Below are 144,179 nucleotides of genomic sequence, written 5' to 3' on the forward strand. Positions count from 1 at the left end.
AAATATTTATGTTAGTGGCAATGTCATCCACCTGTCAGGCAATTATTTGGCCCTTTAGACTGCAGCAAGGTTAACTTACTCGATGTAAAATGTCAGGATCACTTCCTTGCATCCTCTGATACACTCAAGGTGACGGAAAAAGAGTTTCAGCATTCCATAATCGGTGATCATATCAATGTCTTTGGCTGCCATGGCAATGGTGTGCCAGTCACCTGAGATCTGAGAACGAAGCCACTGTTAGAAAAATCACTGGATGTTTTCTCTCATCTTCAACAAATATTTTAGATTAAGTGGGGGAAAATGTCTGATTTTATTGAGTAATGCAAAATTCTGTTCCTTAAAATTTATGTTCTTCTTGCTTTGTTGGAGAAAGAACATGAATTAGGGTTCATAGGGAGGTGGAAAAAGATCTGAGAGGAGTTGGTGGAGGGGAATGAATATAAACAAAACACACTGTAGGATAACTTTAAATTTTAACAAAAGCAATTGGAAATATCCTATTTACTACATATTGCAATTTATAGTAAGTAGCAGAATTTCTAAATATACAGATCATATGGTAGCAACTTCTTATTGACTCTGAGGACTTTCCTAAAATAACCACTGTTTTAGATTTAAGGAGCAATAGAAACCGAAGATAAGTATGCCTATTTTTGCTTTTGGTTATTTTCTAAAATGCTTTTAGTTATATATTCCTATACATGTATTTAGACTGCCAAATATCTGTAATCCAAAATTAGTTTCTACAAAATTAATTTTCTCTTTTATATTTATCTCATTTATTTGATCTTCTTTCTCTTTTTTTTGAATTTTTTGTTTAAAACTTATTGACCTACCCTGTTTTTATTTTGTATATGACTTCTCCCATTGGTTTCTTTTGAAATTTATTTTCTCATTTGTATTAAATTGACAGAGTGTGCAATCAGTAATTCAAAGATTACCTAAACAGAAGAAACATTATAGAAATACTTGTCATTAACAACCTTGTACAATAAAGGAACTTCAGGAGGAATCATGATCCCTGACTTCAAGCTATACTATAGAGCTATAGTAATGAAAACAGCTGGTTTTGGCACAAAAACAGACAGGTAGACCGATGAAATCGAATTGAAGACCCTGATATTAACCCACACACTTATGAATATCTGATTTTTGACAAAAAAGAAACCATCTTCAAAAAATGGTGCTGGCATAACTGGATGCTGGCATAGAGAAGACTACAGATAGATCCATGCCTATCGCCATGCACAAAACTTAAATCCAAATGGATCAAAGACCTTAACATTAATCCAGCCACACTAAACCTTTTAGAAGACAAAGTGGGAAGTACCCTTCAATGAATTGTTACAGGAGACTGCTTCCTGAACATAACACCAGTAGCACAGACACTGAGAGCAACAATTAATAAATGTGACCTCCTGAACCTCAGAAGCTTCTGTAAAGCAAAAGACACAGTCACCAAATGAAAAAGTTAGCCCAAGGAATGGAAAAAGTTCTTCACTAACCCCACATCTGACAGAGGGATGATTTCCAAAATTTACAAAGAACTCAAGAAGCAAGTCTCCAAAACATTAAAGGATCCAATTAAAAAGTGGGCTACAGAACTAAATAGAGAATTCTCAATACAGGAGTCTAAAATGCCTGACAGATACTTAAGAAAGTATTTAGTTGTCACGACCACCTCGACCAGCAAGGAAGACGCGACTCAGGAATCCTTCTCACAAGCAGTTTATTCAGGAACCTCGAACAAATCTTCTGACCCCAGGGAGTGCCCGCCCACAGCAATAAAGAAGCAATAGTGGAAGGACCACCTCGAATGCCCATTCCTGATAATGAACTTGATGTCTATAACTATCCGGGAGCCTTCATCCTGGGACTGATGGAAGCAGAGGCAAACACACAACTAAGCACTGAACTGAACCCAAGGAACCCAGTGACAGAGAGAGAGGAATGATGAGCAAATTGGCAAAGAATGGGCTGGCAAAACCAGCAGAGACAGCTGATCTGAACAGGGGAGTGCGCTTGGACCCCAGACCGACAGTGGGGAGGCCAGCATGGGACTGATCTGGACCCCCCAAATGTGAGTGCCAGTGAGAAGGCCTGGACAACCTATGGGGCTCTGAGCTGTGGATCAGTGTCTATCCCTGGTATACAATCTGTCTTCATGTGCCTATAGCACAAAGACAGATGCTCTCTCAGCCTGGACTCTTAGGGGAGTGCCTTGACCCTACCAAGAGTAAAATGATAGACTCTAGATATCCCCTATGTGGAAGGATTTGGCAATAGGGTGGGAGGGAGGGTGGAAGGGGAGTGCGGGAGGAAGGGAGGGAGAGGGAACTGGGATTGACATGTAAAACAAGCTATTTAAAATTAAAATAAAAAAATAAAAAATAAAAAATAAAAGTAAGTCAACAAATATCATGGAAAACCTAAGTTTTTTTGGTCTCTGGATTTTTTAATCACTTATGATCTTAATGGAAATAAAAAAATATAGAGTTGACAGAAATTATTTTCAATGCAGACATATTTGTGTGGACCATTGTATTACAGAATCCAACATATCCATGTAAATTGGTGTGAGAAAAATAGGGGAAAAAATAGAAGTGATGAGCTGCCTCCATATTATATTATAATTATATATGTGTGTAATTAATATAATGATGTGTAATATGTAACATGATATTTTATACTGCAATTATATGTACAACAATGGTCATGTAATGTGACATGCTATTTAACAATGTTTGTAATTATACTCTGCATATTTACATAATGTATGTGTACATGTAAGAGAAACATCTAAAATTAAAATATTAATTAAATATTAAATCATACAAAAGTAAATATTAAATTGTATTTTACTTAGAATATTGCATATCCCTCAACTTGCTCCTCAAATGAGTGCTTTCAGCAGTACATAAACATTTAATAATTATTATTGAGATGTTGTTCAGCATTTAAAATAAAGGAATAATGTAATAAGAATTTTTATATAGTATAATCTTATTATTTCATGGTACCTGGGTTGCACTGAGCTCTTCATTAGACCCACTTCTTGAACAAATCTGAGCAAATGTAAGAGCCAGCAGCAGAGCCTTCATTTCATTGTCTTCTGTTTTCTGCCAATACTCAGGAAATGAAGCTTTATTTTGTAGTCTAGTTTGCAGAATATGCAATGAAGGAATAGTTCATCATCACAAGATATGGAGTAATCTAGAAATTTCCTGGTTGGAGTCACTCGGCTTAGTGAGATGATCTGTTATTTTATTGATAAGATTGTGTTTGAATGACGCTGGACTCCACTGCACAATTGAACATTATGGGAGTAAAGAGAGCACAAAACCCGTTTTGTTTCATGGATCACAAATATTGATTTAGTGTGAAGTCCCAATTATTTAAAAGCAGAAATATGCATAAAATATCTTTCCAAGCATTCATTTTATGTATATGTATGTAATATATTTCCAAGGTTTATATGTATTTTTCTCATATCCATGAAATATATTTCCAAGAGTCATATATATGTTATATAATTAAGCATTTATTTACAAGAATTATTTTTGTTTATTTATTAGATTTTATGAAGCCCAATTTTAACTAATTTAATTATATGTGCTTGAGTGTTTTGTCTGCATATTCTTGAAAATAAATATTTTCCAGGGATTTTATAAATAACTTATTTGTTTACTAAAATCTATTTTGAAGGTTTAAACTTGATTTCTCAAACTAAACTTATTACCTTGTCATTTAAGAAAATTCAAACATGGTATCTGCTGTTCAAAAGAAATGAACACACAACTATATTAGAGATACTAGGAAAATAAAACATGAAAATTCACCTCAAAATATTTTCTCTCAGATAGTCCCCAGCACTGATGGTTAAAACCTCATTAACCTTGAAACTGTTGATTCAAGGTCAAAATAAAAGAGAAAAGAAATAGAAATTGGATCCACCACAACATTTTTGGTTTGAATGTTGCAAAACAATTTTATGTGTGAAATGTAGTATTTAAATTTTATTCATAAAATTATTGTTTGTACTGAAGACACAAAGATTGGAAATATAATTCTAAAGGGATAAAAATGCTAATTTGGATATTTCATATGTCATATTTTTTCTTCATTTTTTAACATTTTCTATTTTAAATAGCTTGTTTTACATGTCAATCCCAGTCCCCTCTCCCTCCCCTCCTCCCGCACTCCCCCACCATCCCCCCATCCTCCCACCCTATTGCCAATTCCTTCCGCATAGGGGATATCTAGAGTCTATCATTTCATTCAGGGTAGGGTCCAGGCACTTCCCTAATAGTCCAGGAACAGAGAGCAACTCTCTTTGTGTTATGGACACACGATGTCTGTTAGTATTCGAGGGATTAACACTGATCCATTGCTCAGGACCCCATAGGTAGCCCAGGCCTCCTCATTGACTCTCACATTCAAGGGGTCTGGATCGGTCCCATGCTGGCCTCCCAGCTGTCGGTCTGGGGTCCAAGAGCTCTCCCCTGTTCGGATCGGCTGTCTCTGCTGGTTTTGCTAGCCCATTCTTTGCTAATTTGCTCTTCGCTCCTGTCTCTCTGTTGCTGGGTTCCTTGGGTTCTGTTCAGTATTTAACTGTGGGTGTTTGCCTCTGCTTCCATCAGTCACTGGATGAAGGCTTCAGGATAGTTATAGACATTAAGTTCACTATCAGGAATAGGCATTCGAGGTTGTCTCTACACTATTGCTTAGCTTGCCAATTGGTGTCATCCCTTTAGATCACTAGAGGTCACAATGGTGCCTGATCTGTCTTCTAACCTATGATTCCCTCTTCCCCTATTCTACCCCTCCAGTCGACCTTCCTGTTCCTCCACGTCCTACTCTCTCTTCCACTTCTCCCCCTCTCTATTTCCCAGGTCCCCCTCGCCTCCCACCCCTCACCGTGTTCCCCATCTGTTCAGAGGATCTTGCCTCATTTCTCTTCTCTTGGGTACCATGTGCATCTTTTAGATTCTTTCCTGTTTCCCAGACTCTCTGTCAGTGGAAGTGCCGACTGGCCCTATCCTGATCCATGATTAAAATCCATATATGAGTGAGTACATACCATGATTGTCTTTTTGCGACTCGGTTACCTCACTCAGGATAGTTTCCTCTAGTGCTATCCATTTACCTGCGAATTTCAAGATTCCATTGTTTTTTTCTGCTGAGTAATACTCCATTGTGTAAATGTACCACATTTTCTCTATCCACTCTTCAGTTGAGGGGTATCTAGGTTGCTTCCAGATTCTGGCTATTACAAATAATGCTGCTATGAACATAGTGGAGCAGATGCCCTTGTTGTATGAATTTGCCTCCTTTGGATATATGCCTAAGAGTGGAATTGCTGGGTCTTGTGGTAGATTGATTCCATTTTCCTGAGCAATCTTCATATTGCTTTCCAAAGTGGCTGTACAAGTTGGCACTCCCACAAGCAGTGGAGGAGTATTCCCCTCTCTCCACATCCTCTCCAGCATAAATTGTCTTCGGTGTTTTTGATTTAAGCCATTCTGTCAGGAGTAAGATGGTATCTCAGAGTTGTTTTGATTTCATTTCCTTGATGGCTAAAGATGTTGAGCACTTTCTTAAGTGTCTCTTGGCCATTTTAGCCTCCCTGTTTTTTATTTAAATTAGAAACAAGCTTGCTTCACATGTCAATGCCAGCTCCCTCTCATTCCCCTAATCCCCCACCACACAAACACCACCAACCCCACACACAATCCCAACTCCACTCTCCGGGGAAGATGAGGCCCTTCATGAGGGATCTCCAAAGTCTGTCATATCTTCCCGGGGCAGGGGCTAGGCTCTCCCCCATGTGTCCAGGCTGAGAGAGCATCCCTCTATGAGATATGGTCTCCCGAAGTCCATTAGAATGCTGGGCATAAGTACTGATCTATTGCCTGAGACCCCAAAGAATGCCGAGACCTCCTCACTGACACCCATGTTCAGGGGGTCTGGATCAGTCCCGTGCTAGCCTCTCAGCTATCAGTCTGTGGTCCATGAGCTCCCCTTTGTTCAGGTCAGCTGCTTCTCTGGGTTTCACCAGCCTGGCATTGACCCCTTTGCTCATTGCTCCTCCCTCTCTGCAACTAGTTTCCAGGAATTCAGTTCAGTGTTTAACTGTGGGTGTCTGCTTCTGCTTCCATCAGTCACTGGATGATGGCTCTCGAATGGCATACAAGGTAGCCGTCAGTCAAATTATCAGGGAAGGGCATTTAAGGTAGCCTCTGCACTATTGCTTAGATTGCCACTTGGTGTCATCCTTGTAGATCTCTGGAAATCTCACTAATGACATATCTGCCCTCAAAACTATAGTGGCTCCTTCTATTATGGTATCTCTGACCTTGCTCCGGACTCAAACATCTTGCTCCCCCATGTCCTCCTCTACCCTCTTCTTCTCCCCCTCTCTTTCTCCCAGCTCTCTCTCTCATGTCTCCCCATGCTCTCATTCCCCCCAGGACACCCTGTCCCATTTCCCTTATCTGGGGTACCATGCATATCTCTCTTAGGGTCCTCTCTGTTTCCCAGTCTCTGGCAGTGGGATAATAGGCTGGAACTCACCTGTTTCATGTCTAAAATCCATATATTAGTGAGTACATACCAAGTTTGTCTTTTTGTGACTGGGTTTCCTCACTGAGGATGGTTTCTTCCAGTGCCATCCATTTGTCAGCAAATTTCAGTATTCCATTGTTTTTTTTTTCCGCTAAGTAGTACTCCATTGTGTAAATGTACCACATTTTCTCTATCCACTCTTCAGGTAATGGGCATCTAGGTGCTTCCAGGTTCTGGCTATTGCAAATAATGCTGCTATGAACATAGTGGAACAGATGTCCTTGTTGTATGAATGTGCATCTTTTGGGTATATGACTGAGAGTGGAAATTTTGAAACTGATTCCCATTTTCCTGAGGAATCTCCATACTGGTTTCCAAAGTGGCTGTACGAGTTTGCACTCCCACCAGCAGTGGAGGAGTGTTCCTCTGTCTCCACTTCCTCTCCAGAATAAACTGTTACTGGGGGTTTTGATTTGAGCCTTTCTGACAGGAGTAAGATGTTATCTCAGAGTTGTTTTGATTTCATTTCCCTGATGGCTAAGGATGTTGAACACTTTCTCAAGTGTTTCTCAGCCATTTTAAACTCCTCTATTTACAATTCTCTATTTAGTTCTGTACCCCCAATTTTTAATTGAATCCTTTGGTGTTTTGGAGACTTGGTTCATGAGTTCTTTGTAAATTTTGGAGATCAGCCCTCTGTCAGATGTGTGGTTAGTAAATATCTTTTCCCATTCTGTAGGCTGATGTATTGTCTTGCTGTCTGTGCCCTTTTCCTTACAGAACCTTCTCAGTTTCAGGAGGACCCCTATGTTTATTGTGAAACTCAGAGTCTGTGATACTGGGGTTATGTTTAGGAAGCAGTCTCCTATACCCATTCGTTCAAAGATAGCTCTCACTTTGTGGCTGGATTTATGTTGAGGGCTTTGATCCATTTGGACTTAGTTTGGTGCATGGCGATAGGCACGGATCTATCTGCAGTCTTCTACATGCCAATATCCAGTTATGCCAGCACCATTTGTTGAAGATGCTATTTTTCCCATTGTATAATTTTAGCTTCTTTGTCAAAAATTCAAGTGTTCATAGGTGTGTGGGTTTATATCAGGATTTTCAATTCCATTCCATTGGACTACCTGTCTATTTTAGTGTCAATACCAAGCTGTTTTCGCGAACTTAGCTGTAGAATAGAGCTTGAAGTCATGGATGATGATGTCCCTGGAAGTTCCTATATGGTTAGGATTATGTTGGCTATCCTGGGTCTTTTGTTTTTCCATATAAAGTTGATTATTGTTCTTTCAATATCTGTGATGAATTGTGCTAGTCTTTTGATGGAGATTGCATTGAATCTGTAAATTCCTTTAGGCAAGATTGCCATTTTTACTATGCTGATCATATTTATCCAAGAGCATTAGAGGTCGTTTCATTTTCTGGTATCTTATTTAGTTTCTTACTTTGAATACTCAAAGTTCTTTTATACAGGTCTTTCACTTGTTTGGTTAGCACTATGCCCAGATATTTTATGTAGTTTGTGTCTATTGTAAAGGGTGATGTTTCTCTGATTTCTTTCTTAGCCCATTTATTATCTGTATATAATAGGGCTACTGTCTTTTTTGAGCTAATCTTGTATCCTGCTACTTTGCTGAAGGTATTTATCAGCTGTAGGAGTTCCCATGTAGAGTTTTTCCTGTCACCTATGCAAATTATCATTATCATCTGTAAATAGTGAAAGTTTGACTTCTTCCTTTCCAATTTGTATCCCCTTGATCTCCTTTTGTTGTCTTATTACTCTAGTTAGACCATCAAATCCAATATTGAAGAGATATGGAGAGAGTGGAGAGCCTTGTCTTGTTCCTGATTTTAGAGGAATTGCTGAGTTTCTGTCCATTTAGATTGATGTTAGCTGTTGGTTTACTATATGTTGCTTTTATTATGTTCAGGTATGTTCCTGTTATCCCTGATCTCTCCAGAACCTTTATCATGTAGGTGTGTTGGACTTTGTCAAACGCTTTTTCTGCATCAAGTGAGATGATCATATGATTTTTCTTTGGCAATCTGTTCATATGGTGAATTAAATTGATACATCTTTGAATGTTGAACCGTCCCTGCATCCCTGGGATGAAGCCTATTTTTCTGATGTGTTCTTGTTTCTGATTTGCTAGTATTTTATTCAGTATTTTTGCATCAATGTTGATGAGGCACATTGATATTTAGTTCTCTTTCTTAGTTGTTTGTGTCTTTGTGTGACTTGGGTTCCAAGGTAATTGTAGACTGATAAAAAGAGTTTGGCAAGGAACATCCTTCTTTTATTGTGTGGAACGCTTTGAGGAGTATTGAAATTAGTTGCTCTTTGAATTTCTGCTAGAATTCTGCACTGAAGCCATCTGCATCTGGGCTTTTTTGATTGGGATACTTTTGATGACTGTTTCTATTTCCTTAGGTGATATAGGTCTATTTAAATTGCTTATCTGTTCTTGATTTAATTTTGGCAGGTCTATCCAGGAAGTCGTCCATTTTTTTTTAATTTTCGAATTTTTGTGGAGTACAGGTTTTCAATATATGTCCTGAAGATTCTCTGGATTTCCCCAGTTTCTGTTGCTATGTCCCCCTTTTCATTCCTGATTTTATTAATTTGCATGTTCTCTCTTTGCCTTTTGGTTAGTTTGGATAAAGTTTTGTCTATCTTGCTGATTTTCTCAAAGAATCAACTCTTTGTTACACTGATTCTTTTTATTGTTTTCTTTGTTTCTACTTTATTGGTTTCAGGCCTCAATTTGATTATTTCCTGGCATATACTCCTCCTGGCTGAGTGTGGTTCCTTTTGTTCTAGAGCTTTCAGTTGTGCTGTTAATTCTCTAGTGTGACTATTCTCCAGTTTCTTCATATGAGCACTTTGTGCTATGAACCTGCCTCTTAGCACTTCTTTCAAAGTGTCCCACAAGTTTGAGTATGTTGTGTCTTCATTTTCATTAAATTCTAGGAAATCTTTAATTTCTTTCTTTATTTCTTCCTTGACCCAGGAATGGTTCAATTGCTCATTGTTCAATTTCCATGAGTTTATAGGCTTTCTGCAATTTGTGTTGTTGTTGAATTCTAACTTTAAAGCATTGTGGTGTGATAAAATACAGGGGGTTATTCCAATAATTTGTACCTGTTCAGGTTTGCTATGTTGCCAAGTATGTGGTCAATTTTAAAGAATGTTCCATCTGTTTGGATGGAATGTTCTAGAGATGTCTGTTAAACCCAATTGGGTCAAAACTTCTGTTAGTTCCTTTTTTCTTTGTTAAGATTCAATCCATTGGTTCTGTCTAGTCGTGAGAGTGGGGTGTTGATGTCTCCCAGTATAACTATGTGAGGTCTTATGTTTGATTTGAGTTTTAGAAATGTTTCTTTTACAAGTGTGTGTGCCTTTTTATTTGGGGCATAGATGTTCATAATTGAGACTTCATCCTGTTGGATTTTTCTTGTGATAAATATGAAATGACCTTCTTCATCTCTTTTGATACTTTTTAATTTGAAATCTAATTTGTTCAATACTAGGATAGCTACACCACCTTCTTTCTTGGGACCATTAGATAGGAAAAATCTTATCTCAATCTTCTACTCTGAGGCAATGTCTGTTTTTGAAGTTGAGGTGTGTTTCTTTTATGCAGCAGTACGGATTCTGTCTTTATGTCCATTCTGTTAGACTGTGTCGTTTTATAGGCAAATCTATACCATTAATACTAAGGGAGATTAAGGACCATTGATTGTTAATTCTTGTTTTTTGTTTTTTGGGTTTTTTTTATTTGTTGTTGGTGGTGTTATAGTTGCTGGATTTACCCAGCTGTTTGTTTTGGCTTTTGTTAAGGTAGAATTGTTTATTGCCCTTGTTTATGTGAGCATAGTTCCCTTTCTTAGGTTGAAGTTTTCCTTCCAGTATTTTCTGTACGGCTGAATTAGTGGATATGTATTGTTTACATCTGGTTTTGTTATGGAATATCTTGTTTTCTCCATCCATAGTGATTGAAAGTTTTGCTGGGTATTGTAGTCTGGCCTGGCATCTGTGGTCTGTTAGTTTTGGTAGGATAGCTATCCAGTACCTTTTGGCTTTCAGAGTTTTCATGGAGAAGTCATGTGTGATTTTGATAGGTTTGCCTTCATATGTTACTTGGCCTTTTTCCTTTGCTGCTGTTAATATTCTTTCTTCATTCGGTATGTTTGGGGTTTTTATTATATTGCAGTGAAGGGACTTTTTCTTGTGATCCACTCTATTTGGTGTTCTGTAGGCTTCTTGTACTTTCATTGGTATGTCTTCTTTTATGTTGGGATAGTCTTCTATGATTTTTTGAATATGTTTTCTTCAACTTTGAGCTGTGTTTCTTCACATTCTTCTATCCATATTATGCAGAATTATTCATTTTCCATGTTGACTTGTATCCCTCAACTTCACAGAAAGCTTTTATCTATTGGAAAGCTTTTGATAAGACGTCAAACTATGATGTGCAAATCCTTTTGTAGACTGCATTTAACTCATGCAGTAATTAAAACTCCCAGTGGGTCTTCTTAACCCTTGAATGAGCACTGTATGTTGATAATGTAGCTAGCATGCATAAGATATATGATATATTGTTCACCTCAGGAACTCTTATGGTATTTTAAAAATGTAATTTCCATAAAAATTTAGCTTGATTTGAATGCTTATCTGATAATATTATTACAAACTACTACAAGTAACTTTACTTCTTAGTGAGTCCCACGTGTGTGCTATATACTTGTTCCTATATGAAATCTCAAATATTCACAGTCTAATTTTTAGTTAAATGGAAGAATAAGAAACACTTTTGAAAGGATGATGATAAACTTAACAATTGTTTTCAATTGCTACTACTGAGAGAAGACACATTACTTCTTACTTTTCACAGAACTTGTGTAATTAAAAAAATATAATTTATTTTATTTAATAGGTGTTGCAGTTTGACTGCATGTGTCTGTGTACCACTTGCATACCTGATACCTGTGTCTTTGGAGGCCAGAAGATGGAATTAGATCCCTTGGAACTGGACGTACAAATGATAGTTGACCACCATGTAGGTGATTGTCCCATTTCTATAGCCACTAGGTTCTTATTTATTGTAACAACAAAATAACTAGATAAGAATAAATCTAGGAGCTGTATATCTTGAAGGCTACATGTTATATATTATGTATCCTCTTCAAAACAAAATAAAAATTTAAGTGTTACCTTCAATATGTTGGTAAATAGTTGTAAATTAAGAAAAGTAGGGTGCGGGTGATAGATGCCATGAGACAAGGTTCAAGTAGACGATTTTTTATTAGTAAAAGGGATCATAAAAGGGGGAAACAGCAGGGGAGGCAAGTGTTTGGAGACAGGAGCAGCAAGAGAGAGGAGTGAGGAAACAGTGGGAGGTAGGGGGAGAGACAGAAATGGAGAGAGACAAAGAGAGAAAGAGAAGGATGGGAGGTGGACAGGTCTCTTTGAAAAGGGAACATGGTGAATATGCTTAGGGGGTGCTCTTAGAGACTGCAGCAGAGGGCATATCCAGTCAGAACCCCAAGGAAAGGCCAGTACGCATACCTGAATACTGACAATGTTGAATGGATACCCGATCTATAGCAAACATTAGAGAGAGAAACAGAAAGAGAGAATGTCCATATTTCCATTATCCTCACCATCTCCCAATCTTCCCCATTTGCTTCTCAGGGAGCGTGAGGCCTCCCATGTGAGATCATCAAAGTCTGTCACTTCATTTGAAGCAGGACATAAGTCCGCCCCCATGTATATAGGCTGAAAGTGCATCTCTCCATAGGTAATGTTTCCCAAAGTCCATTCATGTACTAGGGATAAATACTGGTTCCACTGCCCGTGGCCCTGTAGACTGTCCAAGGCCCCATACACTCACCCATGTTCAGGGAAACTGGTTTGCAGTTTTGCTGTTTCCCCAGCTGTCAGTCTGTGGTCAGCTGTTTCTTTGGGTTTTCCTAGCATATTCATGCCCTCTTTGCTCATCATTCCTCCCTCTCCACAACTGGGTTCCAGGAGTTCAGCTCAATGCTTAGCTGTGAATCTCTGATTGTCCTTCCATCAGCTACTAGATGAAGGCTTTATGATGGCATGTAATATAGTCATTAATCTCATTATAGGGGAAGAACATTTAAGATACCATCTCCACTATTGCTTAGATTATAACTATGGGTCATTCTTGTGTAACCCTGGAGATTTCCCTAGTGCCAGGTTTTTTGTTAAGTCCATAAAGACTCCCCCTATTAAGGTATCTATTTCCTGGCTCTGTGCTATTCTTCTCCCAACTTGATCTTCCTGATACCTCATGTTCCCCTCCACTCTCCTTCTCCCCTCTTCTTTCTCCTACTTCCATTCCTCCCTTCCCCCATGCTCCTGAATTCCTCAGGAGATCTTGTCAATTTTCCCTTCTTGGGTGGGGATCCATGTAGGTCTCTGTTAGGGTCCTGCTTGATTCCTTGCTTCTCTGTGTTTATAGACTGTAGGCTGGTTATCATTTCTCCTATGTCTAATATCCACTTATGAGTGAGTACATACCATGATTGTCTTTCTGTGTCTGGGTTACCTCACTCAGGACATTTCCTTCTATTTCAGTTCATTTGCCTGAAATATTCAAGAGGTCTTATTTTTTGCTACTGAGTAGTATGCCATTGTGTAAAAGTATCACATTTTCTCTTTCCATTCTTCAGGTAAGGATCATCTAGGTTGCTTCCAGGTTCTGGATATTATAAAAACTACTGCCATGAGCATAGGTGATCAGCTGTCCTTGTGCTAATAATGTGCATCCTTTAGGTATACGCCCAAGAGAACAATGGTTGCATCTTGAGGTAAACTGATTCCCATGTTCCTGAGAAATGGCCGTACTGACTTCCAAAGTGGGTGTAAAACTTTGCATTCCCACCAGAAATGGAGGAGTATTCCCCTTTCTCTATATGGTCTCCAACAGAAACTGTCATTGGTGTTTTTGATTTTAGCTATACTGACAGGTGTAAGATGGTATCTCAGAGTTGTTATAGTTGCATTTCCCTGATGGCTGAAGATATTGATAAATATCTTTTATATTGGTTAGGGATTATTTAATTCTTAGGGTCTCATCTCCTGTGCCATATATGGTCTGAGTGTGCTTATGGAAAATGTAATATACTTCTTCTAAAATGTGTGGCCTCTTCCTAACATTCATATTGAGTTGCTTGATGGTATTCTTAAGTTTTCTGGGTTCTTATTTATTTTCTATTTCCTAGTTTTGTCAGCCACTGAGACAGGCATATTAAAATTTTACGTTGTAAATATAAAATTTTCTGTTTCTCTTTCGAACACATTAATTTTTCTACATTTTTAAAAATTAGAAACAAGCTTGTTTCACATGTAAATAGCAGCTCCCTCTCCCTCCATTCATATGCACAAAGCTTAAGTCCAAATGGATCAAAGACCTCCAAATAAATCCAGCAACACTGTAGCTCTTAGAAGAGAAAGTGGAAGGTATTCCTGAATGAATTGGTACAGGAGACTGCTTCCTGAACACATCACCAGTAAAATATACACAGAGTTCGACAATTAATAAATAGGAACTCCTGAAACTGAGAAGCTTCTGTGAGGCAAAGGACACAGTCAGCATGAAAAAAGGAAACCCACAGGATGGAAAAAGATTTTCACTAATCCCATATCTGACAGAGGGCTGATCTCCAAAATTTACAAAGAACTCAAGAAGCAAGATTGCAAAACACCAACAGACTCAGTTAAAAAGTGGGGTATAGAACTAAATAGAGAAGTCTCAATGAGGAGTGTAAAATGGCTGAGAGGCACTTAAGAAATATTTCTAGCCACCAGAGAAATGCAAATCAGAACTACTCTGAGATACCATCTCACTCCTGTCAGAATGGCTAAAATCAAAAACACCAATGACAATTTATGCTGGAGAGGATGTGGTGAAAGGGGAACATTCCTAAACTGCTGGTGGGAGTGCCAACTTGTACAGCCACTTTGGAAATCAATATGGAGATTCCACAGAAAAATGGGAATAAACCTACCACAGGACCCAGCAACTCCACTCTTAGGCATATATCCAAAAGATGCCCATTCATGAAAACAAGGATGTCTGTTCCACTATGTTCATAGCAGCATTATTTGTAGTAGCCAGAACGTGGAAGCAAACTAGATGCCCTTCAACTGGAGAGTGGATAAAGAAAATGTTGTACATTTATACAATGGAGTACTATTCACCAAAAAAAAACCAAAATAATGGAATCCTGAGATTTGCAGGCAAATGGATGGCACTAGAAGAAACCATCCTGAGCAAGGTAACCCAGTCACAAACAGAGAAACGTTTCATGTACTCTCTCATATGTGGATTTTAGACATAGATCTGGGGAGTGCCAGCCTACAGTCCCATGGCCAGAGAGTCTGGGAAAGAGAACCTTCATTCAGTGGCTGATGGAAGAAGAGGTAGACTCCCACAGCTAAGCACTGAGCTGAACTCAAGAAATCCAGTGACAGAGAGGGAGGACTATGACCATAGGGAATATGACTGGACTGGTTTAACCCCCAGAAACAGCTGACCTGACAAGTGTTAGCTCTTGAATCCCAGGCTGATGCCTGGGAATCCAGCATGGTACTGATAAAGACCACCTGAATGTGGGTATCAGTGAGGAGGATTTGGTAATTTATTGATCCTTGGGCAGTAGATCAGTGTTTATCCCGTGTATACAAATGGACATTGAACTCCCATCCAACAATGAGAGTTTCACTCACACCCTCACCCTGAACTCTTGGGGGAGGGTCTAGGCCCAACCCTGGATGAAATGACAGACTATGGATACCCTCATGGAGGGCTGACCCTCCTTGGGGAAATGAGGGGATATTGGGGGGGTTGGTGGGAGGGCTCAGGAAGAGGAGAGGGAAACTGAGAAGCAACCTTGTTTCTAATTTAAATTTAATATATATATATACATATATATATGACTACTTGAGAGGGACCTTTATTATTTCAACACGATTAAATGTAAAAAACAAATGACAATAATTTTCATTTATAATCTTCTAAATTTTTTGAAAGGAAAGACTTAAACTTAGAAAATTTCATGGAAGTTTCACAACATCATTCTTCGTAGAGAAAATTTTAGCAAGAGTTATTATTCTCTGAAAACTATGTTTAGAAATTTAACTGTATGTAACCCAGCACTCTTGCTAAACGTTATTCTAATATGTCATCAGTTGTTTATTTTTATTCCACTTTCTGGTATCTTCTTTAAGTTCTTTCTTTAAAGACTGAAAGTTCTTGTACAGGTCTGTCACTTGTTTGGTTAGCTGTATACACAGATATTTTATGTTGTTTGTGGCTATTGCAAAGGGTGATATTTCTATGATTTTTCTCAGCCCATTTATCATCTGTATATAATATAGCTACTGACTTCTTTTAGTTAATCTTGTATCCTGCTACTTTGCTTAAGGTGTTTATCAAACGGAGGAATTCTTGTTTAGAGTTTTTCAGGTCACTTATGTGAAATATCATTATCATCAGCAAGTAGTGAAAGTTTGACTTCTCCTCTCCAATTTGAATCCTCTTGATCTCTTTTGTTGTGTTATTGCTCTAGTAAAACATCAAATACAATTTTGAAGAGATGCAGATAAAGTGGACAGCCCTGTCTTGTTCCTGATTTTAGAAGTATTGTGATGAGTTTTTCTCCATTTAGTTTAATGTTAGCTGTTTGATGTGGCAGGCTTTGATGATCCCCGGAGGAAGGACTCACTATCCTTGGTGAGTAGGTGGGGCATGGGTTCGGGAGGTCAGAGGGTGTCATGTGAGCATGAGAGGGTGAGGGCATGGGGGGATTGAACTCTTTAGAATTTATTAAAGTATAAAAATAAAAATAAGAAAATTAAAAAGTGAATATCTGAGTCTCGAAAATGACTCTGTCCTTACAGTTTTGAGCAAGGTTGAAACCATTGAAGAGTATACAGGGTTTTGCAGTTAGACTGAATATATTTTTAAAGTTTTTATTTATTCCTTATGGCTTTCATATCATGTGTTTTGATCCCACTCATTTCCCCATCCTTTTATATCCAAACTATGCCCGTACAATTTCCCTTCCCCAATAAAATTAAGAAACATTTGAGAGAGAGAGGAAGGAGAGAGAGAGAGAGAGAGAGAGAGAGAGAGAGAGAGAGAGAGAGAGAGAGAGAGATCATCATGGAAGCTATAGTGTGACAAAGCATGTCACACAGTATCTGTACTTGCGAGTGTTCATTGCGGAAAGTCATTGGTCATGTTCCAGGCTTTTGGTTTCTGTTACACTATTGATATTGGGGCCTCACTGGCACTTCTCTTGGATATCCTGTTCTTGCCCTGTGTGGTGGGAATCCTGCAGATTTGGATCTGCAGGACCAGCAACAACTTCCATGTGCTCCAGCAGATCACAGATGGGATGGACATTGGGGTGGGCCAAACCACAGAACTGGTTCTGGACCTAGGTGTTTGTAGCAGTGGTCAGTCTGCCAGTGTTGCCATGGCTACATACCTTGCAGTATGGATCAAGGGATTGGGACCTGTTCTCCTGCTCTCAGGCATTAAGGCCAGCCCATCCACACCTACACCACCAGCACCAGGGCCAGCTCTGCCCATGTGAGGTGTAGGAGCCACTTTCCTGCTAAAGCTAGAGATCGTGAGGCCCAGGTCTCCTGATCGCAGAACCTCAGAGCCAGCTTTCCCAACTGTCACAACCAGAGAGGGGTGGGAGGACATCTCTCCCTTTCCCAGCCCACAATACTGTAGATTGGCAGAGCCAAATCTCTCTTGCTCATCTTCTGTAGGGAGCTGCCTCACCCGTGTTCCCTCCAGTCAATGGGGTTAGCTCTACTGTGCTTCCTAGGCAAGACCCAGGGCCTGCTTTCTCCAGTCTGCAGCTGATAAGGGAGAGGTTCAGCTCCCTTGCCTGCTGCAGGAGACAAAGAACAAGAGGCAAGGAGGGGGCATCTTTCCCTTACCCATTCTGCTGCATCACAGACAGATAAGATCTGAGGCCAGCTCTTCCACACTCATGCCAACCAGCAGGGTCAGCTCTACTGTGCTCCCCAGGAGAGGTGCAAGGCTTGCACTCCCAAGAGCTATAGCCAGTAAGGAGCGGGGCCTTTCTCCCTAATGTTGCAGCCAGTGAGGGGCACAGCCAATTCTATGCAGCCCTATCGTTTCAGCCTCCAGTGTTATCAGGAGCCATGGACATCTACACAGACTGCAGATACCATGGACCCAGGCATGTGCCTTGGCAGCAGCCCAAGATCACAAAGTCACCTTGGTCCAGGGTGCCAATCTAGCCACCCACCTCAGCACATGCCTCCCAGTCCTCACCTCTTCAGATGGGTCTATGCACACAACATGAACCAGTCTCTCTTTCCCCCATATGACAGCACCATAATTTTGCTCATCATAATACTGCACAATTGCCCTACCTGTGTTTTCTCCTTGGTGTCCAGAACAGATCTCCCTGAGTCACCTTCACCTGCTCAGTTTCAGTGAACCTGGGCAGGGTTCTATTTTCTCCTCAGTTCCAGGGGCAGGTGGTCCCAGGCCTGTGTGTGCATGAGACTGAAGGTATTTTACAACATGTGATGGGGCAAGTCCTGTGTATATGTCAATAAAGCACTGTTGGCCAATAAGGAAGCAAGATAGGTGGGACTTGGAGTCCAGGAGTACTCTGGGAAGGAGAAACACAGGAAGTCAAGATGTACCCGCCATGGGGTAGGAAGCCCAGAAATTTCTCTGGTAAGAGAAATACTTAGATTATCAATTATGGGATGAATACTTAAGTCAGAGCTATCCAGTAAGAAACAAGCAAGGCCAACAGCTTCATAATTAATACAGCCTCCTGTGTGTTATTTGTGACTGATGCAGCTCTGGAACCAGGCTGGCGGGAAGGCTTCTCTTTACAAGCATGAAATGGCATGTCTATTTTGGGAAGAGATGTGGAAGATTATGACTTAAAAGTTAGATGCTTGGGTGCTAAATAGGCAAGGGATCAATATGTAATAATTAACAGAATCTATATTTAGGAGACAAATTTCTTGGCATACTTACGAAGTAGTTTTTAAAGACTGGAATTACTGAATATGAGACATTTGTGTGACACTGTACCATGGGCTGATGTCCTGGACTAAATAAAAAGAGAACTGAGGTAAGCATCAGAATTTATCTAGCTGCCTATTGATTATGGGTGCAATGTGACATGCTGCTTTAGATTCCTCCCAATATTGATTGGTCTACTCCTCTACCTTCCCCCACTGGGATGAAATGTATTTTCTAAAACCTTAACACAAACTAAAACTTTCTATACTAAGTTAGTTTTGTTAGTTCCTATGTTTCAGAAACAAGAAAGAAATATGTATATCCCTACTATACGTCTACAACTCTGGGGAAAAGGACAAAGCTTCAATATTGAAGGAAGAAATAAAATTACAATCACACATTTGGTGCATCCTGTTTCATTTTGTGAGGACATAGAGAATGCACATTGTGAAAAGGACTGTATTGATACTGATACTTGATATTTCTATTCTAAAAAGAAGTACATTAACAACAGCTCATTCAGGATCCAGATTATCATTTTATTCATGAATGTATGCATTTAATTGTTCTGAATTATGCTTCCCTCATGTTATTCCTGATACTGAGGCTTTACTAAATCTTCATAAAAAGTTGAAGTATTTCATGTTATTTTTACTGCAATATTGACTTTTTCTTCTACATATACTAAAGGTTCTTTCAAAAACTTCAATTTATGAAAAAAAATGCATTGTTAGACCCTGTTTTGAAAGCAGGCTTTGCAATAAAACTTTCATTGTTGGCTATAATATAAAGGCCAGAATGAAAATTGTATTATTTTAACAGATTGTTTCTTCCTCCCAAACCATGCTGCCCAAATAAGATGTTCTTGATGAGAATTTATCACTCAGGGGTCGTTATTTTTGCTATGCATCTATGTTATGGAGGATATTCTTCATAGAAATTTGAGGCCTTTTAATCATCATACCTACTGCTTATAATGCTGTATCTAAAAGTGCATTAGAGTAAGATCTTTTATTTAGATGTTTCAGTTTGTGATATTTATAGAATTGTATTTTAATCAAAAGCTGAGGACCTCATTTGATTTTTGAACCAAGTTTAGGTCTTTTTTGAGGAGGTTCTTCCTCTTCATCAGTGTCATGATGGTCTTCATGGTCGTTCTCACCATCGCCATCATATGGGTAGTCCAATGAAGGAACCTGGATACTGCAGTGTGGCTCACTCTCCCTATTAGCAGAAGCATCAGAAGGAGATGAAGAACAGTCAAGGGATTCAGATGCTTTTCTTTCTGACTTTTCTACTTCATTTTCACATGTAGCTTTAACTCTACCAATCACATCATATCGATTTGATAAATCACTTTGCATTAGGAACATAGCTTCAGTTCTTTCTCTGGGACACATTTCTTCCTCGAGTTTTACCTGCATTGCTTTCATATCTCTGCAGTTTATTATCTGGTATATTACATTAGGAAAATTCCTGCTCAATTGTCTTTCAGCTTCCTTCTCTTCTTCAAAATTAACTTTCAAACCTTTAAATGCCTGAACATACCCAACTGATTTAAAAGCCGTAAAAAACACTTTTGCAATATTTGCAATAAGACACTTGATATTTTCCTCTCTTATAAATTCAAACAGTTCCCTAATAGCTGTGTTTAGCATGTTGCTTCGTGTCCCATTATGTAAAAAAGCATTTATAACAGGTTCAAAAATATTTTTCCTTATTATGTAAAGATTATACATGTCATCGTTAAGTGCAATCATTTGTCTAATAAGCCTGATGTCACACAAAACCAGAAATTTGTGCTTTGAACTCAGTAGCACCAGGACTCTGCTGAGCAAGTTGTTGTCCACAATATAATTTCCAATGTCATTTGTGTGGTGTTTCACACATAAGCTGAGTAATTCTAAAACTACTCCAAGTAATTGTGCATTTTGTTAGTTATCAGGAGAGATGTTTGCCCTGTTATCATCCCTATCACTTTGTCCTGTGATGGATAAAACTGATGATGCCAAGATATCCAGGCAATGCATGCAGAAGAAATTCATGAATTTGCTTTTTTCAGATCCATTCACTGTTACGTGCATGCTTCCAGGATCAAGAATTGCACGAAGAACTGCCATCAAACTTAAAACATATGAAGATTCAGGATCTGGATCGCAGATGATTTGCTTGATCATTATACTGGTTATAAGATCATCATTGTTTTCACTGGCCTGTGCTTCTTCCATTGCATAAACTCGGATGACCTGTGGGTTACATTCTACTAGATGAGAAAATATATCTACAGCAGCTTGTTTTGTTTGGTAGTCTTGCGTTTGCGTTTGTACTGAAAGTTTAAGTGCCTCGATGAGTCCAAGCTTTATCGCTGTTTTCAATGTGTCTTTCTTTAGAGAATTTAATATCTTAGCAAATTCACAGAATTCCTTGAAAAGAAGTAGCAACTCAGGCCGTTTCTCATGACCTACAGTATTATCTTTTAACTGAGCAAATACTTCCCACATCAGCATTTTGTCATCCTGCAGCATGGTAACTATTTTGATTTTGTTGTAAAAAATAAAAGTAGTAAGAGAAGAAAGACGATGCTACTGAAACTTGGACGGAATAGGAAATAGAATATCATGAATATATTGAATTCTGTAGGTCTGATCTATTGTTTGCCTGAATTTGGAGCATGTTATAGGCATATCTTCCTTGAAGTTTGCATTTTCAGTCAATAATTCCCTGTGCCGATATGGCTGGTCCAAAACAGGGTCATACTCAAGGCAACCCAAGACATCCATGATGCATTCATCCGCAAACATGACCTCATACAAACGCATATTGTTGAGAAATAATATTCCTCTAATAACGGAATATAGGAAATGTAAACATTCCATGTTCTGTTGATCTTCACAAATGTGGAAGACCTGTAGCAATTTTTTAATGTAATCTTCATTTTCCAAAAGAAGAGCCAGCCTTTCCTTGTAGCTTGGTGATTCCTCAACAAAATTAAATATTTGGGCTATGTGTTCCAGTGGCTGTTTCCACAGGCTTGCTTCTCACACAGATTCTGGATCTGGGGTAGTTCTTGTAAAACATTTAAATCATCCATAAGTTCTTGTGTGATTTGTGCACTTGGATCTTTACCTAGAACTCGACAGATGTCTTCCCAGATGTCTTGACAACCATCTGGTTCTCGGAAACATATTGCCACTGTTCGGTTGTTAGGTCCGGTCCAAGTAATTAAGTGCCTTTTTAGTTTTCTATATGTCACATCAGGATGTATTTTGCACTGCATTATCAGTGAGCCATTTGAGTTTGATTGCTGATCTTGCCTTGCTAAGCCACATTGTTGCGCACACCTCAGCTTAAAGTACTTTGGCTTGGGGGAGTCCAGGGAAGCAGCTATTCTGGCAGCAGCATCAGGTAAACAGGCTGGCTTCTGGGTCTGTGTTCCAGTGCCTGCAGATTGCCTGGGAAATGCACAGAGCTCCCAATCCCGGCGGGAGGCTAGGACCCCAGACTCCAGGTCTTCTCTCCCACCAACGAGACCAGGAAACCAGAGGACCCAGGGAGTACAGGGAAGCAGCTGTTCCGGCAGCAGCATTAAGTAAACAGGGCAGTTTCTGGGCCTGTGTTCCAGTGCCTGTGGATCGCCTGGGAACTGCACAGAGCTCCCAATCCCGGCAGGAGCCAAACACCTCAGACTCAAGGACTTCTCTCCCACCAACGAGACCAGGAAACCAGAGGAGCCAGGGAGACCAGGGGAGCAGCTGTTCCGGCCTCAGGATCAGGTACAACAGGATCCAGCATAGGGTTCAGGGGACCAGGTAGGAGGCTAGGCACCCCAGATTCCTCACCTTCTTCTCCACACACGGGACCAGAATAAGGACAAGGAATGGAAGAACTACCAGATTATTGGACTTGCTAGCACCCACCAAAAGGGAACTCTGGTCCCCTAACCACCAGACCAGTAAGGGGCTGTTTCTGCACCTACTAGAAGAAGAGATGGGAAAGAGACAATACAAAAACACACTCAGCAATAGAAAAACAAATATGACACCACCATATTCTAGAGACTCCACACCAGCAAGACTCCAAACTTCCAATGCGAACAAAGCAGAAGAGAACGACCTTAAAACCACTTTCATGAAAATGATAGAGGCCCTAAAAGAGGGAATAGAAAATCCCTCAAAGAAATGGAAGAAAAAACAAACCAAAAAATGCAAGAAGTAGAAAAAAAACAAACCAAAAAATGCAAGAATTGGAAGAAAAAACAAAGCAAAAAATGCAAGAATTGGAAGAAGAAACATACAAAAAAAGGCAGGAAATGGAAGAAGAAACGAAGCAGAAAATGCAAGAAATGGAAGAAAAAACAAACCAAAAAATGCAAGAATTGAAGAAGAAACATACAAAAAAGGCAGGAAATGGAAGAAGAAACAAAGCAAAAAATACAAGAAATGGTTGAAAAAACAAAGCAAAAAATGAAAGAAATGGAAGAAGAAACAAACCAAAAAAGGCAGGAAATGGAAGAAGAAACAAAGCAAAAAATGCAAGAAATGGAACAAAAAATGCATGAAATGGAAGTAAGAACAAACCAAAAAATTCATAAAAGGCAAAAAATGGATGAAAAGATAAACCAAAAATTGCAAGAAGCAATCCAAATACTGCAAGGGTTGAAACCTGAAATAGAGACAATAAAAAAACAAAATCTGAAGAAAGGCAGAAAATAGAAAAGCTGGGCAAACAGTCAGGTACTACCGATACAAGCATTACCAACAGAATAGAAGAGATGGAAGAGATAATCTAAAGTGCAGAAGATACACTAGGAGAAATGGATTCATCAACCAAAGAAAACCTTAAGTCCAACAAATCTTTAACACAAAACATCCAGGAAATATGGGACACCATGAAAAGGCCAAACCTAAGAATAATAGGTACAGAAGAAGGAGAAGAAAACCAACTCAAAGGGGCAGAAGACATATTCAACAAAATCATAGAAGAAAACTTTCCCAACCTTAAGAAAGACATGCCAATGAAGGTACAAGAAGCTTACAGAACACCAAATAGAGAGGACCACAAAAAAAATCCCTTCGCCACATAATAATCAAGATCCCCAATATACAGAATAAAGAAAGAATATTAAGAGCAGCTAAGGAAAAAAGTCAAGTAACATATAAAGGCAGATCTGTCAGAATTACACGTGACTTCTCCATGGAAACTCTGAAAGCCAGAAGGTCCTGGATAGATATTCTAGCAACACTAAGAGACCATGGATACCCAGCAAAGCTCTCAATCACTATAGATGGAGAAAACAAGATATTCCATGAAAAAACTAGATTCAAGCAATACGTATCCACTAACCCAGCCCTACAGAAAATTTTGGAAGGAAAACTCCAACCCAAGGAAGCTAACTACAACCAGAAAAACATAGGCATTAGAGAATCCCTCTCTACCAACAGCCAAAAGAACAAAGGGGTGAAATTCCACACATAATTCCACCAACAACAACCATTGCAAATCGAAGAAGGATGAGCAATCAATGGTCATTAACATCACTCAACATTAATGGCCTTAAGTCACCCATAAAAAGACACAGACTAGCAGAATGGATTCGAAGACAGAACCCTTCCTTCTGCTGCATACAAGAAACACACCTCACCCACAAAGACAGACATTACCTGAGAGTTAAAGGTTGGGAGAAAATTTTTCAATCAAATGGACACAAGAAACAAGCAGGGGTACCAATCCTAATATCTAACAAACTGGACTTTAAAATAAAATCAATCAAAAGAGATGAAGGAGGTCATTACATACTCATCACAGGTGAAACCCACCAAGATGAAGTGTCTATCCTGAACATCTATGCCCCAAATACAAAGTCATCCACATTCGTAAAAGAAACATTATTAGAACTTAAATATCATCTAAAGCCCCACACACTTATTGTGGGAAATTTCAACACCACTCTCACCACTATACAGGAATACCAGACAGAAACTCAACAAAGAAGCAAAGGGTCTAATAAAAGTACTGACCCAACTGGGATTAACAGACATCTATAGAACATTTTATCCACATAAAAAAGAATATACCTTCTTCTCAGCACCACATGGAACCTTCTCAAAAATCGACAAATCAGATCCAAGAACACATCAAAAGAATCATTCACACCAATCAAGTAGGTTTCATCCCAGGGATGCAGGGATGGTTCAACATATGAAAATCCATCAACGTAATCCACCATATAAACAAGCTGAAAAACAAAAATCACATGATCATCTCACTAGATGCTGAAAAAGCCTTTGATAAAATTCAACAGCCCTTCGTGATAAAGGTCTTGGAGAGACCTGGGATAACAGGGACATACTTAAACATAATAAAAACTATATACAGTAAACCAACAGCCAATATCAAACTAAATGGACAGAAACTCAAAGCAATTCCTCTAAAATCAGGAACAAAATAAGGCTGCCCACTCTCTCCATACCTTTTCAACATGGTACTTGAAGTTCTATCCATTGCCATACGACAACAAAGGGGGACCAAGGGGATACAAATTGGGAAGGAAGAGGTCAAACTTTCACTGTTTGCAGATGATATGATAGTTTATATCAATGACCGAAAGAACTCTACGAGGGAACTCTTACAGCTGATTAACACCTTCAACAAAGTGTCAGGCTACAAGATCAACTCAAGAAAATCAGTAGCCCTACAATATACAGATGATAAAAGGGCTGAAAAAGAAATCAGAGACACATCACCCTTTACAATTGCCACAAACAACATAAAATACCTTGGGGTAACGCTAACCAAACAAGTGAAAGACCTGCAGCGCAAGAACTTTGAATCTTTAAAGAAAGAAATTAAAGAAGCCCTCAGAAAATGGAAAGATTTCCCATGCTCTTGGATAGGTAGGATCAATGTAGTAAAAATGGCAATGCTGCCAAAAGCAATCTACAGATTCAATGCAATTCCCATTAAAATCCCAGCACAATTCTTCACAGACCTTGAAAGAATAATAATCAATTTTGTATGGACAAACAAAAGACCCAGGATAGCCAAAACAACCCTCTTCAACAAGGCAACGTCCGGAGGCATCACCATCCCTGACCTCAATCTCTGTTATAGAGCTATAGTCCTGAAAACAGTTTGGTATTGGCAAAAAATAGACAGGTAGACCAATGGAATCGAATTGAAAATCCGGATATTAACCCACACACGCACGAACATCTGATCTTTGACAAAGAACCTAAAAATATACAAGGGAAGAAAGAAAGCTGGCATAACTGGAGGCTGGCATGTATAAGAATGCAGATCGATCCATGTTTATCACCATGCATAAAAGTTAAGTCCAAATGGATCAAGGACCTCAACATAAATCCAGCCACACTGAACATCTTAGAAGAGAAAGTGGGTGGTACCCTTGAACAAATTGGTACAGGAGACAGCTTCCTGAACATAACACCACTAGCACAGACATTTAATTAATAAATTAATTAATGTCAACAATTAATAAATGGGACCTCCTGAAACTGAGAAGCTTCTGTAAGGCAAAGGACACTGTCAGCAAGACAAAAAGGCAGCCCATAGAATGGGAAAAATACTCACTAATCCCATATCTGACAGAGGGTTGTTCTCCAAAATTTACAAAGAACTCAAGAAGCAAGCCTCTAAAACACCAAAGGATCCAATTAAAAAGTAGACTGCAGAACTAAATAGAGAATTTTCAATAGAGGAGTCTAAAATGGCTGAGAGTGCTCAACATCCTTAGCCATCCAGGAAATGCAAATCAAAACAACTCTGAGATACCATCTCACTCCTGTCAGAATGGCTAAAATCAAAAAAACCAACGACAATTTGTGCTGGAGAGGATGTGGTGAAAGGGGAACACTCCTCTATTGCTGGTGGGAGTGCCAACTGGTTCAGCCACTTTGGAAATCAGTATGGAGATTCCTCAGAAAAATGGGAATAAACCTACCACAAGACCCAGCTACTCCACTCTTAGGCATATACCCAAAAGATGCCCATTCACACAACAAGGATGTGTGTTCCACTATTTTCATAGCAGCATTATTTGTAATAGCCAGAACTTGGAATCAACCTAGATGTCCCTCAACTGAAGAGTGGATAGAGAAAATGTGGTACATTTGCACAATGGAGTACTATTCAGCAGAAAATAATAATGGAATCCTGAGATTTGCAGGCAAATGGATGACACTAGAAGAAAGCATCCTGAGTGAGGTAACCCAGTCACAAAAAGAGAAACATGGCATGTGCTCTCTCATATATGGATTTTAGACATAGATCTGGGGAGTGCCAACCTACAATCCCATGGCCAGAGAGTCTGGGAAACAGGAACTTCCTTCAGTGGCTGATGGAAGAAGGGGCAGATTCCCTCAGTTAAGTACTGAGCTGAACTCAAGAAAGCCAGTAACAGAGAGGGAGGACTGATGACCAAAGGGATTAAGTCTGGGTTGGTTTAACTCCCAGAAACAGCTGACCTGACAAAGGTTAACTCTTGAATCCCAGGCATCAGACTGGGAATCCAGCTTGGGACTGACCAAGATCCCCTGAATGTGGGTGTCAGTGAGGAGGCCTAGGTAATCCATTGAGCCTTGGGCAGTAGATCAGTACTCATCCTGAGTATACACACAGACTTTGGACTCCCATCCAACAATGTGAGGTGCACTCTCACCCTGAACTCTTGAGGGAAGATCTAGGCCCTGCCCTGTATGAAATGACAGACTATGGACACCACCATGGAGGGCCTCACCCTCCCTGTCCCTGCGGAAATGAGGGGATAATGGGGGGTGGTTGGGTGGAGGACATGGGAGGAGGGGAGGGAAAGGGAGAGGGAACTGGAACTGACTTGTGAAGCAACCATGTTTCTTATCTAAAGCCTGCTACTTTGCTGAAGCATTAATCAAATTTAAGAGTTCCCTGGTAGAGATCTTTGCGTCATTGATGTAAACTACCATATCATCTGCAAACAGTGAAAGTTTAACCTCTTCCTTCCCAATTTGGATCCCCTTGATCCCCTTTTGTTATCATATGGCAATGCCTAGAACTTCAATACCATGTTGAAAAGGTATGGAGTGCGTGGACAGCCTTAAATCAAGGTTCTTTTACGAGGCTCTGCTAACGATTGAAATGTGTGTAAGCACAGCTGGAGGTGGCAGTGACCACATCTCCAACCCGGCAGCTGGAATCACGCTTATGCCCGCCATCTTGGAAAAACAGCAGTTTAAACAGCCGGGGTTTTAACAGATAAGACATGTTGCCAGAAATACAAAGATTTATAGTAAAGTCAGACTTGGTGAAGGAAAACCTCTAAAGGTTTACAGTGTGTTTAAAAATGTATGTAAGATTGAGAGAGAAAAAGAAACGGCATAGTGGTAAATAAGTTGAGAAGCTAGCTGTGGTGACATAATCCGGTAGGATTGCTGCAGGGGCAGAGGCAGAGGCAGGTGGATTTCCAAAGAATAACCCTGCCTCAGAGAAAAATAAATAAAAGTAAAAGAAATAAAATAATAATAATAGTAGATAAATAAATAAGCCACATAAAGATTGAAAATACACAGAGAGTCTGGATACTGTATGCTATTGTGTTTTTCAATTTTTTGGTTGCTAAGGGAGGAACAACTGCTAAAATATACTTGATTATAAATGCTAGTGAATTAATTCAGCTTATATCTTTTGAAAATGCCTTGACTTCAAAATTTAAGTGTAAGGATATGTTACTTGGGAAAAGAAATTGTGTTTATGTTTCTACAGAAAATGAAAATCTGAGCATTCCTTCCAGGCTTCTGTGGTTTGATGAACCAAGACCCCCGGAAGCAATGGCCCAAGTGATTCAACATCTAAAACAGCTAAGATGATGCAGTCTTACAGACCCTAAAACTAAGGACTTATACAGGTTTCTGAGTTTTGTCATAATCCCCATGGTATGAACAGTGCCCCCTTCCTGCATGAAGCAGTTTGGAATGAGCGATGTCCTAATTCCCATCTTGTTTATAAATCTTTGTTTTCATTTAAATGGGGTTGTTTATAATTGGCTAATGATCACAGCCAATCTCTTTTTAATGGTAAACAGGGGAATTATGGTATGGGTATAGTTTTTCATTTATTGATACAAATTCAAAGTCACTTTTGTGATATGTATATTTTTCCTCTTGATTAAGTATTGTGCTTATACTGATCTTTTAAAACATAATGCATAATTAAATACTGATTATAGATAGTTACTTATAATAGTCAGAACTTATAGTTAGGTTAGTTGGGTTTTCTAGATATACAGAGATATATTTGAGTTAGACAGTCTTCAAACCTTTCAAAGACCTTCAAAAATGGCATTTAAAATGGATTAGCATTTTTCTTGACAATGAGAAATGTCTGCTCCTGGCAGCACCAATTATGTCTGAGAGGAAGATGGGCATCGAAGAAACTCGTTATGGAGTTTGCTTTTAACATGGCAAGATTAGCCATTTGTGCAAGAAACTGCTCTTTCCTAGACTGCTTGAATGTTGTTGAATAATCTGGGCATGTAGAACCCACAGGAAAGTGACTGCTGAAGTCAGTCTTACAGGGTTCCTGCTTCATGGAATAGTCTACGAGACTTTCTACAGGACACAGAAAAATGACTGACAGACTGCTGATGCCGATGTACAGTTTGAAATTTCCTGCTTTACAGAGAAGTCTTCCAGACACACTGTGGCCTATGGGCTTAAGATGGAAGCCCCAACATTACAGAAAAACTTCACGTGACTGTCCAGTCAGCAAGATATCTCTTTCACTCCTAGTGTTTTTATATTATCCTTCTGTGGTCTTTGAAGTAGTTGAAGACAGATAGTTATAGTTATAGTTTTCCTTAGTTATGATAAAAGATAAGCTACATATAGATCTTTGGACTCACAAGGATGGGATGGATATTTACTTTAAATCTTGATAAAATATTGTAACTGTGTTCTTACTTGATAACTGTTCTGTTATATATAATTTGACTGTGTTAAAGTTAAGACCTTTCTTTTTGTTTAGACAGAAAGAGGAGATGATGGGGGAAGTCTTGTGTATGTGTCAATATAGCACTGTTGGCAAATAGGGAACCAAGATAGGTGGGACTAGAAATCCAGGAGGACTCTGGGTAGGAGAAACACAAGAGAAACACATAGAGTCAAGATGTAACTCCATGGGGTAGAAAGCCCGGAAACCTCTCCGGGTAAGAGAAATACTTATATTATCAATTATGGGATAAACACTTAAGTCAGAGCTAGCCAGTAAGAAACAAGCTAGGCCAACAGCTTCATAATTAATATAGCCTCCCCCGTGTTTATTTGGGACTGATGTTGCTCTGGAACCAGGCTGGCGGGAAGGCTTCCCTTTACAATCCTACCTATCCAAGAGCATGGGAAATCTTCCCATTTTCTGAGGGCTTCTTTAATTACTTTCTTTAAAGACTCAAAGTTCTTGTGATACAGGTCTTTCACTTGTTTGGTTAGTGTTACCTCAAGGTATTTTATGTTGTTTGTGGCAGTTGTAAAGGGTGATATTTCTCTGAATTCTTTCTCAGCCCTTTTATCATCTGTATATAGTAGGAATACTGATTTTCTTGAGTTGTTCTTGTATCCTGGTACTTTGCTGAAGGTATTTATCACCTGTAGGAGATCCCTGGTAGGGATTTTCCAGTCAGTTATGTAAACTATTTTATTAGCTGCAAATAGGGAAAGTTTGAATTCTTCCTTTCCAATTTGTATTCCCTTGATCTCCTTTTCTTGTCTTATTGCTCTGGTTAGAACTTCAAGTACAATATTGAAGAGATATAGAGAGAGTTGGCAGCTTTGTCTTGTTAGAAGAGAAAGTGGGAGGTACCCTTGAACGAATTAGTACCAGAGACCAATTCCTGAACATAATGCCAGTAGCACAGACACTGACATTGACAATTAATAAATGGGACCTGCTGAAGCTGAGATGATGTCTGTTAATCCCAGTTGGGTCATTACTTCTGTTAGACCCTTTGCTTCTTTATTGAGTTTCTGACTGGTATTCCTGTCTGGTGGTGAGGATGGGGTGTTTAAATCTCCCTCTCTAAGTGTGATTTAAGTTTTAGTAATGTTTCTTTTACGAACATGGATGCCTTTATATTTGGGGCCTAGATGTTCAGAATTGAAACTTCATCTTGGTGGATTTCGCCTGAGATGAGTATGTAATGACCTCCTTCATGTCTGTTGATTGATTTTATTTTAAAGTCTAATATGTTATATATTAGGATTGCTACCCCTGCTTGTTTCTTGGGTCCATTTGATTGGAAATATTTTTCCCAACCTTTAACTCTCAGGTAATGTCTGTCTTTGAGGGTGAGGTGTGTTTCTTGTATGCAGCAGAAGGATGGGTTCTGTCTTCTAATCCATTTTGTTAGCCTGTGTCTTTTTATGGGTGAGGTAAGGCAATTAATACTGAGAGATATTAATGACCATTGATTGCTCATTCTTCTTTGATTTGGAATGGTTGTTGTTGGTTGAATTATGTGTGAAATTCTAACCCTTTTTTCTTTTGGCTGTTGGTAAAGTGGGATTCTCTAATGCCTATGTTTTTCTGGTTGTAGTTAACTTCCTTGGGTTGGAGTTTGCCTTCTAGAACTTTCTGTACAGCTGGGTTAGTGGGTATGTATTGCTTGAATATAGTTTTCTCATGAAATATCTTTTCTCCATCTATATTGATTGAGAGCTTTGCTGGCTTTAGTAGTCTGGGCTGCCATCCATGATCTCTTCATTTTGGTAGAATATTTATCAAAGGTCTTCTGGCTTTAAGAGTTTCCATGGAGAAGTCAGGTGTAATCCTTATAGGTTTGCCTTTATATGTTACTTGGTCTTTTTCCTTAGCTGCTCTTAATATTCTTTCTTTATTCTGTATATTGGGGATCTTGATTATTATGTGTTGAAGGAGGTGACTTTTTTGTGATCCAGTCTATTTGTTGTTCTGTAAGCTTATTGTACCTTCATTGGCATGTCTTTCTTAAGGTTGGGAAAGTGTTCTTTTTTGATTTTGTTGAATATGTTTTCTGCCCTTTGCAGTGGTTTTCTTCACCTTCTTCTATACCTCTTAATCTTAGGTTTGGTCTTTTCATGGTGTCCCATATTTCCTGGATGTTTTGTGTTAAGGATTCGTTAGACTTAAGATTTTCTTTGTTTGATGAATACATTCTTCCAAGTATGTCTTCAACACCTGAGATTCTTTCTTCCATCTCTTGTATTCTGTTGATAATGCTTGCGTCTGTAGTACCTGACCATTTTCCTAGCTTTTCTATTTCCAGCTTTTCTTCAGATTGTGTTTTTTATTGTCTCTATTTCAATTTTCAACCTTTGCACTGTTTGAATTGTTTCTTGTAATTTTTGGTTTATCTTTTCATCCATTTGTTGCTTTTTATAATTTTTTTTTGGTTTATTCTTTCTTCCATTTCTTGCAATTTTTGTTTGCTTTTTCTTACATTTCTTGAAGTTTTTTTGGTTTGCTTTTTCTTCTATTTCTTGCATTTTTGGTTTGTTTTTTCTTCCATTTCCTGACTTTTTTTTTCTTCCATTTCTTGCATTTTTTTCTTTTTTTTGTTCATTTCTTTGAGGGATTTTCCTATATCCTCTTTTATTCCCTCTATCAGTCTCATGAAGTTGTTTTTAAGGTCATTCTCTTCTGCTTCATTTGCATTGGAATGTTGGAGTCTTGCTGGTGTTGAGTCTCTAGAATCTGGCAGTGTCATATTTGTTTTTCTGTTGCTGAGTGTGCTTTTGTGTTGTCTCTTTTACATCTTACTTATAGTGGGTGTAGAAGAGCCCCTTACTGGTCTGGTGGTTAGGGGACCAGAATTCCCTTGCGGTGGGTCCTAGCTAGTCCAATACTCTGGTAGTTCTTCTCTTCCTAGTCCTAGTTCTGTTCCCATGCTTGGAGAAGAAGACCTGGAATCTAGAGTGCATAGCCTCCAGCTGGTACCCTGGTCTCCTTGGTGGCAGAGAATACCTGGGATCTGGGGTGCTTGCCTTCCCCAGTCACTTATTTTGCTATTTTTTCAGTAATAAAAAGTAGCAATTATACCAAGTATGTTGCTTGTAGTGATCATAGATCATAAGTTGCTGATCCTATCAATTTATCTATCAGTACTCTATCTATCTATCTATCTATCTATCTATCTATCTAATCTTCTTGTCTATTTATATATCTATGACATCAAAGCCTATCCTGTTTCAAACTTCAATTTTTTATATTTGTCCACAAAATAAAATTTGTTAAACTAAAATCAACCATGAAAAATATCAATTTAGACTTAATAAACCTTAAGTTTATAAAATGACATCACAAAACCAGACTGTACGCATATTTTATTCATTAGTGATTATTGGAGAAGTGCCTATCCCATTTTGGTTGGAGATACTCCTGGCTGGTGGTCCTGACTTTTGTTTGATAGGAGGCTGAGAAATTTATAAATAACAAGCCAGTAAGCTGAACTGTACCATGGTCTCTGTATCAGCTTCTGCCTCCATCTTCCAGACTTGTGTGAGTTCATGCTTTGTCTCTCATCTGTAGACTGTGAACCAAGATATTTAAGTGAAATAAACGTTTCCTTCCCCAAGCTTATTTTCATCGTGGTGATTTAGGATTGCAGTAGAATACAAACTAATGCAGACATTTGTACTAGAATTGATACATAGCATTAATAGCCTTCAACATTTATTTTTGGAAGGACTGCAGAAAGACTTTGAATCTTGGGGAATGTTATGGGCTCAGTGAGCTATTCTGTAGAATGTTAGAAGATAACAGTAACTGAGAGCAATTAAAACAATGTGAGGCCTGGTCTATGAGGTTTTAGAGGGAAGCAAAGAATCTATCAGGCCATTTTTGTGATAACTCTTGTGTTAAGAATTTGAGGTGTGTGGTCATCTGTAGCTGGAGTCACCTGTAATTAAAAAGTGACTAACAGCACTGAAGTGAAACTGTTGCTTTAATGGTATAATTGAAGCTGGTCATCTGGAGATGAGAAATTAGCAGTGATTACAAAGATAAAAACATCATTAAGAGAAAATTTTCTGGAATCTCAGAATAAAGGGTTGAAACAAGATTTTTCCAAGTTAATTGACCTAAGAAGCAACCTGATGTGGCTGTTTTATATCTAGCAAAATAGACTTTCAACCAAAATTAGCGACAAGAGATGAAGAAGGACGTATCATCATCAAAGTAAAAACCAACATGATGTTGCAATCCTTGTCATCTATGCCTTAAATACAAGGGCACCCACACTGTGAAATAAACATTTCTAAAGCTTAAATCACACACCAAATCTCACACATTAATTGTGGAAGACATTAATATCCAATTCCCACCAATGGAGGTCATCCAGACCAAAAGTAAACAGAGAAATAAAAGAGCTAAGAGATTTCATGACTCAAATGAATGTAATAGATACCTATAGGCCATTTTATCCAAAAGAATACAACATTTCATGGAACATTATCCAAAAAAGTCTCCAAAGATACAAGAAAATTAAAATATTCCACTGTACCTTATCACACCAGCATAAAATAAGCTGGATTTATACAGCAATAGGAAAAAATAGAATGCCTACAAACTCATGGAAATGAATAAATTTTCTACTGATTCACCACTGGATCAAGGAAGGAATATAAGTTTAAACACTTCCTAGAATTCATTGAAAATGAATATACAACATACCGAAGTTGATAGAACAAAATTAAAGCAGGGCTGAGAGAAAGCTCATAGAACTAGGTGTCTTGTTTCGTTGATATCCATGGGGGGGCTTTTGGCATTTTCTTAACAAAAACAGAGGAGAAGTATATGTGGGACACATAAATGAGTTCAGGGGAGGGACTGGGGAGAGAAAAGGGGGATGAAATTGTAGGCAGAATGTAAAATAAATAAATTTTAAAATGTATAATAAAAAAGAAAAAGGATTTAGTGACCTCATGGTACTGACTTACATCACACTTAAAAGCTCCAGAACAAAAAGAAACAAACCCAAGAGGAGTAGAATGTAGGAAATAATCAATCAGAAGACTGAAATCAGTAATGTAGAAACAGAGAAACAAAAAAATCAATGAAACAAATAGTTGTTTCATTAAGAAAATCAAAGACATAGATAAACAACACTTATATAAACTAACTAAAAGAGATAACATCCATATTATCAAAATCGGAAATGAAAGGAGGATATAAAAGCAAACACCATGGAATTCGAAGCATCATTAGGTCATTCTTCAAATATTTGTACTTCAAAAAACTAGAAAATCTAAAAGAAATAGACATTAATTTCCCCCCCTCAATATATGTTTTTATTTAAATTAGAAACATGAATGCTTCACATGCCAATCCCAGTTCCCTCTCCCACCCCTCCTCCCTTGTCCCTCCACCAGCCCCCCCACCCAATCCCCACACCATTCCTCAGGGAGGGTGAGGCCCTCCTTGGGGTGAACTCCAAAGTCTGTCATTTCATCCAGGGCAGGACCTAGGCCCTTTCCCATGTGTCCAGGCTGAGAAAGAATCCCTCCATTTGGAATGGGCTTCCAAAGATCATTCATGTACCATGGTAAACACTCCTCATTGACACTACATTCATGGAGTCTGGATTTGTAACCTGTTGGCCTCTCAGGCATCAGTCTGGGATTCAAGAGCTCCCCCTTATCTGGTCAGCTGTCTTTGTTGGTTTCACCATCATGGTCTTAACCCCTTTGCTCATCACTCCTCCATCTATGTCACTAGGTTCCAGGAGTTCAGTTCAGGGTTTAGCTGTGGCTATCTGTCTCTGCTTCCATCAGTCACTGGATGAAGGTTCTAGGATTGCATATAACATAGCCATCAACCTTATTATCATCAAGGAGGGGCTTGATGTAGTCTCTCCACTATTGCTTAGTTTGCCAGTTTGTGTTATCCTTGTAGATCTCTGGAGATTTCACTAGTGTCAGCTCTCTCCTCAAGCCTATAATGACTCGATCTAGTATGGAATCTCTCATGCTGCTCTCCTCTATTCTTACCTTGACTCAGTCTTCCTGCTCCCCCCATGCCTTCTTCTCCCCTCCTCTTATCCACCTCTCTTTTTCCTGGTTCCCTCTCCCCTCCCCCGATGTTCCCAATGTGCTCATGAGATCTTGCCTCATTCCACTTCTCTGGAGTATCATGCATCTCTCTTGGGAACCACCTTGTTTCCCAGACTCACTGGCACTGGGATTGTAGGCTGACAATACCCTGATCCATACCTAAATTCCATATATGAGTGAATACATACCATACTTGCCTTTTTGTGTTACCTCACTCAGGATGGTTTCCTCTAGTGCCTTCCATTTGCTTGCCAATTTCAAGATTTCATTGTTTTTTTCCCACTGATTAGTATTCCATAGTGTAAATTACCACATTTTCTCTATCCACTCTTCAGTTTTGGGGCATCTAGGTTGCTTCTAGAATCTAGCTGTTATGTATAATGCTGCTGTGAACATGGTGGAACATACATCCTTGTTGTGTGAATGGGCATCTTTTGGGTATATGCCTAATAGTGGAATTGCTGAGTCTTGTGGTAGACTGAGTCCCCTTTTCTGTGGAATCTCCAAACTGATTTTCATAGTGGCTGCACGAGTTTGCACTCCCACCAGCAGTGGAGGAGTGTTCCCCTTTCTCCACATCCTCTCCAGCATATACATTGTTTTTTATAGATACCACTTAACAAACTTAAATTAAGAGCAGACAAACAAGGGAAATAGAACTAAAAGTTAAAATCCCCACACCAGAAAACGCCAAGGACCAGATGAGTTTAGTACAGAATTCTACTGATTTTTTTTTTGGTTTTGTGAGACAGGGTTTCTCTGTATTGTTTTGGAGGCTATCGGTCCAGCCCGGCCTCGATCTCACAGAGATCTGCCTGCCTCTGCCTCCGGAGTGCTGGGATCAAAGGTGTGTGCCACCACCGCCTGGCTCTACTGGCTTTTAAAGAAGATCTTATACCAATACTCCTGAAATTATTCCACAAAATAGAACCAGGAGGAACATTTACAAATTCATTTTATGAGGCCACACATGAGTTACCTAGATATCAAAATCACACAATGACTCAACAGTATCTGAGAATTATAGACCAGTTACTCTCATAAATATTGATGCGAAAAGTGCTCACAAAATAAATCCAAGAAGACATCAAAAAGATCATCCACCATTATTATAAATTTTACAGCTCTCAAGAGAAAGGTATCCTGGCAATCAGAAGTCACACAATACCTGTAAGTGTTATGGCTACAGAGGTAAAACTATCATGGCCATTTGCAGCTAGGTAATACCTGTAAGTGTTCAAGCTCTGAAGCAAAAGCTATCCTGGCCATCAGAACTCATGAAATACCCACACTTCTTTTTTAAATTTTTTTTACATTTTAAATAGCTTGTTTTAGATGTCAATCCCAGTTCCCTCTCCCTCCCCATCTCCCACACTCCCCATCCCCCCAGCCTCCCACCCTATTGCCAATTCCTTCCACATAGTGGAAATCTAGAGTCTATCATTTCACTGACGGTAGTGTCCAGGCATTCCTGTTAAGAGTCCAGGCTGAGAGAGCATCCCTCTTTGTGATATGGGCACACGATGACTGTTTGTATTCCAGGGATAGACACTGATCCACTGCTCAGGGCCCCATAGGTTGCCCAGGCCTTCTCACGGACACTTACATTTGGGGGGGTCCAGAGCAGTCCCATGCTTGCCTCCCAGCTGTCGGTCTGGTGTCACAATTCTATTCCAGTGGGTTATCATTTCCCCACAGGAGTAGGTAACAGCTCTCATGTTCTAGTGAAAGTCTGCACCCTGCACACTGTGCCCTGCACCCTGGTGTGTTTCTTTAATTGGCCCCTTTTAATCTATGGCTCTGGTTTCATGGTCAGTAAATTAGCTCAGGTCTCAGCATCAGGGTGTGTTTCTTTGGTTCTGGTTTCCCAGAGTGTGTTTCTTTGGTGGGCCTTTTACTGTACAATAATCAAGTAGGTTTCATTCCAGAGATAAATGGGTGTTTCAAAAACCACAAATTGTCAGTGCAATCCACCATATAAACAAACTGAAAGAAACAAAAAAAAAATACCACACATCATCATCCCATTAGATGCTAAAAGAGTCTTTGAAAAACTACAGCACTGCTTCATGATAAAAGACTTATATCAGGAATAAGAGTAACATGCTAATAATAAAAATATACACAGCAAGCTGTCAGTCAACATCATATTAAATAGAAAGACCTCTAAGTACGTCCACTGAAATAAAAGTCAAGACAAGGCTGTCTACTCTCTTCATATATATTCAACATAGTACTTGAAGTTTTAGCTAGAACAATAAGAAAAATGAAGTAGGTCAAGTTGATAAATACTGAAAAGGAAGAAGTCAAAATATTGATATTTGCATGTGATATGAGAGTATACATAAGCAAACCCCCAAATTTGATCAGGGTACACCTATAGCTGGTAAACATTTTTAGGGAAATTGCTGGATACAATATAAATTCACAATAATCAGTAGCTCTCCTATATAAAAATGATAAATGAGCAAAGAATGAAAGTATGGAAACTTCTTTTTTACTCGCTACAAATAATATAAAATATATTGGTGTGATTCTAACCAAGCAAGTGAAAGACCTCATGGCATTAACTTCAAGTCTTTGAAGAAAGAAATTGAAGAAGATATCAGAAGACAGATTTCCTATGCTCAAGGATTGATGAGTTAACAGTAAAAATGGTCATCTCACCAAAAGCAATCTATAGACTCAAAGCAATCCTCATTAAAATTGCAGCACAATTCTTCACAGAACTTGAAAGAATAATGTTCAACTTCATATTAAAAAACAAAAAAACCCAGGATAGCTAAAACAATTCTGCATAATTAAAAAGCTCTTTTCAAGCTTTATTACAAAGAAATAGTATTAAAATCAACCTGTCATTGATATAAAATAGGCAGATTGATCCATGCAACCAAATGGAAGGCTAAGATTTCCCTATTTGCACATGATGTGGATAAAGAAACCAGAGAGAAATACACAATAGAAAAAAGAAAGCATCTTCAACAAATGGTGCTAGTCTAACTGGATGTTTGTATGTATAAAAATGCAAATAGATGCCTATTTATGACCTTGCACAAAACTTAAATCCAAGTGGATGAAAGAACTCTACAGAAATCTCCATACACTGAACCTGATAGAAGAGAATGTATGGAATATCCTTGAGTGCACTGGCACAGAAGATAATTTCCTGAGCAGAACATCTGTTGTGCAGACATTAAAACAAACAATTAATAGAATCTCCTCTTTGTATTTTTTCTGGGGCAATTTGTAATCCCCAGCGAGGCAAAGTTTCTTTTATTGCTTCAAACATCTTTTCCAAAGTATCCTTATTTGAATCAGACAATAATATGTCATCCTCATAATGATATATTAACGAATGTGGAAAATTTTTATGAATTATTTCTAGAGGTTTATTCACAAAATATTGACACAAAGTTTGGCTGTTGAACATACCTTGAGGTAGTACCTTCCACTGGAATCTCTGTACTGAACGGGAATTATTATAGGTAGGTACCGTGAAGGCAAACTTTTCTCTGTCATTGTCTTGTAATGGTATGGTGAAGAAGCAATTTTTTAAGTCTATAACTATGATTGGCCAATCCTTAGGAATTAGAGAAGGTAACGGCATCACAGGTTGTAGAGACCCCATAGGCTGAATTACCTTGTTGATGGCTCTAATATCAGTAACCACTCTCCACTTAACAGACTTCTTCTTGACAACAAAAACAGGTGAATTCCCGGCACTAGTTGATTCCTCAATATGTCTAGCATCTAGCTGTTCCTGAACTAACTTCTCCAAAGCCTCTAACTTCTCAGATGTCATAGGCCATTGACCCACCCAGACAGGTTCACCTGTCAGCCATTTTAAGGGTAGAGCTTTAGGTTGCTCTGTTGGTTTGGTGCTAGCATCCTGCTTCTGTACAGCCTGTACATTTGGCATCTGTTTTCTGTACTGCCTTACTATATTCTTTGTACCACTAAGAGCTTTTATATAATTCCTAGCTGATGCAGGAGGAATGTTAATCTGCATATTCTATTGCTGTAATAGATCACGACCCCAGAGGTTTATATTAATATCTGCAACATATGGCTTTAACCTTCCTCTCTGTCCTTCTGGCCCAATAAAGTCAATCCATCTAATGATGGTGACGTCACTTCCGGTGTCTAACATGCCATTAGTAACCATATTATTTACCTTAACTGGTAACTTGGGTCTATGATATTGTGTAGAAGTTTGCCAAAATATATGTTTTGTATCTCCTCCTTACATAATTCATTCATCCTCTGGAGCTAATGTATTATCCAGTGCTATATTATTTACAATGGGCAGTGGATCATCTAATTGTCAGGGGAGAGGCTGTCCTCCACTGTCACTGGGAGTGACCGGATAATGTTTCTTTCTGGGGGCTCGCTTGAGCCCCCGATACCCGCTTCCCAGCTTTAAAGATCTACCTTGTCTATCTCTATCTCTTGTGGACCAGCATTCGTCAGTCCAGTGTGGCCCTTTCCACACCTCCTGCAGAGACCAGGAGGCTGAGGCCTTCTGTTTGACACATTCCTGGTAGACGCATTATTCCTAGGAATGCGTTGTCTACAGTTCCATACTCAGATTTCCAGTTTTACCACAATTAAAACATCTAAAGTTTTGATGTCTTTTGAAACTTCTAAAGATTGCTTCCCCAACCCAATTCGGTATCTCCTCTTTGGTAGGCCATATTTCATCCTGATTCCTCCTAAATCCTTTAGAAATGGCTTCTCCTATCCAGGTTCCTGCCTCTGGATTGTCATACTCCACATTAGTTGTATATAAGACCCATTCATCCAATGGTGCTGATCTTACCTTTAATGGCCACAGAATCTGTTTGTAATGTGGGCTTGCATTCTCATAAGCCAACGATTCTGTAAGAAGTCGCCTAATATTAGGATCAGTTATTTGTAAATCTACTCCTCTGGATAATCTTTTTAAGAATTCAGAGAATCTTTCTCTCGGACCTTGTATCACTTTTGAATATGATTCAACTCTTTCCCCTGGTTCACGAATGTTATCCAATGCATTTAGTGCTGCTGCTTTGCATAAATCATATGCATGCTCATCATAACCAGCTTGGACCTGCGGGTCAGAAAATTGCTTCTTCCCAATAATCTTACTTTCGTAAGCTTCAAAGCCATCCTTCAAACCTTGAAGTTCAAGGGCCTTGGCTTCCTGTCTCCACAAAGCTTTCCACTGTATTTGGGAAGACTGGTCCAGCACTGTAGATATTAAATCATTCCAATCTGAGAGCATTATCTTATTGGTAGTAGTCCATGTATTTAGTAACTGTTTTACATAAGGGCTGTGGACCCCAAAAGTCATTATCGCTTGCTTTATAGCTTTCATTTCTTTCATGGGAATAGGTTCCCATTTATGTGTAGTGGAACCAGATTGGTTCCTCCGTGATGCTGGCCTTTCTACTATGGTTAATGGAAAAGCCACCTTAGGATGTCTAGTAGCCATATTTCTTTTATTTCCTGGTAGCCCACCATCTGTTGACTCAACATCTGATGTTTCAGAGGATGTATCTTCTAAAGATTGAAATTTTGCAACCATGTCATCCTTTAGGTCTTGGATTTCCTGCATTAAAAATTGTTCCAAATTCTTAGACTGTTCATTGAGGTCTTCAATTTCCTCCACTAAAAATTGTTCCCAGTCCTCGGATTGTTCATTAAGGTCTTGGATTTTCTGCATTAAAGATTGTTTTAAATCTTTGGACTGTTCAGTTAAACGTGATTCCAAGATTTTCATACCATCCTCCCTAAAAACTCCAAAGGCATCTATTTTTCCTTCCGGAAAACACATTCGGTCCGCTAGATTGCCATTATTATCAGACATAGATTGAATTGACCCTCCTAATTTTGAAAATTCCTCCTGGCTAGATTCCATCTTAGCCATAAATGTAGTGGACATCGAATTGAATGTGTCTCGAAGGTTGTCCTGGTCAATTTTAACCAAATCCCCTTGTTCCTGAATTTTTGACTCTAACTTTTGAATTGACTCTGCTAATTTGGAAAGTTCCAGCTGGTTAGACTCATTCTTAGCCATAAATGCAGTAGACATTGAATTAACTGTGCCTCAAAGATTGTTCTGATCAAATTCCAAATTATCTGTTTTGGTAACTAAATCACCTTTTTCCTGAACTTTTGACTCTAATTTCTGAATCTTAAGCTCATGTTTCTTCCATGTTATTACATGTATTAATACACTAATCACAAGCATGGCACACATATACGTATGAAAAATATCATAATTGTCTTTTAATGCATAATCCAGCACATTGGTAACAAAATCTCTAAAATCCTGCAGTGTTAAATTACCTGCCATATTATAATTAGATGTTCTTACCATCAATTGGTGATTCCTAAATTGGAAAAAATCACCTCCTTTATTATCTCAAATTAAAATACCTGTAGTTACCATGCTTGGCCAGCAGATGGTGGAGACGTACTGCCAAACACTGCCTCTCCGTGGAAAATTGGATGCTGCCCAAGGAACCTGTGAAAACTTAATGAACAGATTTGGGAAGGCAGATTCGCCGCACAGCAGCGGAGTTCACAGTGGCTCTGGTAGCTGCTAAGGTGGTGGAAGGACCTGGGCAAGGGAATCAGGTGGGTAGCAGAGGGGGTGGGCACACAGATGGCCACAGACAGCAAAGGGCCAGGGTGCCGCGGCGGGGAACACGGTCCTCTTGGCAGCCTTGTGCACATGCTGTGGGTGAGCAGCAGTAGCTCCGGGCGCAGGGGAGGCCTTGGCTGAGGTGGCTGCATCGAACAGCACACGCAATGGGCAAACTGCAGCAGCTCCGGACGCAGTGGAGGCCGCAGCTGCGGCAGTGGCGGCGGAGGCTGCGGAGATCAGCACGCACAGCGGTGAGTCTTTTGCTGAGTCCCACCCCGGGATCCGGAGCAGGCAGCAGAAGATGTGAGAAATGGAATTCGGGAGAAATAGAAGCGCGCACGCACAATGCACCGGCAGGAGTGAGCACACTCAATGTAGGCAGGAGCAAGAGCGTGCAATGTAGCCGTGGCCTGGTGGCTGGAATGGCGATTAGCACTCACCTCAGGATGCCGACTCGGGCGGTTTCCCTGCCACTAAGGCGTGGGCTGTAATTCCAAATCACTTCTGGTACCAGATATAACGATATTCGATGCCATATAGGGAAAACAATATATTGACCAGAGAGAGAGAGAGAGGGAGAGAGTCGCACAGACCAGGAGTTAGAAGCGTGGCTGGCTTCCAGGAGAAAAGGGAAGCCCCTTTTCCTTTCACTTCCTTTTATCTCTGCCTTGACCCCACCCTGATGGGCAGATAGCTTTGTGGGGTTCACTCCTATAACTCTACATAATTTTCCCTCCTTGATGTTAACATGTTTTTTGCTATTGCCAGTTTTCTACCTTGTTATATCTACAATATATAGGAGAGAAAGTTTCACAACATAATTCCTAGTATTCTGGCTTTTAGTTTCTTTCCAGTCACTCTTCAGAGATGTTCCCTGCTGTCTAGATGCAGAAGCTGAGATGCAGATTTTTCCATTGGGGCCTGACCCCATGATCTTTTGTTCTCTACCTGTGTAGAGTCATAGATTTCTGCGATGGATTCCATTTGTTATGAAGGGAAGATTTTTTGTTCCGTGAATGGGTTCTACCTATACTCATCTGTGGTTATAATGATAAGATGTAGAATATAAGAAGGAATTGTGCTGGTCTAGCACCCTTGCTGGAGTGGATGCTTTTCTGTAATCCCTGAACTCAATACCCATAGGCAGTCAACAAGTTTCCCAGTTCCAGGAATGCTTTCCCTTCTGTTGAGTGGTCCTTCAGTCCTGTGTGACAAATGTTGGTTGCCACCAACACATGAGTGTCAATTCTACATTTTTTCTTGCCTTATCCAGCTGCTAATTGCCATTGCTTATCCTTGCTTCATCTGGTTAGGAACTGCTTTCTGTCCTCTCTTGGCATCCTAAATAGTATTTTCTCAAATCAGGGAAGTGAAATCACAGGGAAGAAACTTAGAATCACAGATTCATTTAGAATTGTCAGAGCGCTGTGTCCTAAATATGCAGTAACTTTAGCCATAGGGGACCAGCCTCAGTATCTGAGAAGCAACCAAGCTCAGAATAGAGAATTTATGGCGTTTTGACACTCATATTGACAACCCGACATCTCATTCCAAAGGAATTTTATCATTCCTGATACTACCAACTTGTCAGTTCTTGTGGGTATTTTATCAGTCCAAATGACTTAGCTTCTTTTATATCAATGTGTATTCACATGTATATGTACATGCCTACATTCATATGTATTGCATAATATTTTAGGAAAATATAAAATGTAAAAAATAAAATTTAAGGAAGAATACATGTTTCCTTGAGGTTTTGTCAAACATCTTTGTTCTTATTTCAATCCTATACCCCAGTTCCCCTGTTGTATTAAATTATCAACTTGGAAACTTAACTGTATGATTTGTTTTCATCTTTACACAACCTTTATCCTGCATTAACTCCACATTCTTAATTCCTGCAATGTACTTTACTGATGTCTTTTTACTCAATATTTTCCACTCAAATCAGTGGTTTTGGAGGTAGAATCTTCTGATGAGAATGTACCTGTGATGTTTTGGGGTGTCTTGTTCTGGGTTCCCTCACTCAATATGATATTTCTTGTTTCATTTCATTTACCTGCAAAGTTCAAGATTCCATTTTTTATTTGGCCTGTATCATTTGCCATAGTATATGTTGAACACAATTCATTATACATTCCTTAGTTGAACAGCATTAAAGGGCTGTACATTTGTAGCTATTGCAAATGGAGTAACAATGTACATGACCTAGAAAGTGTTTTTTGAATAGGAAGTCAATTCCTTTGGGCATGTGACAACTGGGTCATAGTTTTTCATATGGGAGGTTTACTGTCAGCCAATTGAGAATTATCCACATTGGTTTGCAGAGTTTTAGAATTTAGCAAAATCAATGAGAGTATTGAGTATTGCCTTTTCCCTTTACCCCCTCTAACTTTTCCTGTCTGTTGTCTTTTTGATCTTTGATCCTGTGCTTGGGTTAAGAAGAATTCTAAGCAGTAATTTGATTTGCATTTCACAAATGACTAGTGCAGACAGACATTTTCATGAGATGTTTCTGAGCAGCTTTTCCAGTCTGTCTCTCATTTTAAAACATACTCTCTTCAGGTACAAGGACTATTTTCAATGCAGTATTTGCTTTCTGACTCTGTGCTTTGAGCCCTTTATATATTCTGGACATTACTTCTGTCAGCTGTAGAGCTGGCAAAGATTCCATCGCATTCTCTGGGTTTGTTCTTTACTCTTTTATTTTTTATTTAATTTTACCATTTTTTCTTTTGTGATTCATACTCATTACTTCTCATCTTAATTTACATTTCCTTGTTTGACTTCACTGAACCTGTACTAGACTTTGCACATATGTTGGGTATCCTGGATGACTTGCTAACTTCTGTGTCTTTACTCTTTCATTCCTAACTGTGAGCCGTTGAATGATTTTTATTTTGGGAGTGACATTGCCTTCACTAAGGTACCCACTGCTGAGTCCTCAGAGTACCACAGACTTCCAAACTGATCTGTAGTCAGAAGAATAGGATAAATATACAGACCAGTATAGAAAAGAATTTAAAATTGAAAAATAATGTGGCTATCTATAGTGGACCACTTGTGTGGTGGATTTTTTATGATCTTGCCATGATGATCTAATAAGTGTGAGATAAGAGGAAACAGATTAAGAAGTGTGTGTGTGTGTGTGTGTGCATGTGTGTGTGTGTGTTTGAAACTGTTACAGAGCAATTTTATTTAATCAATATATGTTACTGGAGCTATGTAGGAAAGACCATCTATTTTAAGAAATAATAAAATAATGGTATAGTCCTGAATAAAATAGATATTCTCTGCTTTAAGATTCATGGAAATGGCTCATGACTTGCATAGAGTATATGGCATCTCTCAACCCTGCCAAAAGAACGTTTCTAACAATATAAGAAGTGTGAGATAAGAGTAAACAGACTAAGAATAGTGTTTGTATATGTGTGTGTGTGCATGAGTGTCTGTGCAAAATTGTTCATCATAGAGCATTTATCCAATAGCTGATGGATGCAGAAGCAGACACCCACAGCTACCACTGAGCCAGACTTCTGGAATCCAGTTTCCAGAGAGGTAGGAGTCATGAGCAAAGTGCTCAAGAACAGACTGGGGAAACCCAGAGAAAGAGCTGAACTGAACAAAGAGGAGCTCATGGACCCTAGACTGATAGCTGGGAAAACTGGCATAGGATCTAAACAGGACCCTTGAAAGTTGGTGTCAGTTAGGAGGTCTGGAAAATGTAAGGGGCCCTGGTAGTGGATCAGTGTTTATCCATAGTGCTCAAATGGACTTTGGATCCCATTTCAAATAGAGGGATAATCCCTCAGCCTAGACACAGGGGCCCTGCTTAAAATGATGTGACAAACTTTGATGATCAGTTATGTAGGACCTCACACTCCCTGTGGAGCAGAAATGGGATATCAGTGTGGGGCTTGGGAGGTTGGGAAAGAGAAGGAACAGGGATAGATTTGTAAAACAATATTACTTCTTATTTAAATTAAAAAAGAAAAAAACTGCAAAATAACTATTTTACTTAATCAATATATGTTATTGGTGATATATATGACAGACCACCTATTTTAACCAATAAGAAAATAATGCTAGAATCCTTAATAAAGTACGCAATATAGGGACATTCTCTGCTTTCAGATTCATGGAAATGGCTGATCACACACACATAGAGTCCATAACATCTCTCCACACTGCTCAAAGAACTTTTCCTAAGGATGCGAAACAATTGATATTAGTGGAAGGTTAATTAATTTCAATATTTGATCATGTAGAATAATGTTGTATTTTGTCTCTGATGGTCTTTGAAAGGCTGATCCATCTACCAGTGAGTAATAATGAGAGATTCAAATGGGATTAATAATTGATGAATGTATTTTTATGGTTCTTAATCTTTTCAAAATAAAAGGAAAAATCACTCACTACTTGTTCTCAACAACTATGCAGATATATTTTTTTGGCTTAGAACTTAGGCTTAGTACTCTCATAAGAAGGAAGCTTTAATGCATTAACTTAATGCGGCAAATCATTGGTATTGTTGCTAAAAAAAATTGCATCTCTCCACTGTTCAAATTTTCAAATGCCTATGTGATCATTTCAACCTAAGCTTCTCCACATTTCTCGTTTTTAATATTTTCAATTTATTTTTTGGCATTTCAATCCCAGTTCCCACTCTATACTCTCCTCAAGTTCTACACTCCTTCCTCCATTCTACCTCCCATCCACTTTCTCAGATAGGGGAATTCCTTCCCTATGATATCAACTAAGTCTGTCCCATTAATTAGCTGAGGCAGGATCCAGGAGACCCCACCATGTCTAGACTAAGAAAGGTGTCTCTCTATAGAGAATGGGCTCCTCAAAGACAGGTTATGCATTAGAGTAACATCTTGGTCCTACTGCCAGTGGCCTCATTCACTTCCCAAGCCAAACCACTGTCACCTGTATACAGGGGTCTAGTTCAGTCCTGTACCATTTCCACAGTTGTTTTCTAGAATAAATGATCTCTTACTAGTCCAAGTCATCTGATTCTGTATGTTTCCTCATCATGGTCTTGACTCCTTTGTTCATGTTATTACTTCTTCCTCATTTTGATTGTACTCCAGGAAGTTGGCCCAATGGTTAGATTGATATCTCTGCAACTTCTACCTCTTCCTGGAAGAGGGATCTAGCTTCTACTGGGTTGTGGATAATAGCCTGGTTATCCTTTGTTTTATGTTTGGTATTTACATATAAGTGGGTTCTTATTATATTTGTCTTTCTTGATATCATTTTGGATGGATTTTTCTAGTTCTGTTCATTTGCCTGAAATTTTTAAAATGTCATTTTTTTCATACTGCTGAGCAGTACTTAAATGTGTAAATGTACTACATTTTCTTTCTCCATTCTTCAGTTGAGGTTCATCTAGTTTGTTTCCAAATTCTGACTATTACAAATAGTGCTGCTACGAACATATTTGAGCAAGAGTCCTTATGGTGTGAGTGTGCCACTATTCAGTATATTCCCAAAGGTGGTATTGCATGATGTTGAGTTAGACTGATTCCTAATTTCCTCAGATACTACCACACTGATTTCCATACTGGCTATACAATTTACATTCCACCAGCAAGTGAGGAGTGTTCCCCGTTTTCCACATCCTCTCCAGAATAAGCAGTCACCACTGTTTTTGATCTTAGCCATTCTGATTGGGGTAAGAAGATATCTTAGAGTTCTGATTTGCATTTCCTTGATGACTAAGGATGTTGAACATTTCCTAAATGACTTACTGACATTTGAGATACTTTGGATTATAATTATCTGCTTAGATCTGTATCCCATTATTATTTGGATTATTTGGTCTTTTGATGTCTAGTTTCTTGTATTTTTTGAGGTCTGAGAAGAAGAGTTGTTGTGGGATTTTGATGCTTAATGCGTTGTATCATTAGTACAGTTTTGATTAATGCATCAAAACTGTAGGTTTCTTTTGGTAGGATTGCCATTTTTATGATGATAATCTTACCTATATATAAGCAAGTGAGATCATTTACTTGTTAATTAATTAGTGTTACCCCAAGATTTTTTTAAATTTTTGCTGTTTTTGCCTATGGGGAAGGGTGAAGATTCTCTGATTTCTTTCTCATCACATTTCTAGGGCTGCTCATTTTTTTGACATTAGTCTTGTATCCCACTATATTATTGAAGGAGTCTGTCAGCTGTAGGCATTCCCAGGTAGAACTTTTGGGGTCACTAATGTAAACTATCATATCAGCAAATAGTGAAAGCTTGACTTTTCCATTCCAAATTGTAGCCCCTTTTGTTATCTTTTTGCTCTAGCTAGGACTTCAAATACTACAATGAATAGATATGGAAAGAGTGGACAGCCTTATCTTGTTCCTGATATTAGTGGGATAGCTTTGAATTTCTCTCCATTTAATTTGATGGTGGCTCTTGGATTACCAAAAATTGCCTTCATTATGTTTATGTATGTTCCTTTTATCCCGGACCTCTTCAAGGCATTTATCATGAAGGAATGCTGGATTTCGTTATAGGCTTTTTCAGCATTTAATCAGATAATCCTGTGAGTTTCTTTTTTTCATTTTGTTTATGTGGTGGATTATGTTGACATTTTTCCATATGTTGAACTAACCCTGAATCTCTGTGATGAAGCCTACTTGCTCATGGTGAATGATATGTTTACGTGTTCTTGGATTCATTTTGCCAGATTTTATTGAGTAGTTTTGGATCCATGTTCCTTAGGGAGATTGGTATTTAGTTATTTCTTTGTTGCATCTTCATTAGGTTTGGGTATCATTGTTACTGTAGCCTCATAAAATAGTATGGCAATGTTCCTTCTGTTTGTAACATATGGAAGAATTTGAGGAGTGGTGGTATTAATTCTTCTTTGAAATTCTAGTAGAATTCTTTGTTAAAACCATCTGGTCATGGGTGCTTTTTGTTGGGAGTGTTTTGATGACCGTATCTATTTCTTTTGGAGTTATAGGTGTATTTAAGTTGTTTATCTGGTGTTGATTTAATTTTGGTATGTGATGCCTATCCAGAAAATAATCCATTTCCTCCGAATTTTCCAGTTTTCAGGAGTACAGATTTTTGTAGTATGACCTGAGCATTCTCTGAATTTCCTCAGTATCTATTCTTATAATCCCATATTCATTTCTGATTTTATTAATTTGGGTATATACTCTGCCTTTTGGCTAGTTTGGGTAAACATTTGTTCGTCTTTTTGATTTTCTCAAAGTACAAATGTCTCATTGACTTTTTGTAGTGTTTTCATTATTTCTATTTTATAGAATTCAGCCATCAATTTGTTTATATCCAGCCATTCAATACTCCTTCTGGGTGAGTTTCCCTCTTTTCATTCTAGAGTTTTCAGTTGTTCTGTTGATTTGTTAGTGTGGGATTTCTAGAGCTTCTTTGTGTGGGCATTTAGTGCTATGAGCATTCCTCTTTTTTAATTTTAAATATCTTGTTTTACATGTCAATCCCAGTTCCCTCTCCCTCCCCTCCTCCCGCACTCCCCTTCCCCCCCTCCCACCCTATTGCCAAATCCTTCCACATAGGGGATATCTAGAGTCTATCATTTCACTCTGGGTAGGGTCCAGGCACTCTCCTAAGAGTCCAGGCTGAGAGAGCATCCCTCTTTGTGCTATAGGCACACGATGACTGTTTGTATTCCAGGGATAGACACTGATCCACTGCTCAGGGCCCGATAGGTTGCCCAGGCCTTCTCGTTGACACTCACATTTGGGGGGGGTCCAGATCAGTCCCATGCTGGCCTCCCCACTGTCGGTCTGGGGTCCAAGAGCTCTCCCCTGTTCAGATCAGCTGTCTCTGCTGGTTTTGCCAGCCCAATCTTTGCCAATTTGCTTATCACTCCTCTCTCTCTGTCACTGGGTTCCTTGGGTTCACTTCAGTGATTAATTGTGTGTTTGCCTCTGCTTCCATCAGTCACAGGATGAAGGCTCCCGGATGGTTATAGACATCAAGTTCATTATCAGGAATGGGCATTCGAGGTGGTCTCTCCACTATTGCTTAGCTTGCCAATTGGTGTTATCCCTTTAGATCACTAGAGGTCACTCTGGTGCCTGATCTGCCTTCTATCCTATGATTCCCTCTTCCCCCTATTCTACCCCCACCCACTCAACTTCCTGTTCCCCCATGACCAACTCTCTTCCTCTTCACCCCCTCTCTTCTTCCCAGCTCCCACTTCCCCCCCACCCTTCGCCGTGTTCCCCATCCATTCAGAGGATCTTGTCTCAATCCTCTTCTCTTGGGTACTATGCATATATGCATATCTTTTAGGTTCTTTCCTGTTTCCCAGACTCTCTATCAGTGGAAGTGCAGACTGGCACTATCCTGATCCATGTCTAAAATCCATATATGAGTGAGTACATACCATGTTTGTCTTTTTGCGACTGGGTTACCTCACTCAGGATGGTTTCTTCCAGTGCTATCCATTTACCCTCGAATTTCAAGATTCCATTGTTTTTTTCTGTTGAGTAATACTCCATTGTGTAAATGTACCACATTTTCTCTATCCACTCTTCAGTTGAGGGGCATCTAGGTTGCTTCCAGGTTCTGGCTATTACAAATAATGCTGCTATGAACATAGTGGAGCAGATGCCCTTGTTGTATGAATTTGCCTCCTTTGGATATATGCCTAAGAGTGGAATTGCTGGGTCTAGTGGTAGATTAATTCCCATTTTCCTGAGGAATCTCCATACTGATTTCCAAAGTGGCTGTACGAATTGGCATTCCCACCAGCAGTGGAGGAGTGTTCCCCTCTCTCCACATCCTCTCCAGCATAAATTGTCTTCGGTGTTTTTGATTTTAGCCATTCTGACAGGAGTAAGATGGTATCTCAGAGTTGTTTTGATTTGCATTTCCCTGATGGCTAAGGAAGGTGAGTACTTTCTTAAGTGTCTCTTGGCCGTTTTAGCCTCCTCTATTAAGAATTCTCTATTTAGTTCTGCACCCCTTACCTTTTAATTGGATCCTTTTGTGTTTTGGAGACTTGTTTCTTGAGTTCTTTGTAAATTTTGGAGATTAGTCCTCTGTCAGATGTAGGGGTAGTGAATATCTTTTCCCATTCTGTGGCCTGCCTTTTTGTCTTTTTCACTGTGTCCTTTGCCTTACAGAAGCTTTTTAGTTTCAGAAGGTCCCATTTGTTAATTGTCGATCTCAGTGCCTGTGCCACTGGTGTTATGTTTAGGAAGTGGTCTTCTGTACCAACTCGTTGGTGAGTATCTCCCACTTTCTCTTCTGAAAGTTTCAGTGTGGCTGGATTTATGTTGAGATCTTTGATCCATTTGGACTTAAGTTTTGTACAAGGCGATAAACATGGATCTATCTGCAGTCTTCTGCATACCAGTACCCAGTTATGCCAGCACCATTTGTTGAAGATGCTTTCTTTTTTCCATTTTACATTTTTAGCTTCTTTGTCAAAAATCAAGTGTTCGCAGGTGTGTGAGTTAAAATTAGGGCTTTTGATTCGGTTCCATTGCTCTACCTGCCTATTTTTGTGCCAATACCAAGCTGTTTTCAGGACTATAGCTCTATAATAGAGCCTGAAGTCAGGTATGGTGATGCCTCCTGAAGTTCCTTTATTGTATAGGGTTGTTTTGGCTATCCTGGGCCTTTTGTTTTTCCATATAAAGTTGATTAATGTTCTTTCCAGGTCCTTGAAGAATTGTGATGGAATTTTGATAGGGATTGCATTGAATCTGTAGACTGCTTTTGGCAAGATTGCCATTTTTATTATGTTGATCCTACCAATCCAAGAGCATGGGAGATCTTTCCATTTTCTGGTATCTTCTTTGATTTCTTTCTTTAAGGACACAAAGTTCTTGATATACAGGCCTTTCACTTCCTTGGTTAACATTATCCCCTGCTATTTGATGCTGTTTTTGGCTATTTTAAAGGGTGATGTTTCTCTGATTTCTTTCTCAGTCACTTCATCATCTGTATATAATAGGGCCACTGGTTTTTTTGAGTTTACCTTGTATCCTGCCGCATTGCTGAAGGTGTTTATCAGCTCTAGGAGTAATCTTGCAGAGTTTTTTGGGTCACTTATGTAAACTATCATATCATCTGCAAAGAGTGAAAGTTTGACTTCTTCTTTTCCTATTTGTATCCCCTTTATCTCCTTTTGTTGTCTTATTGCTGTAGCTAGAACTTCAAGTACAATATTGAAGAGATATGGAGAGAGTGGACAGCCTTGTCTTGTTCCTGATTTTAGAGGAATTGCTTTGAGTTTCTCTCCATTTAGTTTGATGTTAGCTGTTGGTTTACTGTATATTGCTTTTATTATATTCAGGTAAATTCCTGTTATCCCTGATCTCTCTAGGACCTTTATCATGAATGGGTGCTGGATTTTGTCAAAGGATTTTTCAGCATCTAGTGAGATGATCATGTGGTTTTTCTTTTGCAGTTTGTTAATATGATGGATTACATTGATAGATTTTCTAATGTTGAACCGTCCCTGCATCCCTGGGATGAAGCCTACTTGATCATGGTGGATGATTTTTCTGATGTGTTCTTGAATCCGGTTTGCGAGTATTTTACTGAGTATTTTTGCATCGATATTCGTTAGGGAAATTGATCTATAGTTCTCTTTCTTAGTTGTGTCTTTGTGTGGCTTGTTTATCAAGGTAATTGTAGCCTCGTAGAAAGAGTTTGGCAGTGAGCCTCCTGCTTCTATTGTGTGGAATACTTTGAGGAGTATTGGAATTAGCTCTTCTTTGAATTTCTGGTAGAATTCTGCACTGAAGCCATCTGGGCCTGGGTTTTTTTTTTTGTTTGGGAGACTTTTGATGACTGCTTCTATTTCATTAGGGGTTATAGGTCTGTTTAGATTGTTTATCTGTTCTTGATTTAGTTTTGGCAAATGATATCTATCCAGGAATTTGTCCATTTCCTTTAAATTTTCAAATTTTGTGGAGTACAGATTTTCAAAGTGTGCCCTGATGATTCTCTGGATTTCCTCAGAGTCCGTTGTTATGTCCCCTTTTTCATCCCTGATTTTGTTAATTAGCATGCTCTCTCTCTGTCTTTTGGTTAGTTTGGACAGAGATTTATCTATTTTGTTGATTTTCTCAAAGAACCAACTCTTTGTTTCATTGATTCTTCTCAGTATTTTCCTGGCTTCTACTTGATTGATTTCGGCCCTCAATTTCATTATTTCCTGGTGTCTGCTCCTCCTGGGGGAGTTTGCTTCTTTTTGTTCTAGAGCATTCAGCTGTGCTATTAATTCTCTAGTATGACTGTTGTCCAGTTTTTTCATGTGGGCACTTAGTGCTATGAACTTCGCCCGTAGCACTGATTTCAAAGTGTCTCATAGTTTGGGTATGTTGTGTCTTCATTCTCGTTGAAATCGAGGAAGTCTTTAATTTCTTTTTTTATTTCTTCTTTGACCCAGGGATGGTGCAGTTGAGCATTATTCAATTTCCATTAGTTTGTAGGTTTTCTGCAATTTGTGTTATTGTTAAATTCTAATTTTAAAGCATGGTGGTCAAATAAGATGCATGGAGTTATTCCAATTTTTTTTGTAGCTGCTGAGGTTTGATATGTTGCCAAGTATGTGGTCGATTTTAGAGAAGGTTCCATGTGGTGCTGAGAAGAAGGTATATCCCTTTGTATTTGGGTGGAATGTTCTATAGATGTCTGTTAAACCCAGTTGGGTCATAACTTCTATTAGTTCTTTTGTTTCTTTGTTAAGTTTCTGTCTGGAGGTCCTGTCTAGCGGTGAGAGCAGACTGTTGAAGTCTCCTACTATTAGTGTGTGAGATTTTATGTGCATTTTGAGCTTTAGTAATGTTTCTTTCGCAAATGTAGGTGCCTTTGTATTTGGGGCGTAGATGTTTAAAATTGAGACTTCGTCTTGATGTATTTTTCCTTTGATGAATATGAAGTGTCCTTCTTCATCTCTTTTGATTGATTTTACTTTGAAGTCTAATTTGTTAGATATTAGGATTGCTGCACCCGCTTGTTTCTTGGGACCGTTTGATTGGAAGATCTTTTCCCAACCCTTTACTCTGAGATAACGTCTGTCTTTGATGTTGAAATGTGTTTCTTGTATGCAGCAGAAGGAAGGGTTCTGTCTTCGTATCCATTCTGCTAGTCTGTGTCTTTTTGTAGGTAAGTTGAGGCCGTTGACATTGAGGGATATTAATGACCATTGATTGATGATCCTTGTTTGTGCTTGATTTATTGTTTGTGAAGTTATTTTGTGTAGTTTCTCCTCCCTTTTTCTTATGGTGTTTTGTAAAGTGTGATTATATATTGCCTGTGTCTTTTTGAATGTAGTTATCTTCCTTGGATCTAGGTTTTCCTTCTAGCATTTTCTGTAGAGCTGGATTCATGGATACGTATTGTTTAAATCTGGCTTTGTCATGGAATATTTTGTTTTCTCCATCTATGGTAATTGAGAGCTTTGCTGGATATAGTAGCCTGGGTTGGCATCCTTGTTCCCTTAGCGTTTGTAGTACATCTGTCCAGGATCTTCTGGCTTTCATCGTTTCCATTGAGAAGTCAGGTGTAATTTGGATAGGTCTGCCTTTGCATGTTAATTGGCCTTTTTCTTTAGCTGCTCTTAATATTTTCTCTTTACTCTGTAGGTTTGATGTTTTGATTATTATATGGCGAGGTGACTTCTTTTTCTGGTCGAGCCTATTTGGTGTTCTCTAAGATTCTTGTATTTTCATAGGCATATCTTTCTTTAGGTTAGGGAAGTTTTCTTCTATGATTTTGTTGAATATGTTTTCTGTACCTTTGAGTTGTATTTCTTCGCCTTCTTCTATACCTATTATTCTCAGGTTTGGCTTCTTCACGGTGTCCCATATTTCCTGGATATTTTGTGTTAAGGATTTATTGGTTTTGAGATTTTCTTTGGTTGACGACTCTATATCCTCTAATGAGTCTTCAACACCTGAGATTCTCTCTTCTATCTCTTGTATTCTATTGGTGATACTTGCATCTGTAATTCCTGATTGTTTACCCAGCTTTTCTATTTCCAGCATCCCTTCATTCTGTGTTTTCTTTATCGTTTCTATTTCAGCTTTCAATCCTTCAACTGTTTGAGTTCTTTCCTTAATTTTTATGGTTGTTTTTTCTTGGTGCTCTTTAGATTCTTTGAGAGATTTGTGTATTTCTTGAATGTTTTCCCCCATTTCATGGATTTTTTGTTTATTTTTTCTTCTATTTCTTTAAGGGATTTCCTTGTTTCTTCTTTGAGGGTCTCCATCATCTTCATGAAATAATTTTTAAGGTCTGTCTCCTCTTCTTCGTCTATGTAGTGCTTTTCGGGTCTTGCTGTTGTTGGATCCCTAGATTCTGGTGGGGTCATGTTGGTGTTTCTATTGCTGAGTGAGCTCTTATTCTGTCTTCTTCCCATATCTTCTTCCAATGGGTGCTGGTGGGGTCTTTCCGTCTCCACTGGTCTCCTTCCTTCCTGCAGCTGAAGCTGGGGATGCTGACACGGAGTTTGGGGCCTGGAAGGGCTGATGTGTTTCCTGAAGCTGGACTCGCTGGAGTTGGGGTCTTTGAATTGCTGATGTCTTTGCTGTGTGGGCGGGTCTCCTGAAGCTGTACTCGCTGGGGTTGGGGTCTTGGAAGGACTGATGTCTTTCCTGTGTGGGCGGGTCTTCTGGATGCCAGGAGAGGCCCGGAAGATCAAGGGGATGGGTGTTGGGCAGGGGGTCCTTCTGGAGACCCAATCTCACCTGAAGCTGGACTCGCTGGGGTTTGGGGCTTCGAGCATTCCTCTTAACACTGCTTTCAGTGTGTCCCAATGTCTTGAGTTGTTGTGAGGTCATTTTCATTGAATTTCAGGAAGTCTTTAATTTCATTCATTATTTCTTCCTTCACCCAGTGTGATTCTGTTAAGCATTGTTCAATTCCGGTATATTTTTGGGCTTTCTGAAATTAGTGTTGCTGCTGAATTCTAACTTACACTGTGGTTTTCTGATAAGATACAAAAAATGGATACTGGCATAGCTGGATATTGACATGTAGAAGATTGCATAAAGATCCATGTCTATTGCCACACATAAAACTGAAATTCCTAAATCCATCCATACTGAACCTGTTAGAATTGAAAGTGGGAGGTACCCTTGAATGAATTTGTACAGGAGACCACTTCCTGAACATAACACCAGTAACACAAACACTGAGATCAAAAATTAATAAATGGGCCCTCCTGCGACTGCGTAATTTCTGTAAGACAATGTACACAGTCAGCAAGACAAAAAGTTAACCCACAGATTGGCAAATGATATTTACTAGCCCCACATCTAAGAGTGGGCTGATCTCCAAAATTTACAAAGAACTCAAGAAGCTCTTCTCCAAAACACCAAAGGACCCAATTAAAAAGTGGGAGATTCCACTAAATAGAGAATTCTTAACAGAGGAGACTAAAATGGCTGAAAGACACTTGGGAATGTGCTCAACATCCTTAGCCATTAAGGAAATGCAAATGAAAAGAACCCTGAGATATCATCTTACTCCTGTCTGGATGTCTAAAATCAAGAACACCAATGACAGCTTATGCTGGAGAGGATGTGGAGAAAGGAGAAAGGGGAACACTCGTTCATTGCTGGTGGGAGTGCAAACTTGTACAGCCACTTTGAAATCAGTATGGAGATTCCTCAGAAAAATGGGAATCAGTCTACCACACGACCTAGCAATTCCATTCTTAGGCATATACCAAAAAGATATCCATTGATGTAATAAGGATATCTGTTCCACTATGTTGATAGCAGCATTATTTGTAATAGCTATATCCTGGAAGCAACTTAGATGCCCCATAACTGAAGAGTGGATAGAGAAAATGTTGTACATACACACAGTGGAGTACAACTCAGCGGGGAAAAAAAACAAAGGAATCCTGAAATTTGCAGGCAATTGGAAAGCACTAGAAGAAACCATCCCAAGTGAAGCAACCCAGTCCCAAAAAGACAAACATAGTATGTACTCACTCATCTATGGATTTTAGACATGGATCAGGGGGGGTGTCAGCCCACATTCCCAGGGCCAATGAGTCTGAGAGACAGAGAGCTTCCCAAGAGATATGCATTATACCCCAGAGAAGCCTAAAGTGGTAAGATCTCCTGAGAAGATTGGGAACATGGGGGGAGATGAAAGGGAACCAGGAAAAAGAGAGTGCGATAAGAAGAGAGTAGAAGAAGACATGGGGGAGCAGGAAGGTTGAGTCGGGGTAAGAATAGAGGAAACCAGGATGAGAGATACCATAATAGTTGGAGTCATTATATCTTTGAGGTGAGAGCTGACACCAGGGAGATTTCCAGAGATCTACAAGGATAACACTGACTGGAAAACTAAGTAATAGTGGAGAGACTACATTAATAGCCCCTACCTAATGACAAAGTTGATGACTTCCTTATATGACATCCTAGAACCTCCATCCAGTGACTGATGGAAGCAGAGATAGATACTCACAGCTTAACTTTGAACTGACCTGCAGGAATCCAGTGACAGAGATCGAGGAGTGATGAGCAAAGATTTCAAGACCATGCTGGTAAAACCCACAAAGACAGCTAACTGGACAAGGGGGAACTCTTTAACCCCAGACTGATGACTAAGAGGCCAACAGGGGACTGATACAAACTCCGTGAATGCAGTGTCAGTGAAGAGGCCTCAGAAATCTATGGGGCCTTAGGTAGTAGATTAGTATTTACCATGGCATACAAATGAACTTAGGAGCCCATTAGGAGTGATGCTTTCTCAGACTGGACACATGGGGAAGGGCCTAGGTCCTGCCATGGATTAAATGACAGACTCTAGAGATCCCCCTTGGAGGGCCTCACCCTCCCTTGAGAAAGATGTGGGGATTGGGCTGGGAGTGAGGGAATGGGAGTGGGGCTGGGAGGGAGAAGGGGGGAGAGCTGGGATTGACATTTGAAGCATGTATGTTTCTAATTTAAATTAAAAAAGGAGAAAAGAAAAAAAACGGAGTCTTGAAATTAGCAGGAAAAGCTGGGTGTTGGTGGCACACGCCTTTAATCCCAGCACTTGGGAGGCAGAGGCAGGTGGATCTCTGTGAGTTCGAGGTCAGCCTGGTCTACCAAGCGAGTTCCAGGACAGCCTCCGACACAATACAGAGAAACCCTGTCTCGAAAAACCAAAAAAAAAAAAAAAAAAAGAAATTAGCAGGAAAATGGATAGAACTAGAAGAAACCATCCTGAGAGAGGGAACCCAGTCACACAAAGACAACCATGATATATACCCATTCATAAATGGATTTTTGACATAGAGCAAAGGATTTCTAGCCTACAATCTACACCTCCAGAGGAAACAAGGAGTACATTATGAGAGACATAAAGGGTCCCCTGTAGAAGGTGAAAGGGAATAGATCCCCTGAGCAAATTTGGACAATGGGGGAGAGGGGAAAGGGAATTAGAGATAAAGGAAAGGAAAAGAGGAGGGGGGAGGAGGACATGAGAGAGAAGGGAGATTGTGTCAGGAGAAGAATAGAGGAGACCAAGAAAAGAGAGACCTTAAGAGAGTCAACCATTATAATATTGAAGAGAAATTCAGCACTAGGGAAATGTCCAGAGAACTACAAGGATGACCCCAACTAAGAATCTAAGCAATAGTGCAGAAGCTACCTTAAATGCCCTTCTCCTATGATGAGATTGAAGACTACCTTATATGCCATCCTAGAGCCCTCATCCAGTCACTGATGGAGCAGAAGTAGAGATCCATAGCTAATCACTGAGCCAAATGCCTGGAATCCATTTGTATACAGGGAGGAGTGCTGACCAAACAGGTCAGGATGAGGCTAAGGTAACCCACAAAACAGCTGAACTGAACAAGGTGTGTTAAGAGAAGCTTTTTCCTTGCTAGCCGCTTTGGTTTATCCCCTGCCAGTCGCCTGGGCTCTGCCGCGCGAGCCTGTTTCGAGATCCGCATGAGTCCCAAATAAACACACAGGAGGCTATATTAATTATGAAGCTGTTGGCCTTGCTTGTCCATTACTGGCTAGCTCTGCCTTAAGTAATTACCCCATAATTGTTAATCTAAGTATGTTTCTTACCGGAGAATAGTTCCTGGCTTCCTACCCCCATGGCGTCACATGTCGACTCTCTTGTCTTTCTCCTTCCCAGAGTTCTCCTGGACTCCTAGTCCCTCCTATCTAGGTTTCCTATAGGCTCAACAGTACTTTATTGACAAATGCACAGGAATTCCCCCAACAAAGGTGAAAATCATGAACCCCAGACTGGCATCCCGACAATCACCATAGGACAGAACAAGCCCCCAAGACTGTGGGTGTCAGTTAGGAACCGTGCCCATCAATGGCACCAATAATAGTGGACCAATATTTATCCCTTGTTTATGAATGGACTTTGGGACCCCATTTCCAAAAGAGGGATAATCTCATACTAGTAATGTGGCAGAGAGCCTAGTCCTTGTATCAAATGATGTGACACAATTGATGATGCAGCATGGAAGGTCTCCCTGAAGAACAGAAGGGGCATGGGATGGGAGGTTGTTGGGGAGGCATGGGAGGAAGGGAGGGAGAGGATACTGGGATTGGCATGCAAAATAAGAGTGTTTCCAATTTAAATTTTAAAAATCTAGAAAGAAAGGAAAGGCTATTGACTTTTTTATATATCATTTTTTATTTTAATTTTAAATAGCTTGTTTTACATGTCAATCCCAGTTCCCTCTCCCTCCCCTCCTCCCGCACTCCCCTTCCCCCCACCCTCCCACCCTATTGCCAAATCCTTCCACTTAGGGGATATCTAGAGTCTGTCATTTTACTCTGGGTAGGGTCCAGGCACTCCCCTAAGAGTCCAGGCTGAGAGAGCATCCCTCTTTGTGCACACGAAGACAGTTTGTATACCAGGGATAGACACTGATCCACAGCTCAGGGCCCCATAGGTTGCCCAGGCCTTCTCGCTGACACTCACATTTGGGGGGTCCAGATCAGTCCCATGCTGGCCTCCCCACTGTCGGCCTGGGGTCCAAGAGCTCTCCCCTGTTCAGATCAGCTGTCTCTGCTGGTTTTGCCAGCCCAATCTTTGCCAATTTGCTTATCACTCCTCTCTCTCTGTCACTGGGTTCCTTGGGTTCACTTCAGTGATTAATTGTGTGTTTGCCTCTGCTTCCATCAGTCACAGGATGAAGGCTCCCGGATGGTTATAGACATCAAGTTCATTATCAGGAATGGGCATTCGAGGTGGTCTCTCCACTATTGCTTAGCTTGCCAATTGGTGTTATCCCTTTAGATCACTAGAGGTCACTCTGGTGCCTGATCTGCCTTCTATCCTATGATTCCCTCTTCCCCCTATTCTACCCCCACCCACTCAACTTCCTGTTCCCCCATGACCAACTCTCTTCCTCTTCACCCCCTCTCTTCTTCCCAGCTCCCACTTCCCCCCACCCTTCGCCGTGTTCCCCATCCATTCAGAGGATCTTGTCTCAATCCTCTTCTCTTGGGTACTATGCATATATGCATATCTTTTAGGTTCTTTCCTGTTTCCCAGACTCTCTATCAGTGGAAGTGCAGACTGGCACTATCCTGATCCATGTCTAAAATCCATATATGAGTGAGTACATACCATGTTTGTCTTTTTGCGACTGGGTTACCTCACTCAGGATGGTTTCTTCCAGTGCTATCCATTTACCCTCGAATTTCAAGATTCCATTGTTTCTTTCTGCTGAGTAATACTCCATTGTGTAGCTGATTCTTTCCTTGTAATGTTGCTGAAATTGTTGACCCTCATACATGTGTTCTGGTATAATTTTGGCATGTCTTAGTTATAATATGTCATTTTATAAATCAAGAGAATTTACAAGCATCTCTCCATAAGTGTGTTATTTTAATTTCCTTCACTTCCTTTATTGCTCACTGTAATGCCTCCAAAACAATATTGTAAAGGACTGGGAATAGTGGGGACCCTGTCTTCTTCAAGACTGTAGGGGGTTATTTTCAGGTTTTGTACATATAAGATTATGTAGCCAGCAGGTTTGCTAGAGAACGATTTTAATATTTTGAATTATGTTCCCTGCATTCCTACTCTCCCTGGGAGTTTTATCTTGGAAGCATGATGCATATTGTCACAAGCATTGTTCTTTATCTAATGAGTTTATCTTGTGTTTTGTTGACTTAACTACATTTTGTTACTTATTTTATTTATAGAATTCTATGTGTAGAACCAAGTCTATCACCGGAATGAAGCCACATTAATAATTGTTGATGATCTCCTTGATATGGGGATGTATTCAATAGTATTGTGTTCAGGATTTTCATCACTGTAATCACCAGTTATGTTTTTCTCTGTTTGTGTGCATGCACACACAAGCAAGGGGTAGAGACTATGTGTATGGATGTGTGTTCCATAATAGGGATTAAATAAATATTGTCTAATTATAATATATTTACAAGTGACCCTTCATATTCTATGTTTACAATAAAATGTTGAAAGTGTATGCATGAAATTCCTCCTTGAAGGACTTGTGGCAAGACTGATATTGCATTTTTCTTATTGTCTCCATTTATTTTGATAGAGGCTGAACCACTTTTTACTTCCACAATCAAGAACCAAGTACAGTCATTTCTCTGCATCCTCACTTGCCTGTGGTATCATTTCTTTAATGATGATCGTCATTCTTACAGAAATAAGACAAAATCTATACATACTTTTAATTCCTTTTACCTGATGGTTAAGGTTGTGTTTCACTTTCTGAGAATATGCTTTTAGTTTTATAATCTACATTTTGAAATGGAGTAATTTGTTTTCTTGATGTTTATTTTACTTGGGAAACAGGGAAATATGGATCCGTGTGCATTGTTAATTTACAAAACTTATATCCTGGGGAGGCGTCAGACTGTTATGAGAATGTATCTGCAAAAAATACTACATTCTGCAATTGCTTTGATGAAGGAAGTCTAACCTGGCCATAAGAAGAGTAGTACCAACTAAACTGATATTTAAATAATCTTTTTAGGATTGTTAATGAAGAAACTACCATTCAGAGTTCACTTAGAAAGTGTACTGGTAGATAAAAAGAATATTGGTATTTGGATATTTTTATGAAACCAAGCATGCTTTACCTTTTGTAACTTAGGATGTAAGTTCAAGTATTCACTTTTGAGTGACCTCTCAGATTGTGTATATATTAGTCATGAAGTAAATATGTGAATGGTGTGCTTTAGGACTTGCATGTCATGTAAACACTTAGCAGATTAGATAGCAACTTCTAATAATAAATGAAGGACCCATATGATTTTTATTTCTAAAACGTGACCACTTATATGTAATTGAATTCCAAAGAGCCAGCACTAAACTAATATACATATGAGAAACACTAATGGACACAGCTGAGTGATAAATATCATTCTCTGTCTGTCAACACACACACATTCATACATACATTCAAATAAATGTGTATACTTAAGCTGATGTTGGAAAAAAGTTAAGGGGCACATAAATAAAGTAGTTAGTTTTAAAATGAGGGTGTAAATGATGTAAATGTACACTGAATATACAAAATGAATGTAGCAACAGTGACTAATATCTTTTCTTTTTCCTTGATCCAAGCCCTCAAAGAAGATTGCATCTTTCTTTTCTTTTACCATAGCTATCTATATTTTAAGGAATAATTTTAATACATGCAGAAAAATGTAATATCTTCATGTATATGTGTAGGGCTTGGTGTCTATGGAATACCATTCTCATGAATTTATTCTTCAACTGTGAATGACTCATATGTACACCATCTGAACATATCCTGATTGATTTACATACTGAAATCATTTAACAAAAGATAATCTTGTCAGATGGACTTTTGAAAACAGAATTCAACCTCAATTTTCAATAATGTGGAACATGGAGGAAGAACCAAAGAATTTGTTATACAATTTCTTTCAGTGTGTTAGAACCATTCAACTGCAAATCTCAAGTTAAAACTGAAGGTAAATATGGAACACAACATAAACTTCACTTCTGCACTGTTCTTGCCCATGGCTATCCAGGAATGATGAAATTTCAATTACTACAATAGTTTGTAATGATGCGGATATCATTTGTTACAGCAGAGTGATTATTTTAATTATCTTAGTGACTATTTATGGGCTTTTTGAATGAGATACATTTCGCGAGGCATTTATTGCTTCTTGAAACAATTTATTTAATCAGTCAAAAAAGTAAGAACAGCTAATACATCATGTGATGGGAAAAGAAAGCTAAGCCAGGAATTTGATATGTGGTATCCTGGCTCTACAGGACATGGGACAATTTAGGTAGAATGAAATTGTGATTTATTTGTGATGCTGATTCCATGATCAAGAGGATATGATGCATAATTGCCATCCTGTTCTCACCTTGGCAACATGAAAGCAAAAATATTTTTTTTTGGTTTTTTGAGACAGGGATTCTCTGTGTTGTTTCGGAGGCTGTCCTGGAACTCGCTCTGTAGACCAGGCTGGCCTCGAACTCACAGAGATCCACCTGCCTCTGCCTCCTGAGTGCTGGGATTGAAGGCGTGCACCACCAACGCCCGGCTGAAAGCAAAAATTAAAACATGGTTGAACATAGACTTTGTTTTAATAGTGCATGAATATAAAATTAGATATCTCATTATAGAGTATACAGAAGTGATTGTACACAAACAGCTCATTTCCTGTTAATTCCCAATACCTTGTACTTTGGATTCTATATGAGCACAGTCTACAGTGAATAATGACATTCCGTGTCCCCCACATGAAAATGTAGATTGAGGTTTCACAGAATATATTGAAAGTATAAACATGCTTGTGGCGTATCTGTGACAAATTATATTTCACAATCATAAGTAAAGTAAGATTTTTCAAATAACAAGTGACATTTTTGATGGAAATTTACTAAATATAAAAATATTATCAATTCTGAATAAAAGAACTTAATATTGTCTTATACATAAATTATTCTACCTTTCACTTTTACCATTGTAACATTTTCAGCTTTAAAAGAAGAATGATATTCTCTCTTTATATTGCTTACTTTTGAGTTCTTTTCATCCTTTGTCAAGACTTATTTCTAATTTTCTTGTTATAAGGAAAAATCGATTCAAATATCAGTATGGCTATCATGCCTTCAACTTTTACTCACCTACAGAAGGCCTTTATTCAGGACAAGTATCTGAAAAAGAACAGGAGTGGGGTAAGGAGTGACAGAAGTGTTATAAGTATATAGGAACAGTTTCCCCAATGATTATTGCTGGAAATGACACCTAAAAGACAATAGACTATATACAATATGAATCAGGCATCTGACTAGATAGATAGACAGACAGACAGATAGATAGATAGACTCAAAATGTATATATATATGTAAATTTATATATATATTATAGCTAAAAGATATTCATTGAAGTTACCTGTAGCAAGAATATTGAGAATGTTTTCCACTGGAATTTTCTTTTCATGAGCAAATTGCACAAGTTTTTCATGTTCTTCAGGTGTCAAAGCATTACCTTTTCCTACATTGCATGAATGACAATGTCAATGGCATGGTCAGTTGAAATTGGCAAAATTGACATTGCTTCCTTAGTGTCCCACTGTTATTGGCCATGGAAAAAATCCTAACTTCACCAAATTAACCTATCCTGGATGGATCAATACAGTCAATTACAATTATAATTTTCCCAGTGTTTCACAGACACGTTGAAAGAACTCTAACTTGTGGTATGACATCATGTTCCACTGTTAAATGATGCACCAAAAAAGAATAACTACCTTTCTATAGAATTCACTCATCTTAATCCTCTAAATGTTCAAAAATATGTCACCAAAGAGTCAAAAATGCATGTCAATGGAACCTTCAAAACTCACCCGAGTCTATTCACTAAGGATCATGGGTTCTGTTTGTTTGTTTATTTAATTTAAATTAGAATCAATCTTGCTTCACATATCAATCCCCGCTCACTCTCCCTCCCCTCCTCCCCTGTCCCCTTCAAGTCTGCCACAACTTTCCACCCAATCCAGACTCCACTCTCCAAGGAGGGTGAGGCCATTCTTTGGGGATCTCCAAAGTCTGTCATATCATCCATGGCAGGGCCTAGGCCTTCCCCCATGTGTCCAGGCTGTGACAGCATCCCTTCCTGTAGAATGGTTTCCCAAAGTCTATCTGGATGCCAGGGATAAATGCTATCTGTTGCCTGAGGCCCCAAAGACTGTAGATGCCTCCTCACTGGCAGCCACATTCAGGGTGTCTGAATCAGTCCCATGTTGGCCTCTCAACAATCAGTCTTGGGTCCATAAGCCCCATCTTGATCTGTTCAGCTGTTTCCATGACTGCCAAGTCTTAACCCCTTTGCTCATTACTCCTCCCATTCTGCAACTGGGTTCCAGGAGTTCACTTCAGTGTTTAGTTGTGGGTGTCTGACTCTGCTTCCTTCAGCCACTGCATGAAGGTTCTAGGATGGCATACAAGGAATTCATCAATCACAATATCGGGGAAGGGCATTTAAGGTAGCCTCTCCACTGTTGGTTAGGCTAGGTTCACAACCAAAAGTATAAGGATCATGTTTAAATTTAGTGCACACTTGATCAAATAATGCTCAAAATGGTCTAAACTTTGGGAAAATGATATTTGCCTTACTCTTTCCACTGAGGAAGCATGAATATAAACTCTCCCAAGAGCCTCTGCTGTTGCCCCTAGTCTTCAGTGACCCTGCTACTATTTCAGAGAACCCACTACCATTCTTACCAACAACAACAATCATGTTCGTTTCCTGGCCAGCTCTATCCACGTTCGTGTTGGTAAAGAAAATCTTGTCTGATGTTATATACACAGGTTGAAATCTATTGTTACCTTCAACTGTAATAAAGCAAATATTTCAAAACTGAGTATCACTGATTGTTCTGCTTTGCTTGCTGAACATTAATGGAGACACAGACTCTAGCAATCATCTCTTATCTATTATCATAGGAAACATGACACATTGTACAAAGTTATTACTGTAGTCCTTCATTTTGCATATTTCATCAAAGTATTTTGATCAAACATTTCTGCTCTTCAAATCTGATATGAATCCTAAGTACGGATACTTCCATTTTTCTCTGATTTTCTTGTGTCAAAACTTTGGGAACAATCTGTTGGATATTCTGTCTGCTTTTAACCAGATCCCAAAGGCCACTTGTTGATTTCCTCAAAGTGTAAATATCTGGTGCCATACCATGGAAATACTCAGTGGGCAAATGTTTCCATGTGGAAAAATAGAACATAGTAATTTGTCATGTGTACAAATGTCATCTTGAAAGGTTATTGATGAATACTTGGAAGGATGGATTTTTTGAGTTTGACAGACATTGCTATTGTGTACAATTGCCTATCTGTCTATCTGTTTCTGTATGCCTGTGTGTGTGTGTGTGTATGTGTGTGTGTGTGTGTGTGTGTGTGTGTGTGTGTGTGTGTGTGTGTGTACGTGCGCATTGGAATGCAAGCATGCATGGGTTATTTCCATTCTCTGACATTTATTAAATGAGAAAAGTGGTTCCACATGCAAATAAAAGGATTTATAGGGTTGTTCATTTTATATTGCAGGACTGCTTTTTTAATATACATGCAAATTTAGTCGAGCATGAGACCTGCCCCAAGAATGTGCCCTCTGTTCATTTAAATCAAACTAAACATCAAACTGTGATTGATTCAGTTGAATAGTGTTGCCATTGTTTAAGTAAATCTTAAAGTTTGAAGTACTCAGTCTGAAATTCTTAACCAGATTTTCAACTAACTGCCTTTTAAAATTGAAATTTATCATCTGATTATCTAAATGTTATGATCTCTACAAACTATGAGAGAAATAATCTTAGAAATGGTACTGTTCATTTAAATGTTCTAGAAATCAGGAATGACAGACAATACCCATAATATAAGTGTTGAGGACATGAGGCATGAAGTTTGCAAAGATGTTCAAGCCACTGAGTCCTATTAGTGACTGGCAGATATATCCAGTAACAATCTGAGACAACATATGAAAGAAAAGCTTCTGAATATTAACTGGAAATAAATTTTCATGCATTCAAACTATGTGGAGATATTTTTCTACGATTATTCACACCTTTCTGTAACAGTGTTCTTCTCCACGTAAACTTCAGATGACCTATAATGTTATCTGACTATGAAGCATATCTCAGTGCATTTGAAGGATTGATAACTTTACAAGTAGCCAAAATTGTTCTAAATCCATGCACCTATGGGTGTCTGAAGTATCAACATGAATATGTACATCAGCATTGCTTTTTTCATAAAGGAAACACACAGATCCTGTACTTACACTGGGTTTGGTAGTCTTTATCTGTTTGCAAGTACCCAGTGACTTTGGTCTTTGAGCACTGGTTGTTCACACTAAAAATAAAACAAAGAAACCATAATTTTTTCTTTATAAACTTTGAATTCATTTTAAAGACCTTCAAGTGTTATAATAAACTTGAGAGTGCACTAGCATCTGTTAAGATTGTACAGAGCTAGGACCAAAATATGTATGCTTACCTCACTTTTCCTAAAACATGTCTAGAAAGTATCATCATGTTATTAATCATACAGATAAATTCCTTCATTTGTGCTCATTTTGTTAATGCTATGAAGGCTCTAATATCTCTCTCTTGCAAGCTTTATTATTCAATGTATATGATTTCAAATATTCTCTTGTGCTTGTCCAATGATATAATATTACACAATTTATTATGCACATGTGTTAAGTAATTTTATTTGTAACCTAAAAAATAGAAATAGTTCTAAGCATTTTTTGTTCTTATGGTGTCATGCAGTTTTTCAATGAATATAGTTTTCCAAATGTCAGAGAGAGAATATTTGGTTCTAGAGCTTCAGAGAACGGGCATCCCAAATTAGATTTATCTGGACTGTTTGTGGAGGACTATTTCATGACATCATCGATTGAATAACATAATATGCGCAGCTTTTACCCAAATGCTCACATATTCCTAATGACTTACTAGAAATTTGTAGCTTAGATTCTCCTGCATCCAATATTTGACCATAACATTCAACAACATGCTTCCAACCACAAGGCTTTATAAGGGAACACTCACGAAATTGGAGACAGTGACCATCTGTGTGATGTTCATAGCTGCCTCATCATGGAATAAGGTTATCACAGTGCTAAAGATGAGATCTTCATTTTCACAACCAGAAACAGAACATGCCCCTGTAAGCTTAACATAAAGGTTGCAGAATGCATAAATTGTCTGCTCAATTTACAAGCTTGACAATTTGCTTACTTGACATAAAATGTGACTTCCATTTCACTGCATTTTTCATTACAACCAAGATGACGAATGTAGATTCTCAGTTGTCCTCCTGCTTCTATCTTTTTAAGATTGTCAGCAGCAATGGCAATGGTATACCATTTTCCTTGAAGCTGAAAAAAGCAACAAAGTCAAATGAAGGAAAGAAAAACTATATACCAGTGGCATAAATTCACATCTCTGTTCCCAGTTCTTGGAATTATGTAAACTCACTATAAATGTCAATGAATAATATTTTGTTCATTAGTTCAAGATTAAGTTCCTAGGGATGTAGAATAACTCAGGGTAATATGATGATTCAATCAACATAGATCATTTTGACCTGAGACTTTGCAGAAGTGCTCATGTTTTGCCCTCTTAGGCTCTGCAAATATCACCCATTGTTTCCTTATTCCAATTGTTTCAGTGACAGAATTCTGATTGGTAAACTGTACCTCTGTGACAGTCAGAAAACTTATTTCTTAAATATAGTCTTACACGGACTAACTGAATGATGTGTCACATCCACAGAAATATGCTGTTGATGAAGCTAAGATATATTAATAGAGCAAATGAATTTACCTCTGCAAAATCGTGAGCATGAGCCAGACTAAAGGCCAAAGCCAGCAGCAGAAAATTTACCATGGTGGTGTCTGACTTTGCTCTTCCACAGAAGCTCAAAGAGGTTAGTGGTTGAGAAGGAACTGAACTGACAAAGCTTTTTATACAGATAGTTAGAGGGAGTTTCACGGAACCAACCAGTTTCATCTACACTAAGCTACATCTGTCTAGTGTTTCCTCTTTGGCCCTGCCAAATGATGTATGATCTCATATCTCAAAACTAATGTGATTAGCCTTAAGGTCAGGTTATGTTTGTTTGAAAACTGACCATTCCTGTCAGAAAAAAGAACTAACTTTTTTGAGCATTTAAATAATACTTTTCCCTCCAGAACTATACTGTTGAGTAAAGGTCACTGTGCTTCTTAAAAGACTTTCCATACATTGACTACTTTATTCTTCTTGTACATTGAATTCAACAATCATGGTACAGTGCTGCAAGAGTTGTTGAAGCTTAACAGTACATACAGTAGGAAAATTGCTCCCATTCCTCGAAATAAATAAAAATACCATTAATTAAAAGAACCAAAATCAAGTGAAACAGTCTATAAAATTAATGACATTAACAAAACTAATTGTGACAAGGGGCTCTACATTCAGGCTGAAAATATTGCTTTATGTTTGCTAAACAAATGCACTCACTGCCCAGTTGCAGGCTTTACACATTAAAACCAAGACTTGTGTTTTGCTGAGCCATAGTGTCTTGTGATCCATTTTCAGTGACAACCAAGAAGAAATCCAGGATTCTACAGTACTGTTTATCCTCCAGGGATTTCCTCTATAACACATGGAATAACACACCATTCACCCATTGGTATTTTGGGTTGACAACCTGTTTTCCAAATACATCATTATAAGGTATTATCCAGCCTTTATGACACTTTCTTTAAATTAAATCACATTATTATCTTTATTTTTATTTTTGAGATTATAACATATTTTCTTCATTATTCACTTCCCTTTCCTCCCTCTAATATTTCCAATATGCTCACCCTGTCATGTCTTTCAATTTACTGAACTCTTATTTCAGTAAATATTGTTACATGTATGTGAGTTTCAAGGTCTCAAATGAGTCTTAGTTTTCTCTGAGGATTTAGAGCTAGGAATAACACAAGAGACATAACATGCCACTTTTGTATTCTTAGGTCTGGGGTACCTCACTAAGTAGGATACTTTTCCATGCCTACAATTTATCTACAAATGTCATGATTTCCTTTTTTCATTATCCTGTAATGTTATTACAAAGTGTATATTGCCACTATTTTATTGTCCATTAGATAGCTGTAGAACATTTAATTTGTTTCCTTTTCCTAGCTGTCGTGAATACAGTAGCAATCAATATGGATGAAAAAGTATCTGTGAAATAGAATTTGAAGTAATTTAGGCATATTACAAGGTGCAGGTCTAAGGTTCCAGATGCTAGATGCTAGATGATTTGGTTAGCCCCCAAGTCTCTGGATGATTCAATAGGCCTCAATTCAGGGTACTACAAAGGGGGATGGTGGACAGGAAAAGGCCCATCACTCAACTCTCTTGGTAGGTGAAGGTCCAATGAGGGAGTTATGCAGGAGAAGGCTTGGCACTCACCTCTCCTAGTGGGTATAGTTTCAAGATTCCCATGGTGTCAAATGGTAGATGGTTCAGTCTGCCCCCAGATCTCTGGTGATTTGGTAGTCAGGATGAGACTGCAGGCCTCAATTCAATGTACTCCAGTAGGGGAAGGTGCGCAGAAGAAGGCCAGGTACTCACATCTCCCACTGGATTCCAAGGGGGGTGGCAGACAGGAGAAGGCCTGATACTCACCTCTCCTAGGTAAACCCACATAAACAGTTGACCTGATCAGGTAGAAATTCACTGACCATAGTCTGACAACTGGGAAACCAGCATAGGTCCAAAGCACGCCATCTGAACATGGGTGTCACTTGGGAGGCCTGGGCAGTCTATGGAGACTCTGGCAATGGAACCAGTATTATCTCTAGTCTACAAATGACCTTTGGGAGTCCATTCTCTCTGGAGTGATACTCTCTCAACCTAGATACACGGGGGAAGGGTCTAGGTCATGACCCAAATTATGTGTCAGACTTTGGTGAAACCTCATCGGGGGCCTCTTCCTACCTGGGGAGTAGATGAGGGGTGAGGTAGGGGGTTGCTGGGGAAAATGGGAGGACAGGAGGGAGAGGTAACTGGGATTGGTATGTAAAATAATATTGATTTTAATTTAAATAAAAATTTATGTAAAAAGCAAAATTAGGAAAAAATTTAAATTAAAAAAAGAATACCAACCAGAAGTATGCTTCTTGATAATTTTAAGAAAACAGTTTTCTTTTAATATTTCAAATTAATAATTATATTTGTAACATTCTACATTACAAAAGAGATGTGCTTTCTGTTTAATGGTTTAAACATCACCAGAATGAATCAACCGTGATTCAGAAAATCAACATTCTTTCATTTTCAGTTGAGTGACAAATCATCTCAAGAGTACCCCACCTCAAGCAGTGCTTTTAGCTTAGGATTCCCATATCATCAAATTCCATTATCATCATCCCTTCAGGTAGGTCTCAAATCAGAAGAGATTTGTTTTATCATTTTCTCCTTCTATCCCCTTTCCTCTTCTGTATGGCAGGAATATGCCCTGGACATTCCCACTGTCATTGCTGGAGTAAAAGCGTAAGCATTCTCTGTTAACTACTTCACCACTATGTCTCACAGCCTTAATATCTAATGGTTAATCAAGTTTACCTCTCCTCTCCACCTCTTTGTAAATCCTAGAATAAAGCAGTCACTCATAGATGCTTACTCTAAATGAAGTCCTATGTCCAATATCCAAGTTCTTAGACCTTAACATGATCAGTTCATCTGAAGCTTCTTCAGCTTCCATTCTTAAATACCTGTTACAACTGTAAATGGTGCTACCGTTTTGCGGAAAATGACCGTAAAATTTTTTGATTGGAGGTAGTCATTCTCCTCCAAAATGTTTATGGTTGATAATATTTTTCTTTTGTTCTTATCAAGATCCTCCTAGATATCCCTTGACAACTGTCATTTACACATTTTCATTATACAGTGTATTTCTAAGTTCCCAGATTAATATCTATATTTTTACCCCATTTTGTGGCAAAAGAGACTTGAACTGTTTTTAAAACATGTTGAAACTCAAAGTACAAGGTTGACTCAACCATGAGAGTCTGAAAATTAATATTCTTTATTTTCATTTGAGTGACAAATCACCTCAGATTACCAAACCTCAACATTTCCCTGTGTCTTTGGCTTCCTGTTCAGTTCCAGGCAATTGCCTCATCTGTTCATGTTGAGGTCAAGTTGAGACAGTTTTTAAATATTTCCTTCTTCCTTCATCTTAATCTTCTCTCTGGCATTAATGTGCCAGGAAATTCCCTGTGTTGTTGCTTGAGTATAAGCATATGCACAATTTTCTTAAGGATTTGGTTTTCTGAAAGACATTATAGAACACTGAAAATATTCATTCATTCCAATTCACTTATTTCTATTTATACTCAGAAAACACACATACTAGTTCATCAAATTTTCAGTATTTTGAATGTGAAAACAATTTTAAATGAAGTCCTGAGTAATTACAGAGAAAGGAGGGAGGGTTCAGAAGGAAGAAATATAGGGAGTAAATGATGGGATTATAATACAATATCTTAAAATTAAAGATTTCACAATTAAAAATTAATGTCTGTTATACTCTTCTGTCCACTTCTTTAAAACAGTATGAAATCCATTTCTTTCAAATTCCCTTGAGTTTATTTTATATTAGACTTGTGTGTTAATAGCTTTAAGGAAGGAATTTTAATCTTGTATTCAGGATTCAACCAAGAGTAGTAACTATGAATCCCATGGTCACAGAGAAAAATCGCCCAGGATATTTAGATATGAGACCCTTATCTATGGACATACTGTATTCTGAGCCTTCTCTCACTCTAATGACAGACATTATACTAAGGTTTAGCTAGAAAGAGAAAAGCCCAGGCAATACCTTTCATGGCAATTACAACTTTATACACATAAAGCTATTCTTTATTTTGCATGTTTTGTTCTTAGCTTCACACATCCTACACTGAAAACAATGTACTTCTCCAAACTTTCTGCTATTTCTTCATGTCTCTGTATTTTTCTTTACTCAAAATTAATTTGGTAGTAACTAGATTTATGAGCCATAGCTTTCAGGAAGGGGGCTGCTGGGAGTTACTCAAATGAAACTATGTATGTGTGGAAATAAGACATGTAACGAAAAATAAAAATAAATAGTCCTCAACAAAGAGACAAATAATGTAGTAATAATCAGCTGATTCAAATGAATCATAGTCAGGTAACATATGATGCTGACTGTAAAATATATGAAGTTCCGTGTTGTGTTATATTAGAAAGAAAATCCCAACTAAAATGTCAAATATTTAACTGTGCTCTTTATATATAATGTGATGTTTTCATACATATATTGTTTTCAGTTTTTATGAATTTACATCATTATCACTCTTCTTTTCCTTCCTCCAGCCCCTTCTACCTACCCTCCCTTAAACACCTTCTATGTACCCATCAACTCAAAAATGTAGCTTTTACTTTGATTATTAATGATACATATATATGTATATGGATGTACAAACACAAACAACCATATAAGTACAATTTTCTTTTTTGAATATATATGGTTTCAGGGATTAATATTCTGCATTGAACAAAAAATCACAAGTGCCACTCTTTGGGGATGAGGTTGATTCTCCTTCCCCCTGCACTCATTTGATTTCTTTAGGTGGTACACTACACAGTTCTCCCATTTCCATGTTAAAATCTTCATTGATATTGCCATTTTCCACCTTGATAGTTCAACCATTTCTAGGAGAAAAATTTTCACAGTATAATTCCTAGTATTCTGGCTTTTAATTTTTTTCTGCTCACTCTTCAGAGATATTCTAGTCTCTAGATGCAAAGGCTGAGATATAGATTTATCCACTGGGACCTGGCTCCATTGGTCTGCTGTTCTCTACCTTGTGACCAGTCATAGATTTCTGTGATGGTTTACATTTGATATAAACAGAAGTGCTTACTTCTTGAAGAAGTTCTACCTACACTCATTTGTGGTTATATAGGTAAAATGTAGAATATAGGAAGGAATTGTACTATTTTAGCAAACTTGAAATAGTAGATGCTTTTCTAAAAGACATAAATTCATTACACCTCACGAGGTTTCCAATACTAGGAAAGATTTCTATCCTGTTGAGTGGTCACTGAGTCCTATCAGACAACTTTTTGCTCATCTTGCCAGGTTTCTTCTTTTTTTGCTTTTTGTTTTTGTTTTGTTGAGACTGGCTTTCTCTGTATTATTTTGGAGGCTGTCCTGGAACACATTCGGTAGACTAGGCTGGCCTCGAACTAACAGAGATCTGCCTGCCTCTGCCTCCTGATTGATGGGATTAAAGGCGTGTGCCACCAACGCCCGGCCTTATCTTGCCAGGTTTCTAATTGCCATTGTTCACAGTTGTTTCATCTGTTTAGGACTGTTTATTTACCTCTCTTGGCATCCTAAAAATTTATTGATCCAGGGAAGTGGAATCACAGGAAAGAAACTTAGAAGCACAGATACAGTTAGAATTAGCTGAGCACTGTGACCTAAGTATGCAGTAACTTTAGCCATAGGGGCATACCCTCAACTTCTGAAATGCAACCAAGCACAGAATTGATAATTTATAGGGTTTTAGCAGTCACATTGACAACCTGACAAATCATTCCAAAGGAATTTTGTCATTCCTGATAATATTTGCTAGTTCTTGTGGGTATTTTTTCAGGCCAAGTGGATTAGCTTCTTTTATATCAATGTCTATTCATATGCATATGTATATGTCTACATTCATATGTATTGCATAATATTTTAGGTAAATATAAAATATAAATCCATAATAAAATTAAAAATAAATTACGGAAACATAAAATATAAATATAAAATATGATTCCTTTAAGTTTGATCAAAACAACTTTAATGTTATTTTTCTCCATTCCCCATGCCTTAATGTATTAAATTATCTCCTTCATCCTCTCTTGGAACCTTGACACTATAATACTGTTTTCATCTATATAGCACCTTTACTGTGTCATTAACTTCCAAATCGTCAACTCCACCCTATACATAGTCTCTTTATATATGTCTATGTTCACTCAATATTGTGTACATATATCTATGGATTTTGAGCCAAGAACTGCCGATGTGAAAGAAAATGTGATTTTTGGTTTTTTGTCTGGGGTACCTAACTCAGTATGATCCTTCCTTCTTCCTTTGATTTGCTTGTAAAGTTCATGATTCAGTTTTTGTGTGTAGTTGAACCGTGTTCCATATTGCATTTGGAAAACATTTTCATTATCCATTCCTCAGTTGAAGAGTATTTAGGTTACTACCATTTCCTAGATACTGTGTATAGAGCAGCATGACTGAGAAAATATTTATGGGATAGAAAGTGAAGTCCTTTGGGTATATGACAAGTAGTAGTATATCTGTTAAATATGATACATTTATGGTCAGCTTCTCTAGGATTATTCTCACTGGTTTGCCATGCTGTATATTTTACACTTCCACCAACAGTGAATTCCCTTTTCTCTACATCTCCTCCCATTTTCTTGCCTATTGTCTTTTTGATCTTTGCTGTTCTTATTTTGTTACAATGAAGTACCAGCAGTGCTTAAATTTGCATTTCTCAAATGACTACTTCAAAGTGACCTTTTAATAATATGTTTCTGAGCCATTTTTCTCTGTTTTTATCTGTAATTTTAAGAATTCCCTTCTGAGGTCTTATATCATTTTGAATGGAGTATTTATATTCTTACAATATTTTTTGAGTTCTTTATGTTTTGTGAATAGTTATCATATGTCAGTTGTGGAGCTGACAAAGATTCCCACCCATTCTGTAGGCTTTGTCTTCACTTAACTGTTTCCTTATCTGTGCAAATACTTTTCAGTTTTCTGAAGTCCCACTAGTCAATTGTTGAACTTATTCAGAGCTAACATATTTGCCTACAGTGGCCCTATTCTAGACATGGCCTGTCTGATAGGGAGCATGAATATGTACCTGGCATATAGGATTGTAGCATTTCTTACTCTTGATAGGTTTTTGCAGTAATGAAAGCCCTGGCATTTCCCCCTTTTCTTAATGGCAGTGTCATTAGGGTTCAAGTTGTTTCCAAAGCTAACATAATTCATACAGCCCTAATTAAAGTCATAGGCTCACAAATAAAAATAAAATTATACCAAGTAAGGGGTTTGTTTGGTGGAATATTTTTTTCAAGCTTCAGAAGGAATGTGTGATTGGGAATGTCCTCCTGTATGCTGTGAATATATTTTTCTCTTATTAGTTAATGAAGAAATCTGTTTCAGGCAAACGATGGGCAGGATGAAGCCAGGCAGTAAGTATAGGTGGGGCTACCAGATTAGGGGAAGGCTGGACAGAGGAACAAAAAGAAGAGTCATGAGGAGAGACACCACATAGCTGCCAAGGAAGAAGCAACATGGTCATCACCAGTAAGCCAAAACCATGAAGAGATACACAGATTAATATAAATAGATTAATAATTAAGAGAGAGCTGGCCTATAAGAAGCCTGAGCCATCAGCCAAACAGTTTGTAATTAATATAAGCCTCTGTGTGTTTATTTGGAACTACACATCTGTGGGAACAGGTGTGACAGAAACCTCTGACAGCAGTCATCTTAGATAAGAATAACATGTGTGAGCCAGGAGGTGTTGGCATATGCCATTAATCCCAGCACTCAGGAGGCAGAGGAATACAGATGTCCTGAGTTCAAGATGAGCTTTGTATACAAGAGCTAGTTTCAGGGCAGAGAAACCCTGCCTTGAAAAACAAAAATAAATAAATAAAAGAAGAATGACGTGGTGTGTGTGTGTGTGTGTGTGTGTGTGTGTGTGTGTGTGTGTAATGTCAAGGAATATTTCGTAAAAGTAAAAATATGTTACTGGAGATATCAATAACAAACTATTTTTTTAACAAATGAAACTGTTTGTGAAGAATGAAATGAAATATGAAGTAATATGGTATTCTGTGCATTAGGGATCACAGACCTGGGTCCCTGAATCAATATAGTCTTTCTTCCATACAATATCTCCATTCCATTCCAAGTTCTAATCTTCTGTTTTGTGACACTCATGGAATGTGTGTGTTCTAACAAACTCTGAAAGTCTAAAATCATAGTAAAATCAATGTTAGTTTTAATTCTTTCTTCATATGGTTTAGGTTTTTTTTATTTTATTTTCCAGTTTAAATTTAGATAAGAAACAAGGTTGCTTCACAAGTCAGTTCCAGGTCCCTCTCCCATTCCCTCCCTTCCTCCCGTGCCCTCCCCCCCCCCGTTATCCCCTCATTTCTCCAGGGAGGGTGAGGCCCTCCATGGGGGTGTGCATAGTGTGTCATTTCATATAGGGCAGGGCCTAGACCCTTCCCCAAGAGTTCAGGGTGAGAGTGCACCTCACATTAGGTTTTTATTGTCACCAGTCATTAAGAATGAGTAGAGAATCCCTGATAATCAAGTTACAGATTGATGATATGTTTTTTGTGTGTGTTGGTCTTTTCTTTCTTATTGAAAATGTATTCTTATCTCAGACAACACATGCCAACCACTATTTCCCCTTCCACTGCTCATTCTAGCTTCCTTATACCTGCTGTCTCTCCCAAATCTACTCTGTCTCCATTTCCTTTCAGAAAAAAGCAGACCTCCAAGATAGAACAAGAAAACATGATTAAAAAAGACAATGTCAAGGCCATAATATTGAGGCTTGACAAGGCAACTCGATAGCAGGAAAAGACTCAAATGAGCAGGCAAAAGGGTTGGGGATATACTCTCTCCCACTGTTAGGTGTCTCACATAAACATCAAGCTAACAACAATAACATAAACATAGGTTGTGGCGTAAATCCATGTAGACCCTTTGCTTGCCAGTTTGGTCTCTGTGAGCCCTACTTGGATGATTTAGTGAGCCATGTTGTTTTGGTATTCTCCACCACTTCTGGATCCTACAATCTTTTCTCCACCTCATCCATGGAATTGCCTGTTCATTGAGGAGAGGAATCCAGTGGCGAAGACGAATTGAAATTTTCTCTCTACAAGTCTGGCAGTTGGTGTCTGTACCCACTCCCATCTGTTGGCAGAGGAAACATCTCTGATGAAAAAAGCACCAATCTATTAATATAGCCGAATATCGTTAGGAATAATTTCATTGATTTTTTTTCGCTAGTTGTGTTTGGGTCTACTCTGTGTCTCCGGGCTATACAATCTCCAATTCCTAACCATCTGGAAAAGATAGGAAATGGGTTCAAGCACATGGAATGGGCCTCAAGTTATTCTATACATATTTGGCCAGTCCCACATGATCTCCATCACTGTTCCCACAGCATAACTTGCAATAAAGACATATTGCAGGTTGAAGGTTTCATGGCTGTGTTTGTGTACAAGTTTCTCTTTTAATAGCCTTAAGAGTGTGTTCATATTGTGAAACAGACTTGAAATTAGGGGTGAAGGAGACTGCCAGTGTCCTAGTCCCACCCCTGCCCACAGGACAAGGTAAGCATGGGTCTGTTTTTGGCCCACCTACTAGTGCCCTGCTCAGAGCCTCCTCAGGCCTTGGGGCTGTGCATTGGGTATCCAATCCCAGTGGTCCAGCCCACCCAGAGACTGCCAAGGTCCCAGTACTAATCACAACTCCACCCATGAGAAGAGGAGTGTCATCAGAGTATTGCAGATGCTTTCACCCACCACAAGGAAACCTTGTACCTGTACCCATCAGGAGAGGAAGACACTCCTCCTGCACCCAATGGAAGAAGGGATGGGAAGAAGACAATATAAAAACACATTCAACAACATGAAAACCAATATGACATTACCAGAATCTAGGGAATCTATACCAGCAAGTCCAGAACATCCCAGTGAACATGAAACAGAAGAGAATGTACTTGAAAACAACTTCATGTAAAAGGTAGATGCCATCAAAAAAGATATGAGAAAATCCCTTAATGAATTGGAAGGAAAAAAACAAAGAAAAAATAGGAAATAAACAAATCCCTTAAAGAATGCCAAGAAAAAGTAATCAAACAGATGAAGGAAAAAGATCAAGACCTGAAAACTGAAATACAAACAATAAAAAACACAAAATGAGTGAATACTGGAAATAGAAAAGCTGGGTAAACGATCAGGAACTATAAATGCAATGATAACCAACAGAAAACAAGAGATGGAAGACGAATCTCAGGCATTGAATATAAACTAGGAGAAATAGATTCATTGACCAAATAAAATCTTAAGTCCAACAAATTCCTAACACAAAATATCCAGGAAATATGGGTCACCATGAAAAGAGCAAACCTAAGAATAATAGGCATAGGACAAGGTGAAGAAACCCAACTCAAAGCGGCAGAAAACATACACAACAGAATCATGGAAGAAACTATCCAAGCTAAAGAAAGACACGCCAATACAAGTGCAAGAAACATACAGAATACCAAACGGAGTAGACCACAAAAAAGTTCCCTCAGCTGGGTGATGTTGGTGCAAGCCTTTAATCTCAGCACTTGGGAGGTAGAGTAGGTGGATCTCTGTGAGTTTGAGAGCATCCTGGTCTACAAGAGCGAGTTCCAGGACAGGCTCCAAAGCTACAACACAAAAATAAAAATAAAAAGTCCCCTCCCCACATAGTAATCAAAACCCCAAACATACAGAATAATGAAAGAATATTAAGAGAAGCTAAGGAAGAAGACCGTGATATAAAGGCAAACCTATCACAATGACACATGACTTCTCCATGGAAATTCTGAAAGCCCGAAGGCCCTGGAGAGATATTTTATGAACACTAAGGGAGCACAGATGCCAGCACAGAATACTATACTCAGAAATTCTTTCAATCAATATAGATGGATAAAACAAATATTCCATATATAAATGATAATGTACACTAATCCAGCCCTACAGAAAGTTCTGGAAGGATAGCTCCAACCCAATAAAGTTATCTAAACCCATAAAACATAGGCAATAGATAATCCCACTTTACCAACAGCCAAAAGAAAAGAGGTGGCAATCCACATATAATTCCATCACCAACAAAATCAAATTCAAAACAAACAAGAATGAATAATCAATGGTCATTAATATCCCTCAACATTAATGGTCTTAACTGGCTAATGAACAGACAAGAATAACAGAATGGATACAAAGACAGAATCTATCCTTCTGCTGAATAAAAGAAATATACCTCAACTTCAAAAACAAATATTAAGTGTTGGGAAAAGATTTTCCAATCAAATGGACCCAAGACAGCAATCCTAATATCTAAAAATTAGACTTTAAACTAAAATTGATCAAAAGAGATGAAGAATGTCATTTCATATTTATCATAGGAGAAATCAACCAAGAGGAAGTATCAATTCTGAATATCTATGCCCCAAATACAAAGGCATCCACATTCATTAAAGAAACATTACTAAAACTAAAATCACACATTAAACCTCAAGCACTTATAGTGGGAGACTTCAATACCCCACTCTCACCACTAGACAGGACGACCAGACAGATACTTAACCAAGACGCATGGGAACTAACAGAAGTTATGACTCAATTGGATTTAAGAGACATCTGTAATACATAACAACCAAACACAAAATAATATACCTTCTTTTCAACACCACATAGAAACTTCTATGAAATCAGCAACATACTTGGAAAAATATAAAACTTCAAAACATACAAAAATTAGAATACCAACCTGGATATGATCAGATCACCATGCTATAAAGTTAGAATTCAACAACAACATGAATTGCAGAAAACTACGAACTCATGGAAATTGAACAATTGGCAATTCCTGGCTCGAGAAAAAGTAACAAAAATTAAAGACTTCCTAGAATTCATGGAGAATGAACACACAACATAGCCAAACTTACAGGACACTTTGAAGACTTTGAGGACAGTGCTAAGAGGAAAGTTCATAGAACTAATTGCCCACATGAAGAAACTGGAGAATAGTGACACAAGAGAATTAATAGCACAACTGAAAGCTCTAGAACAAAAAGAAGAAAACTCACCCTGTAAGAGTAGACATAGGAAATAATTAAATTGAGTGCTGAAATCAGTAAAGTAAAAACTGTGTAAACAATACAAAGAATCAATGTAAAAGAAGAGTTGGTTCTCTGAGAAAATCAACAACATAGTCAAACCTTCTACCTAACTTACCAAACAGCAGAGAATGAACATGCAAATTAACAAAACCAGAAATGAAATGGGGGACATAACAATGGACACTGAGGAAATCCAGAGAATAATCTGGTCATACTTTGAAAACCTGTACTCCACAAAATTCTAAAATCTAAAGGAATTGGACAATTTTTCTGGATAGATATCACCTACCAAAATTAAATGAAGAACACATAAACAAATTAAATAGAACTATAATCCTTAAGGAAATAGAAACCATCATCAAAAATCTCCCAACCATAATAGCCCAGGGCCAGATGGTTTCAGTGCAGAATTCTACCAGAAATTCATATAACAGCTAATATCCATTCTCTTCAAAGTATTCCACAAAACAGAAACAGAAGGGTCATTGCCAAACTCTTTTTATGAGGCTTAAATAACATTGGTACATAAGCCACAAAAATATACAACTAAGACATAGAACTACAGACCAATATCCCTCATGAAACTTGATGTAAAAATTCTCGATAAAATACTGGCACATTGAATCCATTGTCACATCAGAAAAATCAGCCACCATAATCAAGTAAGCTTCATCCCAGGAATGCAGGGATGGTTCACATTATGAAACTACATCAATGTGAGTATTCACTCATTGTGCATTCACATTATGAAACTACATCAATGTGAATATTCACTCATTGTGCAAAGAAACATAATATATTTGTTGTGGTTTCTATGGAATTTTATTTTATATTTTGGAAGAACTATTATAAAATATATTTTCTATAGTCCTCTGTCCAATTTATTACTCATTAACATTTGAAGTGCTTATTCTTGACTAATGATGTTAAGGATTTCTTCATAAATTTTGAATATATGTGCCATTGTAAACAATGTTTATCTCAATATATCAAATATATAATTTTATAAAGCTTACCTATCCTCTCTGCTTCCATGTCCTATGTAGGACAATGCATTAACTTCTAAGTTTTTCCTCCTTCCAATATCCATGTTTTTAAAGTTTTATGGGTTAATGTCTATACATTTTCTTCAGCTTTTCCTATTAAATCTATAGGTTTGTGGTTCACCTGGATACATAATTATCCTTCTATGGGAAATGATTTAAAGTTTTTTATTAAAGATATTCATTTTTATAAAAATTATTTAAAAACATTTTTGTTCTCATGCATATCAAAATTCTTTTTCTTATAATATCTGTTGACAGCTTGCTATCCTACATTTCCATGAATCTCTGCATTTTAGTATTCCCAAATCTGTAATTTGGCCTCATTACACCCCAAATAGATATGAATTCCCTTAATCACAAACTACAGTTTACTCACTGCCAAGGTAGACTGACAATGAGAGTCTGAAAAGTAAAACTATGTAATTTTCAACTGAGTGACAATTTTGACAGATTAGCCACCCTTAACTGATCCCTATGAGTTTAGTTTCCTGTACAATCCTAGGAAATTTGCTGCATCCATTCATGTTGAGGTCATATGAGGACAGCTTTTACAATTATTTCCTTCTTTCTTCTTTATTCTTCTATTTAATAGAATCATCCCTAGAAATGCTCAGTGTTTTTGCCTGAGAAGCATATCCACAACCTAATTTCATAACTTCATTTTCTGAAAGCTTTATGGAATACAAAGCTAACTCATTTATTCACTAATGCTCTTAAATCTCTGTGTCATCACAAACAGTACTAATACTTCATCAAATGTACACAATATTGAAATTAAGGCCTGTACTACAACTCTAAATCTCTTTATATTCAGCAATAAAAAGTCCATGTGTTTACATTTATTTCACCTTTTCTTATATTTACATTTCATTTCATGCTAATCTAAATGATGAGGAAACTTAAGAACTAATTTTCTTGTGGGACTCAACCAACCACAGTAACTGCAAATTCCAAGTTCTCTAGGTGAAAATACCCAGAATATAAAAAGAACAGATTGTTTCTAAGTACACATTGTGTTCTTTGAGTCTCCTCTTTGTTTGATAGCTGACGTTTTAATAAAACTTGGCTAGAAGAAAGGAAAACTCCAGGAAGTAACTCCCAAGCCAAATATAACTTCATACTCATGATTAAGTAAAGCCACTTCCATTGCTTTTGCAATTTTTGCTGTTAGATTTGCAGTTTTCCCACTTTATTCAATGCACTTCATTTCAGGTTCTATTTCTGATTTTCTCTGAATTTTTCTTTTCATAGTATAACTATTGATAGTCATTACACACAAAGGACAGGGAAATACGAAACAAGAAAGGGGTTTAGAGACACTCAAACTACATTTGAAAATTACTTAAAGAATGCCGAACCATATAATAAAATATAAAAATAAATAAAAACAAAGAGTCCTCCTTCCACCCACAGTACTCCCAGTGACTGGGCAGTATAATATTTTCTCACCAACCATCTGCTGCACCCTCTCCAGCAACCATCTGACCCATCATTTCTGCTTATACCTGGAAGGACAGGTGAATTCCTGAGATCCTGGATGGATAACCATGTTCTTTAGGCCCTAGCCTCTCCCCTCTCTGACCCACAACATCCCCAGAAACCATGCAGAAGCAGCATTTCCTGCCACCACTCCAGCAACCACCTGACCCAGCAGCTCCAACTGCACCTGGAGGGACAGTGAGCACCAGAGTCGCAAGCCACAACTGCATCCAGAGGAAGAGATACAAACTATAACAGGAAGAAGCACAACAACCAGAACTAGAGGCCCCACCTGTAATGATTAGAGGAAGAGATGGCTAGACAGCAATGTAAGAATACATTCAACAACACAAAGAGCAATATGACACCATAAGAAATGAGTGGTCCTACATCAGCAAGACCAAAGAACCCAACACAGATGAAGCAATAAGAAATGACATTAAAAATAACTTTATGAAGGTGATAGGGGCCCTTAAAGAAAAAAAGAAAAATTCCTGTAAATAAATTAAGGAAAGAACAAACAAAAATTTAGAAGAAATCAATAAACCACTTAAAGAAAAAAATATTCAAGGACTAGCAATCAAACGAGTTCAAGACTGGAAAATTGACATAGTGCCAATAAAGAAAACACAAACTGAGGGAATTCAGGAAATTGAAAATATGAGTAAATGAATAGGAACTACAGATGCAAGCATAACCAACAGCATGCAAGAGTTGAAAGAGAGAATCTCAGACATTGAAGGAGATAGATAGAGGAGATAGATTAATGATCAAAGAAAATGTTAAATCCAACAACTTCTTAACACAAAATATCCAGGAAATCAGGGACACCATGAAACAAACAAACATCAGAATGATAAGAACAGAAGAAGGACAGTAATAATCTCTCAAAGGCACAGAAAATATATTCAACAAAATCATAGAAGAAAATTTTCCCTACTTAAAAAAGGATATGCTTATGATGGTACAAGAAGCTTAAAGAACACCAAGTAGACTGGAACAAAAAACATCCCCTCACCATATAATCAAAGCACTACACATAAAGAATAAAGAAATAATACTATGATCTACAAAGGAAAAATGTAACATATCAGAACTTCATCTGATGTCTGAATGGAAATTCTGAAAGCCAAAAGGTCATGGACATCAGCAGACACCAAGAGACTATGGATGCCACTCCAGACTACTATACTCAACAAAGCTTTCAGTCATCTTATATGGAGAAATCCAGTTATTCCATGACAAACACAGATTTAAACAATATCTATCCACAAATTCAGCCCCACTGGAAGTACTAGATGGAAAATTCAAACCCAAGGAAGCTAGCTACATCCATGAAAACACAGGCAATAGATCATCTCACACCACACAAATAATACCACCATCAGCAGCAAAACCAAATACAACAAGAATTAACAATCACTTGTCATTAATATTTCTTAGTATTAATATTCTCAATTTACCTACTAAAACACAGGATACTTGAATGGAAACAAATACAGGACCCACCTGCTATCTACAAGAAACACACCTCAACAAGGTTAACAAAAAAATAAAATCAGTAGCATCCTATATACAAATGACAAAGGTACTGAGAAAGTAATCAGATAAATCCCATCCTTTACAGTAGCCACAAATTACATAAAATATCTTGGGGTAACTCTAACTAAACCAATGAAACACCCGATGCCAAGAACTTTATGTCTTTGAAGAAAGAAATTGAAGAAAATATCAGAAAATGGAAAGATCTCCCATACTCTAAGATAGGTAGGATCAACATAGTAAAGATAGCAATCTTTCTAAAAGCAGTCTACGGATTCATGACAATCCCCATCAAAATCCCAACACAATTCTTCACAGGCATGGAAAGCACAATATTCAACTCTATATGGGGAAAAAACAGGATAGCAAAAGAGCAATACTTTAGAATCAAGGAACTTCCAGAGCTATCACCATCCGTCATTTGAAGCTCTAATATAGAGTTAAGTAATAAGAACTGTCTTGTATTGGCATTAAAAACAGACAAATGGATCAATGGAATCAAATTGAAAACCTGATACTAATCCACACACCTATGAACACCTGGTTTTTGATAAAGAAGCCAAAGTTGTGCAACGGAAAAAAGCATCTTCAACAAATGGTGCTGGTGTAACTGGATGTCAACAAGTAGAAGAGTGTAAATAGATCCATATCTATCCCCATGCACAAAACTCAAGTCCAAGTGGATCAAAGATCTCAGCATAAATCCAGGTACACTGAACCTTATAGAAGAGAAAGTGGGAAGTGGCTTGTTCTCTCATTGGTACGGGAAACCAATTCTTAAATATAACACAGTAGCACAGACTCTGAGAACTACAATCAATAAATAGAACCTCCTGAAACTGACAAACTTCTCTTTTTTTAGTTTTTTGAGACAGGGTTTCTCTGAATTGCTTTGGAGGCTTTCCTGGAACTCTCTCTGTAGACCAGGCTGTCTTTGAACTCACAGAGATCTGACAGAGGTCTGATATCCAAAATTTACAAAGAACTCAAAAATACAGACACCAAAATATCCAACAATCCAATTGGAAAACAAGGTACAGATCTAAACAGAATTCTCAACAGAAGAAACTCAAATGCCTGAAAGACATTTAAAGAACTGTTCAACATCCTGAGTGATCAGGGAAATGCAACTCAAAGTGACACTGAGATAACAAGGTACCTGTCAGAATGTCTAAGATCAAAAACAATGATGATAGTTTATGGTCTAGAGAATGTGGAGTAAGGGGAACACTCCTCCAATGCTGGTGGGAGTGCAAACTTGTACAACCACTTTGGAAATTAGTATGGCGGTTCCTCAGGAAAATGAGAATTAATCTACCTCAAGACACATCAATATCAATCTTTGGTATTTACCTAAAGGATACACAATCATACCACAAGGACAGTTGATCAACTGTGTTCATAGCAGCATTAGTTGTAGTAGCCACAATCTGGAAACAAACTAGATGCACATCAACCGAAGAATGGATGAAGAAAATGTGACACATTAACACAATGGAGTATTACTCATTGGTTAAAAAAATGATAACATCCTGAAATTTGCAGGCAAATCAATGGCACTAGAAAAAAAATCCTGAGTGAAGTAACTCAGACCCAGAAAGAAAAACACAATATGCATTCACTCATAAGTGTATTTTAGATGTAAAGCAAAGGATATCCATGTTACAATCCACAACCCTAGAGAATCTAGTTTAAAAGAGGATCCATAAGAAGGATACACATGGACAGCCCCATAAAAGAAAAATAGAAAAGATCTCCGTAACCTGAGGGGGTAGAAGGGAGGGGATGGGGGACGGGAACATTCGGGATCTAAAAGACAGAGCTGGGGAGGTACAGAGGGGAAAAGCAATGAAAGAGACATCTTGATACAGGTAACTGTTTTGCAGATAGGGAGGAACGTGCTGCTAGAGAAATTCTCAGGATTCCACAATGATGATCCCTGATAAGACTCCTAGTGAAGAGGGTGTCTGAATGGGCCTTCCCCTATAATCAAATTAGTGACTGCCATAATTGTCATCATAGAACCTACATCTAATAACTGATTGGAATAGATGCAGTGACCCACAGCCAAGCAGTGGGATGAGCTCGTGGAGTTGAGTTGAAGAGAGGGAGGAGGGATCATATGAACCAAAGAAGTCAAGAGCATAATGGGGAAAGCCACAAGACAGCTGACCCAAGTTCATGGGAGCACATGGACTATGGACTGAAAGCTGAGAGACATGCATGGGACTGAACTTGACCCTCTGAATGTGGGTGACAATTATGTGACTTGATCTGTTGGAGAGGGCACCTTGGTAGTGACACCAGGAACTATCCCAGGTAGCATGAAATGGATTTTCAGAGCCTACTTCCTATGGTGGGATACCTTGCTTAGCCTTGATATAGGCAGGAGAGGCTTGATCCTGCCTCAACTTGGTACACCAGAATTTGTTGACTCTTCAAGGGAGGCCTTACCCACTATGAGGAGTGGATAGGGTGGGACTGGGGTGTGGGGGTGGAAGAAAGGGAAGGAGAGGGAACTGGGGTTGGTATGTAAAATGAAAAATAAAAATTTTAAATAAAAACAACAATAAGAACAACTATAGAATTGTTAATGCAAAGATTAAAAAAATTCCTATGGAAAATAACATGACACAAATGTTAAATGTGAAGTTCAGCATTGTATTATATTAGAAACCTTGTTCCAACTCAAAAGTAAGTTAATGTTCTTTTCATATCAGGTTCTACTTTATTTCATTTTTTTCTTACATAAAAATATAATTACATTGTTCCTCTTCCCTCTCCTAACTGCAAATTCTCTTGTCTACCCACTTATTCCCTCTCAAATTAATGAACTTTTCTCTAATTATTGTTATTTCATAAATGATTATTCCCTATATTCTACATGAAAATATGCATATGACCTGGTGAGTCATTCTTGTGTATCTTGTTTGTCTATGAGTTTTCAGCTGGCCACTTAGTATTAGTTAACCAATTTGGCATTCATCCCTGGGAAACACTAATACTCTACCTCCCTTCATTAGTTCTTAGTTGACTGTAGCTTTGTCTAAGGTTGGAAACCTATAAGATTGCCCCTTTTATGATAGCATAATATAATTATTTTTGTTGTAATTTTTCATTACAGTCATATTTTTATATATCTTGGGTGCATCTTCCCTATTATTTTAAAAGAAAGTATCTCTCAAGAGACTTCCTCATCCTCTGCTTCTTATGATCTTTCAGTCCCCTTTTTGGTGATGGTTGTATAGCCATTGGTACATAGTTATGCTATAAATATTTATATTGGATATGTGTACTCTATGATGTGCTGCTGTCTCCCTTTTGACAAACTGTGATTTTCTGTGATAATGACTGTTACAAAGAGAATTCTCTTCAAGAAAAGTTTAGAGCTACTGTTGAGAGCTTCTGGCAGCAATGGCTTTACCAGAGGCCACAAGAATACACTGCAGATGGTAATTTATACTTCCTGTGTTGACCCACTCTGATGGATAAAACCTCATTAAGCAGGCTTACTGGGCCATAGACTCTGAAAACTGGTTGCTTCTGTCTGTAATTTTTCTCTTGTGCATACATTTCCTCCCTAAAAATGACTCTGGGTATTTTGTCCACTGCCTGTGTGATTTCTGCTTTACTGTATAAATTTGATGTATAGAAATAATACTATGATATTTTTCATTACTCAGATTGACATGGTAAAATTCTCAGATACAAAAACAGTTTTTTTATATATTTAGCTGAGTTTAGACTTTAGAGCAATTTCAAAACAGACTGGTTGCCCTTGACAAGTTCCCAGGTATTTATTGCTGAATTAATGTAAGGCATGAAACAACTTTGGTATGCATAGCCTCCTGCAGCAACTGACTTTCTGCACATACTCCTAACCACTCAAGGTCACCAAACAAGCTTTTTATTGCTTAAATCATGAAATTCAATATCATTTCCTTAGAATGCTAACCACTCAAGAGTTACATGTTTACTTTACTCACCATGCTTAGTCAGTGTGACCTCTCTAGCCTGAGAGAATCAGTGTGATTAGTATGGTTCTATTTCTTATTGTTTACTGAAGAGGTGCTGTGTGACCCTGAAAACATAACTAATGTCTTGTCCAGAGTTTGTTCTGTAAGATACAGGAGTCATGAGAATGTACAGCAGTGAAAACTAGTGTTTAAAAAGTAGACTCTCTTTGAGAACCCAATTGACACAGCCATGGGGCTGTTGAATGGAGGCTGAATGACTGGCTGTTCTTTGTTAAAAAATAATCTCATTTTACATATCAACACCCCTTTACTCACCCTCCCATGCCACCCACTGACCACCAAACCCATTCCCTTCATATGCTACAAGGACAGTGAGAACTTCCACTGGGGGTCATTAATCTGTCACATCATCTGGGGGAGGGCCTAGGCCCTGGTTTGTATATCTCGGCTGGAATAGTATTCCTCCATAGGGAATGGGCACCCAAAGTCCATTTGTGCACTAGGGATAAATACTGTCTCTACTGTTAGAGGTGTCATAACTGGCACCCACATTCAAGAAATGGAGGAAAAGACAAACCAAAAATCACAAGAAAAATTCAAGCAAGGGACGGTTTGAAAGCTTAAATTGAGACAATAAAAAAATCATAATATGAGCGAATGCTGGAAATAGAAATGCTGGGTAAATAATCAGGATCTACAGATGCAAGTATAACCAACAGAATAAAAGAGATGGAAGAGAGAATCTGAGGCATTGAAGATACACTAGGAGAAATACATTCATCAACCAAAGAAAACCTTAAGTCCAACAAATCTCTAACACAAAATATCCAGGAAAAATGGAACAACATGAAAAAAGTCAAACCTAACAGTAATAGGTATAGAAGAAGGAAGAAAAAACACCTCAAAGGTGCAGAAAGCACATTCAACAAAATAATAGAAGAAAAATTTCCCAACCTAACAAAAGACATACTAATGAAAGTACCAGAAGCTGACAGAACACCAAATAGAGTAGACCAAAAAAGACCCCTCCACATGATAAGAAAAATACCAAATATACAGAATAAGGAAACAACATTGAGAGCAGCTAAGGAAAAAGGCCAAATAACATATAAATGCAAACCTATAAGAATTACACCTGAATTCTCCATGGAATCTATGAAAGCCAAAAGGCCCTGGATTCTTCCAACACTAAGAGGCCACGGATGTCAGCCCAGACTGCTATACTCAGCAAACCTTTCAATCACTAGAGATGGAGAAAACAAGATATCCCATTACAAAACCAGATGTAAACAATACATATCCACTAATTCAGCCCTGCAGGAAGATCTGGAAGGAAAACTCCAACATAAGGAAGTTAACTATACCCAGAAAAAATAGGCAATAAGAATCCTATTTTACAAACATCCAAGAGAAACACCAGTTTGAAATCCATGCACAATACTACCACCACCAGCAATCCAAAACAAACAGAAATGAACAATCAATGGTCATTAATATCCCTCAAAATTAATGATCTTAATTTGCTTATAAAAAGACACAGGCTAACAGAATGGATATGAATAGAGAATCCATCCTTCTTCTGCATACAAGAGACACTCCTTAACTTGAAAAAGAGACATTCCCTCAGAGTTAAGGGTTGGGAAAAGATTTTCCAATCAAATGGACCCAAGAAACAATCAGGTATAGTAATCCTAATATCTTACAAATTAGACTTTAAACTAAAATCAATCAAAAGAAATGAAGGAGGTCATTTCATATTTATCACAGAAGAAATCTATTAAGATGAAGTCTCAGTTCTGAACAACTATGCCCCAAATACAAAGGCATCCACATTCATTAAAGAAACATTACTAAAACTAAAATCACACATAAAACCTCACACTTTTATAGTGGGAGACATCAACACCCTATTCACACCACTAGACAGGACCACCAGACAGAAAACTAACAAAGAAACAAAGTAACAGAAGTTATGACCCATTTGTGTTTAAGAGACAGCTATAGAACATTTCATCCAAACACAAAAGAATATACCTTTTCCTCAGTGCCACATGGAACTTTCGCTAAACTGGACTACATACTCAGAAATACAACAAACCTCAATAGGTACAAAAAATTGGATAACATCCTGTATCTTATCAGACCATCATGCTTTAAAGTTAGAATTCAACAACAACACAAAAAATGCAAAAACCCTACAAAGTCATATAAATTGAACAATGGGCAATTGCACCATTCCTAGGATAAGAAAGTAATAAAAAATAAAAATAAACACTTCCTAAAATTCGGTGAGAATTAAGCCATAACATACCCAACTAATAGAAGACTTTGAAAGCAATACTAAGAGAAAAGGTCATAGCATTAATGATCAAATGAAGAAACTGGAGAATAGTCACACTAGAGAGTTAACAGCTCTAGAAAGCTCTAGAATGAAAAGAAACAAACTCACCCCTGAGGGGTGGATGTCAGGAAATAATCAAACTGAGGGCTGAAATCAATAAAGTAAAAACTACCAAAACAATACAAAGAATCAATGTAACAGTGTTGGTTCTTCAACAAAATCAACAATATAGACAAATCTTTATCCAACTTTCAAAAGGCATAGAAAGAACATGCAAATTAACAAAATCAGAATGAAAACAAGGACGCAACAAAGGACAATGAGGAAGTTCAGAGAATCATCAGGTCATAAATAAAAACCTATATTCGACAAATTTCAAAAATTTAAAGGAAATGGACAATTTTCTACATAGGTATCACTTAAACAAATTAACTCAAAAATAGATAAGCAACTGAAATAGAATCAGTAATCAAAAGTCTCCCAACTAAAAGAAGCATAGGCCCAGATGGTTTCAGAGTAGAAGTTTACCATAAATTCAAAGAATAGGTGGTACCAGTTATCCACAAAGTATTCCACACAATAGAAGTAGAAGAGTCTTTGCCAAACATTTTTTACTAGGCTTCAATAAGCTTGGTACTGAAAGCACACAAAGGCACAACTAAGAAGAGACCTGTATAATGAGAAATTTAAAACTTTAAAGAAAGAAATTAAAGAAGATAAAAGAAAATAGAAAGATCTCCCATGCTCTTCAGTAGGTCGAATCAACATAGATTTTTACTACATTAGCAATCTTGCCAAAAGCAAACTACAGATTCAATGCAGTCCCTATCAAAATCCCAGCACAATTCTTCACAGACCCTGAAAGAACAATGATCCATTTTATATGGAAGAGTTAAATACCCAGGATAGCATCACCATCCCTGCCTTCAAGTTGTATTATAGAGCTGTAGTCCTGAAAACAGCTTGGTATTGGCACAAAAATAGACTGATAGACCAATGGAATGCAATTGAAAAACCTCGATATTAACCCACAAACCTATGAACACCTTATTTGTGACAAAGAATCTAAAATTATGCAATGGAATAAAAGAAAGCATTTTCAACAAATGGTGCTGGCATAACTGGATGCTGGCATGTATGCATTGTCTTTTGAAGGACAGAGGCCGATGGAAAGATGTTAACCTTAACAAATTTTAGATTTTTTGAACTTTAAGATATATTGAAGAAATGGTTAAAAGAAAATTCAAACCCTTCGAGAAGATATAAAACATCTTTTATAACAGCACATATACTCAGAATGTATAAAGAAATCCCTAGTAGAATTAATTAAAAATGAACTTCACAAATATTTATCAGTGGATACAAATACATACAGAAAATAATAGAATAAAATGGTCATGTTACAAGTCACATTATAAAATAAAACTCTAGTTAGATAACATAATAAATATATTGCAATGTTTCTATCAAATGGCTGTGTGCTGGCAAAATTGTAAGAATAATGTTATTCTTACATAAATGATTGGGAAATATGAAATCATGCACGTGTCTTCTTCTGTCAAGATTGATCCTGGGTATCAAATCAAGGTAAATATTGGCACAGCTCTTGAGAAACTGTAGAAAGAAAATGATGTTTTGAGAAGGTCAGCAAACAGAAAAACATCATTAGTCAGCAATTGGATTATAATGTGGATTCTCCTCTCATTCTTACTCAGTGATAACATGAAACAAATGCACAAGAAATATTCAAATTGATTTCTCTTCTACTATGATTCTAGAATTGCAGATTTGGGGAAAAATCACATATACAGAAATGTCACAAAAGTTAACATTCGGTTTTGGGTTTGTCTCTAAGAAGCACTATGTGGTAGTTAGGGGGTCCATGTCCTTGAAAATAGATACACAGAGTGTCTCAAGTTGCACGATTCATTCAACAAGTTACAACTATTTCCTTCTTCCTTTTCAAAACAGATAATTTGTCCCATATATACCCAGTAACACATTTCTACCAAAAAGTTTATCTTTGACAATTCCAACATATATAAATAATTCTGTTTCCTCTTATCTTAGACATCTCATATCTATATCCTAAGCTTCTCAAACCCCTCAACTTAATAGACCCCTTAGTTAGATTCAGATCTTTTGGGAATTTTGTGTGACCCAATGAGCTTATCCAGGCTTGTGTACCCACTGCTTTGGAACTAAAGCTTGGACCATAATGCCTTCATCATTGCATACATAAGTGAAAGAAAGGACTCCCCCTAAAGCGAAATGTATCAATGACCCATATTTTAGATGAAAAAAGTACAACCACACAGGTTAATTCTTCATCCATGGCTCCCAGCAGACAGTCTAATAGAGGTTAATTGCAGATTAACATGTCACCTGGGAATTAAGATAAACAATTGACAAGTGTAAATTCACTAAGCTAGAATATTCTATGGAGTTAAAGAAGCAAACAATTGAGTGAAGAGAAAGCCCATAGCAAGAGAAGTAATTTTAACATCTATACATGTGTCTAAGGATTAATATCCAAAATGTATAAAGAAGTCAAAATGAAGCTTTAAGATGTGTGACACATTCATAAAATTATCCTTGGAACTATATAGGAGAATTAAATGATAGATAGAGAATACATATATCTCAGAAAAATTCTGAATCTTTTTGAAAGTTCTTCATCATGAAAGACCCCAACAGGGATACTTTCACGGAAGGGAGACCCGAACCCAAGGAACAACGAGACCACGAGCTTGGATGCAACAGCAAGAGGCTTTATTAGTAACACACGGGTACCCGGGCGTCTCAGTCTCGGGGAACTGAGCGCGCCGAGCTGGGGACTCAGGGGTTCTTTTATAGCAAAAAGCGCAGTACAGAAGCGAGAAGCCTAGTAACAGGACCCTGATTGGGCAATTTAAATGAGGCTAGGGCTCAGAGCGCGGGCAATTGAGGTTTTTCTTGGAACTCAAGTCTCGGCCTTGGCCCTATCTGAGGAACAATTGGTCTCTGTGTTTGCTCAACCCTGCTGGGCTGGCCATCCGGTCGCCCGCAGACACCCGGCAGCCTGTGTCCCTGGGCAGAGCTCCCTACTGATAGCAATGACTATTCAGCTGTGGGGACCTTGGGCTGAGCTCCCTTCTGATAGCAATGACTATTCAGCTGTGGGGACCTTGGGCTGAGCTCCCTTCTGATAGCAATGACTATTCAGCTGTGGGGGAAACGGAATTTTCCATAAGCCTCAGCTGCCTGTTTAGACTGGGCCAGGGTCTTTCAATCACTAGTAGTTAGAAAAGCAAAAATCCAAACAATTTTGAGATTTCATGTAACCCCATTCATAATTTCAAAGGTAAATAAACAATAGAAAATGAAGACTGGACATGATGTGGCAGAGATTTATTCTTGGTGGAATTCCAAACTTGTACAGTCACTATGGAATTCAGTGTAAATAATTCTCTAAAAGCTAGAATATACATGTGAGTGTGTGTGTGTGTGTGTGTGTGCGCGTGCGTCTGTGTGTGTGTGTGTGTGTGTGTGTGTATCATATGACATAGCTATGCCACTCCTTGACATATCCCCAAATGACTGAACACCCTACTCCACAGATACTTGCTTGGCTTTATTCATTGTTGCTCTACTCACAATATCGAGGAATTGAAAACAACTTAAATGTTCTACAACTAATGTGTGGATAATGAAAATGTGGAGCACTTAAAATATGGAATACTATTCAACTGTAACGAAAAATAAAATCAAGGAAGGCGGACATAAAAGCGTGAAATTATAAAACACCAAATTGAATGAGGTAACCAAGATATAGAAAGACAAACATCACATGTTCTCTGTCATCTGATACCCCTAGCTGTAGTCCTCACATTAACACACACACACACACACACACACACACACACACACACACACACACTTAGAGATTATCCATCATAAAATAAATTTCTCTTTGCAACAGATGGAGACCATTAGAGAAAATCACAATCAACTAAAAATACAGTTGTGGAGCCAAGTTCTAATGGATACATCTATAATACTGCTTCTATACCTACAGCTCAGGGATCATTACAGAAGGGAGAGTGTAAAGACTGTAAGATGCAGAGGATCAGAGGGTTGACTGTAAGATTGAGTCTCCTATTAATGTTAGAAGACACACACCAAAAATCTCACCAACATATCTGCCTAAAATTCAGCTCAGGCTGGGCAGCGGTGGCACACACCTTGAATCCCAGCACTTGGGAGGCAGAGGCAGGTGGATCGCTGTGACAATGCATTCAAGACTATCCTCTACTTTTTCTTCTATCAAGTTCAGTATGTCTGGATTTATGTTGAGGTCTTTGATCCACTTGGACTTGTGTTTTGTGCAGGGTGATAACTATAGATACATTTGCATTCTTCTATATGCAGACATCCAGTTATACTAGCAGCGTTTGTTAAAGATTCTTATTTTCACGTGTCTTTCTGGAATATTTGTCAAAATCCAGGTGTCCATAGGTATGTAGATTCATGTTTGGAACTTCAGTTAGAATCCATTGATCAACAGGTCTGTTTTTATGCCAATGATTTGCAGTTTTTAATCTCTATACTACAGCTTGAAATTAGGGATGATGATACCATCAGAATTTCTTTTATTGTTCAGGATTGTTTTAGGTGTACTGAGTTTTTTTTTTTCATTTGAAGTTGAGAATTGTATTTCAATGTCTGAAAAGAATTGTGTAGGAATTGTGATTGGTATTGTGTTGAATATGTAGATTATTTTAAGTAGATGGCCGTTTTTTATACATTGATCCTACCAATCCAAGAGCTTAGGAGATATTTCCATCTTCTGATATCTTGTTCAATTTTTCTTCAAAGACTTTAAGTATTTTTCTAACAGGTTAGGGTTACCCCCAAGATATTTAAACTGTTTGTGGCTATTCTGATGGATGTTGTTGCCCTGACCTCTTTCTTATTTCATTTGCCATTTGTGTATAGAAGAGCTAGTGGTTTTATTAATCTTGTGTCTTGTCATTTCACTGAGGATACTTATCAGCTCTAGGAGTCTCTTGTAGGATTTTTGGGATCGCTTATGTATACTATCATATCATCTACCAGTAATAATAATTTCTTCATTTCCAACTTTTATTCCTTTGATCTCATTCAGATGTCATACTGCTGTGGCTAGAATTTCAAGTACTATATTAAATAGATAAGGAAAGAGTGAACAGTCTTCACTTGTTCCTTATTTTAGGAGAATTGCTTTAAGTTTCTCTACATTTAATTTGATGTTGGTTGTCATCTTGCTTTAAATTGCCTTTATTATGTTTAGATATATCCCTTTTTCCCTATTCTCTCCAAGGCTTTTATAATGAAGTGAGTTGGATTTTATCAAATGCTTTCTCAGCATCTAATGAGATGGTCGTGTGGTTTATTTTTCTTTCAGTTTGTTTTTATGATGGATTACCTTGACTGATTTTCATTGAACGTTCTGTTTCTTGAACCCTACGTAAGTATCTGGACACATAAAAATGTGCTCATTTATTGAGCTGCATACTTAAGTGCTGTGTATTTTCTGCTTGGAAAATTTTCATTTATAAAAAGTAGGAAGTAAGAAGAAATTCATAAAATAGTAATAAGATCTATCCTCCCCTCTTTGCTCACTTTTATCTCTGGTTTACAATGACTATGGGTATATACGAAAGTATTTTCTTGAATTTTGGTCATATTTATGAAAAAATGTAGGATTTTGCAACCATCAAATTAAGCATGTGATCATCATACTTCAAGTAAAATATACATGGAAAGGAAGAGATATGGTTGCAAATAAAGAAACATCTCCCTTGAGAACTATAGCTATTTTCATTAATCAGTCTTGATTTTATAGCTAAGAAATTCGAGGAGGTTGATGTGATTTTTTTTCAGAAAAAGACATTGGCTTTTAAAGTGGACTAGATTTCTTTCAATCCACTGTGGGATTTCTGCTCTTTCGTTTCATTTTTAAATTTATTATTGTATTTGTTTATTTAAGAATTATGTGTACAATGTGTTTTTTTCTACTAATCTGTCACTCTTCCTTGATCCTCCACATAGCATCCTTATCTGAACTTAATGTTCCCTGTATATAGACCATAGACTCTAATTGTTTCTATTCTTCTATTCTTGGATTCTGGATCCTCTACTATAGTGTAGACATCTTAACAAGGACCAGTCCACTGAGAAAAATGCACTGTCTCAACCGCAGTAGTATTTAGCTGACAAAGTAACTCTGTTGTAGGTGATAATTTTATTCCATAATATATTAAATATTAATAGTAATACTAATAGTACTTTTCTTTAATTTTTAATCAAATTTCCTTTTCATGAACTTCATAAATTACACTGGTTATTTGATATGGAACTATAAACAATATTTCTTACTGAGAAAGATGTCTCAACATTTTAAAGGGAACATTTACTAGTCTTAGAATATTTTCATTGCTCAGAATCTACCATCTAGACCCAGTAGCCATGGAAACATTAGAATGTTTAGAGTTACATATTTCTCTGTACTAAGAAACCCCTGAAATTTGTCCATCCTAGAAGATAACTTTGAGTGTCTTGAGACTTCTTGGGTGTCCATTTAGTCTAAACAGCTAATGGTCTTCAGGAAGAACTTCAACACCTTTAGATGGTGTCCCAAACCTGCTCATCTAAGTCCATATTGAACTTGAATTACAGCAGTCCTTGTATTTTCAATACTATCTCCCAGGATCTCCATCTTTAGGTAAGCCTTTCTGAAAGACCCTTTGAAAAGAAATAAATTGCAGCATTGGGTCACGTGAAGCATACCATCATATCTTCTGTATATGTAAAAGTCATGCCATTGAATATGTACCAGAAAATGAAATACTTAAATTATGACTCAATAATGTAAATGATGGTGTTTGCCAATCTATAGGCTCTTTCCTTTTATATATTGAGTCAATCTTAGAGCTTTGTAAACTATTTTTATTAAGTTTTCTTTTATCAAATTTTTTCCTGCATTGAATTTTAGTCATGATTTGCCCCTCCCTCAATTCTTCCCAGATCCTCCCCACCTTCCTACCTTTTGGGAATGTGCAGGTTTACTGTGGCAATAGATATAACAGAAAGCTGACTGTCTTGGTTTTAAAGCATACAGTTCAGTGACATAAGGTCATTTGATTTTTTATAGATGCTTCTGGAACATTTTGGTCTTCCTCACCTGAAGATTTATCCTCACTCACTTCCCAGTCTCTGGTAACCCTTACTGTACTTTCCATCCCTACAGATCTTACTCTACCAGGTATCTTATATGTGTGAAATGATGTGATATTGATTCGTTTGTGATTTTCACCTTTCAATTACTATTATGTTCTCCAAAATTTCACATAGTAAATAATGTGTCAACATTTCCTCCTTCAGATTTGTATATGCCTTCAGCCATCAAGGAACATACACATGGATGGCACCTTTTCTTACTGTGAATATTGCCATGGATGTTGCTAAATGAACATGTGTTCAAGAAGATTCTTGAATTCTTTGGGGAAAAGGCCCAAAAACTGAAATGATACATCTCATGGGAATTCTCTGTTTTAGCCTGTGAGGGATGACTACTTCGTTTTCCACTGGCAATGCAGAAAGGTTTTAACTATCTCAAGCCTTCACTTGCAGTCCTGTGTTATTCTTCTTAGAAAAAAAACATACTGTGCACACCACGTTTTATTTAAGCTGACATAAGGAAGAAAGTATTTTACATTGTTTACAAGTTTCCATCACTCATCACGTTCCTTTTTATAGGACATAGAGATGACCACTGTTGCCCCCGAGTGCATATAACAAATGATTCATTTATGTATTGACAATCTTTCTATTTGAATAAAATCCATCCACTATTAGCAAAACCAGGGAGCACTGCATTTGTTTGTGACCTATTAGGAAACTGGATTTTCCATTATATCATTGTACATTATTGAATTCAAATATATTATTTGACTATTTTGCAGATTGTTCCTAACCTATGAATGTTTAAGATCATAGATATATGAATATTGTTTCACTTTAATGAGGTTGAAAGACTTTACATTGAAAAGTTTTTCATACAATACAATCTGGTTTGCATTCCCCTCCCGCAACTCTTCCTAGATCCTCCCAGACTCACCATCTACCCAAATTGACACACATTCTCTCTCAGTGGAATACACGCAGACATCTCATAATAATAAGATAAAATAAAACAAACAAACCTGAGTGGGATGAAGCAAAGAATCTACCATGAGAAAGAGTCAAAGAAGAAACACATATAGATGCAGAGGCATACACATAGGTACACATAGAAATCCCATAAATGCTCAACATTGGAAACAAAAAGAGACATGTAAGGTTAAAAAAGGGGGGTGTAAAAAAGAAGAAACAGAATGTTGTTTCAAAGCATTATGCAACTAGGAACCTCCCAAAGATGCCTGTGAGTTCATTTTGTGTTGCCATCTTCTGCTGAGCATGGGGGTCCTTTGTACACACAGTGAAACTCCTTTGGAGAAAACAAAGTTTTCCTTTGAGATTGGAGATAGTGTCTGAATTAGGGATTAGGGCTTGGAGGATGGAGAGTTTTATTATTGAGTATTTGCTTTAAAAACCTTATGCAAATGCATAGAACTGAATGGTTTTGTGTTCGAGGGATTGATGAGGATTTGTTATGTGGTTCACACTCTGGCTCATGGTACTACTTTTTAATTTTTTCCTTTCAGATGCTTCATTTTCTCCCATAATTCCCTGCCCAGTTCAACATTTCCTATTACTACTAAGTAGGTAAGACCACCTGGATCCATCTTCCAAATATATAAATTCACCTATAACATGCGGAGATAAGATGTAAAGAGAAACCTATACTGTGACTTTCAAATTTGTTCTCTGAAGGATAAACATGCATCCACCATACAGGTTTCAGACATGGAAAGCATAAAGTCTTCAGCAAGTTGAATCCTGACCCCTTAGAGCTCTTCTACAAACAGAGCATTAACCAAGCTGGTTATCAGTTCCAAATCCATCTTGTTAGTGTAACTTTTCAAGTAGGACATCTGTGACTTCACTCAGTTAGGAGCATAGTGGGTATGTGAGAGAAAATGTTTCTGGCCAGGAAATACAGTTTTTGGTTCCCTGAAGCCTTCTTCCGATGCAACCCCTGACACAGTTCACATTTCTACTGAATGGAATAATCCATCTTTTCCCTTTCTGCAAAACAACCCAGCTGAGATCCCTGGGACAAAATTTTCTCCTGATCATTTTCACTTGCACACAAAGATTTGAACTAATAAGATATCTTGATTACATGTTTCACATGTCATTTTTAAGTGTAATTTTGCAGACGGAGAAGTGGTGGCCCACAATTTTAATGCCAGCACTTGGGAGACAGAGGCAGGCAGATTTCTGTGAATTTAAGGCCAGCTTGGTCTACAGAGTGAGTTCCAGGAAAGACAAAGCTACACAGAGAAAACCTGTCTAAAAAAACAAAAAAGAAGTGTAATTTTGTTTCACAGAAAATATTTGCTCATGTAAAATATGTCAACATGCCTTAATGAAGTGAATTTGGTTATCCAAGGATAGAAATTTGAACATGCGATAGAGACAAAATAATTCATGAAGGTTGTCATCATTTCTTTGTGTTATGCATTGCGTGTGTGTGTGTTTGTGTGTGTGTGTGCGTGCGCGTGTAGACGTTTTATGGGTGATAGAAATCAGGGTCCAGCAAATACTAGGCAATGACTATATACCACCTAACTGTATTCAACAAATACATTTTTAAATAGATCTTCAAGGTCATGCCCATTCTGATTTTAATTACTAAAATCTCTATAGCTTTATTTAATAAAAATCTTAAATTTTTTAACAAATATACAAAAAGGAATGTCAGTGCCTTCCAAAGCCAATTGGATAGACAACTGGTCTCCTTGGAGCTACTGTTTTGTGTGCATCTTGGAAAATTAAAAATGAACATACTTCTTTGGGTACATAAACAAGTCACGTATATTTCATAAATACAAGTGAGTTCACCGGCTCATCTTTGAGATGGTTGTAGTTCAGCTCTCAGCAGCAACATAGTGGTTCCCAACCACCTGTTCAGTCCAGTTCCAGTGTCTGACACTCTCTTCTGGACTCAACAGAGACCAGGTACACATGAGGCACAGAGATGTACATGCAAGCAAAACACCCCAAAATTTCAAATAATAATGGTGAAATGTTTTATTTTATTTCCTTTTATTATACACTTATGTGTCTGTGGGGGAATGTACATGTGGATGCCATGTCCTTGGAGGCCAGAAGTGGGCATTGTATCCCCTGGAGGTGGTTGTGAACTTCCCTAGGAGAGTGCTGCCAAACCATCTAGTCATTTGCAAGAACAGCAAGTGCTCTTAACCACTGAGCAGTCTCCAACCTCTTTTTTTGTTCTTATCTACAGTTATGTACATGATTAATACACATACATACACACATACATACATATATCTTAAATGCAACTTTAGACAGGTGAAACAAAATGCCTATTTAGAGTGCTCTATCAACGCCTCATGCTGTGTCTTCTCTTTTTCCTGATGTTCCTGGTTGATTCCACACTTCTCTGACATCACCTACAGTTCTGCTGAAGTGAAGGTGTGGATCTTCAGACTGGCATGCCTCATTTGCAGCTTTATTGTCTGGGGTTTTGGAATAAGCCTAGCTACTAGTAGATACTGGTGTCTGTGGGAATTCAACAACAAGGCTCCACACCTGGTGTACATTTGACTGTGAGAAGCTTACTATTATGAAGAAGTCAAAAAATCGGGTTTAACAACCAGGGTGTCCATGCACAGTGCTATGAACTCAAACTGGACCATTTCAATAGAAATTGAATATGCACGGGGCCTGATATTCTTGATTAATTTTATGCAGCCCATAGTCCTTATTTTCACCTCATTGGCCATTATTGTCTGCTGGATCAGAGCCCCGTACCCTGATTTCATGATGCTGTGCTATAAACCCTCCATATTGTTTCTGATTGTCAACACCATTTGCACAGTTTTGGATGTGAGCTGTTGCAGACATTTACGGTAACAGCACCCTTGATTTCCCACCAGCGTTTCCCGTTGGGAAAGATGATCTGCTAAGGAAGCAGAAAACTCACGTGCTCCCATTGGGTTTCCTGATGGCCGTGCTTTCAGTCATTAGCATCTTTATGTTGTTGTACGAGATGTGGTTGATTAAACCACAGACTAGAGTTAAGCCCTCGATTGTCTCGATAAATCAACATATGACGACCTTAGCTGAGAGTCCTTTATCAGTAACATGTTTCGGAGTACTCATTTGAGATACTTTCTACGTAAACATAAACATACTCTCTCTGGTCATATACTCATTTAAAATAAAACATTCATTTCATTTTCCCAGGGTTTGTCACCTGCTTATGGCCTCCTCTATTCTACAAATGCACTCCTGTTTTGAAGGTCTTCATTTCTAGAAATCTGTGGGCCAAGATCATAATGCAGATACTCTTTACAAACAAAGGCAGAAGAGAGTACACACAGAGTTTAAGTTGCACATGGCCAAATCCAGGTTGCAAGGAAGTTGATAAATAAGCTCACACCTACAAACAAAAGAAACCATATCTCCACTCTGTGATCTTTATCATTAACACAGCCTTGAAGGTTGGAAAGAGACCTCTGTCACCACTGAATTGTCTGGGATTTGGGGAATAAGGAGACCACACTGTGCAATGCAGATAAATTAGTAGCATCCATGGTCACTGCCCACTAGGAGGCACTAGCACCCTTCTGTTTCTCCCATTTTGAAGAACCCAACCATGCACATGCATTGCCTTATAAATTTTCAGTGTTTCTCCTATCGAAAACCATCGAAGTCAGACCCAAACTTTAGACATGTGGATGGAAGTTATACTATGGGCAGAGGATTCTGAGGAAAATTGGTAAGCAAATAAAACCACACAGGATCCTCTTGTTCCCCATTGTAAACTGGTGTGCTTCTGCTGAAAAAAAAGGATCAAATCCTCATATTATAAACTGGAGAGATGGGTTGAATTTGGCAAGCATTATTCAAAGTACTTTATTTTCCAAGAGATCTACCTTAATCATTGCTTATTCTCAGATAACAACTAGAAGGCAATCCAGCCCCCAAAGGAAGTGACCACTCCAACATCTTCATAAAATAACTTATGTAGAGATTGAGGTTTCCATTGCTTTTTGCCAGGAATTTTTACTCCATGAAAGCATAGAGCAGTGGATCTAAACCTTGCTAAAGTATTGATCCTTTTATACAATCCCTCATGTCGTGGTGATCCCCAAACATAAAATTATTTTTGATCATACTCCTCAACTCTAATTTTACTACTGTTATGAATCATAATGTAAATACCTGATATGCAGGATATCTGATATGTGACCCCAATGAAAGGGTTATTTAATTCTCCAAAGTGGTCACAATCTACAGGTTGACAACCCCTGGCATAGAGAAAGAAGAAAGGCACTTGTTAAAATGCCTAAGGAGAAAAATTAGATAGAAATCCATTCACAGTACTTTATTGAGGCCATAGTATCAGAAATAAGGAACAGCAGAGGAATGACATGAGTTCAAGCTGTTGGAATGCATGCTACCACTGTAAGAACTTTAATGCAAAATTCTCAAATGAAGTATTGCTAAGACACTAGGCTCAATAATCTTTACCAACACAGTGATAGCAGAAGGGAAGGAAGGGAGATTTGAATTGTTCTCATCACAAAGAGGAATACATAAATTGATAGAATCACCCCAAATCATTTTTCAGAATCCTAATGTGGATGTATGATTTTTCATAGAATAAGATTTTTTTTGAGATGGCAAGAAGTATCCTTAATTATAGAGATCTGACCAAGATGTAGAACTTTCCATATTTTGTAGTGGGTGAGATTCTTTTGCCATGAAGAAAATGAAGGTAGGAGATAAAGCTGGGGTGGGGTGGACTTGAGAGGAGGAGGAAGGAAGAAATGCATTTATGATATAATGTATGAGAGAATAATAAAAAAGAAGCAACCGTTTCTCAGTTGAGAACATTCTTAGATGAATTGAGTGGCCTGCAAGTCTTACAAAGAACTCAGTGATTGCAATTTTCATGAGCTGTGACTCACACTGTAGTGGACTTTTTGTTTTATGGGTCAGGTTTGTTTTTGTTTGTTTGTTTGGTTATTGCTTTTTTGTTTGTGGATTTTACTGTTGTTATTATTTATCTTAGCATTACCAAATCATCTGATTTTGGTAAGATGAAATGTCAAAGTTGTTAACTTGCCTTTCTATGAATACCAAGTGTGATCAACACCTTTTGAGGTTATTTCTTTGCTAATTTTTCTTCTCTCTATAACAATCTGTTTAGATTTCCACCCAAGTCTGTAACTGGGACGTTTGCTTCCTGAACTGTTTTCAGAGGTTTATACTCATTGTAGATGTCAATTCACAGTCAGATATAGATTTGGCCATGGATCTCTTCTTATCTATGCATTTTTTCCTCACTCCACTGATTTTTCTTTAGCAGTTCAGAAACATCAGTTTTGTGAGGTCCTCTTTGTCAGTTCTTTGTCATAATTACTTGGCAAGCATAATCTTGCTCAGAATGTCCTTTTCCTACAATTGTACCTTTTATGCTATTGCCTATGTTTTCTTCTAGAGGTTTCAGTGCTCTCATTTAGAGCATGGACCACTTGGATCCTTTCATTAGGCAGGGTGGTAGATGTGGGTTTACTTTAGTTGCACTGCACATAGATATCTGAGGTTGCCATCATTTGTTGAAGGTGCTGTTATTTTTTCAGTGTAAATTTTTGTCTTTTGTCAAATATCTGAGGGTACTATGTAATGAGTACTCATATTTGGGTCTTCTACCTTGTGCTATTCATCTATATGTCCATTTTGTGGTAGTATTGTATTGAATTTTATTATACTTTCTTATTTTAAGATTATAACATGATTAAATCATTAGTATAAGTGCCATATACTCTACTTGTCTCCTTTAAATTTATGGCTCCTTTTTCATTAATTGCTGATATATATATATATATGTACATGTTTATAGATACATTTTCCTAAATCCATAAATATAACCTGCTCAGTCTGTATATTCCTTTCATGCATGTATTCAGGGCTGACCATTTGTCACCAGAAAATCAACAATAGAAGGCTATTTCTACTTATTACGCTCTTCATTCTATATTAGTCTGTATTTCTTTGAGTAGGGTACAGTCAAATTCAGATTTTCCCAGTCCTATGTGGCATATTCATTTTTGTTTTCTCTGTTCAGCTCACGTTTGGGCAATCATGTTGCTGAGACTTTGTAGGTGTAACTTCTGATATTAGTCGATATAATCTCAGGACAACCCCCAGACCTCTGTCTCTTCCAAAATTTCTGCCCCTTTTTCACAATGTTCTCTGAGCCATTTTTAGGGGACTTTTCAACTTCTATAGAGTGATTTATGTCCTTAATTCCATTATATTGTTTATTAATAATCCTATTATAATTTTATGTTATCATATCATATGATGTTATATTGTATTACTATATAATATATATTATGATTCATTTATTATGTATGGTAAGCCATGCATGCATCTCTAGGATAAAGCCACCTTGTTTGTCTTGTGATTAATTCTCCTAAATTTTCTAAAGCTTTGTCTTTTTCTCTTTAGTATATAAAAGTATGACTTTCATGTATATAGCTCTACCCTGATATGGAAGACGACTTAGAGGTTTCTGACTGAATATTTAAATTTTCATAACAAATAGAAGTTTGTTGTAAAGAATGAACTTTTTGAGTTATATGCTTATCAAAATCCTTCTGCATAGATTATCTATCAATAACATGATCCTTTACATTTTCAATACCACAGTGTATTTTTAGTATTCTCAACTTTATATCTACAATTGAACATCACTACACTATAAAAGAGATACAATTTTTTCTTTTAAATATTTAAGATTTAAACAGCACCAAGAATAGAAATTTTGTTACTGAATACTAAATATTCTTTAATATTCAGATGAGTGAAAAACCACCTCAGGGTCCCTAAACTCAACAGTTCCCAGTGGTTTTGGTTTCCAGTACAGTCTTAGGCATTTAGCATAATCAAATGAGGTTGAGGTAAAATCAGAACAGGTTTTAAATTGTCCTTCTCCCCTCTTTTTTCTCTATGGCATTAATGCTCTGTGGAATTTTTCTTTGTATTTCCTAGAGTATGATCTTGTGCACAAACACAAAATTTTCATTTTCTGCAAAGTTTCATGGAATGGAACACTAATCTTATTTATTCACAAATTATTTTGTTTCTCTCTGTAATAACAAAACAGTGGTGTTCCTAAAAATGTCACAACTTCATATACATATATATATGTATATATATGTATACATCACTGCAATAAACATAACTGCAGAATTTGGACAGCAAGGATGATTGTACATGATTGTGTAGATGGAGGAAAAAAGGGGAGAAGAAAACAATATAATGAAATCTCAAAAAAATAAATAAAATATTTCACAACTTTTAAATTGAAGCAATGCATACTCTAATACCAAATCTGTTTATTTTGAACAATATTAAATCCAATGATTTCTATTTCTTTTATATCCATATTATACTTTAAATTTTATTTAAACTTCTAAAATCCAGAGACTCATAAGAACATACTAATGAATAATTTTCTTCACACATACAACCTACTAAAGTTTTTGTGGGTCTAGATAACCTCTTGGAGTTTTCCTTCTAGTAACTTCTGTATGGCTGGATTTATTGATAGATACTGTATAAATTTTACTTTATCAGGAAATATTTTATTTTCTCCGTTTGTGGAAACTGAAAATTTTTCTGGGTATAATAGTCTGGACTAGCTTCTGTTGTGTCTTAGAATCTGTAGCCCATCTCTCCAGGAACTTCTGGCTTTCAGAATTTCCATTGAGAAGTCAGGTATAATTCAAATAGGTCTGCCTTTATACATTATGTCGCCTTTTTAAATCTTGCAGCTTTAATATTCTTTCTTTGTTCTGTGTGGTTAATATTTTGATTACTATATGTCTTTGATTTCTTCTCCAGTCTACTTAGTGTTCTGTAAGTTTCTTGTAAATTTATGAGAATATCCATCTTTAGGACATTTTTCTTCTATGATTTTGTTAAAAATATTTTCTGGATCTTCGAGCTAGTATACTTCTTCTATTCCTATTACTCTTAGGTTTGGTCTTTTGTTATTGTCCCAGAATTCCTATAGGATTTGTGTCACGAATTTTTCAATTTAGCATTTTCTTTGACTGATGTACCTATTTCTTCTATTGTATGTTTAGTGCCTCAGTTTCTCTCTTTCATCTTTTGCATTTTGTTGGTAAGGCTTGTGTTGGTCATTCCTGTTAGCTTACCCCAATTTTTCATTTTCAGATTTCCCTCAGTTTGTGTTTCCTTTAAGCCTCTATTTCAGATCTTGACCAGTTTTATTCATTTCTGTCAACATTTTTGTTGACATTCTTTAAGAGATTTATTGATTTCCTCCAATTTTTGATAGCCTTTCCCTGATTTCTTTATGAGATTCATTCATTTTCTATTTTAAAACCTCTATAATCATTAGAACATTGGTTAGAAGGTTGGTTTCTCATACTTTGGCTATGTGGAAACACTCAGAGATTGCTGTAATTGGATAGGTGTTCTATGGTGGTGACTTTGCCCTGTCTGTTGTCTTTTGTGTTCTAGATTTGAAGTGATATATGTCTAGGTGTTGATTTCTAGATGTGTTTTTGTTAGACGGTTGTTTTTATTCATGGTTTCTGTTTCTCTATGATCTTCTGTCCACCATGGCCAATGATAGGGAAGATGGTCTCCATTCACATTTGCAGCTGGAATTCTGATGTCCTTGTTGGCCTTTGGTATAGCAGGGAGCTGCTTCCCAAGGCTGAGGCTGGAGTTCTGGCTATGGATGTAGTCTCTGATCTGACTTGGGGTCCTCTGGGTTCAAGATCTTAGTCTGTCTTCTGGGGTAAGGGGGTTTCTGCCTGGTTTTCAGTGAGTTGAACTGAACTATGGGGTTCATGATGCTGGACTGTCCTCTGGTGTTTAGGATGCTGGCATGGACTCTGATGGGGTAGAAGATTTCTACTAGTGCCATGGTCCAGGATAATGTGATGAGGGGAGGAGAAGCAATTGGAGTTATGCTAGGTGATCAAGGACAGTGAGGTGGACAGTCTTTTTTTTTGGTTTTTACGAGACAGGGTTTCTCTATATTGTTTTGGAGGCTATTGGTCCAGCCCCGCCTCGAACTCACGGAAATCCGCCTGCCTCTACCTCCCGAGTGCTGGGATTAAAGGCATGCGCCACCACCGCCCGGCTAGGTGGACAGTCTTAATTGGGGCTCAAGATGCTGGCCTGGCTTTTGATAAAATAAGAGAAGTCTGCCAGAGGTATGGGCTGCGATAATGTTAAATGAGAGAAGGGCTTGAATTAATCTTGGCATGGCAGGAAGCTGAGTTGTCCTACCTGGTTTTGGGGAAGCTGACTCAGTCTCTAATGGAGCGGAAGGCTTCTTTAAGAGGTATGAGATGGAGTTCAGGATGCTGTCTTGACCTATGATGAAGTAGGAGGCTGCCCTCAAAGTGTGGGACAGCTTATTTTATTAAATTCCACCCCTACTGAAGTATTTCCTATAGCAAGTCTGAAGAACTTTATATATCTTCAAACAATACCACCAACTGCAGACCTCATGCTTAATAGTCCAACACTATGAGGGACATGTCTCATTCAAACCACTAAACCATGCAATGAGGACTTTGGTGTACATAGATTCTTGACAGGAATCTAAGGAGCAATTGCATGTGAAAAATTGGGCAGGGAAGGAATGCCTGGTAAAGATGATAGGCTTTGCCTCTCCTTCATATTCTACAGGAACTTAATGGAAGTGGAGAAATGGGGAGATTTATTCAAAGATGTAGTCCACTGATAAGTAGCCCATATTGTAGTAAATTACCCCAGACTTGTACTACCTATAAGAAACAAGATGCCATAAAAATAGAAAAGAGATTGATTGGGAATAGAGAAGGGATCAGTGAGGTGATGACAAATGGGGTAATGGATGTAAATAGTTAAAATATATTGAATGTGTGCATTAATGCCATAAGGAAACCCATCAGTATACATAATTAATATATGCTGATAAATGCACAAATAAGTTAACTAAACAACAAAATAATTCAACAAGAATAACATATCCTGAATGTGTTTGTCAACCCACTCTGTCATGTATTTTTTTATGAAATTTTCCTTCCACAGGGAAACCTATTAAGACTGAGGAGTAAACTCCTACCTCATCATGTTGCCAATGACTAGCATTTGCCTACTGCTCCAGCAGAGTTCATCACCCCAGGTACAGTCCACACCAGTCTGAAAAGATGCAGACCATGGCAACTAGAAAAATTGGCCAAAGAAGTCTGAAGAATGGAGAATCCACGTTGCACCAAGGCCAAGCTAACCATAAGAAGTCTTGTTCCCAAATTGAGCAGAGACTCCTTACTAGATTAGATGTCATACTGGCCACTAGAAATTCACGCTCCAAAGACTAGAAGACAAAAAGGAAACAGAAACCAAGGAATAAAACTTCCATTCAACAAAGACAAACACAGAAATAAGGACCTGAACTTATAATATAATCATTCAGAACCCATAGGCTTAAATGCCAGTGTAAGAAGACAATCAACAACATGAAGTGCAATATTGTACCACTGGAGTCCCAGTATATTACAACAGGGAGACATGAATATTCCAAAACTGCTGAAACACAAGAAAACCAAATTATAAAACAAATTAATGAAGATTAAGATGTCCTGAAAGAGTATATGGAAAATTCCAATAAATAAATTGTGGAACAAAGATGGGGAATGGGACAGAATATTCTAAGAGTATTGGAACACCGGGGGAGGGGAGAGGAAACTGAGAGAAACAGAGGGGGTGAAGACAATGGGAGAGGAGGACATAGGGGAACAGGAAGGTTGAGTCAGGGGAAGAATAAATGAGAGAAGGATTTGATGAGACACACTATAATAGAAGGAGCCATTATAGGTTTGAAGAGAGATCTGGCCCTAGTGAGATGTCCAGAGATCTACAAGGATGACACCAACTGGCAATCTACTTAATAGTGGAGAGGCTACCTTAAATGCCCTTCCCCGATAACTTGATTTATGACTTCTTTGTGTGCCATTCTAGAGCCTTCATCCTGTGGCTGAAGGAAGCAGAGGCAGACACCCACAGCTAAACACTGAAGTGAACTCCTGGAAGCCAGTTGCAGAATGGGAGGAGTGATAAGAAATGTGCTTAAGACTTGGCAGGTGAGTACTATATACAGATGATAAAAGGGCTGAAAGAGAAATCAGAGAAACATCACCCTTTACAATTGCCACGAACAACATAAAATACCTTGGGGTAACGCTAACCAAACAAGTGAAAGACCTGTATCGTAAGAACTTTGAATCTTTAAAGAAAGAAATTAAAGAAGCCCTCAGAAAATGGAAAGATCTCCCATGCTCTTGGATAGGTAGGATGAATGTAGTAAAAATGGCAATCCTGCCAAAAGCAATCTACAGATTCAATGCAATCCCCATTAAAATCCCAGCACAATTCTTCACAGACCTTGAAAGAACAATAATCAATTTTGTATGGAAAAACAAAAGACCCAGGATAGCCAAAACAACCCTGTTCAACAAGGCAACGTCCGGAGGCATCACCATCCCTGACCTCAAGCTCTATTATAGAGCTATAGTCCTGAAAACAGCTTGGTATTGGCACAAAAATAGACAGGTAGACCAATGGAATCGAATTTAAAATCCGGGTATTAACCCACACACGTACGAACATTTGATCTTTGACAAAGAAGCTAAAAATATACAATGGAATAAAGAAAGCATCTTCAACAAATGGAGCTGGCATAATTGGAGACTGGCATGTAGAAGAATGCAGATCGATCCATGTTTATCGCCATGCACAAAACTTAAGTCCAAATGGATCAAAGACCTCAACATAAATCCAGCCACACTGAACCTCTTAGAAGAGAAAGTGGGTGGTACCCTTGAACGAATTGGTACAGGAGACAGCTTTCTGAACATAACACCAGTAGCACAGACAGTGAGATCAACAGTTAATAAATGGGACCTACTGAAACTGAGACGCTTCTGTAAAGCAAAGGACACAGTCAGCAAGACAAAAAGGCAGCCCACAGAATGGGAAAAAATATTCACTAATCCCACATCTGACAGAGGGTTGATCTCCAAAATTTACAAAGAACTCAAGAAGCAAGTCTCCAAAACACCAAAGGACCCTATTAAAAAGTGGGCTGCAGAACTAAATAGAGAGTTTTCAATAGAGGAGTCTAAAATGGCTGAGAGGAACTTGAGAAAGTGCTCAACATCCTTAGCAATCCGGGAAATGCAAATCAAAACAACTCTCAGATACCATCTCACCCCTGTCAGAATGGCTAAAATCAAAAACATCGAAGACAATTTATGCTGGAGAGGATGTGGTGAAAGGGGGACACTCCTCCATTGCTGGTGGGAGTGCCAACTGGTTCAGCCATTTTGGAAATCAGTATGGAGATTCCTCAGAAAAATGGGAATAAACCTACCACAAGACCCAGCAACTCCACTCTTAGGCATATATGCAAAAGATGCCCATTCATACAACAAAGATGTCTGTTCCACTATGTTCATAGCAGCTTTATTTGTAATTGTCAGAACTTGGAAGCAACCTAGATGTCCCTCACCTGAAGAGTGGATAGAGAAAATGTGGTACATCTACACAATGGAGTACTATTCAGCAGAAAAAAAAATAATGGAATCATGAGATTCGCAGGCAAATGGATGACACTAGAAGAAACCATCCTGAGTGAGGTAACCCAGTAACAAAAAGAGAAACATGGCATGTACTCTCTCATATATGGATTTTAGACATAGATCTGGGGAGTGCCAGCCTACAATCCTATGGCCAGAGAGTCTGGGAAACAGAAACTTTATTTAGTGGCTGATCGAAGAAGAGGCAGACTCCCTTGTTTAAGTACTGAGCTGAACTCAAGAAAGCCAGTAACAGAGAGGGAGGACTGATGATCAAAGGGATTAAGACTGGGCTGGTTTAACCCCCAGAAGCAGCTGACCAGACAAAGGTTAACTCTTGAATCCCAGGCATCAGCCTGGGAAGCCAGCATGGGACTGATCAAGCCCCCCCTGAATCTGGGTGTCAGTGAGGAGGCCTAGGGAATCTATTGAGCCTTGGGCAGCAGATCAGTACCCATCCCAAGTATACACACGGACTTTGGACTCCCATAGAACAATGTGAGGTGCACTCTCACCCCGAACTCTTGGGGAAGGGTCTAGGCCCTGCCCTATGTGAAATGACAGACTAAGCACACCCCCATGGAGGGCCTCACCCTCCCTGGGGAAATGAGGGGATAACGGGGGGGGGAGGGCTCAGGAGGAAGGGAGGGAATGGGAGAGGGACCTGGAACTGACTTGTGAAGCAACCTTGATTCTTATCTAAATTTAAACTGCAAAATAAAATAAAAAAAAAAGACTTGGCAGGTGAAACCCACACAAACAGGTGACCTGAACAAGAGGGAGCTCATGGACCCCAGATTGATATTTGAGAGGCTAGCATGCGACTGATCCAGACCCCCTGAATGTGGGTATCAGTGAGTAGGCCCCTGTATTCTTTGGGGCCTCAGGCAATAGGTAATGCATCCAGATGGACTTTGGGAGCCCATTCCACATGGAAGAATGCTGTGTCAGCCTGGACACATGGTGGAGGGCCTAGGCCCTGCTCCAGATGATATGACAGACTTTGGAGATCCCTCATGAAGAGCATCACACTCCTTGGAAAGTGGAGTGGGAATTGGGTGGGGGGTTGGGAAAGGATTGAAAGGGACTGGGGAGGAGGGGAGTGACAGGGAGCTGGGATTGACATGTGAAGCAAGCTTGTTTCTAATTTAAATTTTAAAAAAGTAATCTAAAGTTGAAAAGAAAGAAATTGGAGAGAAGACAAACTTGGAGAAATTCAATAAATCCCTTAAACAATGCAAAAACAAATAAGAAAGAACAAAGAAACAGGTGAAGGAAACTATTCAAGACTTGAAAATCAAAAGAGAATCAGTAAATAAAACACAAATTGAGGGAATTCTGGAGGGGTAAATCTGGGTCAGTGATCAGGAACTGCAGAAGTAAGCACCATCAGCAGAATAAAAGAGATGGAAGACAGAATCTCAGGTATTGAAAATATGATACAAAAAATAGATTCATGGCTCAAAAAATGTTAAATCTAAAACTCTCTTAACACAAATCTGGGACACTCTGAAGAGACCCAACATAATAATAATAGGAATAGAAGAAGGAGAATAATTCTGGCTCAAAACCCCAGAATATATATATATATATATACATATATATATATGTATATATATATATATACATATATATATATGTATATATCAAAGTCATAGAAGAAAATTTTTCTAACATAAAGAAAGTTATGCCTACAAAGGTACAAGAAGCTTAAAGAACATCAACTTCATTGGACCAATTTTGAAGACATTACTCTGGCCACATAATAACCTAAATAATAAACACACAAGAAAATAAAATATTAAAAGATGCAAGTAAAAAAGACCAAGTAACATATAAAGGCAGACATACTTGAATCACAATCAACTTCTCAACAGAGACCATAAAAGTCAGAAGGGCTTGGAATGACGGTTTACGGACTTAAGAGACACAGATGCTATCCTAGCCTACTATACACAACAAAGCTTTTAACTCAAAAAATACTCTTCAAATGGTCACAAATCACATGAAACATACTGGCATTAATGTAACCTACCAAGTGAAAGACCTGTACAAGAATTTTAAGTCTTTGAAGAAATGAATTGGAGAAGATATCCGAAAATGGAAAAATCTCCCATGTTCTTGGATAGGTAGGGCTAACATAGAGAAAAATTACCATCTTACCAAAGTAATCTACAGATTTAATGCAATCCCCATTAAAATCCCAACACAATTCTTTACAGACCTTAAAATAATAATACCCAACTTCATATTGAAAACAAAAAACCTAGGATATCTAGAAGAATCCTGTACAATAAAAGAACTTCTGGAAGGTTTATCACCCCTGATTTCAAATTCTACTACAGAGATAGAGTAATAAATATTGAATGGTATTTGCATAAAAACAGACAGATGAATCAATGGAATCATATTGAAGATAGAGCCATAAATCTACACACCTACGGCTACCTGACATTTGACAAAGAACCCGAAATCATACAATGGAAAAAAGAAAGCATGACTGGATGTCAACTGGTAGAAGGATGCACATAGATCAATTTATATCATGCTGCACAAAAATAAAGTCCAAGTGGAACAAGGACCACAACATAAATCCAATTACACTGAACCTGTTAGAAAAGAAAGTGGGAAATAACCTTGAATGAATAGTCACAGAAGACAACTGCCTGAATACAAAGACAATAAAGAAGACACTAAGACCTACAGTTAATGGATGCAACTTCATGAGATTAAAAGTGTTCTCTATGACAAAGGATATTGTCAATAGGACAAAGTGTCCACCTCAAGAATGGGAAAGATCTTTAACAACTTCATATCTGACAGAGGGTTGATTTCCAAAGTATATAAATAACTCAAGTAACAGTTAACTAAAATCAAATAATACAATCTAAAAATTCAGTAAAAATTAAAAATTACTCTCTATAAGAAGAGACTCAAATGGCTGAGAAACAAAAAAATATTAAATATCCTTACCATCAGAAATGAAAATCAACAGGACTTTGAGATTTCATCCTACAAAGTCACAATGGTTTTCATAAAAAACACAAGTGGCAGGTCATGTTGGTGAAGCAGTAGAGCAAGGGGTTACACTCCTCCATTGCTGCTGTGAGTGAAAATTTGTACAGTGACTATGGAAATCAATATGGTGGTTTTGCAGAAATAAGTGAATTGAACTACCCTAAGACACTGCTATACCACTCTTGGGACTATACTCAAAGAATTCTCAATCATACCACAAGGACACTTGGTCAACTACATTCATATGGGCTTTATTTCTAAAAAATAGAAAGTAAAAACAACTTAGATGGCCTTCAACTGAGGAATGGATAAATAAAATTGGCACCATTACACAAAGGAGTATTGCTCAGCTGTTAAAAAATTATATCATAAGTCGGGCATTGGTGGCAAATGCCTTTAGTCCCAGCACTCCAGAAGCAGAGGCACGCAGATTGCTGTGAGCTCAAGGCCAGCATGGTCTATAGAAAAAGATCTAGGACAGGCTCCAAAATAATACAGAAAGAAAGAAAGGAAGAAAGGAAGAAAGGAAGGACAGAAAATGTCAGCATGAACTATGCAGGCAAATGGATGGAACTAGAAAAATTATCCCCTGGAAGGAAACCCAGACTCAGAAAGGTAAACATCTTATGTACTCAATTGTAAATAACTATTAGCTATAAGTAAAGAATAATCATGCTATAGATCACAGTACAGCCTACATTATGATACGTAAACAGGGAGGGCTCAAGGTAGTGTGTGTGTGTGTGTGTGTGTGTGTGTGTGTGTGTGTGTGTGTGTTTGTGGGTGGGTACGGGGAAGGGGAAATAGAATAGAGATTATGGGTAGATTGGGGGTGGGTGGGGCTAGGAACATGAGGGATAGAGTGGGGGAGGAATGGAGGGTCACAGTACTAAATGATAGGACTGGAAGAGGGAATGTGCTGGAGAGGTAGAAAATCTGTACAAGGGAAGCTCCCAGAAACCAACAAGAATGATTCCAGCTAAGAATCCAGGTAATAGTGAACAGATAGCCTGAACTTGTCATTTTGAGTGACCAGACAAGAATTATAATGTTAAGTACTGAGACATCAACCCAGTCACATTAAATTTCAAACTAAAGTATGTCCTGTCTATGAAATGTTCTGGAGTAACTGTGGCACAGAGACTATGGGAGTGGACAAAAATGACTGGTCCAAACTGAGACCCATGTCAAGAGAGTGAGCCTATCACTGAGACTGCTTGGAGATACAGGACCAAGAGGCTGAATGTCCCAGAGACCTAGAATAGAACCAGTGATGACTGGACACACACAAAAAAGTCAGTGTAATGATACCTAGGGGTATTCTGCTATGCTCATTGATTGCTGTATAGCCCAATTGTCTTCATAAAGGCTTCATGCAGCCACTGACGCAGATACACTAAAACAGATGCATAGACTCACAGCTAAACATTAGGTAATCCCTGGATAATCTTGCTGAAGAGAGGGAGGAAGGATAGTAGAAGCCAGAGGAATCAAGGACAAAAGAAGAAAAACTATGGAATCAACTAACATGGGCTCACAGGAGCTAACAGAGGTAGAACAAGCAACCATGGAGCTTCCATGGGAACATCTTAGGCCCTCTGCATATATGTGACAGTTTTGTAGATGGTCTTCTTGTGAGACCCTAACCTTGGGAACACTGAAGGTCTTTGACTCTTTCTGGCTTTTGAGACCGTTTTCAACATCCTAGGTGACATTGCCTAGCCTTAATACAGGGAGGAGGGTGGTGCTGAGTCTTACTACACCTTGGTATGCTATATTTTGCTGACATCCTGGGAGGCCTGCCCTTTTCTGAAGAGAAATTGAGGAGGAGTGGAAAGTGGAGAAGAGTGGAAGTGGGGTGGAGTGACTAAGAGGAGAGGAAGGAGGACAAACTGCAATTAGCATGTAAAATGAGTAAGTAAAGAAAAATATTTTCAAAGAAAGAAAAGCTGCACACCATTTTCAGTTGCCTCTCTCTGCTTCATGCTTCCATTTGAAGATGTGATGTCTCAGCTTCTTCTTCCTCATGCTTACTGCCACGCTTCCCTGCCATGGTGAATTCTAATTCCTTTGGTACCATAAGCCTAAATAAACTCTGTCTTGTATATGTTTCCCTGGTCATCATGTTTTATCACAGCAACTAAGCAGTAACTAATACACACTCGAATGTTTTAAAGACCCCCAACCTGTGTTCATGTATACGTAAATTAAAGCAATTTTCATTCATTTTTGTTGCCATTCAAGATGAGTGAGTAATTAATAAATTAATTTGTAGGGATACAAGAGCATATAAAAATCAGTCTTGTAAATTACCCTCAGATGGATTAAGAAAAAGATGTTCCTATGGAAAACATTAAGTTTGTTATTATTTAAGAGAGAAATAGACACAAGTTCCTGTTGCACTAAAGAGCTTATTCTTACCTTTCATATAAATACATTAGTTCTGTCTATTTACCATAACAGAATGGCTACACAAAGAAATTGAAAACACAGGCTCAGCAAGTGTAGCTCTTGGAAAAGTGAAATTATTGAGGAATTTCCTACACTATGTTGATAGAAACTTCAATGCAATACTGGAAAAGCTGGTTTCTGGCCCAACTTCTTGTGCCCTGATCACAGCCTCCTGAGGGCTGGGGACTGGGGACTGGCAACCCATCCCAGTGGAACAGGCCATCCAGAATCTACCAACATCTTAGTGCTAGACCCGCCTCCTCCCATGGGAAGAGGAGAGCCATTGGTATTTTGGACCTGCTTGCACCCACCTGAAGAGAATCTTGGACCCGTACACACCAGGAGAGGGAGAGACCCCCCACATGTACACATTGCAAGAAGGGATGGGAAGACAACAGTGTAAGAACACATTCAACAACAGAAAGAACAATCTAACACCACCAACACACCAGCAAGACCTTAACATCACAATGTAGATTAAGCATGAAAGAAAGACGTAAAGACAACTTTATGACGATGATAATGACCCTCAAAGAGGAAACATGAATATTCCTTAAAGAAATGGAAGAAAATACAAGAAAACAATTCAAAAATTGGAGGAAAAGATAAAACAAAAATTGCAAGAAATGAATAAATCTGTTAAAGAAAATAAGGAAAGCCAATAAAAAACAATCAAACAAATGAGAGAAACAATTCAAACAGTTCAAGGCTTGAAAGCTTAAATAGAGACAATAAAAAAATCAGTCTGAGGGAATGCTGGAAATAGAAATTCTGGGTAAATGATAAATAACTACAGATACAAGCATAACAAACAGAATAAAAGAGATAGAAGTCAGACTCTCAGAAACTGAAGAAATACTAGGAAAAATGGATTCATCACACAAGAAATCTTTTTTTTAAATTTTAAATAGCTTGTTTTACATGTCAATCCCAGTTCCCTCTCCCTCCCCTCCTCCCGCACTACCCTTCCCCCCTCCCTCCCACCCTATTGCCAAATCCTTCCACATAGGGGATATCTAGAGTCTGTCATTTTACTCTTGGTAGGGTCCAGGCACTCCCCTAAGAGTCCAGGCTGAGAGAGCATCTCTCTTTGTGCTATAGGCACACGAAGACAGTTTGTATACCAGGGATAGACACTGATCCACAGCTCAGGGCCCCATAGGTTGTCCAGGCCTTCTCACTGACACTCACATTTTGGGGGTCCAGATCAGTCCCATGCTGGCCTCCCCACTGTCGGTCTGGGGTCCAACAGCTCTCCCCTGTTCAGATCAGCTGTCTCTGCTGGTTTTGCCAGCCCATTCTTTGCCAATTTGCTCATCACTCCTCTCTCTGTCACTGGGTTCCTTGGGTTCAGTTCAGTGATTAATTGTGTGTTTGCCTCTGCTTCCATCAGTCACAGGATGAAGGCTCCCGGATGGTTATAGACATCAAGTTCATTATCAGGAATGGGCATTCGAGGTGGTCCCTCCACTATTACTTAGCTTGCCAATTGGTGTTATCCCTTTAGATCACTCGAGGTCACTCTGGTGCCTGATCTGTCTTCGATCCTATGATTCCCTCTTCCCCCTATTCTACCCCCACCCCCTCAACTTCCTGTTCCCCCATGACCAACTCTCTTCCTCTTCACCCCTCTCTTCTTCCCAGGTCCCACTCCCCCCACCCCTCGCTGTGTTCCCCATCCATTCAGAGGATCTTGCCTCCATCCTCTTCTCTTGGGTACTATGCATATATGCATATCTTTTAGGTTCTTTCCTGTTTCCCAGACTCTCTATCTGTGGAAGTGCAGACTGGCACTATCCTGATCCATGTCTAAAATCCATATATGAGTGAATACATACCATGTTTGTCTTTTTGCGACTGGGTTACCTCACTCAGGATGGTTTCTTCCAGTGCTATCCATTTCCCTGCGAATTTCAAGATTCCATTGTTTTTTTCTGCTGAGTAATACTCCATATCACACAAGAAATCTTAAGTCCAAAAAATACCTAACATAAAATATCCAGGAAATATGGGACACAGCGAAAAGAACAAATCTAAGAATATTAGGTATAGAAGAAAGTGAAGAAATCCAAGTCAAATGCGAAGAAACCATTCAACAAAATCATAGAAAGTTTTCCCAACATAAAGAAAGACATACCAATGAAAGTACAAGACGCTTACAGAAAGCCAAAAAGTATGGACTCCAAAAAAGTCCCCTTGCCACATAACAATCAAAAGACCAAACATACAGAATAAAGAAAGAATATTAAGAGCAGCTAAGGAAAATTTCCAATTAACATATAAAAGCAGACATATCAGAATTACACCTGATTTCCCCATGGAAACGCTGAAAGCCAGAAGATCCTGGATAGATATTCTACCAACACTAAGAGGCCATGGATGCCAGCCCAGACTACTATACCCAACAAAGATTTCAAACACTATAGATGGGGAAAACAAGATATTCCATGAAAAAACACGATTTAAACAATACATATAAATCAATCCAGCACTACAGAAAGTTCTGGAAGGAAAACTTCAACCCATGGAAGTTTACTACACTCGCAAAAATATAGGCAATAAATAATCCCACTTTAACAAAGCCAAAAGAAAAAAGGTGGGGGAGATCCACACACAATAACACCACCAAATACAAATCCAAGACAAACAAAATATAACAGTCAATGGTCATTAATATTCCTTAATATTAATCGACTTAACTACCTATAAAAGACACAGGTTAACAGAATGGATATGAAGACAAAATACATCCTTCTGCTACATACAATAAGCACACCTCAACTTCAAAGACAGATGTTACCTCAGAGTTAAGGGTTGGGAAAGGATTTTCAAATCAAATGTGTCCAAGAAACAAACTGGTGTAGCAATCCTATTATCTAACAAATTGGACTTCACACTAAAATCAATCAAAATAGATGAAGAAGGTCATTTCATATTCATCACAGGAAGGATCCATCAAGATGAAGTCTCAATTCTGAATGTTTGTGCCCCAAATACAAAGGCATCCCCATTCATAAAAACAAACATAACTAAAACTCAAATCACACATAAAAACTCACACACTTACAATGTGTGAGTTTAACAACCCACTCCCACCACTAGACAGGCCACCAGACAGAAAAAGCCTTTGACAAAATCTAACACCCCTTCATGATAAAGGTCTTGGAGAGATCAAGGATAACAGGAACATTCCTAAATATAATACAGACAATATATACTAAACCAACAGCCAACATCAAACTAAATGGAGAGAAACTCAGTGTAATTCCTCTAAAATTGGGAACAAGAGAAAACTGTTCACTCTCTCCATATCTCTTCAATATGATACTTGATGTTCTATGTAGAGCAATAAGACCACAAAAGGAGATCAAGTGGATACAATTGGAAAGGAAGAAGTCAAACTTTCACTATTTGCAGTTGATATGATAGTTTCCATAAGTGACCCAGAAATCTCTACCAGGGAACTCCTACAGCTCACAAACACCTACTTACCTACTTCAAAGTGACTGAATACAAGTTTTTCTCAAAAAATCAGTAGCCCTACTATATACAGAAGATAATGGGCTCAGACAGAATCAGAGAAACATCACCCTTTGCAATAGCCACAAACAACATAAAATACATTGGGACCATGTTAACTCAGTATGTGAAGGGTCCATATAACAAGAACTTTGAGTCTTTAAACAAAGAAATTAAAATGATACCAGAAAATGCAAAGATCTCACATGGTCTTGGATAGATAGGATCAGCATTGTAAAAATGGCAGACTTGCCAAAAGCAATCTATAGATTCAATGCAATCCTTATCAAAATCCCACCATAATTCTTCACAGACCTTGAAAGAACAATACTCAACTATATATGGAAAAACAAAATATTCAGGATATCAAAACAACACTATTAAAGGGTATCCAGAGGCATCAACATCCCCAATTTCAAGCTCTATTAGAGAACTATTTTCCTGAAAAGAGGTTGGTACTGGCACAAAAATAGACAGGTAGACCAAAGAATCGAATTGAAAACCCTGATTTGAACCCACATGACTATGAACACCTGATTTCTGAAAAAGAAGCTAAAATTATACAATTGACAAAGAAAGCATCCTCATTAAATCATGTGGGCATACCTGGATATTGGCATGCAGAATACTCCAGATAGATTAATATCTATTACTATACCAAAAACTTAAGTCCAAATGGATGAAAGACCTCAACATAAGTCCAGCCACACTGACTCTTAGAAGAGAAAAGTGGGAGGTGCACTGAATGAATTGATATGGGATACAGTTTCCAGAGCATAACACCAGTGTCATAGACACTGAAATCAATAATGAATAAATGAGACCTCCTGAAACTGAGAAGCTTCTGTTAGCCAAAGGGCACAGTCAACAAGACAAAATGGCAGCCCACAGAATGTGAAAACATCTTCCCCAACCCCAACTCAAGAAGCTAGTTACCAAACACCAAATAACACAACTAAAAAGTACAGGACAGAACTAAATAGAGAATTCTCAGTAGAGGAATCCAAAATTGCTGAAAGACACATAAGAAATTGTTCAACATACTTAGTCAATAGGGAAGTGCAAATAAAAACAACTCTGATATACCATCTTGCACCTGTCAGAATGGCTAAAATCAAAACACCAGTGAAATTTATGCAGGAGCGGATGTGGACAAAGGGGAACACTCCTCAATTGCTGTAGTGAGTCCAATCTTGTTTAGCTACTTTGGAAATCAGTATGGCAGTTCCTCAGTAAATTGCGATCAGTCTTCCACAAGATCCAGCAATTCTACTCTTAGGCATAAACCCAAAGTATTCACATTCATACAACAAGGATATATATTCAACCATTTTCACAGCAGCATTATTTGTAATAGCTAGAACCTGAAAGTAACCAAGGGATAAAGAAAATGTGGTTCATTTCCACAATGGAGTATTACTCAATGGACAAAAACAATGGAATCTTGAAATTCAAAGGCAATTGAATGGAACTAAAAGAGACCATCATGGGTGAGGTAACCCAGTCACATAAAGGCAAATATTGTATGTACTCTTTCATGTACAGATTTTAGACATAGAGCAAAGGATTGCCAGCTTACAATGCACAACTTCAGAGAAACTAGGAAACAAAGAGGACCCTAAGAGACTTACATGGTTCCTCAGAGAAGGAGAAAGGGACAAGGTCTCCTGAGCTAATTGGGACCATGGTGGCAGGGGAGAGGTAGTTAGAAGAAAAAGAAGGGGAGAAGAGGGGAAGGAAGATGTAAAGGACCAGAAAGATTATGTCAGGTGAAGAATAGAGGAGAGCAAGAAAAGAGATACCTTAATAGAGGGAATCAGTGGAATTCTTCTTGGATATCCTATTATTGCATTGTGTCACAAATATCCTGCAGCTTTGGATCTTCAGGTCCTACATGATCCATCAAACCATATATAGGGACAATACCTGTTTTGTATATGGGGTGGGTAAGTTTCTCTCATCATCGTCATCAAGGTGAACTCTCCAGCACTGACCTGGCTAGCTCACCAAATGCCGCCTGTGGAAAGTAGCAGGTCTGGTTCTTCTTCTCTCATGCCCCTGGCACTGCCTCACCTGAACTCGCACCACCAGGGACACCTCTACTTTTTTATTAAGTTGAGGTTCAGAGCCCACTATCACGATTTCAGCAGTTGGTAAGATATAGTTCTAGCTCTCCCACTCTCATGACACTAACGTCCTGTTCTCCCACTGCCACAGGCAGCAGAGGAATGGCAGAGGGGAGAGATCACCTCTCCTTTACCCACTCTACCATATGAGATGTAGGGCCAAATATCCCTCACAGGTTCATGGAGACTGATCACCTGCATCCAAATTAACAGGGTCAATTCTACTGAGCTGAATGCAGGGACAGCTTTCCTGAATGCTGCAGCCAGTGAGGGCAAGGATCAGTTTTTCTACCCTCATGATCACACAGAGGTTTTATAGAATATACAAGAGGAATTCCAGTGAGGGCCCATTATCGATAGTGCAGTAGAAACCAGGGTCCTGTAACTAGACCAGTGACTGCAATGAACAGTTAAAAGCAAAGATGTATGAACTAAACTGTTTACTGTGTACCTCACTGGGCCACTAGAGCTTCCATGATGAGATTTGGTTTGCTGTTTTGCTTTTGTTACTGCTTTGCTTGGCTTAGGGTTTTGGTTGCTCTTTCAGATTTTGTTTTGAGGGGGAGGTTTCAAGAGCAGAAGGTAGATGCAGTGAGTAGGATCAAGATGCATGATGTGAAATTCATACAGAATCAATAAAATGTTTTTTCTCAAAAAACAGAGGGAGTAGGTATAGGTTTAAGGAGAATCTGACACTAGGAAAATGTCCAAAGATATACTAGGATGACTCCAACTAAGAATCTAAGCAATAGGTGAGAAGCTGTCTTAAATACCCTTCCCCTATAATAAGAGAGATGGCTACTTTATATGTCATCTTAGAGCCTTCATCCAGTAGTTGAGGAAACAGAAGCAGAGATTCACAGCTAAGCACTGAGCCAAATTCCTGGAATCCAGTCGTATAGAGGGAAGAGTGATGAGAAAAAGATCAAGACCATGTTGGGGAAACCCACAGAAACAACTGATCTGAACAAGGGGGAGCTCCTGGACCCCAGACTGACAGCTTAGAAACCAGCATAGGACAGAACCAGGACCCTGCTTGTGGGAGGCCTGGGCAGTCTATGGGGCCCCTGGTAATGGAACATCATTTATACCTAGTATAGGAATGAGAGCCCATTTCCCAAAGAGAGATACTCTCTCAGCCTAGACACACAGGAGAGGGACTAGGTCCTGCCCCAAATGATGTCACAGACTTTGATGATCCCCCATTCCCTCCCATACTGCCCACTGACCCTCCCACCCATTACCCAAGGGTAGTACCTCACCATTTCTATGGAGTAGAAGATGGACAGGAAGGCACCTACATGGAAACTCACAACCATGTGTAACTACAGTTGTAGGGGTTCTGATGCCCTCATCTGTAATCTATCAGCAACAGGCCTATATGTGATACCCAGATGATAGACATAGATATAGATACAGACACAGATATAGATATGCAAAACATACATAATTTAAGAATATGGAAAAATACAGTAATGAAGGATTTGCCTTGGGTATATCAAGTAGTATTTATTTTGAAGGTAAAACTTCAAAACAAATATTTTTGTAACAAAATGGTGGTTAAAAAAAGATTATAATATATTATATAATCTTTTTCTGTTTTATCTTTTTATTCCTTTAAGAAGAATTGTACTAATCTTTATTATCTAATACAATACTAAAAGTTCATAGAAAAATCTGATTAGGATTAGGCTTTGTGAGGGGACAGAAATCTATTGGACAATTTATCTTTTACATCCAAGTCAAATACCCTGAAACACTGCCCCATACAGAATCTCACTAGAAACTGGAGTTAGGGTGGCTTGTCACAATACTCTCCTTCAATTTCTAATCACAAGCCACACAAAACACATGAACAGATGCCAGTACTGAAAATACTTGGTTGTTAAAATTATCTAACATGGATTTTAAATAAGTCATTATTAAATGCTCCACAAGTTATGTATGTAATCCTTAGGGGCAAACAAAAGAACATGAGTTCAACAAAGAAATATAGGGTATACGTAAGACACAAATTCATTTTTATATAGGAATAAAGGGATAAATAAAATGAAAAAGTCCCCAATAAACTCAACAGTAGAATGTAGTTAAGAAAAATAAAGCGTCAAAATGAGAGCCTGAGTAAAGTCCTGACCCGTGGAAACTGCCTTCATCTGGCTATTAGTAGGAACCTATTAGTAGTCAATGTCGGTGGTAGGGTAAAGGATCTTTTTAGTAGATGTCAAAGAAAGACCTATGTGTATCTTGAGCTAAATCAATTTACATCTTTCTGAGGAAACACCACACTGATTTCCATAGTGGCTATAAAATTATCACTCCAGCCAGTTATGGAAGAGCATTCCCCTTGCTCCACATCCTTACCAACATGAGCTATTACTTGTGTAACTTACCTTAGCAATTCTGGAGGATGTAAGATGAAATTTCTAAATAGTTTTGATTTACATTTCCCTGATGGCAAAGGATGTTAAACATTTATCTAAGTATTAAACGTTTAAGTGTTACTTGGCCATTTGTTGAAATTCGTAGATCTGTACTAAATTTTTAATTGGAATATTTGATATGTTGATATCTAGTTTAGTCAGTGCTTTTTGTATTTTGGATATAAATGATCCTCTATCAGATGTGGAGTTGGTAGAAATCTTTTCCAATTCTGCAGACTGCCACTGTGTATGAATGACATTCTCTTTGCGTTACAGAAGCTTCCCAGCTTCATGTGTTAATTGTTAATCTTAGTGCTTGTGCAAATGGTGTACTGATCAGAAAGTTGTTTCCTATGCTAATGATTTCATGGCAGTTATTCACTTTCTATTCAAAAAGGCTCTGTGTATCTAGATTTATGTTGAGGTCTTTAATCTGTTTAGAGTTGAGTTTTTTTTCATGCTGATAAGTATGGATCTATTTGGATTCTTTTACATGCTGCCATCAGTTTTACCAGGAGAATTTGTTGAAGATGCTATCTATTTCTAGTGTGAATTTCTGTCTTTTTTTATCAAAAGTTGAGTGTCCATACATATGTGGATTTATTTTCAGGACTTCAATTTGATTCCTTTGTTCGCTGATCTTTTTTTATTACTAAAGCTTTATAATAAAACTTGAAATGGTGGGGCCTGCGACAGTGTGAGTGTGTGTGTGTGTGTATGTGTTTGCATATGAATCTGAGAATTGTCCATTAAAAATCTATGAAGAATTGAACTGGAATTTGGATGAGGTTTTTGTTGAACCTTTAGATTGCTTTTGGTAGGAGGGTGGTTGTTAATATTTTAAACCTATCATGAGCATAGGATATTTTTGCATCTTCTGATATCTTCAATTTCTTTCTTCAAACACTTGGTTTTTAATCACACAAGTCTTTCACTTTCACTTGTGGAGTTACACCAAGATATTTTATATTATTTAAGGTTATTTTGAAAATTGATGAAATGATGCTTCCCAGAATTCCTTTTCAGTCCATTTAACATCTGTCTATAGAAGGGCTACCATATGCAGTTACATTGCTGACAGAATTTAGCAGCTCCAAAATTTTCCAGTGGAATTTTCTGGGTCGTTTATGTATTCTATCATATCATCTACTAATAAAGATACTTCAACTTCTTCCTTTTCAGTTTGTATGTCCCTTGATCTTCTTCAGTTGTTTCTTTAGCTAAGGCTTCAAGTATTATATTGGCATTATGTCAAATAGATATGGAAAAGGCAGATAACCTTCTCTTGTTCTTGATTTTAGTGGAATTGCTTTGAATGTCTCACCACTTAAGTTGATCTTGGCTATGAGTTTGCTGTAAACTGTTTTTATTTTGTTCAGGAATATCTCTCATATCCTTAATATCTCTAGGACGTTTATCATGGAGGGGTACTAGATATTTTCAAAGTCATTTACTGCATCTAATAAGATGTTCTTTAGTTTTTGTCTTTCAGTTTGTTTCTATTGTGGAACACATTTATTGATTTTCATATATTGAATTATCCCAACATCACAGGGATGAAGCTTACTTCATCATGTTCCATGATATTTTTGGTGAGTTCTTAGATTTGGTTTACAATTATTGTACTGAATACTTTTCATCTATGTTCATAAAGGAAACTGGATTATAATTTTATTTCATTATTGGGTCTTTACTGTGGTTTATGTATCAGGGTAAGTGCCTCATAATATGAGTTTGGAAACGTTCTTTGATTTTCTTCCATTTTCTGGAATAATATGAGGGGTATTGGCATTAACTATTCTTTGAAAAACTTGGAAAATTCTCCACAAAACATTCCGGCCTCTTTTTTGGTGTGAGATTTTAATGGCACTCTCTAATTCATTGGTGGTTATAAGTCTGTTTAAATAGATTACCGATATTCAATTAAGTTTTGTCAGTGGTACCTATTCTGAAAATTATCCATTTGTTTTACATTTTCCCATATGGTGGAGTATAGGTTTTTAAAGTGTGTCCTATGATTCTCTGGATTTTCTCAGTCTGTTGTTATGGACCCCTTTTCAATTCTGATTTTATCAACTTGGATATTCACTCATTACCTTTATATTATTAGTATAAAATTTTGTCAAACTTACTAATTTTATCAAAGAGCCAGCTGTTTGTTTCATTGTTTGTATAATTGCTGTTGTTTGTATTTTATTGGCTACAGCCCTGAGTTTGAATATTTTTGATGTCTACTACTTCGGGTTGTGATTTCTTGTTTCTGCTGTAGATCTTTCAGGTGTGATTTGGGGGCCTTGATATACTGTTTAATATTTTGATCCGTACCTCATTTCACATTGGTAGATAACTTTAAACCTCTCTTCTCACTTTTATCTTCTAAATCCTGGGATCACATTGTTGATGTGTGCATCAACACTTCTGGCTATACGCGGTGTAAAGGACCAAACACAAGATTTTAAGCATGGTAGGTAAGCACACTACCATCGGAGTCAAATCACCAGCCCATTGTGTTATATGTTATTTTATGTCCTGTGCATTATATGGAACATATTAACATTCAAAAAATTATTTCTTATTTGTCGGAAATTCAAACTTAGCTAAGAAAGCAACTCTTTTTTTAAAGTTGATAGTATGAGAGGTCTTTGATTTTTTTATGTAGACACTTAATACTATGATCTTGCTTCTTAAAATGATTTGCATTGTTTCCCAATAGTTTGGGTGTGTTGTGTATTCATGTACATTGTTGAAAATCTTTTAATTTTTCTTAATTTCTCTGTTGATTCACTTTTTATTGAGTAGAGTATGTTCAGTTTCAATGATTTCTGATGATGTTGATATCCACCTTTAATCAGTGGTGGACTCATAGGATGCAGGATGTTTTTTCAATTTTCTTTTATCATCAATTGAGACTTTCTTTGTGTTCAAGTATATGGTCAATTTTAGAGAAAGTTCTATGAGGTATAGGGAAGTTATATTCTTTTCTGTTTGGTTGAAATGTTCTGTAAATATCTCTTTGGTCTAATTGATTTATAGTGTCTGTTAGCTCCAACATTCCTATGTTTAATTTTTGTCTGAATGACCTGTCTATTCCTGACAGTTGGGTATTAAGATCTCTGACTATCAGTGTGTGAGGGTCAATGTGTGATTTAATCTGTACTTGTGTTCTTTTATGAATGCATACCCTTGTGTTTGGTACATAAATGTTAAGTATTGCAATGTCCTATTGGTGAATTCTCCATTGATGAATTTTTGTCTTCCCTATCTCTTTTAATTCAATAAGGTTTGAAGTTTATTTTCCAGATATTAAAATGGCTACACTAGCTTGCTTGTTTCTTGGTCTATTTGTTGTTTTCCAACCTTTGTCCTGAGGTAATATCTCTCCTTGATGTTGAGGTATGTTTCTTGGATGAAGTAAAAGAATGGACCTTGTTTTCTCACACTTTTTTATTGGGAAATTGTAACCATTGATGTTGAGAGATGTCAATGACCAATGATTGTTTATTCCTATTATTTTGATAGCACTGGTAATGGCGGTGGTGGTGGTAATGGTGGTGGCAGTGTGTGTGTTTCTCTTCTTTTGATTGTGCGGGTTTGAGATTATTTCCTGTATTGTCATGAAGGTAACATGATTAAATTTGACTATATCATAGATTATCAGATGTTCTCCACCTATGATGATTAATAGCTTTTCTGGGTATAATAATATGGGCTGGCATCTGTGGTCTCTCAAAGTCTGCAACACATTATTCCAAGACTTTCTGGCTTTTATACTCTCCAATGAGAAGCCAGGTGTAATTGTAGTAGGTCTGCCTTTATATGTTAATTGGTCTTTTTCCCTTACAACTTTTAATACTCTTTCTTTTTCTATATATTTAGCATTTTGGCTATTATATGACAAGAGCACTTTCTTTTCTGGTTCAGTATATTTGTTGTTCTATATGTTTCTGGCTCTTTTATAGACACCTCTTCCTTTTAATTAGGAAATTGTTTTTATATGATTTTCTTGAAAATATTTTATGTGCTTTTGAGCTGTTTATTTCTCCTTCCTCTATTCTTATTATTCTTAGATTTTGTACTTATATAGGGCTCCAGATTTCCTGGATCTTTTGTGTTGAGAGTTTTTTAGATTTAACATTTTCTTTGACTTATGTATCTATTTCTTCTATCGTATATTTGGTACCTGAGATTCTTCCATCTGTCTCAAACTCTTGGGTAACCTTGCCTCTGGAGTTCCTCTTTGGTTCCCCAATCTTTCAGTTCCAGAATTCTCTCATTTTGGGTTTTCTTAATTGATTTATTTTCATTTTTAGGTATTGAACAGTTTTATTCGTTTTCTTCCACTGTTGTGTTTTCTTGGATTTTGTTAAGATATACATTCATTTCTTCCACTATTTCTCTGTGTTTTCCTTCCTTTATTTAATGGTTTCATTCATTTCCTCTTTAAGTACTAGTATCATCTTCATAAGGCTGTTTTAAAGTATTATTGTCACTCAGCTATGTTGGAAAATTCATAGCCTGCTGTGGTAGCATTGCTTGGTTCCAGGGGATACATATGATAGCTGTTACTGATTGTGTTTTTATGCTGGTATCTATGTACCAGATATTGGGAAGATCATAATTCTATGTGCTGATATGTTGTTTTGTCTTTGTTAGGTGGGTGGTTCTTCCTTGGTTTCTAACTCCTCTCTGATTTTTAGGAGAGTGTGTTGTCTGTGTGTTGCCAATTGGGAGATTTTCTGTGGACATGATAGTTGTGGCGACTGAGGGTTCCAGGTACAATGTGTTTCTTGGTATTGGAAGATGAGAGTTAGGTATGAGGGTAGGCTGGAGGTCTTAGGCAGTTGACAGGAGTCAGGAAAGCAGAGTGACAGGATCTGCTTATTTTGTGTCCATGGAATGGGAATAGAGTGAAGAAAGGTTACCCCATAATGTGTGTTATAGAGCTGAGGATGACACTGGGGAGTTGGATATGGAGGAACAGAAGGAAAGAGGAAGCTCTGTAGTCAGCTTGCCTGATTCACCGGCAGGAGTGGCTTATGGGTTACAGGAACTGCCTCTTGGAGTTGGGAGCCAGGATAAAGTAACAATGGCAAGAGGGAGGTTAGAAGGGGGAGGATCTCTGGGATCCACTGAAGACGAGTATGGGAAAGGGTAGGGAAGACTGTAGCAGGTTTTCATTTGCAGAACTTGATATGTGACTGGGGAATTGGATCTGGAAGAATATAGGGAGAGGCAAAGATTTGACTTTGTTTTTAAAAATCTGTATATCTTTGATTGGGTGGGGATAAGAATATGAATCCCTAAAACAGAAATTGGATATAAATATAAGATTTACAGCAGTAGTTGCTTTGACAAAAACCCTAGAATTTTAGTATGATCAAGCGGGACTCCTTTAACACATGTAAAGCTTTAGTTTTTATTATACATTCATGGATTCACTTCTTGTTCAAATTTTTAAAATGAAATAAAAATACTAAAGATTTGTGGATAATTTTCAAATTAGTGTAAAGTAGTTTTAGCAGAGACTCTCATTATTGCATTGGGTTGTATGTAAAATGATGGTTTCTAAACAATAAAAGTTCTTTAAATAGTATGCCTGAATACTAAATGGAAAGCATTGTAATAAATAGAACAATAGAATTTTTAAAAATAAGATAAAAAACCTTGTGGTTCAAACAATCTAGATATTATTCACAGTGTTAATAAAAACTGCCAGGATTTTCAGGATATAAAATACTTCCAAGATAGTTTATACAGTTTAAGCTTTTAGATCAAATATATTATGTGAAGGAATATTTCTATAACTCAATAGAAACCACTGGCCTATAAAGTTCAGTGTATTGGTTTCCTTCATAGAATTTATTTTGCAAAAACATGATATATAGACAGTTTTTACCTGATCCTATAAGCCCTGTTCACCAAAGTCAAACACCTAGAAAATAGTCCCTCAAATTTTTATTTCAGTAACAATAGTTGATTTTTAGATGCTGAAAAGCAATTGCATGGAATACATGTAGTAAAGGTTAAGGTGATTTATAATTTTTCCAAATACTTTAAAATGCATTAGTTGCCAAAACCAGGATATTTAAAAGCTTTAAATGAGTATATTCCAATTTATTGACTATAAAACTGAAAATTCCATTTTGTGCAGTAGCCCTTAAATCAAATAAGCTATTGTACTGTCATTGCCCTAGCATGTCTTGTAGGCAGGATATCATTGTACACTAATGGTTTTGTGGCTGCCTTGGAAGCCACAGGATGGTTTTGGTAGCATGCAGAGTTCTTTTCTGTCCCAAAGACACTAGAGTATGGGGTGAAAGCTCTATGTAGGCACCAGCTCTATTTCTCTATTTTCAACAAGTTGTTATCTTTAGGAATAGGGCATTTTCTTCAGTTTGTGGAGAGCAACCTACTATCTTGGCAACAGCCCACGTTGTTTGGGGATTCCCATGGGTATGAGGTTTCCATAGTACCCCTTAAATACTCCTTAATTGTAACTGTCTTTCCACATATTCCCTCCTTTAGTCCCTTTTTCCCTCTGCCTTAGCCACTTGATCCTTCCATTCCAGTACCAACACCATTCATCCATAACTATCTATTCCATTTCCATTTAGTAACAAGATCTATGTGTACCCTCTTTGTTCCTTACTCTATAACTAACCCTCATGGTTCTATGGATTGTAGCTTGCTTATCATTGACTTAGAAGCTAATATTAACATATGAGTAAATACACAACGTATTTGTCTTTCTGTATCTGGGATACAATACTCAGTATGAGTTTTTTCCAGTTACATTCATTTGGTTCTAAACTTCATGATGTCATTTTACAAATGTACAAGGTGTTATTGTATAAAGGTACCACTGGTTCCTTCAATTCTTCTGTTAAGGGATAACTAGGTAGTTTCCCACTTCTTATTATCAATAAAGCAACAAAGAACATGGTTGAGCAACTGTCTTTGCGGTAGGATGAAGCATCCTTTGTGTATATGTGCAATATCATGAGATAGATCAAGTGCCAGTTTCCTAAAGAGTCGCCATACTGATTTCCATAGTGGCTGTACAAGGGGACATTCCCACCAGGAAAGGATGGTTATTCCCCTTACTCCACATCCTTTCCAGCATAAGTTGTCACTTGTTTTATTGATCTTTGTCATTCTGAAATGTATAAGATGAACTCTCAAAGTAGTTTTGATTTTGATGGCTAAGAATATTGCAATTTTATTAAATGTTTCTTAACCATTTGAATTTCCTCTGTTCAGAATTCTCTATCTGTTTACATCTGTACCCATTTTAATTGGATTTTTTGTTTTCTGGATATCTAGTTTCTTGAGTTCTTTATACATATTTGGATATTTGCCCTCCATTGGATATGGAATTGGTGAAAATCTTTTCCAGTTGTATAGACTGCCGCAATGTCAGAATGAGTGTCCTTTGCCATACAGAAATTTCTGTTTCATGAAGTTCCATTTAATAATTGCTGATCTTAGTGCCTGTGCTAATGGTATACTATTCAGAATATCTTTTCCTGTGCTAATAAGCTGATAGATATTCCCCACTTTCTCTTCTATCAGATTAAGTGTATCAACTTTTATGTTGTGGCCTTTGATTCATTTAGATTTGAGGTTTGTGCAGGGTCATAAGTATGGATCTGTTTGAATTCTTCTACATACCACCATCAGTATAAACAACAGAATTCACTGAAGATGCTGTCTTTTTTCCGATGCATATTTCTGGCTTCTTTATCACAAAATCATGTGTTCCTAGTTATGTGAATTCATGTCTGAGTCTTTAGTTTGGTTCCTTTGATTGATAAATATGTCTACTTTTAATGCCAATACAATATTGTTTTTATTACTAAGCTCTGTAGTACAGGTTGAAATCAGGAACAGTGGGGCCTCCAGCAGTTATTTTATTGTTCTGAATTGTTTTACCTATCCTGGGCTTTTTCCCCATATGAAGTATAGAATTGTCCTTTCAAAGTCTGTAAAAATTGTGTGGAATTTTGATGGGAATTCCATTGAATCTGTAGATTGCTTTTGATAAGATAACCATTTTTGTTATGTTAATTCTACCAATGCATGAGCATAGGAGTTCTTCTGATACCGTCTTGGATTATTTTCTTCAAAGACTTGAAGTTTTTATCAAACAAGTCTTTAACTTGCTTGTGTAGAGTTACCCTAAGATATTTTATAATATGGATATTGTGTAAGGTGTTGTTTTCCTGGTTTTTTTCTCAGTTTGTTTGTCATATAAAAGGGCTACAGATTTTTGTGAGCTAATTTTGCATGCAACTGAATTGCTGAAAGCTTTTATCATCATTTGAAGTTTCTCAGTGGAATTTAATGGGTCTCTAATGTATACTCTCTTATCATCTTCAAGTAAAGATACTTTGATTTCTTCCGTTTCAATTTGTATCCCCCTGGTCTCCTTCACTTGCCTTGTTACTCTAGCTAAGGTTTCAAGTATTACATTGTGTAATATGGAGAGAGTGGACAACCTTGCCTTTTCCTGATTTTAGTGAAAATATATAAATTCATTTTTATTAAAATTCAACTTTAACTTGTTCTAGATAATTTAAATTAAAACACCTTTCAAGTATAAATTACTTGGGCAATGTTGGTTACATGCTAGGAATGCTAGGTGGGCACAGGTTTTAAGGCACAATTTCTTATTGTCTGTCTTGATCTCATGTCACCTTATTTCTTGTTTTTTTTGTCATTTGTTCATTTGTTTTGTTTTCCTTTCCTTCTGGGTCCTCTGAATTTGTGAATATAATAATAAGAAAATCTTATTCAAAGTTTTGAAAAGCTTATAAAGAAAGCAGTGAGACTTGAGCTGTCGCATCTGCCTTTCACTCACTCTCTGTGTGGAGGACGCTGCACAGACTTTGTGGCCAGTCTCCTAGCTCTCTTCTCGAAGTCCACCGTGGCAGACATGACCTCAGGATTTCAGGTTGCAAATGAAGTACATCGCATTTTCTTTGACATGAAAGTTCGGGAATGAACACAAAAAGAAATCAAGAAAAGAAAGAAGGCTGTCATTTTTTGTCTCAGTGCAGACAAAAAGTGCATAGTTGTTGAAGAAGGCAAAGAAATCTTGGTTGGAGATATTGATGTTACCATAACTGATCCTTTCAAGAATTTTGTGGTAATGCTTCCTGAGAAAGATTGTCACTAAGGTTTGTATGAAGCAAGCTTTTTGACAAAGTAATCCAGGAAAGAGGAGTTGATATTCTTCTGGTGGTCACCAGAGCATTTGTCTGTGAAAAGCAAAATGATCTATGTAAGCTCGAAGGATGCCATCAAAAAGTAATTTCAAGGCATAAAGCATTTATATCAAGCAAATGGGCCAGAAGACCTCAATTGGACTAGTATTGCTGAAAAGTTTGGCAACTCCTTAATTGTACTTTTGAAGGGTCCCCCGTGTAGATCATCAGCCTTTGCCACGAATTGAAGCTCCCATGCTTAACACTATCCTTTCACTATATCTGTAAAGCAAATATATTAGGCCAGATCTCACTAAGGGGAAACAGTATGTTATAGAAAGAGGCTGAATTTCAAAAGAGGGAGCAATTACATTTTTCTTGATATCCTAAATATTTCATTTTTCCTTTCTGATTAAATTTTAAATATTTATCAATATTCTGGGTAAAAGTGCTTTTCCCCCACATAATAATATTTAATGTCTATATTTTAATGTGTATGACTATATAAGAAAAAGGCTAAACATGTCATCTTTTTCAAAATATAAAACTTATGGATCTGAATATCTGCTAGGTTTTTAAACTTGCCCATGATGTTTACTGGGATGGTATCATAGGATGTTTATAAGGACAAGTGCACATTCTATGACACAATAAAAGAGAAAAAATATGAGAATTAGTTATGGACTCATATATATATGGGATTAGCATAAATGCATGATATATTTTTAAGGTTTGAAGAGACAAACTTAATTATATTCTACTTCAAAGACCAGTTCATTCTTTTTATTTGGACTTTCATTCACAAGAAAACCATCAAATCGCTATTATATATCACTTCTTATTGTTCCCTATACATACATAATTTTCCTATTTCCCATGCCCCAAGGAAGGACAAAAGTATATAAACCACTTATCTATTGCTTTATGTATTACATACATGCTATGGGTCTATAATTTCTTCAGTCAAAAATCCACTATACTTTATTAGTTTATATTGTCTTTTAATATGCAAAATTAATAATGCCCCAAGAATCAGATCATACTCAGTATACTTTAACAACATAATTTACAGACTAATATCTTCAAAGTAGCTGTGCTTACATTAAAGCCAGCACATTGGTTCAAGTTTCTTAGGTATTAAAATGAACACTGTAAGTACAGCTGTCACTGAGGAGTTTAGGAGGCTAGTTTACATCCAGTTCATTCTTTTGAACCTGGCTTAACACAGTAGTCTTTCCTCCAATACCTCATAAAACATATCTGTTTGATCCTCTGATGTATTACTTCCAACAAGTAAACTTTTTATTCACTTTTAAAAGTTATTCAGGCTAAATTGTCTCTTGTATTTTCTGTCTGTATTATGTAATAGAAATCATGGATGATTACATCTATGTGGCTGGAAATTTGATCTGACTTTTAAGGATTTTGTAAGTTTGATTCCTATAATTGTTTTTGCAAAATTTCCCTGTTAACTATATGGCAAATTTTGGAGTGAAGAATGTGCTAAGTGTCTCCAATTCATAAGAGACATTTATATTCATTACCTAATTCTCTGGGAAGCTGTGGTGCTTACAGTAAATACATATTTATCTTATTTTAGGCAAATGTATAAATTCTAGCTGATATTCTTAAGGATTTGAGAAAAATAATACTCACAAATTGCACATTATAGAACTAATATGAAGTAATAATTTATTTGGGGTATTCTAGTTTATATCCTCAAACAGCAGTGTACTTAGACTATATTCATTGCCTTGAAGAAATGCTTTGACTTTAATTCAGTACTGGAGAATTATATTAATTTGACTGTGTTTCTGCATTCTTGATGCCTTCATTCTCCAGATTCTGTGTAGCTTTAGGTATTTCTTTGAACCCCATTTAACTTAATTAATTGAAATATCCTTTTCCATGTTTCAAAATGCCTACATACTGTTATGAAATAACATCTGGTTATTGGTTCTTTTCCTTGTCTGGACCATTGTCTTCCTTTAAGTTACCCAGGACATTCATACTAAAAGAGTGGTTTGGTCGATTTTACATTTTCTAAAGTGTCATTGGTTGTTGTTAATTCTGTACAAGGTGAAGTACTCAGGATCATATGCCTTTTTTCCTCATTAAATCCCCACAATTACATTTTGGATGTAAAATATGCATTTAAATGTCAGGTAACTTGTAACTAATAGACAAAAGCAAATATTTGATTTTCAGCATGATAGAAATAATGAATTAGTTACTAACATCCTCTTTACACACCATTGGAATTTTTACATTATTATATTAGCTAAAACCAAATGTTTGAGCTTAGCCCAAAACTAATTGAAAAGAACATTTATGGGTTAGTGAATAAATTGAAACTTGATAAAGCAAAGAAAGAGCTATATACCCTATGTAATTCAGGGGGAATACATTTAGGTATTAATTATATGAATCTTCCCATTTTCCACTTGAAATTTTTCATGCTAAATTCTGGAAATATTTACTTTACTTACTATAACACAAAAATAGAAGACCCAGCATCTAGTATTTTGGTTCAAGCTTCATGCTTGAGATCATAGAAGTAATGCAGCCAGCCACTAGAACTTATTTCTGCTTCAGGCTGAAAGGGCTGCTCTGTGTCCAGGAATCCTCAGAGGCTAAAAGCTCTCAGTTCTTGTATATTCTTCCTTATATTCATATCTCCACTGAGCCATATCCTCCTGTCTCCACCTCCCTAGTGCTGTGACTGAATGCATGTGATTCCAAGTGATCCAAACAGAGAAAAGTATGAGATCTTATTTACTTTTAGACTGATTCAGTCTTGTGTACAAAAGGGTGGCCTTGTAGTCACAGAAAGATCTATCTACCTCTGCCTCCTGAGTCCTTGGATTAAAGTTGTGAGCCACCACTGCCCAGCCTCGATGGCTACCTAGAGTGTCTGCTGGTATTAAAGATGTATATATAAAAAAAGAAATTAAAGACTTCCTAGAATTCAATGAGAATGAAGAGACAACATACCCAAACCTATGGGGCACTTTGCTTTTTTTTCTTCCCTCCCCTCCTCCGATGCCCTCCCTCCAAGCCCCCCATTATCCCCTCATTTCACCAGGGAGAGTGAGGCCCTCCATGGGGTGTCCATAGTCTGTCATTTCATATAGGGCAAGGCCTAGACCCTTCCCCAAGAGTTCAGGGTGAGAGTGCACCTCACATTGTTCTATGGGAGTCCAAAGTCCGTGTGTATATTTGGGAGGGGTACTGATCTGCTGCCCAAGGCTTAATAGATTACGTAGGCCTCCTCACTGACACCCACATTCAGAGGGTCTTGATCAGTCCCATGCTGGATTCCCAGGCTGATGCCTGGGATTCAAGAGTTAACCTTTGTCAGGTCAGCTGTTTCTGGGGGATAAACCAGCCCAGTCTTAATCACTTTGGTCATCAGTCCTCCCTCTCTGTTACTGGCTTTCTTGAGTTCAGCTCAGTAATTAACCGAGGGACTCTGCCTCTTCTTCGATCAGCCACTAAATGAAGTTTCTGATTCCCAGACTCTCTGGCCATGGGATTGTAGGCTGGCACTCCCCAGATCTATGTCTAAAATCCATATATGAGAGAGTACATGCCATGTTTCTCTTTTTGTGACTGGGTTACCTCACTCAGGATGGTTTCTTCTAGTGACATCCATTTGTCTGTGAATCTCAGGATTCCATTGTTTTTTTTCTGCTGAATAGTACTCCATTGTGTAAATGTACCACATTTTCTCTATCCACTCTTCGGTTGAGGGACATCTAGGTTGGTTCCAAGTTCTGGCTATTACAAATAATGCTGCTATGAACATAGTGGAACAGACATGTTTGTTGTATGAATGGGCAACTTTTGGATATGTGCCTAAGAGTGGAGTTGCTGGGTCTTGTGGTAGGTTTACTCCCATTTTTCTGAGGAATCTCCATACTGATTTCCAAAGTGGCTGAACCAGTAGGCACTCCCACCAGCAATGGAGGAGTGTCCCCCTTTCACCACATCCTCTACAGCATAAATTGTTGTTGGTGTTTTTGATTTTACCCATTCTGACAGGAGTAGACGGTGTCTCAGAGTTGTTTTGATTTGCATTTCCCGGATGGCTAAGGATGTTGAGTACTTTCTCAAGTGCCTCTCAGCCATTTTAGACTCCTCTATTGAAAACTCTCTATTTAGTTCTGCAGCCCACTTTTTAATTGGGTCCTTTGATGTTTTGGAGACTTGCTTCTTGAGTTCCTGGTAAATAAAATAACACAGACTAGTGGAATGGATTCGAAGACAGAACCCATCCTTCTGCTACATATAAGAATCACACCTCACCCTCAAAGACAGACATTACTTCAGAGTTAAAGGTTGGGAGAAAATTTTCCAATCAAATGGACCCAAGAAACAAGCAGGGGTAGCAATCCTACTATCTAACAAATTAGACTTTAAAATAAAATCAATCAAAGAGATGAAGGAGGTCATTACATACTGATCACATGTGAAATCCAGCAAGATGAAGTATCTGTCCTGAACATCTATGCCCCAAATACAAAGGCATCCACATTCATTAAAGAAACATTATTAGAATTTAAATCTCATCTAAAGCCCCACACAGTTATAGTGGGAGATTTCAACACACCACTCTCACCACTAGACAGGAACACCAGACAGAAACTCAACAAAGAAGCAAAGGGTCTAATAGAAGTAATGACCCAACGGGGATTAACAGATATCTATAGAACATTTCATCCACATAAAAAGGAATATACCTTCTTCTCACCACCACATGGAACCTTCTCAAAAATCGACCACATACTTGGCAACATATCAAACCTCAGCAGCTACAAAAAAATTGGAATAACTCCATGCATCTTATCAGACCACCATGCCTTAAAATTAGAATTCAACAACAACACAAATTGCAGAAAACCTACAAACTCATGGAAATTGAATAATGCTCAACTGCACTATCCCTGGGGCAAAGATGAAATAAAGAAATTAAAGACTTCCTCGAATTCAATGAGAATGAAGACACAACATACCCAAACCTATGGGACACTTTGAAAGCAGTGCTACGGGGGAAGTTCATAGCACTAAATGCTCACATGAAGAAACAGGAGAACAGTCATACCAGAGAATTAACATCACAGCTGAAAGCTCTAGAACACAAAGAAGCAAACTCCCCCAGGAGGAGTAGACGCCAGGAAATAATCAAATTGAGGGCTGAAATCAATAAAGTAGAAACCAGGAAAACAATACAAAGAATCAATGCAATGAAGAGTTGGTTCTTTGAGAAAATCAACAAGATAGACAAACCTTTGTCCAAACTTACAAAACAGCAGAAAGTGAACATGCAAATTAACAAAATCAGAAATGAAAAGGGGGACATAACAACAGACTCTGAGGAAATCCAGAGAATCATTAGGTCATACTTTGAAAACCTGTACTCCACAAAATTTGAAAATTTAAAGGAAATGGATGACTTCCTGGATAGCTATCACTTGCCAAAACTAAATCAAGAACAGATAAGCAATTTAAATAGGCCTATAGCCCCTATGGAAATAGAAGCAGTCATCAAAAGTCTCCCAACCAAAAAAAGTCCAGGTCCAGATGGTCTCAGTGCAGAATTCTACCACAAATTCAAAGAACAGCTTATACCAATTCTTCTCAAAGTGTTCCACACAATAGAAGCAGAAGGGTCTTTGCCAAACTCTTTCTATGAGGCTTCAATAACCTTGATCCCCAAGCCACACAAAGATACAACTAAGAAAGAGAACTTCAGACCAATATCCCTCATGAACATTGATGTAAAAATACTCAATAAAATACTGGCAAATCGGATCCAAGAACACATCAAAACAATCATTCAATACGATCAAGTAGGTTTCATCCCAGGGATGCAGGGATGGTTCAACATACGAAAATCCATCAACGTAATCCACCATATAAACAAGCTGAAACACAAAAATCACATGATCATCTCACTAGATGCTGAAAAAGCCTTTAACAAAATCCAACACCCCTTCATGATAAAGGTCTTGGAGTGATCTGGGATAACAGGGACATACTTAAACATAATAAAAGCTATATACAGTAAACCAACAGCTAACATCAAACTAAATGGACAGAAACTCAACACAATTCCTCTAAAATCAGGAACAAAACAAGTCCGTCCACTCTCTCCATACCTTTTCAACATGGTACTTGAAGTTCTAGCTATTGCCATATGGCAACAAAGGGGGATGAAGGGGATACAAATTGCGAAGGAAGAGGTCAAACTTTCACTATTTGCAGACGATATGATAGTTTACATCAATGACCCAAAGAACTCTACCAGGGAACCCTTACAGCTGATTAACACCTTCAGCAAAGTGGCAGGCTATAAGATCAACTCAAGAAAATCAGTAGCCCTACTATATACAGATGATAAAAGGGCTGAAAAAGAAATCAGAGAAACATCACCCTTACAATTGCCACAAACAACATAAAATACCTTGGGGTAACGCTAACCAAACAAGTGAAAGACCTGTATCGTAAGAACTTTGCATCTTTAAAGAAAGAAATTAAAGAAGCCCTCAGAAAATGGAAAGATCTCCCATGCTCTTGGATAGGTAGGATGAATGTAGTAAAAATGGCAATCCTGCCAAAAGCAATCTACAGATTCAATGCAATCCCCATTAAAATCACAGCACAATTCTTCACAGACCTTGAAAGAGCAATAATCAATTTTGTATGGAAAATCAAAAGACCCAGGATAGCCAAAACCACCCTGTTCAAGAAGGGAACATCCGGAGGCATCACCATCCCTAACCACAAGCTCTATTATAGAGCTATAGTCATGAAAACAGCTTGGTATTGGCACAAAAATAGACAGGTAGACCAATGGAATCCAGGACAGCCTCCAAAATAATACAGAGAAACCTTGTCTCAACAAAACAAAAGCAAAAAACAAAAAAAGAAGATACCTGGCAAAAGACCCAGGATAGCCAAAACAACTCTGTTCAACAAGGCAACGTCCGGAGGCATCACCATCCCTGACCTCAAGCTCTATTACAGAGCTATAGTCCTGAAAACAGCTTGGTATTGAAGCAAAAATAGACAGGTAGACCAATGGAATCGAAATGAAAACCCGGATATTAACCCACACATGTACGAACATCTGATCTTTGACAAAGAAGCTAAAATATACAATGAAAGAAAGAAAGCATCTTCACCAAATGGTGCTGGCATAACTGGAGGCTGGCATGTAGAAGAATGCAGATCGATCCATGTTTATCGCCATGCACAAAACTTAAGTCCAAATGGATCAAAGACCTCAACATAAATCCAGCCACACTGAACCTCTTAGAAGAGAAAGTGGGTGGTACCCTTGAATGAATTGGTACAGGAGACAGCTTCCTGAACATAACAGCACTAGCACAGACAGTGAGCTCAACAATTAATAAATGGGACCTCCTGAAAGTGAGAAGCTTCTGTAAGGCAAAGGGCACAGTCAGCAAAACAAAAAGGCAGCCCACAGTATGGGAAAAAATATTCACTAATCCCTCATCTAACAGAGGTTTGATCTCCAAAATTTACAAAGAACTCAAGAAGCAAGTCTCCAAAACATTAAAAGCCCCAATTAAAAAGTGGGCTGCAGAACTAAATAGAGAGTTTTCAATAGAGGAGTCTAAAATGGCTGAGAGGCACTTGAGAAAGTACTCAACATCCTTAGCCATCTGGGAAATGCAAATCAAAACAACTCTGAGATAGCGTCTACTCCTGTCAGAATGGGTAAAATCAAAAACACCAATGACAATTTATGCTGTAGAGGATGTGGTGAAAGGGGGACACTCCTCCATTGCTTGTGGGAGTGCCAACTGGTTCAGCCACTTTGGAAATCAGTATGGAGATTCCTCAGAAAAATGGGAATAAACCTACCACAAGACCCAGCAACTCCACTCTTAGGCATATATCCAAAAGTTGCCCATTCGTACAACAAACATGTCTGTTCCACTATGTTCATAGCAGCTTTATTTGTAATAGCCAGAACTTGGAAGCCACCTAGATGTCCCTCAACCGAAGAGTGGATAGAGAAAATGTGGTACATTTACACAATGGAGTACTATTCAGCAGAAAAAAACAATGGAATCATGAAATTCGCAGGCAAATGGATGACACTAGAAGAAACCATCCTGAGTGAGGTAACCCAGTCACAAAAAGAGAAACATGGCATGTACTCTCTCATATATGGATTTTAGACATTGGTCTGGGGAGTGCCAGCCTACAATCCTATGGCCAGAGGGTCTTGAAAACAGAAACTTCATTTAGTGGCTGATCGAAGAAGAGGCAGACTCCCTCGATTAAGTACTGAGCTGAACTCAAGAAAGCCAGTAACAGAGAGGGAGGACTGGTGATCAAAGTGATTAAGACTGGGCTGGTTTAACCCCCCAGAAACAGCTGACCAGACAAAGGTTAACTCTTGAAAGCCAGGCATCAGCCTGGGAATCCAGCATGGGACTGATCAAGACCCCCTGAATGTGGGTGTCAGTGAGGAGGCCTATGTAATCTATTGAGTCTTGGGCAGCAGATCAGTACCCATCCCAAGTATACACAAGGACTTTGGAGTCCCATAGAACAATGTGAGTTGCACTCTCACCCTGAACTCTTGGGGAAGGGTCTAGGCCCTGCCCTATATGAAATGACAGACTATGGACACCCCCATGGACGGCCTCACCCTCCCTGGGGGAATGAGGAGATAACGGGGAGGGGTGTTGGGGGAGGGCATGAGAGAAAAGGAGGGAAAGGGAGATGGACTTGGAACTGAGAAAAAGAAAAAAATGTATAACATGTGCTTATGACCATGTTTAGAATGTTTGTGATTTAAATGCCTATATTTTAAAAGAATAATCTAAATCAATTAAAAAAAAACTCAGGCCCAGATGTTTCCAGT

The 144,179-nt window shown here is 38.0% G+C and overlaps 1 protein-coding gene, 1 long non-coding RNA gene and 1 pseudogene across 4 annotated transcripts; 2 read left to right on the top strand and 1 right to left on the bottom strand.

The window, feature by feature from the left end:
- The first annotated feature begins 42,154 nt into the window (after positions 1 to 42,154).
- Positions 42,155 to 101,363, top strand: LOC121139966. Of its 3 annotated transcripts, none has more exons than XR_005876747.1 (3): positions 42,155 to 42,589; positions 98,875 to 98,985; positions 99,105 to 101,363. It is a non-coding gene; the product is annotated as an uncharacterized LOC121139966 (long non-coding RNA). The 3 variants fall into 3 exon arrangements; XR_005876748.1 differs by lacking the exon at positions 42,155 to 42,589 and adding an exon at positions 96,518 to 97,188; XR_005876746.1 differs by lacking the exon at positions 42,155 to 42,589 and adding an exon at positions 98,154 to 98,445.
- On the bottom strand, positions 63,457 to 69,284 carry LOC121139965 (aphrodisin-like). The gene is made up of 7 exons (XM_040744172.1): positions 69,158 to 69,284; positions 68,570 to 68,709; positions 67,606 to 67,676; positions 66,036 to 66,146; positions 64,705 to 64,806; positions 64,437 to 64,466; positions 63,457 to 63,850 (listed from the first exon to the last, which is right to left on the bottom strand). Exons 1-6 carry the CDS (start codon positions 69,218 to 69,220, stop codon positions 64,450 to 64,452), a joined length of 504 nt encoding a protein of 167 aa, XP_040600106.1. The 5' UTR covers positions 69,221 to 69,284; the 3' UTR covers positions 63,457 to 63,850; positions 64,437 to 64,449.
- A 32,018-nt stretch (positions 101,364 to 133,381) lies between the features above and the next one.
- On the top strand, positions 133,382 to 138,104 carry LOC121139967 (annotated as a pseudogene).
- Positions 138,105 to 144,179: the final 6,075 nt, after the last annotated feature.

This window comes from Mesocricetus auratus, unplaced genomic scaffold (assembly GCF_017639785.1).
Source record: "Mesocricetus auratus isolate SY011 unplaced genomic scaffold, BCM_Maur_2.0 Super-Scaffold_100003, whole genome shotgun sequence".
Classification (NCBI taxonomy): Eukaryota; Metazoa; Chordata; class Mammalia; order Rodentia; family Cricetidae; genus Mesocricetus; species Mesocricetus auratus.

Bases quoted from the DNA above. Each gene is read 5' to 3' on its own strand.
- LOC121139965 (XM_040744172.1), bottom strand. From the start codon at position 69,220: ATGGTAAATTTTCTGCTGCTGGCTTTGGCCTTTAGTCTGGCTCATGCT. The intron at 68,710-69,157 runs GTAAATTCATTT...TGCTTTTTTCAG, and splicing joins ATGCTCACGATTTTGCAGAG to CTTCAAGGAAAATGGTATAC. The intron at 64,807-66,035 runs GTAAGAATGGTA...CATGCAATGTAG, and splicing joins GAACATGATTGTTGTTGTTG to GAAAAGGTAATGCTTTGACA.